Genomic DNA, 106,061 nt, shown 5'->3' on the forward strand with positions numbered 1-106,061 from the left:
ATTGCAAAGTTCTCTCCTCACCACTGAGCCATTATAGGGTAACATTAATCAGTAAACTTTATGGATGTAATAGATGTTGTTGTCAATGGGTTATGAAACTGTTAGAACTTAAATATTGATACATACACACACAGGCAGTTGTACTATAATACCCCTTAATTTTGAGATATTTTGGATGACTTCCTCAGTGATGGAAAATAAACAACAATAATTTCACATGATACAAACAAAGTCTCCAAAAGTCCACTTAGATTTGTTATGAAGCATTTGCAAGCTAAAGCAGTGACATGTTGGATCCAGACTTATGTAGCAATTATTTAATATATTTCATTGAAACAAAAAGTCAAAGCAAGGAAGGTATTTATATGGCACATAGGTGATTACACAATACACCAAAGATATTAAAGTAGAAATACAGCAAAAGATATTTATGCTAAGCACATTACTGAAAATGAATGTTTGGAAAAAATCTAATCCATCATTACCATAGTGAAAATAAAAAGAAGAGGGTTTTCAGCATCTGTCCTGTTCAGAACAAGCTGATATTCTGGGATGCTGCTACTTGAGTCTGGATGAATGATCAGATCTATTATTTGGCAAGCTCTTAAGGTTCTTATGGGACTTTTAGTCAATGTTTTGTTACTGGTTGGTCCACAGAACCAGTTAAGCCTGGATATGACTCTTAAATACTATACAGTCATACTGTAGTGTACATTATATGCCACATGTGATCAACATCTAAAAAAAAAAAGTTTCATGCATTTGTGAATTAACACGTGTTCCTTATATATATTTAACTGAAGCATTTACAGCTAATTAATTTTCAGAATCTTCAAAACATGTGACTTCTCTTGGTAATAGCTCCATGATAGGCTCCAAACTAGTTGTGAGGTCACAAATCCTGCTTGTAGGTACACGCCTTAAGCTCAGATTTTTGATGAGCACAGAGAAACTTTCCCTCTTCACCAGATGAATGTCTTCTAGTGTCTTCTATTGTCAAACTCTGCACACATCATTCTGCACAGTGAAGCTCAAACATCTAAGTAAAGTAATAATAAGAAAAGCACATTCATGAGTGGAGGGGGACTTTAACTATTTGCTTGAGATGCAGCCAAAAAATCAAAAACACAAGGTGTTGTAAAAATGTTAATTAAGATAACCCAACTTATTCAGCCTGGCTTGATCAACAGGAGCAAAGAGATAATATCTGGAAAACAAATCAGATTCACAGCATAGCAGTATGGAAGCCTATAGAGGACTATATTAAAATGATCACGTAAACTGGAAAATGAAAATGTAATTTCACAATAGCATTGTAGTTGTCCACATATGTATGTAATGAAAATGAAAATGCAATAATCCGATTTGTCATTTTCACATACTCTTTTGCATTTACATTTAAATTTTCACCACGCTCTTTTGGTGTTAAAATGAAAATGCAATCTGTCAGTCCTCTCATCAAGGCGGGTCTTCAGTTAGGACGTCACTTTCTCGTTTGTGATGATGTTGGATGTTGACCAGTCGATCATCTCAGGAGTCGGGCTGCTGAGATGATCAGCTGGTCTCACCCAGCCAGCGGCTCCTCACATCTCCGAAAATGTGGCAGCAAATTTCCAAACAAGCATTATTTGGATAAACTGACTACATATTGATAATCAAAACGGTTACTTTCTCGGCTGAAAAATATTAAAACTTAATAAAGTGACATATTAACAGTCATAGAGCAAACTTACAACAGCTTTTAGTCTGGCTCCAAAACTTCTCCATTGCCCTCGGATATCTTCACTGGACTGCGAGGCATACTGGGTATGCAGGCCCAGCAAGGCCGAACCAAGTCACTGAACAAGGAAGTGATGTCCTAATCGAAGACCCGCCTTGATGAGAGGACTGACAGATTGCCTTTTATATTTTCATTTTACCACCAAAAGAGCATGGTGACATGTAAATGTAAATCCAATAGACTGGTGATGCTGTTTCGCTTTTTGCATTTGAATATTGTCCACTGTACAGCAGGTTAAGTCTTTGCAAATTAAATGTCAAAGGCTGTTTTCATTTTATTTTAATTGTGACTTAATATTGCTTGCATAAATGGAAAATCAGGTTACATTGTTTATATTTTATTTTAATTTTCAAATCTGACTTAACATTTGAATATTGTCCATTGTACAGCGGGGTATGACTTTGAAAATTAAATGTCAATCATCTTTTCCATTTTCATGTTAATATGGTCATGGAACGCCCATACGAGTATGTGACAATGCAAATTTGATTATTGCATTTTAATTTTAATATTTACTCAAATAATACATACATATGTGGAAAATGACCATGCTATTGTGGAATTAAATTTTCATTTTCAAGTTTGCATTATCATTTTAACACTGTCCTCTATAGGCTTCCATATAACAGACACACTTTCCGTGATTTGCATATATGGTCGATGTTGTTACTTTGATCTCAGCATAACTCATGCAAATGTACATTTTGATTCAGTGTGTGACGTTAATATCATATCACAGTCCTCGAGGGCACAGATCCCAACAGGTAGGCAGGTCGTGACGTAGGCTCCCACCAGCCAGCCCTCCTCCTCCTCCTCCCCACCACCGCCACCCCCACCCCCACCGTCCCGCCTGCCTCCCAGCTGCGTCCGCCGCTGTCCTGTCTGGCCGCCCCGGTGTCTGCTCCGCCGCTCCACACACCCTGCCCCGCTCCCACCCCGGACCCGAAAGCCTCTGCCTCCTCGTTCACCACCCCGGCTCTCCCACACCCGCCCCCCCTACCCGGTGAATGCACCAGCGCCGAAAAGATGACGGGCATCGCCGCCGCTTCTTTCTTCTCTAATTCCTGCAGGTTCGGGGGCTGCGGTCTCCAGTTTGAGTCTCTCGCCGAGCTCATCGTCCACATCGAGGACAATCACATCGGTGAGTCGGGCCAGAGGGGGAGCCGGAGCTAGCTGGCGTTAGCTAGTTAGCTAAACGCAGATAGGCTCGGCTGTGCATTCCGCTATTCGTGCCGCTTGCTCTCCGTCGAGGCTCGTCGGAGTGCGAGTTTTCCCGCAACACGGGACTTTAATTCTTCTGAAAACCATTGCCGCTCAGTGAAATGAAGGCACCGCTTGTTTTGTTTTTGCAATAGCCTCAATAGTTACCTTTTGCAGCGGTAACTCGACTTCGAGGGCCGCGTAGGTCTCATAGGTGTAACTAGCATCCCGAGCAGGCAGCGGTTTCACAGCTAACGTTGCAGAAGACCCAGTGTTTACGTTCCCAGGCCTGATGCGGTGCAGCCGGGGTTCCCCTCATACCGCTTGTGTGTATTTGAGCCGCCAAAAAAAAGTCTGTCGCTTTTGCCACCTCAGGTGTCATCAAGACACCCACCTTTTCCATTGATGTTCGATTATGTCGGTGTCACTTAATTACCATTGACGTTGTATCAATGAAACCAAGCTGCTGTGGCAGACATGCTCTGACATAATTAGATTTGCTTCCATATGCACAAGCTTCAACTTGTTGCACCGCTTATTACGTTTTCATCTGACATTAAACCTTCTGATAACTGTCATCTGGCATGCAATAGACTCCTGCCATCAGTTTATCCATCATTTAACATATGATAGACAAAAGTGATTACAGACTGGAAGAGTATCAAAGTAATGCAGTTGTTTTTGCACAGAAATGAAGTTGTATTTTTACTCTCTTGGTGGTAATTGATCACATTTATCCACTTATATTTAAAGAATTACTGAATATGATAAATGGGGCCGTCTAAGAAGAAAAAAGTAGACATGCAGAAATGATGCAGACAGTAAATAAAATATTAGCAAGAGTCATTAGCACTAGTGCTGAGTGTACAGCTGCAATGATTAGTCAATTAATCGATTAGTTGACTGAGTTAGTTAAAAATAAATAAATCAGCATCTATTTTGATAATCGAATAATGGGTTTAGTCATTATTTTAAGCAAATATGCTAAAAGATTAGCTGGTTTCAGCTTGTCAAATGTGATGATTTAATGCCTTTCTTTGTCATTTATGGCAACAATTTGATTATCTTTGGGGTTTTGGACTGTTGGACGGACAAAATCAGACATTTAAAAACTTTACCGTTGGCTGTGGTAAATTATAACAGGCGTTTTTCACCATTTTCTGACATTTTACAATGAAAATCAATTAATTGACAATAATCAGCAGATTAATTGATAATGAAAAAAATGTTAGTTGCAGCCCTACATTCAGATGTAGCCTAATTAGTAGCCTGAAATGTAATGCTTGTTAAAATATTGAATACTTTTGGAAATGCTGATCAAACTCTGGCTTTAACATGATATAATCCACTCTTGTAGATTAACCTATAATCCACCATAACAAATTATACCACTGGACTCAATAATGTGTAACAAAGTTGATGCGGGCTAATCGTTATTTGTGGCGTGTATTCATCCTCAGGAGGCTGTTTGAAGGGGACGAGGGGGGTGGGGGGTAGAATGGATGCTTCATTGAGCCAGTCTCCATGGCAACTGGCTGTCTCTAAAGGGGTTGGGGGCAGTATATTGGCTGAGTTATTGCACACCTGCCGTCTCACTAACAAAAGAGCGCTCCCGTGCAGCCAGCTGTGGTGGGGACGCCCGACAAGATGAGGACAGGACTGATGTGCTGATGTTCAGAGAGGGGTTTTTATGATTGTAGGAGAAAGTGGAGCAGGGTTGGATGGTGATGTCCATTTTTCATCCTACCATATGCTCCATGGATCACTTCCAGATTAACTAGAGAGGGGAAATCAACACTATGAAAGTCCATTTGATTGTTTTTTTTGTCTCTACCGATCTCGTGACAAAGACCTGTGGCTATTTAGATCACAGAGTTTACCCAACCAGTAAACAATTAAAAGATATTAATGCAAGGATACATATTCTCTCCTCAGTCCCTCAAACCCAACCACACAGGAGCTGACATATGCCCCATCTGGCTCTTAGCTTGACCTTTGACCCCAACCGTCAGCTGAGCAGAATGGCGGTTTACCAGTTAGATCACTTGGATTAATGAGTTGCCCCTCTGCCTGCTTTATACTGCAGCTGGTCAACAGCAGCGTCAAGATCACACGGACTAATCAATACCGCTCACAGATCAGTTACCACGGGGATAAGCGTGACAGATGGAGGGGATTGAGGATAGGCCGCGGGAGACAAGGGAGGGGTAGGGGTACATATATTTTTTTTTTTGCTTTTGACTTCCTCTTTTGGTTTTGAAGTGGTGTAGCGGTGTGATCAATAATCAATCAGAAGATAGGCTAATTTGATCCCGCTAGCTCCTCCGTGTGAGATAAGCTGTTTGAGGCTTTGTAGATAACAGATCGTGGTGCATCCTGCGGAGTGCAAACAGATTATGAAAACGACGGCGCTGACCATAAATCAGATTATCTAGAGGTGACAATGGGCTTGTGCTAGCAGACATAAATAGCGGTAAAAGTGAGTCAGTGGGTCTCAGGTCAGGGTACAGATGAGTGAAGGCTTGTGCTAGAAACATTTGGTCATTTCTGTAGGCAACAGTGTCCTCTTGTGGTAGGACATCCCATGTGCTACATAGTCAAAATAGGCATTTCTGCCTGCTGGTTTGGTCCCCCTATGTGTATTTTAGCACTTTATTTGGGCTCTTGCCTCCTCTGACACAGCACTTAACAGCTGACGGCAAACACAAGTTAACACCAGATGAGCTCCTCATGATCCTTTCCGTGAGAAAATCGGTTAATGTGCGGGTCTGCAGCGTTGACCTCATCCTGGAAGAAAGGAGGCTTCCAATAACATGCCCGCAACTGTTTAGATTACAGCTGAATGCAGGAGGAAATGGATTTGGTGGACTGTGTTTAGTTTGGTGTTTGGTTGTTGTCGAAGGGCTTTGTGCAGTGACTGGTAAGGTAAGGTCTGAGGAATGTAATGATGTCAGTCTCGTCTGCCTGTGTGTACAAGGCAGCGTCGCGCTCTGTTCTCACCTGCACAAGCACATACCTGCCTCTTACCTCAACAAAGAAGCGCAGGCAGGGAGGGAGGGGAAGATAGATAGAGATTAAAAGTGGAGAAGAGATTTGAAGGAGAAGGTTAAGGAAGGAAAAATCTGGGGGCGAGCAAAGGGAAATCCCAAACATCTCAGCTTTGTTTGGACAGAATTGACCTTTTTTTTAATTTATTTATTTTTTTGTTCATTTGGATTTGGCTGAAATCAAAGCCCAAGCTGTGACTTGATGCGAGGAGTCAGGCCAGCGCTGTGTGGTAATAATGTCAGCCCTGCTCAAGCATGCTGATGATTAACATACAGTAACTTTTAAAGATGTAATCATTCAGCCCACAGGCCCAGCTAGGCTGTATTCCTTTATCTGCTGTGGCTCAGAGAAAAGGTAAACACAGTATGGAGAAAAAGTTTTTACTTGTCTAACATTAACAGACAGGAAAGCCCCTTTCCTTCTGTTGTTAGTCATTTTGAATAAAGATATAAGTGCATAGCAGAGGGGGTATTTGTTGAATCACCAGAATTCATCTTTGTATTTGTTTCTTTGTTTGCCTTCAGGGCAGAGCAATCATTGAATATTATCGTTTATGATAATATGATCTTATCACGTTATCTTTTTGTAAATTTCTGTTTTCAAAGTTGAGGTTTCCAAGCCGACTGTATATATTATACAGGTAATTGAAGGTTTTGTATGCCACAAAAGAAAAATGGTCCCATATAACGCATAACAGTGCAGCACAGCTAATTGTTTTGAACATCAGTTTTATTATTTTATATGTAGGGCCGCAACTCATGATCATTTTTATTGAGTAGAGCAACAACAAATTATTTTTTATCATTGGTTAATCTGCAGATGATTTTATTAATTAATCTTTTTTTGACGATATAATGTCAGAAAATAGTGTAAACACCTGTTTTAATTTCTTAGAGACCAAGGAGACGTCTGCAGATATCTTGACTCGTGGAACCAACAGTCAACAATCCAAAGTTATTCAGTTAAATCATCAAATTTGAGTCTGAAAGCAGCAAATGTTTGGCATATTTGCTTAAGACTAAAACGATTATTTGATCATCAAAATAGTTGATGAATAATCTTCTGTCAAACGATTAATCAACTAGTCGTTGCAGCTCTATTATTGAGATTACTTTCTTGATTGATTACTTGTTTGGTATAGTATAAAATGTCAGAAAAAGTGAAGTCCATGATGAGACTTTCAGATATTGTTTTGTCCAACCCGGAGTCCAGAACCCAAAGATATTCCAATCACAAAGATAAAATGAAAAAAGCAGGAAATCCTCATAATTGAGGAGCTGAAACTGGAATTTTGGGCATTTTTCTTTGAAAAATGACTTCAAAAGTTACATTTATGGAGTGGTGTAATCCTTTCAGCTTTATTTATATTAGATTTTTCATATATTTGTCATATAGTTATGTTCCTCGATAATCAGACAATTACCTTATTAATAAGTCTGTAATAATTTTTCCACCATGGAGTCCTAGTTGCCAGATTGTTTCCCATTCTACTTTCAGAGGTGTGACACGGGAAGGGGGCGTGTGTGTTTGTGCATGTGAGAGAGCTATGTTCACCATACTTCCTAAATGACCTGTCAGGGTGTAGCGGAGCAATTAGTGGATCGGCATCCCAAACTGGAAACTACAGACGCTCTCTTTTCACGCTACACATACATCCACATACACACACACACAAGGTCACACAATATGGCTTTTGCGGAAGTCGCAGGGCCCGAGCGCCCCACCAAGCACTGGGAAGTGTAATTACAGAGAAGTTTGGCTTTTCCCCCACCCATATCCCCTCCTGTTCCCTCTCCACCTCCTCTCCTCTCCCTCCATCCGGCTGCCTGCTGCTCTAGAAACACGTTAAAATGCTCTCTGTGGCTTAATTAGCAGCCTGCAAAACAAGCCATGCATTCTTGGCCTGGTTTCAACACACACACACACACACACACTTCTACAGACACACACGCAGGCAGACTCATACACATGTGCACATACACACGGACACATGCACACACTGTGTATTCAGCAGGGGGCAGCAGTGTGCTACTAGTGAGAGATGGATGTCTGTGTTGAAAAGAGTGGAGCTGCTGTTGATTGGTTGCTGCTTTTAATGACAGCAGTGCTAATTAGGGAGATATTTATAGACCCTTGAGAATTTGAAATGTCTCAGACTTGCAGCACACGGAAACAAGCACATGCAAATGCGAAACACACACACACACACGGAGCATTCTGCTAATGCACCGTAATGTATGTAAAGAACTCAGGGATTAAATCAGTGAAAATGGATATACGTGTGAGTAAGTGTGTGTGTGTCTGTGCATGTGCAGGTTCCCTCCTGCTCCAGCAGCAGGATCAGCAGTGTGTTAGCTTCCTGTCCTGCTAGGTGAGCGGAAGTCGTAAAGCCCGTGAACATTTACTGCAGCGCTCGCTCTCTCTCTCTCTCTCTGTCTCTCTCTCTCTCTCTCTCTCTTTCTGTGCACCTGGCTCACTCCATTTCCACCGACACCCCGCCTCCCCCCTTCCTCCCTGCAAACACATGCACACACTTACCTCATCTCAAAGTAAAATCCCGAGCTGCTTGCACATCTCAACTTATTAACTCAGGCGTCTCTTCGTCCGGTACTTGTTCTTTAATACCTGGCTATTTACTCTATATGTTATATATGACATTTTTGCCATTAAGCTGACTTCAGACAACTTTTTGCTACAGTCACAGTGTTCCTGATAATGCTAAAATGATCCTGATATATAGAAGTGTGACCCTGGTTCTTTATAGTACACAGATCCTACAAGATTCTATAAAGATTAATTAGTTAGTCAGCAGAAAACGTATTGGCAACTATTTTGATTCTATTCTATTTGAATCTATTAATCACTGAAGTTGCTTATGAAGGAAAAGACAAACATTTCCTGCTACCAGCTTCTCAAATGTGAGGATGTCTTGTTTTTAGTAAACGGAATATCTTTAGGATGTGGACAAAACGATCAATAAAGAAGCCACATGAAGGCCAGTTTAGACTAAACAGTTTTAGAATGTCGCAGTGGTGTAAACTGGCCCGTCTCAGCTCGACTCAAGTCGGCTGGCGGTGTCAGAACGTAAGGACGTCACCTGTTTCAAGAGTCAATTAGCTCACAGTGAAGTCAGCTTGTCAAGTCAGTTACAAGCTGTCAGCTGGTGGAAATGGTAGAATTTTGGACAGAAGTAAGAGAGGATCACTTCATCAAGTTGTTTGAGGAACAACCGTGAATGTATGACAAAAGGCCATAAAATTTGCAGTTTGCAAATCTGCAATAAAAGTGCGATTCAAATTCTCGACCCTCATTTTTTTAAACGTTTTTGCGGTTTTATTAATACTACAACTGTAGTGTTACATTTTTACTAATACTGCAACAGTAGCAAATAACTCACTATCACTATCTTCAGTCATATTTTAAGACGCTACAAAGTATCACAGCTACAAAACACCCAGACAAGCCAGCAGTTAGAACAGAAGTACAGAGTCGTTGCTATGGAAATGATACACCATCTCGACTGATTGCATCGGTGTAAAATGGCAGGTTTCAGAACATTACAGAGCAGCGCGTTGCAAGTAGTGTCAAGTTTCAACCTCTCTTTTCTCTGAATTTTTGATCTAAACTGGCCAGTTTATAGACTAAATGATAAGTCTAGTTATTGAAAACTAATCAACATATTCACTGATAACTGAAATAATCATTAGTTTGTGAAATCAGGCAAGATATTGTTTGAAGTTTGGTAATATTTTGATTTGACTGGTCTTGTGGGCATCATTACAGTCTAAAAGTGACAAATGAGCTTGTTTTACTGTTCCAGCAGTTAAATGAGCAATTAATGCCTCTCTCTTTGATATCCACATTACATGTATTTACTTTTCTCTTTAATATCATCGCATTATATTGATCTATTGATGTGGAAAAAATGTGCTTAGTTGATTTCTTTTTTCTACCATTATTGGCCAGATCTGCTACAAAAAGACTCCAACTCAGTGGTTTTTAAAAAGGTCAGACTTACAGATGCTGCCAGCTCTCACTATCCTGTCTCGTGACTCAGCCTCGTCATTGATGTAGGTCGAGGTGTGTGTGTGTGTGTGTGTGTGTGTGTGCTTATCCCTGTGCACAGAGCTCTGGTCTCTACATCTGAGCAGCAGGTAGGATTATTAAGGTTCAGCTATAAAAGACTGTCAAAGACCACCTCTGTGGACCACCTCTGATGTGTGTGTGTGTGTGCGCACATTTGTGTGCAAGTGTGTGTGTGTGTGTGTGTGTGTTTACGGATGCATGCTCCTGCTATCCTGTTTCCTTTACCTAGCCTTTTCAGTGCTGTGTGTTTTTACATATACTCGCATGTATAGGACTCTAATCTGTGCAGCAGCGGCAGCAGCGGTGTGTGTGTGTGTGTGTGTGTTTTTTTTTTTCCTTTTTCCTCTGGTTGTTTTCTTGTTTGCTGGTCTCCTTGGTGTTCTCCTGCGCTGTGGGAAGTCTGCATTCTTTTTTATTTATGAGGTGTGAAAGCCTGAAAACCAAAGGACTAAGATGGCCAACACGCAAACACACACACACTCGGGACCGTTCTGTTAATTGTTGCACAGAGATGATCCAGTTCTTGGATCCGAACCGCAGCACATCTGCTAGCCATTACGTATGCAGCTGCAATTATGTCTATATGCACACACACACACTCACACAGACGTAGACATGCACGCTATGGCACAAACCTACTAGTTGTTTTTGGTTCGAATTCCTCTGAACGTTCCCCCCGTTGAACACTTGATGGCACTGGTACTTCACAGAAGCCCCACCCGCAGTGTTTTCATGCACACTTGCTCCTGTTTTCCAGAAGGTGGGAGGTGGGGCTTTGAAGTTAACACTGCTTCCCTTAGGCAGTGGAAGTTGCCTACTGTAGTGTTACTGACTTAGCAAGTCAACTGGAAAAAGCGTGTGTGTGTGTGTGTGTGTGTGTGTGTGTGTGTGTGTGTCTCCAGTAATACACTGTGTACATTCATCACAGCCTCCGAGTTGCTCCTTCACTCTTGGATGAATTTCTTCTTTGCCACATTCAGACCCCGGCAATGATTAAGCAGCGTCGGAGGGGGGCGGGGGGTGGGGGGACATTGCTAGTAAATTAGCGAGGGTTTTGCGTTGGCGTAATAATGTGCTGCTTATGAAAGTATCTGAAATATATGTGCGGCTGCCACACATTACGGACTAATACAGAGAGCGCAGTGTGAGAAAGATCCAGTAATCTATCATTGAATCTGGCAGGAAGAATAGATGTATGAGTGCAGTCTGGCAGGAAGAATAGACGTACAGTATGAGTCAGCTACATACTAGGAGTATTCACTCAACAGTTTCCCTCCGCAGAGAGGAGTGATTCATCTAAATGTCTCTCTCTCTCTCTCTCTCTCTTCCTCGCTATCTCTCTCACTCTCTCTCTCTCAGACACAGATCCGCGGGTCCTGGAGAAGCAGGAGCAACAGCAGCCCACTTACCTGGCCTTAAGCTACATCAACAGGTACACACACACACACACACATTCACACACACACAACCAAATGTGTCCACCTATAGAGGGCAGCATTGCTCCACCAGTGAAACTCTGTCTGTCCGTACGTGTGTGCGTGAGTGTGTGTGTACATGTGGCTTGCGGAGAGCAGGCTCGGATGACTGATGTCTTCCCATAGACATAGCAGTGACTCATCCACAGACCAAAAAAACCACACAAGACAATCACTCCTGACTCCCGCGCTGCAAATGGCACAGCCAAAGGCGGCATCGCAGGATTACAGCTTATGTGTTTTTGTGTGTGTGTGTGTGTGTGTGTGTGTGTGTGTGTGTGTGTGTGTGTTTGTGATGAGTGCGGTGAACCGATGTGTCACGTCCCACTTAATGCCCCATTAAATCACTCCAAGACGCAACGTTTAGAAAGATAACAGTGAAACTGAGAGAGAAAGAGAAAGTGAGGTTTGTTTTCTATGGTAATTGTCCAAGTGGCAAGGTTGTAAATGTCACTGTATAATGTTGTGATGACTGTATATTTAAAGGGGGCAGTTCACTCAGCAGCTCAGTAATGTCTTGTAAAAAAATCAGACTTCCCACTCATAGCAATAATCTGCAGTGTAGCCATAATTTGATGAGATGAATCTTTAAAGGCTCCTATTAAAGCAAGAAATAACACTGTAGAAAATAAGAGAGAACGAACTAAAGTAGAATATAAAGATGGCAAAGAGGTCGGGTCTTGTTTTCCTAGTTCAGCCATCTTATCGGTAATTATAACAAAGTGATCAACAAGTTGAGTACAAGCTGAGATCTGGGAATGTTGTGACAACGCTAAAAAGACACGAGCAGTCAGAGGAACAAAACGATAGTGAACAATGAAGTCATCAACCAAACTGTCTGTTCTAAAGATGTGTCACATCATAAATCAACTTATTTTTTCAACTTTGACTCATTGTAATTGGTACTAATTGTAACCATAGTTGTGTACACACTAGGACTGTCACTTTTCCAAAAAGGCAAGTTTGAATAAATTTGAACCAACAAGTAATTTGTTCGAATTAATTCAAACTCAGTCCATATACTGTGTCGGAGATACAATTTACTGTGACTGTTCTAAGCATATATTGCCAGCCATGTCTATCCATCAGTGGTCACAGAACGTGACTCAGTTCAGTATAGTCTTTATATCTTCACGTGTGGTGTCATACAACTGCACTGTGTGTGTCAGACAAGGTTGTAGAGTTGACGTCGCTCGGCTTGTTTGATGCCTCCGCTGCCTCACTTGTGTGGTAATCTTACCGGTCAGTCCTCAGATTTGCTGTCGTTGTAAAGTGAGGCAGCTGCTTTTTACAAAGTTGGCAAACAAACTGATCTTTGTTGATCATGTTGCCACCTATGGTGTTGCCCCCTAAATGCTTCCACACACTGCTGCTCAGATGCTTCGGTGTCATGATTATCTGATCAGCACAGCTTTGCTTTCGCTGGAGTCCTTATCCATTTTTATTTATTAGCTTAGTTTACTGATAGGTCAAAGAGCCTGCAATAGGTCGAGCTGAGAGTGACTTTTAAGAACGCCCTCTGCTGGATCACAAGGTAAACTACTTCAAATGATCTGTTGCACTTACAGGCTGTAAATTTTGAAATCAAACAGGTCATTACAGTTTGAATATTTAATTTTTGCCCACGTAGGAATGAAAGTTTGACTTTTGTAAAAAAGTGACAGTCCTAGCACACAGATTTTCAGTTCAATGAGGGATTAGTAGTGACTCACTTTCTCTCACTTTCGGTTTTACTTCTTACTTGTTGTGATCTAGCAATGTTGATTTGCTTTGAGATTTCAGCAGGTACTTCTATGAATACAGTCAGTGTTATCATAGTTATTAGAGTGGATGGCCAAAACTACAAAAATAAGACCCACCACCATGATGCTTAAATTTACAAATACTGTAGCAAATACTACAGTTATGTTTTGAATGATGTCTGGCATCAGTAGGTTCACCAGCATTGTCTCCATTTTAAGGGATTGAAGTTCACATCAACATGACTATGAGGTGTGAGGTTTGTTGTTGAATGACATTAAACATTGCCTCGTCATGGTATTTACTGATGACACACACACCTCTGGCTTGTTGTCAGGTTCATGACGGATGCGGCGCGCCGGGAGCAGGAGACCATGAAGAAGAAGGCCACTCCCAAACTGTCCCTGTCCATCACGGGCGGCGTGTCCAGGAACAGCACAGCCACGCCTCCTCGCCACACCAGTGGTAACCTGACGCCTCCCGTCACACCCCCCATCACACCCTCCTCCTCCTTCCGCAGCAGCACACCTACAGGTACGACAGGTGTGTGTGTTTGAAATGTCATGTGGGAGGAGGAAAGACGGATTGCTTGTACATGTGTGGAGTGATTGGAGGTGTTGAAACTGACTAATGAAATTAACGCCACCGGCTGTAACAGAAAAAAGCTACAGTTATTGTTGCGCCATCGGGAGAAATGTTCATCCAGCACAAGCGGCGCTGTGATGAGCAAATGAAGATATCTGTAACCCAAATGGAATGCAGGTCATTTCATACCTGGTGAATGACTTCATCATGAGAGCAGGAAAACTGGCATATAACTATTTTTTGCACTAACTAACCTCTTACTCAGTAATACAAACTGTAATTGCAAACCTCAAATTATTCACATTTAACCATAAAAAAGTGGATTTGTAATTGGCTGGATTTGTTGACTTTTCATGCCAATATTTCCTCCCAATTTTTGAAACATGAAGAAAATCTGCTTTTGGAATGGAAAGTGGAAGAGGCTTAAACTCAACCACTGTCTGCTGCTGTGCTTGTGTGTGTGTGTGTGTTGTTTGTGTATTAGGTTTGGTGGCTCCTGCAGTGAGCAGACCAGTCAACACTCTGCTAATTACATAGCAGCTGTCACGCTGTGTGTTTGCATGGGGCCGTGTGTTGCACAGCCCAGAAGCAGATGTCCAATTCCAGCCCAAATGGTTCCAAACGTAGTGTTAGGTCTGGGCTTATACACCAGCACAGCTACACACACACACACACGCGCACACACACACACACACACCCTCTTTCAACATGTGCCAGGGTGCCATCCATTTCCTCATGCTGAGGTGCAGCATTTCCTGTGAGATGGTGGGGGGTCAGTAGGCCTTTATGTGTGTGTGTGTATGTGTGTGTGTGTGTGTGTGCACCTCAACATTTCAGTAATGTGGTATGTGGATGCCTGTGTGTGTGAGTGTGTGTGTGTGTGTGTGTGTGTGTGTGTGTGCGTGTGCATGTGAGTGGAAAATATTCTACACTTAGCAAAGCACTTTTTCCAGGCTGAGCAATGGGGATCACTCCCACTTAATGATCTCTTTCTTAGTGCCAGCCCCTGGGTTTTGACTCACAGGCACAAACACACACACGTGCATGCACACCACTGCTGTTATGTCTGAGCTGTGCTCTCAGTGACATGTGGGCAGCTAACACACCACAGTAGGAGCAGAATACAGAGAAAAGTATTAATAAAAAGTCACATATTTCTGTTTGGTAAATTCCCAAAGCATGATGTCCTTTTGGGTATGTCCCCATCCATATTTCATCCGGAATGACTGTAATTGTTTTTGTTCTGCGTGTCTCCATTCTGCCTCCAGGCAGTGAGTATGATGAGGAGGAGGTAGACTACGAGGAGTCGGACAGTGATGAGTCGTGGACCACAGAAAGCGCCATCAGCTCTGAGTCCATCCTCAGCTCCATGTGTATGAACGGGGGAGAGGAGAAGCCATTCGCCTGCCCCGTCCCCGGCTGCAAGAAGAGATACAAGGTAAGGGAACACCAGAGGACGACAAAGTCAGTCCCAGCAACGCAGCCGTTGAACACGAGGTTTAGTGGTTTCCGATGAGGTCCACACTGGAGCTATTGTCTGAATATCACATGCCTGGACATAAAGTTCGAAAAAGCACATTGTAAATCCAGAATGTCGTGATTGGAAGTAGTGATAAATATATCATGTTATATTTGCTTTGGTTAAATTTTATTATAGCTGCTAACAAAAACCTCATTCAGCTTGTTGCCCCTGCTCTTTTAATAATGGACAGTGTGGGAACATTTCTCTCTTATGCCCTTTTCAGTGACATGGTATGAAGCCACATTTGCTTTTTTTTGAATAGGTCAATATTTGTTATCTAACCCAGCTTAAAACCACCCTACGTCCGACCTGTGTGTGACGCAGGTTTGATATTGTTCGACTTTTAAATAAAAGGAATAAGGGGGGGTTTCTGTATTGAATGATTAAAGGTCACTCCAGGGTGATTATGTTAGTGGCCTCTTTCATTAAATCATAAATTGCAATCCTCTCAATCTCCAAGATTCTTGAGAAAGATTGTTGAATGTGCCTGAAGCTATACTCTGTCATACATACTGTGTTAAAGGACTAGTTCAACATTTTGGGAAATATGCCTATTCACTCTCTTGCTGAATTAAATGAGAAGATCGATATCACTCTCATATCTGTCAAATATGTCAAATATGAAGCTACAGCTAGCAGTCATTCAGTTAGCTTAGCTTAGCTTAGCATAAAGACTGAAAACAGGAAAGAAGCTTGCCTTGCTCAGTTGGAAGCTAACAAAAAACCCTAGCACTCCTAAAACTCATTTATTAATATTTTACATCTTGTTAACAAAGACAATTGAGGTTTTGCAAAGATTATGTGCTGGACTATTTCTTGGCTGGGTGCAATGACTTCTTGAAGTCTCTGCTGGTTGCCAGGCAACATCACAGTGACGACAAGTCTTGTGGTGACTTCCTGGAGTCTTGACAAGTTATCACATGTTAGTTAATTTTAGAGGTGCTGGTAGATGGACTTTGTTGCCTCTGGACAGAGCCAGACTTGCTGTTTCCCCTTTGCTTCCAGTCTTCGTGCTAAGCTAAGCTAACTGGCTGCCGCTGTAGCTGTGGCGGACTTATATGACTGGTATCGATCTTTAAATTTCTCTCTAAATGTCAAGTCAAAATGTCAGATCCTTAAGAGTACTCCACCGTCTTAGCAATGCACTCCTATGACATTGTCGGACTCCTGATGGACTGTCACTTCAGGCAGTTTATCAGATTTCACGCAGCTGCGGTAGCACTCCACAAGACCTGACCACAGACTTTGATGTGCAAAATCGTTGGAGTTCCCCTTTAAACCTAAAACCACTTTCAGACTATCCCAGTGACACAAGTTTAAACATGATGGATCAGTTTATGAGTTGCACTCCAAGAACACTTTGAGAATAGTTTTGAAGAACAAATTCTTGATTGTGCAATAATAGCAGATTATGATCTGGTGTAATGCTGCGGTTTTGGCAGTGATGGTGTATGATACTACAGCTGTAGACCTGTGTCTACCTGTCAACCTCTGACTGCAGTCAGGGTCAAACACAGGTTGCAATATCGCGTGTCAAAAAGATCAATGTTGTGTAAAGCGGTAATTGTAATCTTCCTCTACCTTCCTTATTAATCTCTTTACTCCTCTTCTCTTATTCCCCCCCGTATCTTCTTCAGAATGTGAACGGTATCAAATACCACGCCAAGAACGGCCACCGCACGCAGATCCGTGTGAGGAAACCCTTCAAGTGTCGCTGTGGCAAGAGCTACAAGACCTCGCAGGGCCTTAGACACCACACCATCAATTTCCACCCACCTGTCTCCACCGAGATCCTGCGCAAGATTCAAGGCTAGAGCTCGTGGTCGACATCCATCAACTGCCCCAAACATAGCCCTGTCCTGACTTTCCTTACCTGACCCTTTGATACACATCCCACACACTAAAGGATCAAGTGCATGCTTTAAGTTGTTTTATTTTATTTTTTTCTTCATCTTTTTGTTTATTTGTGTCACATATTTTTTTTTTCTATCCATGTTATATCACTTGTATTTTTGAAAAAAAATGTATCTTTGTAGTATTTTTATCGTTGTACATTTGCACATTTCGTATATGCTATCACGTCAGTTTTTCTATTGTTTGACTTACATAAGGTGCTAACTGTAAAAAACAACAGAAAGAAAAGACAAAAAAACAAATGAAAGAAATGAGGGGAAAATGCAAAAGAAGGAGATGTGAAAACTGAAAGCGCAAAACAAGCCCTGACCCCCCCCCCCCCCCTTCTCTGCTCGTGTATGAGCGGGATGAAGTTGACTTTTTAGTGCTGATCTAAGCCCAGTGGTTGTTACACTCCTTTACCGTTAGACGCAGAGAGTTGGCTGAGCCTGGATCTGTGCCTTCACAGTAACTTCTGGGGGTTTAAGTGAGAGAGTTAAGTTATACTTTAAATAGATATATTGATATATAAACAATAGACAGATACTGTATGTATGTGTACATAAAAATATATAAAAGTATTCATGAGCATATACATAAATAGTTACATTTTATTTTCAAGCTTTATTTTATATATTTTTGTCAGTGTTTTAGATAGTGTTTTTTTCTTCTATGTATCAGTAAGTGTTCCTTTCATTCCTTATTTGCTGAGACGGCCAGTTTAGTCACCTCAGAGGTCAGATACAAGGTCAAACAGCTGGATGACTTTAGGTCTGGAGAATCCGTTTTTTTCTCTCGCCACATCCTAGAGTTTAGGAGCTAATACGCCTTTTTTTGGTTTGACACGCTCTGAGCAGTGTACGATATTTTACTGTTGATCAGGAAGGGGGTATAAGAGCATGGCCCAGGCCCAACAATCCATATCTTAAACAGTCCACTGAAACATTTCATCCCCTGCAGAAAGCCATCCACGTATTTCACATCTCCAACGTTTCCAGATAGGGTTTCTCATTCCGAGTGCCAGAGCTGTATTCCAGAGACTTAGCCGCGAATGCAGGTTAAGCATCATGCTGTATTCCAGTTGCCAAGATCTTTGTTGTTGTTTTGTTTTTCCATGATCGTTGCCAACAGCTCTCCACTGCCAAACATTGACCATACCATGTGCCTGATGAGGGAGGGAGGGAGGGAGGGAAGGAAAAGGGGAGGGAGGGGGGAGGGAGAGGGAAGAGAAAGAGACTGTCGTAATGGTTTCACCGTGGAGGTCGCCAAATGTGTGGCAATGATTTTCTTGTTCATCGCGCCTCCAGAATGAGTCGATGTACATTGAATGTTTTTTTCACGCATGCTTTTCTGTGTCGTAACGGGAGAAATATGTGTGAAAGAAGAGGGTGTATTTGTATTTTGAAAGAGATTACCATCTACAACCTGTCATTTTGTGTGTGTTGTAGACAAGAGCATTCCAGTTCATTGTATGTACAGATGTGTGCGTACGTGCGTGTGTGTGTGCGTGTGTGTTACTTTTTTCAGCAGTATCCAAGTCATCAGCCTAGAGTGTTATTGTATGCTGTGTGTTTCAGTGCTTGGATCTGTCATATTTCTGTGCCAGGCCGCTGGTTTTAACTCCTGTGGAGCAGGATGGCTGGCTGGCTGGCTGGCTGGATGGCGGTGTTGCGTCATGTATTGTTGCGGTGGCCAACTTGTTGCCCCTGACAGGGATTTCCTCATTCATTGCCTCTAGAAAAACAAGAGTGGTGCAGTGCCCCGTGCCAAGATACATTCATCCATGACATCATTTCCCTCATCATGCACAAAGTTTGTTTTCTGTCTCTTTTGTTCATTTGATGGGTACGGTGACCTCTGACATGCACACATCCTCCTTTCCTCCAGTCTGATGTTGCCGTGGACACCACAGGGTTAGCATGGCAAAGGGATCTTTTTGTTAAATCCTCTTTGGTAACTTCATTTTGTACAAGTTACCCCCTAATTGCTTTTTATATTATACCAAGTTAACATACACCTGTGACTATTACTTGAAATGCTTTCTATTAGTGTGCTGCTCAACAAATAAGCACAAAGGTGGCCTGAAAGACATCCATGTCTACTGTGAAGCACCAGATCTGTAAAATCTTGGTATCAGTTTACATCAGAGTACATCTGTGGACTTACTAACCTAACAGTAACCCTGACATAATGGTTTGCGTGCGATAGGAAAGCTTCATTCCAGAGAAAGAGTTTCCGTGGCCAGGATCAGAGCAAAGCAGAGATGGACAGAGACGCAGAGTCTCCGAAGTCGAGCTCTGTCAAACACTCGTAAAACCATCCCCGCTTCACGGACACAGCTGTCACCATGGCAATAGTTTCAGCTTTGAGGGTAGGGAGGGGGGGGTGGGAGGGAGGGGGGCTGCAGGAGCGGAGGCTGTGTGCAGGAGGAGGAGATGAGGGAGGGATTTCAATATACCGTGTACAGTGAATGTATTGTGACGTGCGTCTGTTGTCAAGTTGCTTTTAAATTATATTTTCGTATGTAACGTGGAGACCAACGTTTCCTTTTTGTATGGGGGGACAACAGGTTCTGAGCAGAGTGACTTGTAAATGATGTCAAACTGTCTTTCTATATAAAAAAAAAAGAAGCTGCTTAAATGCAAACAGGAAACACCTGGAAAAAAAACTGCAAAATAAAGTAAAGAGCTCTTAAGCTCAAACTAATGGTCTTTCTTGTCTGATGTGTGACTTCTGACCCTTTTACACCCAAATGATGGAGGACATTTCAGTCGAATGCGTTTAGACAAGCTTACTTTATTCATAAAGATCTTTGCAGTTCACATCTAAACCACCATCCTGACATTCTCACATGGAAAGGGCTGCTTGGACACAAGACATACACACATTAACCTTGTGATTACTGGGCATGTGCAATTTTTAAAGCCTGAATACAACACTGTCAGGGGGGGGTCACTTTGTAATGACAGAAAAATAGACAAAGCGGTGATGTGGAGCCATGTGGATACACACACATACATACATACATAGAAATGACATTCACTCATGAGCAATAAATAACTTTTTCCTCACAGTTCTAACTTTTAAAACGTGGCAGTACGTAACAATAAGAGTGTCTGTAACTTAGTGTCTTTCAGTCTATTTGCTTTAAACATGTTACAATGTCTCTCCAATAAAATAAAGAGACCAGCCCAGCTTCCAGAAAGTGCACACCAGGAAGTAAAACATCATTGGCCTGTCATTCGTTCATCACAAGTAACAATGAGGGGGAGACATGGTCACAACAGTAATTCACAGGTCTCTCCACAACTTATACTTATTTTCATATGTACAGTACATTCAGAATAAAGCCTTATTTAGTGCAGATACATGAAAACGTAGTGCTGTTTTTATTTAAACCATCTGACGTCTTTGTTTGCAAAAACACTATCGTACGAACGGTAGTACTGTAGTTTGGAAGAAATCAAAGATCACTTCCCATTCAAGTCAAAAAAATATCCCCTTCCAACAACCTCCTTCAATTATAAATAACAGATGTCTTTTTAAAGACATCACATATTCAGATCTTGCTCTGCATTTACACTTTTAAAAAATCATCTTATCTCTTAACCCTTTCCAAACGTCGATACATGTGGACAATCAAAAGATGAAGCAATGTCTTGGCTGCTTTGTCACAAGAGAATCCTACTTATTGTAAAGAAATATTTACCGTAGTTAAGAACATTTGTGAATCCAAGATACTAAAACGTTTTTTTTTTCTTCAAAGCCCTGGTTCAAACTCCTGCTACAATTCACTCTTTTAGCTTGAACATATGAAATTTTGTAGTTTTAAACACAGAATATACGCATGCACTACCAATGGTGCTTTAGTCCCTTGAAGCAGAAGGATGAGCATTAAAAATAATAGGAAACTAAAGGAGTGGTCCAGCACTATTCCCCAGTGTTAATGATCCCTTACCCAGTGTGTGTTAAAGGGGACCTATTATACTTATTCCTTATCTTCTGTCATATATATAATGTTAGTGTTGAATGTTCATATTAATCGTGGCCAAAGTCTCAAATAATGAGGTAAACGTATGTAGAAGTAATCCCTGTGAGCAGAGAGCTGATCTGAATGCTAGGTTTCCAATGTTTTTTTCTACTTTTGAGATGAGCTGACGTCAACTCGTGCAAATTTCTTTATATGGTCATCTGGTCCAGGCACAATACATACGGTGCAAGGAGATACTATACATCTGGTAACAGCAGAATAACATTTTACTAGCTACGTTACTTATGTTATTTCCTGACAGCAGACATTTTCCACTTCAGTCGGTATCCCAGTGCATTCCCCACATGTAACTTACACCATTATGTCACAATAAGCAGGTAATATTTACCAAACAGAGACGCCCTGCTGTAATCTTTGTTGCTGTGGATGTTTGTGCTGTCCACTCTCATATTCCTGATCAGATGTGGGCTCGAACATGTATGGATGGATGGGAGAAGTTGACATTTGGAGCAATAAGAAAGAAGTGAAATCCTGCTCCTGCAGAGGTTGGCCGTGACTCAGCTTCCAGAGGCTAACCAATCAGAACAGAGTGAGCTCTTCGGGAGGGGGGCCTTAAAGAGACAGGAGCTAAAGCAGCCTGTTTCAGACAGAGGCTGAACTGAGGGGCTGCATAAAAGGCCACAATAAGATAAATAAGGACTTTTTTTTTTTAACTGTGAATCATGCAAAGCTATTCTAGTGGAGTCCCAGAATAAAAGTATTGAGTTGGAAATTAGCATAATAGGTCCCCTTTAAGGTGGAAGCTAACCTACATGATAAACACCTTGGTGGAGATGCTGCCAAAGGACAAACTGCTTCCTTTCAGAAGTAGACTACATTCTTTCTAACCTTTGTTAAGATTGCAAAAAAGTGCTCATGATTGTATATTAACAAGACAACTTAACCAAACCTCCAATTGAAATGAACTAACAGCTGAAAACACACATTAACCCATACAGTATGTCACAATTCTAGCTTCGCCTTCTGCCGACCTTCACCCCTTCAGTCAGTCTGCTCGAAGTTGAGCACGTGGCCGTCGAAGTGCGTGAGGACGTGCCTCTCGAAGAGCTGCTGCTGACAGTTGAGGGGGAACTGCTCGGAGCAGACGGGGCAGACCTTCCAGTGGCTTTCCACGTGTTGCTCGAAGCTGCGCTGCTCAAAGTGGGGCGGGAAGATCACCTCGCATAGCGGGCAGCGCTTGTGAACGTCACTACTGGAGAGAGGAAAAGGAGGGAAGCAGTGGAAGCAGACATGTCAAAACAGTGTGACCCAGGCTGGCACAACAAAACTACAGATATCCCCAAGGATTGAGGGCTATACAGATTGTAAAACCCCCATTTGTGATTTTGGGCTATATAAATAAAAATGACATAACTTGTTGAATCACTGGTATTAAAAAGGTCAGTTCAAATTACAAAAATTCACAGTCAGGTAGTTTTTATAGAGACTATTTTTTTGGTAGCAAGTAGTTCTAATAAAAACTATCCACAGCGAGGTAATTGGATTATCCAAAGTAACCCATACATAGATTCTGAAAATACATATTTTAAATTAAATGTTACATATTAGATGATTTTCCAATGCCCGCAGCCCCAAAACAAAAACATTGTTATGGTGTGAATTCACCATTTAATCAACACAATATCATCAGCATTTTGTGCAATGGGACAAAATCGTACTTTGTTGCTTTAAAGAGTCTTGAATCCTTGAATATATGTATTTCGCATGTAAATATAAAGTAAGGGGATGAGAATGAACCCTAAAGGGGGACATGATCATGAGCACCTCTTTACTCTATGAAGTCAGCTAGCTGCCTGGGATTTGCATTTCATATTAGCCTTGTTTGGTTCATCACTGGCACAGGGATCGACTGGCTTACTGGAAAAACAAATCCCTCCCTGAACCCTCTTCTGTTTTCATCTATGTCCTCCTCTTTGCTTGTGTAATCTTGTTTCTTTTTTGTTTCTTTAAGAAACACTGATTTTTATTTTTTATTTTTTTTTAAAAAAAGGCTATTTATTCTGAAGTCATTATTTTTTGTTTTTAGGTACGCACACTACCTTGAGTCAAAGCAGAAGCTGCTCCTGGCTTCACTGCGTCTACTGGACTGATGGTCACAGGATGGCTGAGCCGCGTCACCCACCTATGATGCACAACACAAGCACACACACAAAAGGATGGAAAATGATGGCTGTGTATTTGCTCGTAGAGCTGTGTGCATACACAAACACTACCTCCAAAGATCTTAACCAAAATAAGAGGAGATGGGTAGGAAGAGCCATGAAATGAGCCAGTAAAGACGAGGCATGTGCAGCTATGTTTCTAATTAAAGAATACAGTAAACCTCCCTCCCTGATCTCTGTTCAATTTGCTCCCAAACAAGCACAGATATAATCCGGCCGACACTAACTGATCTAAGGTCCGTCCCTATGCAAAATCTCACCTAATTACTCTCTCAGCCCTCGTTATCTTCGTCTCTCTTGAGCTCTGAGGGAGTGACGTTAATTAGAGCTTTATGCAAATGAGTTCAAAGCTTCATCTTTTAAGGGCATGCTACCATTCCCTTCGTTCAGTGACAAGCACTCGAGAGACGGGGAGAGGCGAAGCGAGTGAGGGATTACCATGACAGGAATTCATTGGCTGCTGAAAACACAAAAGCGAGGCTAGGACACCAGAGGCTGGGATCAGTTAGATTTACAGTATGCTGCTTTAAAATATGTAATTTACATATACATTAGAATTACAACCTTAATTGATACGGATACTCCAAAAAAATCCAATAAAGAATCATCCATTAACTTTCTAATAAATGTCACACCAGCCTGTGTTATAGTTTGGTGGAAGAGTGTGTTATGTGTATGCGCTTACATTACGTGGCTCCTCTGGTGATTGGTCCAGGCTCTCTGGGGGGCTCGTGGTGCGAGAGGGCTGGATGCAGACCACCTCTCTCTCCCAGCCCGGTGCCCCGGGGCCTGGGCTTGGGGGTGTGATTGGGGGAGCGCATGGAGGTGCGCAAGGTGGGGCCTCAGGCGGAGGACGGGACATGTGCTCGGGAGACAGTGCGACATCCACCCGCTCTAGAAAAACAGCAAGACACGGCGCCGTTAGGGTGCTGACTGAAGGAGGGAGAACACAGACGGCACGAAAGAACGACTGATTCAAGTTTCCTCCCAACCTTTTGTGGTGTCCGTGGAGTAGGGATTGCCGTACTGCAGCTCAGCAGGCCTTTGTGGCACCAGCGGTGGAGGGGAAGGGTCCTGGGGGTAGGGCAGCGGGTAGCGCAGCACCATTGGCTGCCTGACTTCAGCACCTTGAACACCAGCCTCCTGCTCCCTCTGCCTGGACGCATAGCGCTGCAGCTCCTGGGGGGACAGATAGAGACAAAATCCATCCCTGGTTGTCATTGTACATCAACACTAAACTGCACATTATTAACATGTCATATAAAATATTTCCTGCTACTGCATCTTGCATTCTATGTTGTCCAGTTAAGCAACCAAACTTGCTTAAAAGTTTCTGTTCCTGAAAACAGGAAACGAGGAAAGCTGTGAGAGAGAAATTCAGTTTGAATGGTGCATTTTCACCGCTGGAACCAAGAAGGGAGTAAGTGCTTAACTCAGAGTTAAATATCCCTCTACATTGTTGCTGCCCTTTGTGATTATATCTGAAGCAAGAGCATTAGTACCCTACTCATTACTGTAATGGGTGTCAAACTCTGGCTCCCTCTGCTCCTGCTTTGCTGATAGAGGCGCTCGCCCTCTCCCTCCTTTACCTCCCTCCATCCTCCCTCTTCACTCCACCCGACCTCCTCTCTTGATGACTTCATTAGTGCGCTGCTATCAGGTTTAACATTTAAACCAGGGTTGGGAAGGTGAAACAGACACGTCGCGTGGCATTTGCACTGTATAATGGCACTGTACCCATGGGCGAAAGAAGCAAGTATAGATGTATTAATTAGTGGGGAAGGGAAGGAAGCTACAAAAGAGTTAATACACTGAACCTAAAGTGCTCATGAATATATCTGTGGACTTCTACTCAGAGCCGACATCTTATGCATCCATGATGTGAATTCTACAGTGGAAATTTCACATTATTTATCAAAACCTGATTTATTTTATAAAGCACATACACTACATGTGCACTTGATGGTGCTGCTTTACCTCCTGTAGCTGCTCTTTGTCTCTCAGGGCTTGGGCGAGGTTGCGTTTCAGCTCCGTCACCTCACTGGCTCGCTCTGCCATCTGCACCTACGCAGACAGGACACACACACACACACACACACACACACAGAAGGAAAAGAGAAAAAAAAACAAAAACATAGTTCAACATTAGTTCTTAATGATGCATCAGAAAAATATTGACATCCGTTTCAGTAAGCAGTCGGATTTTCTTGAGAGGTATCAGGTCTGCGTCCAACCAAACTAAACATTCCCCCAATAACAACAAACTGCTCTTCTTCTGTTATTCCATCTCTTCCTCCTGAAGTTATATGAAACACAAGTTCTTTGTCTTTGCCCTCAGTCATGTATGATGGCTTTTTGGCTTTTTCCTTTAAATTGCAAACTGGCTTATTAGTGATAATGAAGGATTGTATAATATTCTAGTAGGGTGGAGAGGGTACATAATAAATACAATACCTAGGGCGACAACTGCTAATTATTTTAATTATCAATTAATCTCATGATGATTTTCTCTCAAATTGATTAATCATTTAGTCTATAAAACATCAGAAACATGACATCACAATTTCCCAGAGCCCAAGCGACATTCTCCTGTCAGTCAACAGTCAAAAACCTGAGGACATTTAATTTACTATCACATAAGACCAAAACATGCAGCAAATTTTAATAAAGGAATCTTGGAATGGCATTTTTGCATAGAAAATGACAAATAATTAATCAAATATCAACCTATTTTTTCCTGAGTAATTGACTCATTGACTAATTGTTTCTGCTCCAAACATAACAAACAGATATTCAGAGTTTATGGAAAGGGTGAGACGTTTCTTGTGCAGATAAAAAAACTCTTTTTCTTGCTTTCAGGTTGGACTTCCACTCCATTTATGTCAACTGACCATCACTAGGCATACATACAGGGAGGCAAGTGAACAAAATATTTGGTCGGTTGGGTTTTATTTAACCTGGAGCTCTGTCAAATGTGTGGTACTCGCTGTAAAACACACACAGCTAAAGCCAAAGAAACGAGGTCTGTGAGGAGAGCAGACTGGAGGAGCGCTGCAGACCGGAGCGGACCAGGGGATCGTAGTAAATCTCAAGACTTTCTAACAGGACTGACCCTGTGGGATAATTTACATGGCTAGTTGCCTGCTCTTCTCTCATTTCATCCCATTTCAAGGGTTCAAAAATCCCCTCCTCTGCCGCGGTTTCTCTTTCTGCTTCATGTCTGTCTGTCAATCCAACTTTTTTCACTCTTAAATTGTGTTTGCTTCTTTCACTCCCCCCGCCCCTCATTCTCTTTCATCTCCTTTTGTCCTCTCTCCCCCCTCTCTCAGGGATTTATGCCACAGCATTAGAGAGTAAAGTTCAGGTAGGGAGTCTGCAACAGTGAATTTCTGTGCCCCCCCCCCCCTGCCCCCCGGCGTAGATGTAAACAGCCGTAAAGCATGACGCTCTGCGGCTGCCTCTCCTGTCAGTCTCCGGAGCCATTAAGAGCAGCTCGGGACCTGAGGCACTGGCCTCAGACAGGAGACTCTATCAAAGAAGGGGGGAGAGCCTTATTTACAGCGCCGATAAACACGCAATCACTCATGGAGATTAAATGCCAGTAGGTACTTTGGCGGACATCCACATGCAAAATGCAGCAGGCCCACATGCTTGAGTGCTTGTATTGAATCACACACACATGCCACACACATTGGCTCATGTGTATACAATCTGGATATTCTGGTTAAATGTGTGCTCAGGTAAACTGTTGATACTCTGTGACACAATAATTCTCTTGCAACAACACATACATCTATCCGAGTGCTGCCACCAGTAGAGCCTCCCTTCTTGAGTCAGCAATGGTACTTTTGGTATCAAATTCTATTTGTTTTCTGTGTAGGAGAGTTCTGGTGGCCTGTGGGCGTGAGAAGCTGACCATATAATTGCAACATCAAGTTTGGCCAGAGGCCTTAGTTGCATGCCATTCTCATTTCCTGTTTGTCTGTACTGTATCATATCTAATAAATGTTCAAAAATATTCAAATTGTGTAATGCTGAAACAGTTATTTGATCGAGCAAATAGTTTGTGGACAGAAAAGTATTTGACACCAAATTGTTTGGTTTAAGTAATTTTTAAAGCAAACTCAAGCTTCTCAAATGTGAGGATTTGATTTTTTTTCCTGTTTTATATCATTATAAATTTAATGTATTTGGGTTTTTGACAGTCGGTTGGGCCAAACAACCTCTTAGGGCTCTGAGAACGTGCCAAAAATAATTAACTGTTGAAGCTGTAATATAGTTTTAAATAAAAGATATAGGCTCATAACACTGTGGTTTGTTTTGCTACAGTATTTTCCGCTGACAGCAAAATGTATTTTCATGTATGTAGAGTCAGTCGGAGAGAAGTTAAAAGGACAAAATAACTTGTCTTATCTGAGGGTAAACCAAACATTATAACCAGGCTCATTATAATTGGAGTGTAATCTTCACGGGTCAATTCAAAAGACTGGATTTCTCTGTGCATGCGACCACAGCAAGTGAGAGATATTATCATTCAGGAAATGATAGAAATATGCTTAATTAATATGCTGAGCTTAAGGATACTTTGTGTGTAAGTGTGCGTGTCTCACTCTGAATCGCTCCTCCTCATTGGCCAGCCGCTGTTTGAGCGTCTCGTTGATGGCGCACTGCTCCCTCCACTTCTCCTCCATCATTGCCAGCTCCTCCTCGACCGAACGTGTCTGTTCCTTTTCTGCCTCCCCCATGCTCCTCCCCTCCACCTCCAGCAGCACCTGCTCCTCCGCGCCGTCTCCCACTTCCTCTACCCCTTCCACCTCGCCGTTCTCCCCGACGCCCTGCCTCTCGTTCTCGACCTCCACCCAGCTCGTCATCTTCAGGCTCTCTTCCCGCAGGCTCTCCCTCTTCTCCTCTTTTTCTTTTATTTTTCCATCTTCTCCTTGGTTTACTTCTCTCTCAGCCTCCGACTCGCTGCTCTCCACCGGCGCGCTCTCTCTCTGCTTTTCTTCCTTCTCTGTGCTGGTGTGTGCGTCAGTGTGTGTGAATTCCCTGTTATTAAGTTCTGGGATGATTGTCATTTCAGCGGCTTCTTGAAGGACTGCGGTAGCAATATTTCCTGTAAAAACACAAAGGGTTTAGAAGATTATATAGTCAAGAGGAAATCCCCTTCTTTGAATCAGGTATGAGTTAATTACGCATATTTTAATAGAGTGACTTTATACTTGATGAAACTTGTGCGGTCTAGAGATATTTTATAATAGTGTTGTAGTTAACTACTGTGGTGTACCCACTTTCCTTTTAACCCAAGCTCCTCCACTGTACTTCTAAGCTTATGAATTTCCAACAAGAAATATCAAAACTAAATTAGGATATTGAAAATTATTATAAAATGTGGCAAAGCAGGAGAAAAAGCACAGTAAGAGAAAGAATGTCATGTGGCTGCAATGCATTATGGTCTTTTGAGTATACAGTAGGTGAAAAAAATTGTATTTCTTCCTCTTCTATAATGAATCTTTTTCAGGATTTAATTGAACAAAAGTGTAGATTATTATGTAAGCAATAATAGTAGAGTTCAGTATACACTATTGTCATGACATACATAATCAGGGGATTAAGTGCATTTTCTTTCATTTTCGAATTTAACCCAAATGACAGTTTTTATTCTTGTGTACCTGCTGTTGGTGACTCTGGACTGGGGGTCAGTGGTTCCAGTGTTGTCTCAGTGGACGCGTTTCTCTTTGGCTCCTGCAAAACAGCAACAAGAACAGTACTATCAACAAACTGTAATTGTGGTTTTGGTAATCTGAACTCAATATTTCAGCTCTGTCTTTTAGTTTCCAGCACGGTAACTCACCCCCTGTGACTCAGTTGTGTTCAGTTTGGCCACCTGCCTGCGGAGGCGCTGGCACTCTCTGTACTTTTCCTTATAGTGCTCAGCTGCCATGTGGAGACGCAGCTTCAGTTCCTCCACCTCCCTCTGCAGCTCAGCCTCTGCCTCTGACACCACCATCATGCTGGGCGTCACCTCCCCGCCGGTACCGACACCCTGGAAGCAGAAGGACGTAAAGAGGAGAAAAGAATGAGACGTATAACTGCTAATCCAATGTCTTCTTTGTTGTGATTGCTCATTCATAAAAATGTACACCCCTTTAAAAAGTTTTTTCCAAACATTTGAAAATTCTTTGCTTCAGAATTCCCTCAACCCGGGCCTGTCAAAGTACATAGAGTTGAAAGACAGAAATACAACTTAATGAAGTCAGACACTGACCACTTCCTTCTGTGCGGTGCTCCTCATTCGGTCCAACTGGCTCTCCATGCGTTGGCACTCGGCCTGAGCATCAGCCAGACTCGCACGGAGCTTGTCTGCCTCCAAGCGGGCGCGGTACAGCTCAGTCATCGTGTGGTCGCGGGCGCTGGCTGAGTCGCGGAGCTCCGAGGCCAGCAGGGAGGCCTGTTGCCGGGATGCCTGGAGCTGCTCCTCGGCTTGACGAAGCTGCTCACGCACACGGGCTAGCTCTGCCTGAAGGAACGAGGAGGGAATTCATAAATAGAAACAGGTTTTATAATGCAAACACACACACTGTACTTCACGTGCATGCTCACACAGACAGGATAACGGACGTACAATTTGCTTTTTATATTTTAGCTTTTGAGTTAGCTTATCCTGGTAGCAACAGTCACTGCAAACACTCCTACCTTGTCAGCCTTGTGTGCCAGCAGCTCTTTCTCCAGGTTATCCCGCTGGGCAACACAGGCCCTGAGCCTGTCCAGCTCCTCCTGGAACTGGGCAATAGTCACTTCCCGGTTCAGCTCCACTGCCTTCAGCATCTGCAGCTCTGCGCTCAGCTTAGTGTTCTCCAGCTCAGTGCTGCGCAGGTGGGCCTACACGTGTAAAAATACAGAGACAAAAAATGTGCACAGGCCAGTGCTACACAGAAAAACAACGGCTTAATTAGTCAAAATGCATCCTATCTTTTATCCCGCCTATTCCTGTAAAGAGCTTTGTCTCACCTTATAGAGGTCTCTCTCATCCTTCTCGTTCTTCAGCTGGCTCTCCAGGATGTCTCTCTCTGCTGTCAGTTTCTTCAGACGGTCACGCAGACTGAAACACGAAATAATGAAAATAAGTTTTGAAAAGCTTTAGAAGGTCTTATTCAGTAAAATCTGTTTGGCTGGCATATGTCTATTCAATATGTATGCTTTTTGCTTATTTGTGTTTGTTTGGGTGTGAGCGCACATGCATGCAAACATAAATGGGTGTGATTAATGCAATCCAATCCAATATCCCTGCATTAAATAATACCTTTATGAAGCTTATGATGTGTCATTTTTGCAGAGACAGAGAGGTGCTGATCAATTCAGAGGTTATTTTTGAATTACTTCGTCCTTCCCGTGTGGACAAGTTTGATGATAAAGATGTTGAAAAAGCAGAAGGCAGGCAAGAAATCTCCCTCAAACACCATTATTTCAACAGTCATGTCCTCACAGAAATGGATGAGTTGGGATGATTGATGATCACGCCTTAGAAGTCTCCACTCACCAATCGAGCTCCGTCTCCTTTTGTAGGCCTCTCTGGGTGACTCCCAGCAGGTCCTCCTCCAGCTGGCGGACCCGGTCCGTGGCCTCTGTCAGCCTCCTCCTCACCTCCTCCCTCTCTTCTGACAGCCCCTGCGACGAGCGCAGCAGCTCCTGTGGGACAGAGAGGTAGCTCTGATCACGCTGACAGGTGCTACGGCCAATGACAGAAGCCGATTCAGCAGCCCGAACAAGGCATCAGAGAAAGAATGCTGGATAAATCAGGAGCTTATGCAATAGTCATGATTAATCACTGACACTAATATTTCATGGGAAACATGACAGCCTCATTCCTTATGTATTATATATGTTTCACTGCTGTACATTCATTCACCTTTCATAATTACACGTTTTATGAGGTACAAAAAGGTAAAACTACTGCATTAAATCCTACCCTCATGATGGTTATAATGTTCAGTGTTGACTTTTACTTGAGTTTCTGCTGAAAGAGAAGGATGTTGATTTAACTTTTGGTCATTTTGGAGGCTGTAGTTTGTGGTGCAGTTGACTTATATTCAATTATATTGAGAGGTGTTTCTAATATTTTGTCCACGCCATTTATATCAATGAGAGGAGACAAACTAATGCCTCAAAAATGTCCATAAAGCAGAATCAAAAACTCTCTAGAAAGCTTTCAGAGTTGCACTACTGGACAAATGTATGGATATGTAATGCATTTGACATATGGGATGTCTGAATTTTGTTCATTTTTCCCCTCTATTTTATTTAATAATTTCATTTGGCTCATTTCTTATGCTGCTCTAACATGTGAATTCCCCCCCCGGGGATCAGTGAAGTCTTGTCTTGTCACAAATCACTGGTTACAAATGATGACATATGTGAGCGTTTTGATGGATGTTAATCACACTCTCGATATGTGAAGCTATTTAGAGGCACAGTGGCCTCAATAACAAACAGTAGCGGTACGTAGTGAATGAACGCAGGAGTAACCTGTCTAGTATGAGTGGATTCCTTTAGTGAAACAAATTCCTGGTATTGTACAACAGATCATCTTAGTTCTGTTTTCTGCATGTGGTGTGCCTCCTGAGGAAATGCCTTGTTTGAACTTGCTGCTTATCAGTAGCAAAGGCCATTAAATCATCCATAGCTAATATTGGTTGTGACAGAACAACATACCTCTCTGCACACACCCTCCATCCGTTTGTAGCATGTGCACGCACATACTCATCCACACACCCGCACACCGAGGAAGACTGACACACAGCTACACATTCAAGGACATATGGAGACAGGCAAGTAGCACAGAGTACACCCATCAATCCAAAACAGACACATGCACATGCACACACCAATGCATACTCAGGCCTGTCTCCCTCTGGGCTTGGCTCTGCGTAGATTACTGTATGATTTTTACGGCTGGCGTTTGGGAAGCACTTTAGCAGTGCATAAAGACCTTATAAAAAGTGTAGTCGTAAAATTAGCAGCCACAAAATATGTACTTATGTTTTCATGTTAAACTCAAAGGATATTTTCATCAGCGTGGCATGAACTAACGCTCCTACTGTAAATGCTCCACAAAAGGAGTGTGCTCGCACACGTGTTTACACACACACCTACTCACACAAGTCGTATATCTACAGATGGACATGCCTGTTGAAGGAAAAGCAGCATGGTAATAACAGTGTGTGTGTGTATTACCACGTAATTTATGGCGATTTTGTCCTTCGTAAAAAAGGAGCGGCAGACTAACTCAAAGCAGCCTGCTCTCACTTTGGGCCTGGACCGGACAGCTGCACTAGGGGGCGATAAGAGACTAGATTCAAAACTCTTGGCAAGTTGCAGTGTTTTACCTCTCCTCCACCCCCACACCCCCTCCCCGCCTCCCACCTCCTCCTGCTTTCATTGAGTTTCCTGAGTTGACTGTTTTTAGGCGTGTGTGTGCTAAACTACTGCTTATCGAATGAGCAACTCATAAAATGCTAAAATCTCAAATCTGAGTCACTCTGGTGAGCGAGCACAGAGGAAAAAAAGTAGATAAAGATCGATGCAGAATTTTAGTGGTTTTTAAATATTTGTTTAATTCTGATTAATGCTCCCAAATGTATTTTTAACATCAACCTCACTTTAGCAAATTAAGTTTCCCGTCATGCCAATACTGAAATGTAGTATTGAGAGCCGAGAGAGAACCGAGAGAGAAAGACAGGGACAGACAGACAGACAGAGAGAAAATAGACAGTGAGAAAGCAGTGGCCACTGAATCGCGTGACTGAGTGGTGTTTGTCCCTGAGGCTGGGCAGGGCTCTTTTTTCAGGCAGGCGGTTTTGCGGACTACCCTCCTCTCATTCCACACACAGACTAAAAGGGTTTGCAAGCGGGTGGCATAATGAGTTTGTTTGTGTGTGTGTGTGTGCGCGCTTGTGCATGTGTGAATGCACATTAGAGGGACCCTGTGGTGTGGGACCTGAATGTGAGGGTGAGAGTGAAGGGGGAGGAGGAGGCGGGCGGGGAGGGGGGGGGTAGTTTGTGTATGTGCATGTGTGTGCGTGCGTGCGCGCGTGTGTATGTCTGCGTGTTTGACGTCATGTTTGTTCACTCTGTGGTTGCGATGGCATCGTCCCTGACGCCAGATGCCCGAGAAAACCGAGTCCCAATTCCGTTCTGCCCCACTGAGTCAGGTCGTTAAAGAGGGAGAGAAAGACTGGCGTGCGCACACACACATGCGCGCGCTGCAGCTCCTTGTGTGTCTCTTAAACATAGACACAGATTATTCATAAATTCGGGCCTTTGAAGTTTGCAGACCTGTGATCACTGGTGAGGAACCGGCTCCACACACACATGTGCAAATAGCGGCTGTCCGTCTATGAACACACGCCCACACGCTTACATACAATTACACACATGCACAAACGCACCGAACCCTCCCTCACCGTAAATCTCAATGTTGCACAAATGCCTCTTGATTGATCATAATAAATCTTCGATTAATTTGCTGTATGTGCAGAGCATCATTTCTGTCTCTGCACGCCTTTCCTGACATCACTCTACCTCTCTCTAACCTGGTTGTGTGTGCGCAGCAGGCAGCATGTCTCCCTCTCCTGCTCCCTCTCCCTGGCCAGTCGCTTCTGTTCCTCCTGCAGCTGCTGTTTCTCCTCCTGCAGGAGCCGCATGGCCTTCAGCAGCTCCCTGCGCTCCTGCTGCGCCTCCTCCACACGCTGCCGGCCAGGAGGTAAGGTGGGGGGGAGAGAGGAAAAAAAAAAAGGTGAAAACTGTACCAGCTCATTGAAGCTTTTATCAAAGAGTTTTTTTAAGTGTATCCCCCTCGTCCTGAGTTGTATATAGGATTCTATTTCTGTTGTGTGATATGTTGTGTGTTGTATTAATGGCCGTTTACACAGACAATAAGGTAAAGTAACAGTTTATCGATGCCAAATAATGTCCCCTCTACTCAGTGACCATGTTTACATGCACACTAATATTCCTAATTATTCCGAATGTGACAATATTCTGAATTTGATACTTGGCATGTAAACAGCATATTCCATTTGGATGTTCCCATTTAGGCCTTATTCTGAATGTATCATTTCCCGATTAAGACATGTGGGATATGCCAATATTACTCAGGTTTTAGGAGCTTTCTTTGGACGTGTACACAGCGCATTCATAATATACATCTCAATTAGGGTTTTTAACCACAGTTTGCAACACATGGCCCTCTTGCGTGTTTACCCCTGCGCAGGCAAAATGACATATGCTGGAGCAGGAAGGCAGACAGAGGAGAGGAATGAGAGGGAAAAGGAGTGTTGTTCAGGGCAGGCTGGAAAAACAGAGCGCGCCTTCTCGACGGGGATGGAGGGGACTGGTTATTATCCCGGCTGACTGTGACGACTCGGTGTGATGCGCCAAAAACACTCAGCAGTGTAGTAAACATCATGGGAAAAGCTAGGTACTGTGCCTGTGACTATAAATTTATAATATCAGTCATATCAATATCCCTTATGAATATCAGGCAGCAGCTCACTAATGTTTATCACATCGCTGGTTTACTTCACTGCCTGCGGAGATCTTGTGATTACCATTGCCACTGGAGCAGAGGAAAACCCCCTGCAATCCCCCTGCATGTAAATGGGAATATCAGTGGAATGTTCATTTTCATTAGCCATGTAAACAGCTTATAAGGGATGTTTTCTTCTTCGGAATAAGGGCAACAACCGGAATATTTTAACGTAGTCAGTGAGATAAGTGGTCACAGTCATGTATGGATCTAGTAGGGATCTAGTGCTTTGCTGTACTACCCTTTAGCGGGCGTCGAAACCCAGAGAAAAGGAAAATAGAACGGGAAATGTCTTCATCTTGCGTGGGTTTACCTCTAGCAGGCCAGTCTTGGTGGTGACGACCAGTATGTCGGAGTTGCTGTCGTCCTCGGTAACCGTCAGCAGCTCCTCGGTGGGTGTGGCTGACCTGAACTGGAAGGGCGTGCTGGCTCCTCTGATGTCTCCAGTGTGCGTGACATAACAGAACTGGTAGAACTCTCCGTCGGACTTGGGAACATAATAACCTGTGAAGAGATAAGAGTGTGGTCAGTTTTCTTTTGTGTTTCATATTATTTCATCTTCAGTAAATCAGGTAGTACTTACTGTATTTTATAAGCATGCTTGTCCAAAACTACCCCTACAAAATCAATAACTGTAGAGCATCAAAATGGAGAGATGATACTAAACTGTATGGAAAACAATAAACACTACCCTTTACACAGCACAGTAGCAGGTAATTTTATTGGAAAAAATCAATGTTCCACTAGGTAACACATCATTTATATATACACTAACATTTCAACAAGCCCATAGCTATTCCCTGAGATCTGACTGGAACACTTAATTCACGTGTTGAGTCCGATTCTCTGGGATGGAGAGAACAGAACATCCGGCAGCCAACCGGTTTTTACTGACTACTGACACACCACAGCATGCTCTCATATTTTCACTGTGTAATATCTGACCGTTCCAGGCCCAGTAAAACCAGTCTGCAGGCCCTCAATGTGAGTGTATGTGTGTGTATGTGTGTGTATGTGAGTGTGGTTAGAGAGGTGCTCAGGTCCCAGGCCGCCGTTTGTGGTTGTGTTCCCTTATTAAATAAAAGTGCTGGTTTTTATACGCACCGTAAAATGGAGGAGTTACTTTGGAATACGCTGGGTCTGTATAGTGGTTTACATAGTGTGTGTGTGTGTGTGTGTGTTTGTGTGTTTGTGTGTGTGTGTGTGTGTGTTCTGGACCTTGGAACACCACTGTCCTGTGCACAGTACTTCCTGGTTCGTAGTTTTCAGGCATAGGAGACCAAAGGAAGGTGTAGTAATCCCTGGCTGTGCTCCAACCCACCTGAGGACACATCGCAGACAACAAGAAAATGTTGATCCACAGCAAAATATAGTGCACAAGTAAGTGTAAAGCATAAGATTTAATGGTGAAAAATCATGAATTTCAAATATTTTACATTAACCTAAACGGTTAAAAGCCAGATGACATTTAAATAGTATGACATATCATACAGTTTTTAAAAAACACACCTCAAAAAGAAAGCTGCAGAATTACATACAATGTTCAGGCAAGAATGGAAACATTTAAAATCGTGCCCCCTCATTCTTCCACACACCTCCTCCTCCTCCTCCTCCTCCTCCTCTCTCCTTCCCCTCAGTTCCTGCCTCTTTCAGGCTCACAAAAAAAGAGGGGCAGTGAAGGTGTGAGAAAAGGGTGGGAGGGCAGGGGTTGTATGTAGCTTCGCGTGCGTGCACACACACACACACACGCTCGAACTCGTGAGACGGCACAGAACGACCCACGTGGAAACGAGAAAAGGGGGAGAAAGAAAAAAAAAAGAAAAAAAAGAAGAATGAGGGAAGAAAAGGTGAAAATTTTACACAAAATGGCAAGGGAGATGTAATTCCACGGATTTCATGTGTTGTTGGGTGACAGATGATGAAAGGGAGTTTTGAACATCATAACTCAGGTCCTGCGTCGTAAATCTGTCGTGGAAAACTGCACACTCTCCCTGTCTGGGCCGCTCACGCACATACACACACCTCGTTTCAACTCACATGTGCCGTACATGTTTGTGACAGGACATAACTGCGCTTAAGCTGTGGATAACTGAACCACCTGTGGCAGTACAGGAATTTTTTTTTACATTTCAAAAAAACGTTTCTCATTTGGACAGCTGCCACATAGCAATCATATAATATAACAGTTAAAGCAATTAGTCAACTATGCTGTACAGGAAATTGTAGGATGCACAAAACACAGGGTGGAGATACTTGCTTTTACTGAATTTTCAAAGCTAAAATTGTCAATTTTCCAGTAGATTTTCACCAGAATCACATTACAGAATTAAATATTTCAATAAACATCAATTATATTAACAATTAAATACATTTGAGTGACAAGAAAATATAAACTATCCAGGAAAAAAAAAAAAAAAAGAAGGGCCGATACCTGACAAACCATTTGGAAGCTTTAACTGGAAACAGTAAATCAAACGAGCTCCTGAAAACATTTGTCAAAATTTCAGGTCTGATAATGCAGGAATCATAATTGCAGTGTTTGTCTTATCAGCCCATTAGCCCCAGTATAATGTTATTCCAAACAAATGGTAATTGTCAGCGTGGAAACCTGCTCCAAAAAAAAAAAAAACATTCTTTCCAGCTCCGACAGTATCTCAGCGAGAGGCTAAGCTGTGATGGACTCCTGCCAGGTTTGCTTGTGTGCTCACGTGTGTTTGCTTAAGAGAGAACAGACATAAATAATTGTTTCTAATTGCAGAGTGAAGTTGACTGACATTTGGTTAGGTATGGTATGGCATTCCAACACGGGAGTGATGTTATAAAATAATCACAGGCAAAGCAGCTATCAATCATTCATCCGAGGTGTGAGGGAACAGCACGATGACACCTTAATTATACACTGAGACAACAGGTTTCTCCCTGCTGACCCAACAAACATGCCTCAACCGAAAACCTCCACAGGGTTTTTTTTTTTAGCGAGATGTGTACATATGTGTGTGTGCGTCTAACAACATTATCATGAAACTTAACTAAACCAAGCTTTCAGTGAACAAATACAGGAAAATGTTCAATTAATCAGGAAAATTAGTTACCATACTAAAAAACAAAAGACGTGACATGCTTGATTAGAGTGCACACTGTCATTGTTTACAGTATACAATCTATGTGAGCACTGTTTTAAATGTGCCACCATCTATGAGCTTGTTATACCAGGATCCTTCTAAATGGTGCTATGAACATTTTCAACCACTAGGGGCTGTCTGTGCACAACTCAAAATGAACAGTGCCTGCATGTACAGTCTGAGTCATCCTTGAAGCCAGTCAGCTTCTGGCTCAGTCTCTCTCTGAAACAGGTAACGCCTGTATATGTGAAAGGTAAGAGGGTGAAAATGTTCTCACCCTGAGTCATCTCCGCACTGAAATTTTCTGGTAAGCTAACAAAACATCATTGTCAGCAGTGCTCAGTGGGAGAGTCTAATCAATCATCAGGCTTTTTCTTTTGCTTAATCCACATAAACATGCAAATTTTTTTATATTCCAAACTTGCGTTTATCCAGATACGCATGATGGCTTTAGCTTCTGTCTTATTATTATTTGCAAAAGCACACATGAATAATTACTGACCTATGCACCACTGACATCGGTTATATAAACATACACACACACACACACGACCAAGTGTCTGCTAAAATTCATGTGTAAATATCCCTATGAACGCACAAAAAGACAGACATGTACGTCAAAAGGATTAAAGAAGCGTGGTCTGCTCGTTCCCTGACATGAAGCACTAACCATCAAACAGGTTTCATTAGCGTGGATAACAACAATTAAATTTTCCAATCGACTTTTTCCAAATAAACCCAGCATCTTTATTCCTTTTTAATTGAGCTGGTGGATTTGAAGTAAGTTCTTAAACAACGATAAAATGTTTGTCTTTGGACTTTACGAGACATTAAGTTTCCTAGTTCACATTTCCTGTTAATTACGTGTGAGATTTGATGGCCTTGATAAAAGAGCGGTACGGAGGGGAGGGTGGTTAGCAGGAAGCAGGGAGAAGACTGATGGAAAGACAGAGGGGAATGAACAAGTGAAGTGTGTGTGTGTGTGTGTGTGTGTGTGTGTGTGTGTATGTGTATGTGTGGGGGGGGGGGGTCCTAATAAGAATCAGAGTGATTCATAAAGAGCACCAAATGTTTGCCCCCCAGCGAGACCTACTGCAACCAGCCCACCGTGTACACTCTTCCTCTTTGTACATGCAGAGCAACCACACCAAAGCTTGCGGTGAGGTTTTAGGCATGTAGTGAAGAGCTGAGCCATTAGTGTCAAGGCGGATGTATGTGTTAATGCACCAACTGCTAACCTATGCCCAATTAATAAAACCCTAACACATAATTCATGTCACCAACACTTATGTAATGGGCTGGGAACGGTTCCAAACTCTTAATATCTGTTTGAATGAATAATTCAGATGGGTAAAAGTTTGGGCCATATTGATTATGCTTGCAGTTGTATTGTCAGAGTGACAGTGGCTGTAGTGTCTGTGATTCACCTTAAAGATGCCCACCCAGTCTTTGGGGTGGGGAGTAATGTAAGGGGTCAAGGTGTAGCAACACTCCAGGGGCGCTTGGGGCAGGAAACTCTTCCCCACATTCTGGAAGATGACATGGGCAAAGTTGGACGTTTCCATGACGCTGACACTGCTGCCCGGTGACGTGTCCACCACCTGGAATGATGACATTGTATCCTGTTGGTCACTTCATTTGTCTGTAAGGAAAAAGCAGCAGAGGGCAGAGACACTGAGTATCAAAAACAATAGAGTGACAGAAAGCTGTAACTCTTTCTTTCAGTCACACGTATGCACGCACACACAAACAAACAAAAGAAAAATAAATGCAGTAAAAATGCAGACAAAAAAGTAGGTTGAGTTCCTACAACAGCTCAGAAAACATGTGGATTAAGTAAATAACTAAGCAGAGGTGCAGTGCTGTGCATATGCAGGTACGAAGCATATATCCATCTTTGGGCAGTGGGGGTTTACTGTATTGGGCAACCACGGTACGGTACGTATCAGTATCCATCTTGCACAGCAAGGCTGCAGAAAATCATGTTACAGCCAATCATTCAAGATTTTTGTCACTTAATTTCAGCGTGCTGCCTCCCAGGCAACAGTACACTGTCCTGAAACAATACTAAGCCTTGGTAGATGCACTGTCTTATGGATACACTCTGAACAAAAATCCCTTCCCTTGTTATTGTCCCCTGATATGTGCAGTTTGTGAAGGCATATCAAATGGAGGAGTAAATGGATGATTTTTGAATCCAGAACTTTTTTTTATTCTAATGGAGAATTACTTTTACTTAAGTGGAGCAGTTATGCTTAAAATGAAAGAAAAGGATCTGAATTATTCTTTCACATAATATATTACCTTTCCACTGGAGTTTCGGGCATATAGAAGCTACTGTAAACAAACCCATCATGTACCTAAGGGCGAGGCACTTGATTTCCAGCTAAATGAGCCTCTGGTGGTGGTCAAGAGTAGAGCAAAAACAGGTGTGAATGTGTGGTAGCTGCTTTGCATCATGTTCATCCATTCATCTATTCCTGGATGAGAATAAAGCTAAAAACCAAACCCTCTCTCCTGCCCTACATCTCCATATTATCAGACCCTGGACTCCATTACCTGAAATAAATTAAAATCAAAGTGAAACAGTTGCTGCTGCTGCTGAGATTAAGCTATCCAGCTAACAAAACATCGTCACGGTATGCACACTGAGCCACACCTGAAACACCAAATGTTTCGCAAAAACCTTCATAGGACATCCCTGCTGTTTACAACGAGCTCACTTATCCGGAGGATAATCTTATTTACGGTGACTCGGCAGCTAACATTAGCTCTGAACAGGCCATGTCGTGTCAAGTCACTAGCTAGCTACACATGGACCAAGACACAAACATTACTGGCGTTAAATTAGCTTCAAATTGAAATAGTACCCTTTTCCATGTGAATTCCACTTGCAAAAACAGGAGGATATGTCTGCCGCCCAGGCCGATGTTTGTGGCCCCTGTCCCCCGTTGTTGTCAAAGCACTGACGATGCTGCGTCTCTTCCTGAAGGAGCAAGTGATGCTGAACTTCCGGGATGCTGAGGAAGAAAGAAAGAAGAAGAAAGCAGAAAGTCTCTACGATAATAATTATTTAAGTTGCTTCAATCAGTTTATCAGTTATTTTCCCCTTGCTTCGTTGATATTCGCCCTGTGCCTTAAAACAATATCAGTGGATACTTGTCGAAACCATCAGCATTTATGTGCCAGACACTGCAAAAAACAAAAAAATATCTGTAGATAGAATTTCGACATTGTTATTTTCATTTATTTAACGTTTTTGGTGTTTTAGAGTGAATACTGTACTGACAGTAACAGCTATAAGGCATTAACAAGTAGGAAAAAAAGTACAGGATATCCCGCCTTTGGTTCATTTCTATTGGCTGCAGGAAACCCTCTCGAGAGCTGCGATTGGGGGAGACTCACAGTCAATCATAATAGTTCCCGTTAGGCTTTCCTGGCTTGACAGCTGTCACCGTACGCCGAGGTCAAGGGGAGAGGAGAAGCATGGCTGCGTTGTTGTTTAGAGGGTCTCGAAATGTATTGCTAAGGTGGAATAAGCATGTCGACCTTGCCTTCGGTAACGTATTCACTCACATTGTCGGTATTATTTCGTTTTCTTTACGGTTTCGAGTCTGTGTGCGGAACACTCTCTGCTCCAACATGTTTGCTAGCTTGTTAGCCCTCAGAAGAAAGTGTGAATACTGCCCATGTTAGATAATTGTTACAGTGTGGACACAATGTCCCTGAGTTGGCCCACCTGCTGTGTGTTGCTCAGTCATGCAGTACCTTGAGGACAATGTGCTTAATAGACATGAACAATCTGAAATGTGAAGCAATGGTCAGCAGCAGCTATTTTTAACTGACAATGACTTGTTGGATCCCTATTACCTATGTGTAAGATCTGTGTTGGGTCTCTCATTATATTATTCTGCTTTCATCTAGATTTAGCCATTCACAATACAATAGTCAGCTTTACCCTACACATATCCATGCATTAGCCTTGGTTTCCATCACTGTGACAATGCCTACTCCTGCCCATCCTACAATGCAAGACACTTAACAGTTTCCTAAATCAGTCAACAGTGAATATTTATTTGAATTATTTTAGTCTGGATGCAAATTTGAAATACAGGGAAGTGGGAAACACTGGCCTGATATTTTATTACATTGGTCCCTGCTTCCTTGCGTGTGTAACTTTATGGTGTTCAAATACATTGTGTGTGTTATTGTGACCCTGTTGTGAACTCTTGTATATATTTCTATTTCTATTATATTTCTCTTTGATTTTTGCTGGTATTGCATTTCAATATGGCTACAGAATCATTTTTTTTCTATCAACCCTGTGTGTATCTGTCGAAAGTTTGAATTGAATTTCTGTAAAGGCCCCACACCTTGTGGCCCCAATACAGTGCTTTTTCTTTCCCCTGGTAACGCCTTTTACTAAGCAGACATGGTTTTGCCCCAGTCCTGTAGAGCAAGTTTCAACGTTCATTGTAAAGTCATGCCAACAAGTGCTTCAAGTGGGTGGACATACCTGGGTGAACATATTTTGCTAACACCCAACAACTGTTGTCTTACAGTACTGTTTATACCCAGTGCTCTGATCAGAAGAGGGTCTGGTGTATTTGAATTAAAAAACAGATATATTTCTAGACCTCCAGTAGCCACAATGCCTCGCACAGTATAATAAGTATATTGCAATGGGTTGCGTGGCCAACAGGAAACAGATAAACTCCCAAGCCTTATACTTAAAAGCTCATGTAAAGAGTAAGAGTAAATTATGATTAAAGCAAATGAATTTGTGGCAGTGAATAGTTATGCTTATATTGCATGCTAAGATTAAGATTAGTGTTGAAATGGTGAGTTAACAGAAAATGAATAACAGATTGATTAATCATTTAATTCCAGCTTCTTAAATGTGAGGATTTTCTGCTTTTCTCTATTTTATATCATTGCAAACTGAAAATAATTTACAATTGTTTTGGACTCTTTAGGTTCGAAGAAATTGTAGAAATAATACACTAAACAATTATTGGAAAAAGAAAACAAATAACAAAAAAATATCTGAAAAATAATCAATATATTAATTAGGGCTGCAACTAACAATTCATTTCATTAATGAATAATCTGTCAATTATTTTCCTGATTAATCGATTAGTTGTTTGGTCCAGAAAATAGTGAAAAGTGTCGATCACTGTTTCTCAGAGCCCAAGGTGACGTCTTCAGATGTGTTCTTTTGTCCACAACAGTCCACAACCCAAAGACATTCAGTTTATTATCATAGAGGACTAAAGAAACCAGAAAATATTCACATTTGAGAAGTTGGAATTAGAGAATTTTTATGTTTTTTCCTCAAAAAACTGATTCAAAACAATTGATTGTCAAAATAGTTGGTGATTAATTTAATAGTTGGCAACTATTGGATTAATCAACTAATTATTGCAGCTCTAATACTAACTGATATTTGGAAATATTAATCAGCTGCAACCCTATCTAAACTAATTACAAATCATTTATTGTATTGTTGCACACTTGAGTATACTACCAAATGAGTCAATGTGTGATCTAGAAAATTCATAGTTCTGTTGAAAAATAACAATATGCCTGAGATTGTACCTTGCAAATACAGTATCAGTTTATTTTAACATTCAAGATTATAATATCTAAGACTACAAAATAATACAATTTGTTGGTTCACCATGTGAAACTTAGTATCATACAATATGTTGTTGTACCCCTACTTAGGCGGCTTGGGCTTAATAGATATATTTGGACCATCCAGAAATGGGGTAAAAAATGAGATGAGAAACAAAGCTCACTTTATCAATTTTGAAAAAAAGTATTAGACGAGAATGTTTCAGTTCTCGGGGCATTTAGGAAAAAATGGGTGCAGTGACAAAGGACTGCACTGTTGTGTAAGACACATTGAGGGCTGAGGAAGCATCTGTTAAATTGCTTTTTTATTTTATAGATCATATCATCATAGCTGATGCTCATCTTACTCGATGTTGGTGTTTCATTGACACAAACTGTATTCTGTTAAGGGGAAGCACCATAGCATGGTGAGGCACCGTTCTTACTTACACTGCAGACAACTGTTTATGATCAGGCGGTGCTTAAATCACTATTAATGAAGTAACAGCTCTGTGATATGGTACAGTATGTTGAGGGTTTGACTGAATTTAAAGTAGGCTTTCTGTTTAGGCTTCACTATCCAGGCTTAATCTTGTCGGTGTAGTCTGGCTGGTTCATTGCCAGTGTTTCCACTCTGTTTAGTATTGTTAACCTGCCTGGACCTTGGCTGAGCCAGCAGTGTTTAATAGCCTGGCCAGACTTCCCAAAAGCTGGTTGTAAGTTACAGCATGAAGACTTGCTCTGTTGTTTTTAATTGGAGCATATCCTGCTGGAAAATATTAGGATATTACTCTGTTACAGTAGTTTTTTATTGCCATTTAATCTGACAATCATTAACCATGCAAAGTGTTTTATAGCACTACTAATGGTGGCAAATACTTTTTACTGAGGAGGCAGAATCAAACTAATCACCTACACTATCACAGCTAAACAGGATATTATTGCAAATAACTACTGTATGTGAGGGCATAAATCCTCTGTAAGGTGATGGTCAAGGTGTTGAGGTTTGAAATGTTTGATTGGCTGGACTTCAGCTAAACAAAATATCCCACCCTTATCCACACATACCTAACATCCTTTTTGTTTTGTTTTGTTTTTATTCAGTGTCAAAGCGATCAATGGCCTCAAAAACACCTATTGGATTTATTGGTCTGGGAAACATGGGCACTCCCATGGCCAGAAACCTGCTAAAAAATGGTTATCCTGTTATTGCCACTGATGTCTTTCCTGAGTCCTGCAAGGAGCTGCAGGACATGGGTGCCCAGGTAACATGCAGTCAGTAACATCGAGACACGACATTAACATATTAATAATACATTGCATGTTGTCGAGTATTTGCGAGCTGATGCATGCACATAGATGCTTTCACCACTTGTTCATTGAATCTTCTTAGAACAGCTGCAAAGTAAACTATGTGCTTTAATACATTTAATTTATTCATGAAGGTGTTTCTTTTGTGTTGATGTTATTGTGCAATGATGACTCCAATATTCAGGTGGTGGACTCCCCAGCAGAAGTGGCTGAGAAAGCAGACCGCATCATCACAATGCTGCCCTCCAGTCCCAACGTCATAGAGGTCTACACAGGCCCAAATGGCATCCTCAAGTAAGTGTCTCTGTTCCTGACTTTCCGATGAGCTCACCTTGCCTGCTGAATACTGCATGCAAGAAACTGTAGTGTTCAAACAAAAAATCTTGTTTTTGGGCCAGTCAAAATATATTTTATGCACAGTACATGAAACGTTCATTTTTTTTTTGTCTTGCCCTCTTCAGGAAGGTCAAGAAGGGAACACTGTTGATCGACTCCTCCACCATTGACCCTGCTGTATCAAAAGAAATGGCGGTCGCTGCAGAGAAGATGGGTGCTGTGTTCATGGATGCTCCGGTATCAGGAGGTAATGGCCCACCCACCTTTTTTATTTGATTTCCTTATCTCCATCTCTGCAGATACTCTGGTTTGGTATAGTGCCAAATATTCCATCTCCCATATAGTGGTTACTTTTTATAGTGGAAGCTGTGTCTCAAGAGATTGCAAGCTTCATACAAAGGAAATGAGACCAAAGCAGTATCAGATAGCTGGTTTGTCCATTTGAGAATACCAATCATGGAGTTAGGCCTATGACCCCTCTGCCTTGCTTCTGATTTGTCTCACACTCTTTTGTATATCTAAACTATTGGACCTTTTGGGTTAGTGCTAGGACATGGGTTGTAATTACTGAGCAAGCCGGCAAGTAGGTGCCCTCTTGAGGTTTTATTGCTGCTTTTGACCGGGGGTCTTAAAGGCTAGGTTAAGGTTTTAAGTCCTCATTATGTTGGTGCTGTCTGCTTGTGACGGCTCCTTGACAGAGCACAGGATCACCAGTCGTCCTTAATGGGCTGAGCCGCAGTGGAGAATCCGGTGTCAGAGCTTTTCATGTTGATGGAGCCGTAATGGCGGGTATCCCATGTTAGTGCCTTTCATGTCAGATAAAGAGTCATAAAGAGGAGAGAAACTGCCCTCACATGGAGTGCAGGAGAGGAGGGAGATAAGACATGAAGGAGACACATCGCAGTAAAACTGTCCATCTCTTTGTCTTTCTATGGCTTTCTCTCTTTCTCTCTCTCTCTCTGTCACATACATGCAATTCTTTTGATTCAGGTATGCAGTTAAGGTATGCTACATCCTGACACTCCTGCATATCTGACTATTAACTCTGATCACAGTCTATTTGCTTTTTTATTACACAATCTTTAATTCATGCACAATAGACATGGTAGCTCTCACCCTCTCTCATACAAACACAGACTTGGCCCACACTGGCATGTTTACCAGCTGGCGTCTGCAGAACAGACCAAGTGCAGTCAACAAGATCAGAGTCTTAAGCCAGTTACTCTCCCTTAACACACACACTGTTTACATACTATAGACAGTGAACAGTTTGTGTGTGCAGTCCTCTGTGAAGGTTCTTCCTCTCCTGTCTCTCAGCTAAGCCTCTTTTATTGGCCTGAGATGACCAATGATTTACCTGCTACCTCTGGCTTCTCCGACTTACTCTGCAGACACTCTTCTTTCACACACATGCACCAAGTACCCAAGTAGCACCCAAGTAGCTTAGTTTCCATCCATATGCACTGGAAATTTTAACAGAATATGCAGAAAATTGGCAAAAGAAAATGGGAATTAATTTGTGTTTTCTTCCAAAAAAGACTTTTTGTATGATTTAATTTCCAGTGATTCCACTCAGGTTTTTTTTTTTTTAATGGGCAAACTAAAAATGCGTATAAAAACAGGTGGCTTTTGTGTTTCCTCCAGACATCCCTAAGCCATATCCATAAGTGCACATAGCTAGTTTATTGCACAAAAGCAGAAACTTCTCAGCAGGAAATTAATCTTAAGTGTAATTTATCAAGTAAAAATGCCAAATATTCACTAGTTCCAGTGGATTTGCTGATATTCTCTGTTTTATATAACATTATAGTAAATTGAACATCTGTTAACGTTTGTTGGACAAAACAAGCAATTTGGAGACATCCCCTTGTGCTTTGGAAACTTGTGATAGGCACTTTTCACAATTTTGTGACATTTATAGACAAAACAAAATTGATTAATCCAAAAAAAAATTACACAAATTAAACAACAGGGAAAGAAATTGTTAACTGCAGCCCTAACGTTTTCAGCCCCACTCTGAGTGCCCAGTTAGGGGATGAAAGTTGGTTGTGTTGGGGTGACCTTGATAAGCCAGGCTTAACTTGCAGAGACATATTTCCAGCATCTGGCACCTCCATGGGAAACAGTATAGGCCAGAATACCCCCACTCCCCCCAATTTCCACATCTCTGGGTGGGATATGACAATACATGCTCTGTTCCAACCAGGAGATGGCACCCTACTCAAATAGGGCACTATCATACTCATGAGGTTTGTGCAAGGGAGAAAAACATCAGCTCAGCCCCATGACCAGTAGTTGTCATGTTATTCATGTAACAAATGTTACCAGTAACACCTGTGCTTTTCCTACTATGACAAGTCAAAATGTCTGCTGTGCAAAAGGCTGATATTTTTGTCCATAAATGTCACGCATTATTTCATTAAAAAAAAAACTACAGGCATTGGTCAGACACATAACAATATAACATTCATATTACGGCTGCAACTAATGCATATTTTCATTATTGATTAATCTGCCATCTGCCATTTTCTTGATTAATTGTTTGGTCTTTAAAACGTTGAAAAAAACATTGAAAAAAATAGAAAAAACTCACCATTTCTCAAGAATCTAAAATGATGCCTTTGATTTGCTTGTCAGTCCAGAATCTGAAGATATTCAGTTGACTGTTATAAATGTCAAAGAAAAACATCAAATTCTCACATTTAAGAAACTGGAACTAGAGAATTTTTGCTATTTTTGCTTGAAAAATGACTGAAACATTTAATCAACTAGTAGATGCGATTAATTTTCTATTGATCAACTAATTGATTAACTGCAGCTAATTGTTGCAGCTCTAATCTATATATTTATATAAAATGTATATTATAATATTTATTGACTCAAGGAAAGAACTTAAAGGTGTACTATGCAGGATTTGTCAGTTGGTGTTTGTAAACACACAACATTCAAAGTTGGCCCCTCCTCCCTGGCTCAATGAGCGAGAGAGAGAAGAGAAAGAGAGCAAGCAACAGTGGTCAAGCAAACTAGAGAGTGAATGAAGAGAGCGTGCAGTGCTGGCAAGAACAAAGCAGTGAATCAGATGAATAAAACATTATTTTCTGGTTGTTTCACAGTGGTTATGTTCTAAAGCACAAATAAATACGCCCACGCCTCACACAGCCCTGTGGGAATGTGCCGCATTGCCGGATTTTGTGTGGAAGCAGAGCTTCATCCTGTCCACTGTGGCCTCTCTGCTCTGCGTGTGTGTAGCTCAGCCCCGCCCTCAGTCAAGCAGACACACAGACCTGCAGCTCTTTATACATCAATGACACAGAGACACAGAGACAGAGAGCAGAGCGGAGAAGAGAAACGGAAGACGGTGATGTAACCTGGTCGCTACGCTACGAGTCCCTACCTCACACCCTGTGTGCTGTTATTAACTGAGAGCTACATACCCAGTGCCCAAAGGTTGATGCCCAGAAGTGTCCCAAACACAGCAAAATAATAGGAAAAGAAGAAGAATAAGAATACAGGCAGAGGGCAGGGTCTCTGCAGATACAAACACCGCCACACACTTCTAGTGATTGAGAGGGATCACTTTTGTATGAGTCTTTCCATTGTTTTTTTTTTTAGGAAAATCCTGCATAGTAGGCTATACCTTTAAGGGAATGCACTATCCAGTCAAAATTCATCTAGGGATAACAACATTCAGCACTGACATGGCCCACTTGCTGTGATCACTGGTATTCTTAAAGTTTTGCTGTCACAGCTTTTTCTTTGTGTGGTTTCTGTATTTGTTTTTATTTTAATTTAGATTTCTCTTTTGATATAAAATGAATACTTTCGTGTGTGTGGTGTGCGAGGTGGCGTATTTTACACAGAAGTGTGTGTTTGTATGTTGTGTGCGTCACTAGAGGTTTGGCAGGCAACCGTGGGATCTGAATTGCGGAGTCATAACCCTTTTTAAAAAGAGAGCAATCAAAAAAACTTCCCTCGCCATCTTTCACTTACTTCTCATGGGCATCCCACTGGCTTTCAGTCTTGCAGATTGACCAGTGTGCTGGCTTTAGCCCTGCATGACCCAGTTGTGTCCTGGTACACACATACACACACACACACACACACGCACACATACACACATATATACACATCCAGAGTTGTCCTGTCCTGCATAGACACAGTTATATTCACATAGAGTCAGGCATGCTAGCATTTGCTTGCACACACACACACACTTCTACCACTGTCTGGTGTCATTAAAAGTGTCCGCATGCAAAGTTGACCCACAACAAAACAAGCTCTGATGTCACAGACCCAGGGTGTTGGCACAGTGATGGCAAAAATAGGAGGTCTGGCTAACAAGCGGCGGGGTCGTTAGCAGTAATTACCCAGAATGCCTGTGTTTGTGTCTGTGTGCCCATGGTGGGCTGCCACATTGCTAACGGACGATGGCTTTAAAAAGGCCCTAAAAAACCTTTCATTGTGTTTTTCCCAGCGCTGGGAAAGTCAACTCTCGGTGCAAATGAAAGCAAGAAGCAGTCTAGCTGTTGTGGGACCATAGGCAATCGGGCTAATGTTGCTTGTTTGCGAGGTCTTATAATCCTCAACTAACTACCTATTTAGGCTGAGTCTCAACACCACTCTAATCATATCCATACCACATCAACTGAAGCCTGAGTGTTGCAGTGTGTCATTTGCCGACAGTTTGAACGTCATCGTCCAGCCTGTAGGAGCTTGTTCAAGCCAAGGCTGGCACCAGTTGGTTCGTCACTGCCAATCCACTCCACTGTATGATCTAGGCTCTATTTCTCCCTCCAGGCCCTCAGGACCTGGGGCTGCTTCGACGAAGATCATCTTTGACTATGGTTTTAACAAACAGTCACACTTGTGCTAAATTCAGATAGTTATTTTTAGTTTCTGTTATTTCAACAGTTGCTCAAAGCTGTTAAATTCATAAGCATGAAAGTTTATTCTTGATCTTGAAAATAGTAGCAACAGCAAAACAGTTCCAACTTAAGGTCCACTCACTAACTTTTTCTGGAGCTTAGAACTATATCACACAGTCTTCATCAGTGGATAAAGTTTGTTTTTTGTCAAACTGCTATGTCCAAGGTGATGAAAGAACTTTCTTGCCTATCTTATAAGGCCACACACATAGATATAGATATTTTTATATCTTTGATCACACAGACAAGAAAGTTCCAAAAATATTATCAATGAAATGGCTACTGAGCTCACATTTTAACAGATCCTGCGCAAACGGCATTTGCTGAATAAGTACCTGTGATATGGTTGAAAGCACATGAAAAAGGCAATCTTAAGCTAATGAGTGGACTTTGATTCGGGATTGTATTGTCAAACTGTTAAATTCTTGACTGTTACATTTGCTAGGACTGAATTAATTCCAAACTTTCAAACTAAACACATTGCTGCTGAATGAGGATCTGAACTGGGCCGTTCAGATCCGTTCACTCCAACAGAATACTTCTCTGCCTGTCACAAAGACATTTTACCCTCTGGCAGTAACACAATTAAAAGTATATCCAGGTGGTTACTGTGGTCCCATGGAACCATGTTGTGCTTTTTCAGTCAATCGCCAGAAATCTGCAACAATTTTGATAATCTATTAATTATATTAGTAATTTGTCAAAATGTAATTCCCAGGTTTCAGCTTTTCAATTACAAAAATTTTCAGGTTTTATTTGTCTTTTTGTCAATTTGCCGATTTAAAAACATCACCGTAGGCTTTAAGAATTTACACTACATTCACAGAAAATGTATTAACAAATATTAAAATATTTTAAATTGGAATAGAATAAAACAATAAAATTGGCAATTAATCGACAATGAAAATAATTATTAGTTCAGCCCTATAGCTGTTTGCCCAAAAAATAAGCTGTTATGATGGTGATGATGTGGTGACAACCTGATTTAATTTTCACAGTATCTATCAAAGGCAAAGCATTACATTGGAGCATTTTTAGCAAAAATGCTGACACTACTTTCACACTAAGAAATTGGACTCTCCATAAATGACAACACGGCAGAAAGTAAATTTAGTGCACCTAGTAGAGAATAGAGAGTGATTCTGGACACAGCTTAAGACTTGCCTAACTCTGTAGACCAGTTTAACTTTGTAACTAAGGCTTTGTGAGACCTGCCACTGGTACGCCTGGTCAGAGGAAGTAACAAGAGAGCACTCAGGCCAACCTAATCCAGTCTGAGAATAGGATTAATGAGAAGAAGAGTCTTAGAGCCTGAAGGAAGTTTACTGAAGGTTGGTGATGATTCTCTGACACTGACTTAAGTAATCGGGTTGGATGGGCAGGGGGGCGGTTCTGTCGCAGTCTGTCATTCTGATGGCTAACCAGTACTAGAGAGACAGTGGCCCAAAGACTAGATTAGCATAACAAGCCTTTCACTGACGGGAGAATGGGGGTGGTAAAGTGACCAGGGATGGTGATGATGGAGGGGGGAGCTGAAGGGGGTACCCGAGCCTATGCTCCAGATGGAGGTAGACCCACAGCAGCTGGGGACTGGCTCTTGCGTCTCTGCCCCTATGTCATCTGCTGTGTATGTGTGTGTGTGTGTTTGTGTACGCGCATGAAGACAAATAGTCAGCTGGTGTATGAGTCATACAAAACATGTCTGTCCCTCAAACACAACCCAAACGTCACACAGCATGTCACTCATCTAAAAGGGAATTAGCATTCTGTCTATGTGATAGACAGTTTCTTCTTCTCAGCCATGTGAGTGTGTGTGTGTGAGTGTGTGTTTGTGTACGTCTGTGTCCCTCCCTGCTAACAGCCTAATTGGGGATCATTATTAACTTGCTCTTTTCTAGATGAGTCTCGTTGGGCCAGGGAAAGGATTGATCGTGGATCTCTCCTGCCCCCTTCATTCTCTGTCACCTACCATTGACCAGCCTCTCCCCTACGGGACAGGGCAGTTACTGATGATGATGATGATAATGATGATGATGATGATTAAGGCTGGCCTGGTGGTCAATGGACAGGCATTGCAAACTAAACCTTTAAGGTTGTAGTAACCTAAAAACACAAGACACTATGTTTTGACGCTCTAAACTGAATTAAATCTTCTTGGGTTTTTTTCTCAAAACCCAAACTTTCTCCAGTTGCCTACTCGCTAGAGGTTCTCATGGAGTGTTTATGTGCAGGAGTCAGTTCTCATGGCTCTGCGCTTGTTAACTGCAGCCGATAAAGAGTCTGTTTTTAACATAACAGAGCAGCATTAGCAAAGTTGGCAGATAAACTGTTGAAAGTGCTGATTTTTTTTTTTTTCTCTTTTTCCGTTTTTTTTTTATGTGTGAGCACTTTTGGTTAACGCACACCCTCGTACCGTTTCACTTATTTACTCGATATCCGTTATGCTTTTTACAGGCCCTGTTTGGGTTTTTAATTTGTTTGAGAAAAAGATCTGCCCCTGGGTGTAATTATAATGGTGGACCACATGAGGCTGCGTTGTTGGCCTGTAAACATCCTACCCCCACTGGCTTACACTGCAAGCAGTCAACACCCATTGACTCAAGGCTGTTACACCATTAAGTGTGAAGGCTCTTTGAGTCTGAATTATAGTTGATTGCAGCCGAGCCAAAACTTGAACCTTACATGTGAATATTGTTAAAAACTTAGTAGCAAACAAGGTAGCATATTGCCAAGGCCAGAATTTGTTTACACCAACTACATTTGGACTCAAAGGTGTGACCTGTATCACTAAATCTCTCCTTGCATTCTTGCAGTTATATTATCATTTGAGGAAATGAGGTGTTTGGGGCAGCTTTAATGATATTTTAGGTGTTGTTTTGCTTGAAGTGTTTTTCCGTATTCTCTCGGGGTTAGGGGTGGGGGGGCGTGGGGGGGTCAGGGTTGCGGCATGTTGTCAAATGCGTCATTCATTACCCAACTCTGGGAACATCCCTTTTGTGTGTGTATGTGTGTCTGTGACTGTGTGTGTTGTTTGTGTAGCCTCATATTCACAAATGTAGTTTAATTTAAACCCACCACCAATAAAAAGTGCCTACTGGTTTACACGCGGCTCGTAACTCCGAGACACGGCCTCAGAAGCGCCAACTGACGTCTTATTGGCGACCACGCTCTGGGATCTGCACCTGTCCTTGGTACACACACACACACACACACACACACACACAGCTACTGCATGCACATGTAAACAGACATTCTCACTTACTTTGTACACACAGACACCACTTCAAAAAGAGCCCAAGTTTAAAAGGTTATAAGGCTGTCATGAATTGCTTTGGTTGATTCTTTTGTGTGTAATGAAAGAAGTGCTAATGAACTTAGTGTTGGCTACAAACCGGCCAAACCAAAGTTGTTTCTCTGATCTTCCTTTGCCTTCATACAACCAGTTTCACCCTCTTATGTTTATGGTTAATGCCTGACTGGCGTGGAAGCCTGCTGTTTAGCATCTGTCCTAATAGTGTTTGATTGCCTGTCTATTAACTTGACTCTTGTTGTGAGAGATGATCAGATGAAGGAGATGCGTATGTGCTTCTGTAATTGAATGGGAACTAACTCGCACGGGCCACACACAACCGCACGTGCCCACACACTGTGCGATGCCTCTCCATCTGTCATGCGACATACTGTAGAAGCCACTTTCATTCTCCTCTCCTCCTCACCCATGCACTATAGACATTAAAGCCATAGAGTAGCTTATTAATAGTCCAGCCAACTTCAGCATCTGAGAATATTTGCATTGGTGGTTTTGGGGGTTTTGAGGTGGGGCACCACTACCCAGTCAACCAAAACTTGTTCCTTGGAGCCATTTGAGAGAAAGTGACCGAAGAGAAGTGGTTCTTTCCCAAGGGAATAACTTCCCAAGGAAGGATCACCTGTTAGACGTTACAGTGGCATTTTTATTAGACTCAATCTACTGTTTTTAGCACTGTGGTATAATTTATTATGCTTAGTCTATTAAGTAGCATTTGGTGTGGCATTATAACTTTCTCTCTTGTGGATGTCTTCTTAGTATCGTCATCCCTCCTCTTCTTTTTCCTCTCCATCTCTCTGCCCTGTATCTTCTATCAATGGTGCCCCCCACCCCTTATACACACACACAAACACACACACACACACACACCTTGTCTCCCCCCCTAGGGGGCGTTGTGTAGTTGTGCAGTGCTAACGATCCAGGACTGTCACTCCCGCTGGGATGGATGAGCCGGCGGACCCAGCGCTCAGGAAGCCTCATTAGGATTCTTCTTTAATCCGTCTCTGACAGGACTGGCCCGAGAACGGGACGTCCCCTCACACACACACACACACACACACAGACACATACATACACATATGCACAGTGAAAGTGTACACACTGCATAGACATCATGTAGAGAGAATTACACGTCACACACACACAAACACAAATGCACTCTGGTACATGCACAACGAACATACTCACTGATTCCCCAACATACACACACATACACATTGTTATGCTAATGAGGTGTTATTCTTCCAGCAACAAGGATCTTCCATCATCCCTGTGTCACTGCTTATAGAAATCCACTACAGATCATAAGAGCTTATTATGGGTGATTAGTTAATTTGAGGGAGGGAGAGTTGGGCGGGATGCCGGGAGGTAGGAAGAGAAAGATCGTTATCCTTCTCTGCTGTTGTCTCTACATCTCTCTCTCTCTCTCTCGCTCTCTCTCTCCGCTCGCTATTGTCTCACTCTCCTTCTTCTCTCTCTCCTCAGTGAGATATATTGATCAGCGCGTTGACTGTGTTATCAATAATCTCCTCTTTAGTCGTCCGCGAAAAGTGATCTCCACTAATGAACCAGCACAGTTGTCACACTGCTCTTTCTGTGTGTGTGTATGTGTATTTGTCTCTGTCTATGAGAGAGAGCGAGAGAGAGAGAGACGCTCAGGCTGCAGCATGAAAACTAGAAAATGACTTGGAAAAAATAAGGAGGGAACTTAGTTGGACTTCTGCAACTACCTGTTATTTAATTAATTGTACTTGATTTTTGTATCAATTCATTTTAATGTCTCCAAAAGTATAATGACAGCATTGTCAAGAGTTCAGCACTACATTATACATGATGTGGGTGTATAAAACCCACCAAGTTATTTGGAATCTCAAGTCAGACTTAAATAAAATGAAAAACATTACATAAAGTAACATGAAAGGAAATAAATCTATCATGCCCATGGTCTGTGAACCATATGCGTGTATGATTGGTGTGTGCGGTGGCCTTATGTTAAGCGTGTGTTTGCGGTGGTCCATAGGCAGGTGTCACAGCGTGGGCTTCGGGCTTCATTATGAGGCCCTAATGACCTGCTGACAGCTCATCACTGACACGCACACACATACACATGGTGTAGTGGCATAATCATACATTTGACAACAGCACAGCCAATTAAAGAGGGGGGAGGGGATAAAGGGATGTATATTTATGTTTATGGGTAATGGAAACATACAGTAAGTCCCGTCTCTCCTCTGTCTTCATCTCATCTCCCTTCTCCTCTCCTCAGGTAATGTGATTTCAGCTGTTTTGTCTGTACTAATTCCCTTTTAATTATTAACACAGACATTATTAGGCTTTCAGTATTAAGAGGCCTTTCATTAGAGCTAGACAACACCCTAAAGAGAGATTTGAACTCCCTCTCCTTCCCCCTTCCTTTCTTTCTTTCTTTCTTTCCTTCTTGCGAGGAACTGGAAGTCTGTCACTTAATGTGCCTGATCTGGCAAGGTGTTTCTTTCTGAAACTTCTCAGTCTTTCGGCATCTACTGTACATTCCAAAGTATTGTGGGGACATATGTTTTTACTCCTCTGTGTGTGTGTGTGTGTGTGTGTGTGTGTGTGTGTGTGTGTGTGTATACCAACGATTCATTGTGTTAATGTCTGCGGCTATTCAATGAAGCATTTAAGGGGAAGTGCCATTGAAGAGGAGGCTCAGGCCGGCAAGGTCCAGCCCACTCTGAAAAGGGGTTATTTCTGCATTAAGGACCCTGTGGAGGGGGTGGGTGGGGGGGTGAAGTTGCCTCCTACAACATGGCACGCTCCTTAAGCCATCAGGCATGGGGAGGGACGCCTAATTGAACATGATAAAGTGTAAAGTTAATTACCCCTCACGCCTGTCACTGATACCCCCATGGGGGGGGGTCGCCTCCGGCACAGCTGTTGGGGTGTGTGTGTGTGTGTGTGTGAGACAGAAAGAGTAGGGGTGACAGGACAAAAGGCAAGGGCTCCCACGAGGATTGTGCAGTGGATGATGGCAACAATCGGCTTTTAAAGATACCTCCGTCCCTCTGGTGCACCACTACTTAACACGCCTGTCTCACACACACACAGAAAAGTACACAGCTGACCTTTTAGACACAGTTGGTTGTGTTGAAACAGTCAAGTGGTTGATATATTATGTTCTTTCATGTGGCAAATATATATACTTGCCATACACAGTGCTTTAGTTGGGTACACCTTTTGCACGCCTGCAGTGTGTTGCAGGTTAGTGTCGATATTTATGTGTACTATCAAGTGCGTGTTCACCTCAGTTAACCTCAACATTGTGTTTGAACATGTGGTCTGTGTTTAGGTGTCGGGGCTGCCAGCCTGGCCAAACTGACCTTCATGGTAGGTGGAGTGGAGGAGGAATACCACGCTGCGCAGGAGCTGCTCACCTGCATGGGAGCCAATGTTGTCTACTGTGGACAGGTTGGCACCGGACAGGTAAAGACAGATACATACCAACATCCTAACACACACTCACAGACAGAGTACATGCTTTCCTGTTTTTTTTAAACTGCACCTTCACTCACAAACACACAATTTCACTCTTTTCAGTAACTTAAATACATATATTTCCACACATATAAATACACTCACATATACTGTATGCACATTAATAGTTAGTTAGTTTGTTAGTTAGTATTGTGTCATGCATATACAAGGGCCCAGCCCACATGGATTTATAAGACACCAAAAATACTGTTACAGCGTACAAAATGTGTCAGAGGAAGATAACTTCTTGCGTAACTGTACAAATAAAATAAGCTTCCCTTTTTACTAAAAAGTGTAGCCCATTAATCATGATATAATGAGCAATAAAACACAATTAAGTGAAACACAAAACACATAGCACGCACAGAAATATTTGGCTTTCGGTTAAATTCAGCTTCATGTAAGGCTCTACACTATAGTTGTTTTCATGAGGCAATATGTGTGCAATTTAGGCTTGTACCAAAAATCAACAGATCATCTTTCCTTATAGCCTACATAGTGAAAACTGTATGCTGAGCATCATGGATTACACTGTTTTGAGTAATAAATAAATACTAAAAAAATAAAGATTTCACCTCACTAATCCAGAGATGTCAGGGTAAAATGTCCCAGTTGAAGATCTTTCTAGTGAGTTTCTAGTGTGTCTGGACATATTCATTTGTCTGTTCCCATTATCTTATGGTTATGATTATGCCTGACGTACCTTTTAAATGACATTCTGTATAACATGTTGTCTTGCGAACCTAGTCATATACACACAGTAAAAGTGCTATTTCCTCTTTGTGGTCAATCCCCTCTAGGCAGCAAAGATCTGCAACAATATGCTGCTGGCCATCGGAATGATTGGGACCGCAGAGACCATGAACCTTGGCATCAGGTATTGTCAGCCAATGCTGTGCTTAGCCAATTCCTTCCTGCTATCCTAAAGGGAAAAAACAAGAATGAAACAGTGTTAACAGTGGCTGCATTTACATGGGCAGAGTTAATGGAGCTGTAAGAATAGGTGGTAGAACACAGATAGAAACAGACACAGGGATACTTGTGAACAGCTTATCCCAGCTTTAAATAGGCAATGAGCTAGAAGTCACAATACGCTGTTAAACATGCTAACACAACGTTGGAGCCACATGAAAACAGCTGTGCAGTAGATCCACTGGGGTTCCCTTTTCTTGTTGAGGTATGTGGAAAGGTGGACTTGTCTGGCTGAGGTAAGAAAATGCTGAGTTTTCAAGTCATTTGGATATCATTATAAGAGCAAGTGCCATGAACTTAAAGGTGGCACGTTTGAGTCTTCCGCATTTTAGCTACGCATGATTTCATCTACGAACTACCTCTTAGATATAGCCGTCACTATAATTACTATACCAGTGATGTGGTTGTAACTGTGGCAGTAATTTACTACTTCAGTAGAGGTTCGGAAATGTGTGTGTGTGTGTATGTGTGTATGTAGTTTATGGAAGTGCAAAGAGGTCAGCCCAGCCCCAAGTCAGGCCCAGCTCTGCTGGAGAGAGATGGATGAGGGGGTGGAGCCACAGACCCTGATTTACATCTGCTGATTGAGCTCTCACCAGTATCCTGTCACACCCCTGTCACCAAGCAATGCCTAGAAGTCCCATCATTCATCACACCTTGTCCTGGCATAAAGGCCTTTTTGAGCAGGAGGCTAAGAATGATGGGATATGAAGTCTTCTGAATTAAACCAATATAGTCTGATATGGCTTGAATTATCAGGATGATTCAAATATGTCTAAGTCGCGTCAAAGTGCAGATTCCATTCAGAATCTCTCTTTTTTGAGAGAATTTGAGGTTTTCTACAGTAAACCCATACATCAGTTGTCCCTTTAGATGAATGAAATTACTAGATCCATCAGTTAAGTTTTCCACTTTAGTAGTGTGAATTTATTATCTTTCCAGTTTATACATATCTCTCTTGTCAATAATGGACTGTTTCCTCTGTTCACTGTGTTACTATTATGTGTTTTTATGGGTTTTGCAACTTAAATGGTGTGTGCATCCAGTTTTTAGTGTGTGTGAGTGCGTGTATGTGCGTGGATTGCTCTTCTCACAGTGCAGCTGTGTTAGTGCAGCTGATTTATCTGTGCTGAGACAGAGGAGGAAAATTGGCATGAGCAGTTGCACATAAATCCCCCCACTAGGCCTCTGAAATATGGAGGCATTAAGGGAGAAACACAGATTTACACATTGCCACACTGTCTCTGATGCACACATACACACACACACACACATAGACACACAGATTTACATCCAGAGACACTGAAGACAGCAGTTTTCTACCAAACTACAACAACTTGCTACTCACTCCACACATCATCATAATCTATTTAAAAAAAAGAATATACTTCACCTTGAATGTGAGATATTATTTCTATCTTTACAAGACTGACCCATATTTAGTTTTGATTGTGAGTACATACATACATGGTGTGTGTGTGTGTGTGTGTGTGTGTGTGTGTTCCTGTGTGCCCCCTGCTTCTTACTAGCCAATCTCTGGGGCTTTATTAGAGGGTTTGACAAAGACTGTCATCGTTTAGAAAGAGCCCACACCCGTAAATCTCCCATGCTGCATTGCGGCCCAGCCTCTTATGCAGAGAGGACGCTCTCTTAGGCGTCTGTGTACCGACCCACACACTGACACAGTCCGACACAAAGGAGACTGAGCACTCACAGCCAATTTACAGGAAAACGGCAATAACATTTTATCATGGTGGACTCAGGCCTGATAGAGCTGCCCTTTCTTCAAACGTGTGTGTGTGTGTCTTTGTCTCTCTTTACCTGTAAACGCAGGCAAACACACACACACACACTTACACACACACACTCACACACACACACACAGTTCTGTTCGTGGAGCTAATTTGTTGATCTCAGATGGAGGCTTGGGCCGTCTCCAACAGAGCGTGACGTTCTCTTAGTGCAAGGAATGGCCACGCATGACAATTATGAGCACACACACTCACACACACACACTCAAAATCCACATACACACCCTGTCTTTCTAGCTCCTTTTCTTTCGCTCTCTTTCAGCTTTTCTTCCCCGTCCCTATTTGCTTTACCTCATTTTATTCTTTCCTTTTAATCCCTTCATCTCTCCTCTGCCTCTTTTGCTGTCTGCTGTAATTTCTGCATGCAGCCAACCAGTCAGTGAAAGAGGGGGGCGAGAAGCTGCAGAGAGTAGAAGAGAGGGGCAGCAGTGATTTTAATGATGCACATGAAGATGAAAGGAGAGGAAGAAGAGGATAGATGCAACTGGCTGAGGAAGGGAGGAATATTGTGGGTTTTTTTTTTTTTTTACAGCTTACGGGTTTCACTTTGCACGCCTGTGTACCTGCACTCATTCATGCATAGAAGATCCACATCGTCATTGATGCCCGAGCAGGCAGGCACATATTTGCTCTTGTATTCATGTTACAGAGAGAACGTTAGGCGAATCAAAGGGTAACAAGACGCAACGCTTTTGTGTTGCCACAACACACATGAACGCAGACGCACATCTCTCCTCCTCCTCCTCCCATCGCGGCGTAAATGAATTGTGAGCATATGTTCCGATGAAGATTAAAGTTGGGTGATAAATGCGCTTGTTGCCTCTATAAATGAGATAGTAAACGCTTGTGTGTGTATATGTGCTCGTTACATCTTTAATGCAATAATAAATGGGGAATGGGTTGGGCTTCCTCTCTTGTGGTATCAGATGAGGACGAGGAGCTAATCGCAATGAAACAGACAGTTAATATCAGTGCTGCAAATGAACTCCACCTGCCAGAGCTCCCGGCACATAAACACCCTCCCCTCTTATTTTCATCCCATCTCCGTCTCACATTTCTTTAATCTGCAGCGGCATCGCACAGCAACACGTTTGTCTCACCATTTGTGTCTGCGTGTGTGTTTATCCATGTCAATCTTGTTAAAGCGTGACATGTCCTCTTCTTCACGCAAATTACCGCAGGCGAGGAACAACACCACTGCGTCAGCTAATAACCACAGCCGTGTGAGCGTGGGTGAGTGGTTGTGTGTATGCGTGATGGGAGCAGGAGGGGAACTTCATTGATTTATCGTTAACAGAGGACAACAGCTCCCCGTCAGCGTCTCTGGTCGCTATAACAAACGATCTGCGCGCTCGGACGCGCTTTATTGTAGCTCAGCCTGTAACCTTTTCAGCTGCTGACCCAGAACGCAGGGAGGGGCTGACTGCTTGTGTGTGCGTGTGGAGAGATTGGGGGGTGGGGGGCAGGGGGGGGGGTTCGTGTGCGATGTCAAACATATGTCCCCCAGAGTCCTCAGACAGGGAGGTGTCAGCAGGGAAGACGAGGGGGAGGAAGAGAGGAGAGGAGAGCGAGTAGAGGCAGAGGAGAAGAGGGACGGCGAGCACGGCGAGGGATGCTTACAGACATAAACTAATCATGAGTGAGACTGCCATTAAAAAAATTGCAAGCTAAAACACATGTTTACACACACACACACACGCATGCACACACGCAGTGTTAGTTATGCCACATTTCCAAAACAGTGTGTTAAAAAATGAGGAGGCTGAGCGGACACAAAAGAGACGCAGGGAAAAGGAGGAGGGAGAGACATGGAGAGCGTGTAAATGCAATTCCCATTCTTAATTAGTTAGTAGACAGCTAATAAAAACTGTGGTAGTAATGGCAGAATGAGTGCCAGAATGAGTGCCAGGTGGAGGGAGGGAGGGAGGGAGGCTGCTGGCCTTAAGGACCTATGATGGTTTAATAGTCATATTGAGAGCAGAATAGAGTTACAGGCCTGTAAGTAACACTGAACTGAGGCAGCCAGGGCTTGATGTGGTCAGCTTTACACTGGCCTTTAAACTGTTAATACACAAAAGCTGCACTACACAGGCAGATTGAACGACCGACACAGACGCTATAGTTACACCCTTCCTACTGTAATGCTTGGCACTTTGTTTCACTCCCTGCTTCTGTCTGTCTGTCTGTCTGTCTGTCTGTGCTCCATCTCTCTTTGTCTCTTTGCTTTCTTGCGTCTTCTTTCCACAGCATGTAGATTTGTCTTCTTGCATATGAAAGTAGGTTGCTGCAAAATGGGGCAGCAGAAGTAAGCGCTTGCTGCTATACGTGACAGAGAAGTTTATGGCTCCCCTGTGCTGCTTAACCACTTCTCGTCCTCCTCCTCCACTTTCTTTTTTTTCATGAAAGAGGGATGATGAAGGATAGATGTGCTGGTAAACATCAATACTGCATTAGCCAGCATTACAAAGCCTTCAGCCATTAACACTGAGGAATGGTCACAGCCAGGCATAAAGTTCAACAGGGGTCACTACAATCACCGGCCGCCCCGCAACCATCTTTCTCCATGCTTCTCCATGTTTCTCTTTCACTCTGTTTTGGAAATGAATTCCATAAGTGGCGCTCTCATCCCTGTCTGTCCTATTTCCTCACTACATCTTACATAATCCCTTTTTCCTTTTTTTACTGTTTCCAGAGTTTTTTCACCTTCACCTCATCATGAGTCACTCTGGATAAAAGCAAGATTTGTTAGTATTCCTGCATGCTTATATAGGTCCGTCCTATTTAGGAGTCATTTTGCACTGCATCTTATATAAGGTAATGTTCTTGGGGCTTTCACCTGCTAATATTATCAAAAGTTCCTTTGTTTTCATGTTTGTGGACAAAGTAATGCTCCAAATATGGAACCGCAACACTAAACTTTTACATCAAGCAAAGCTGGTTGAACTGATTGGATGATCTACTCATGGATTTCACAAGTAACGATTCTGAAAGGAGATACTGACCTCTTTCTTCTCCTTCTTGTCCCAGACTGGGTTTGGACCCCAAACTACTGGCAAAGATCCTCAACATGTCCTCAGGCCGCTGCTGGTCCAGTGATTCGTACAATCCAGTCCCCGGAGTCATGGAGGGAGTCCCCTCTGCCAACAACTACCAGGGCGGATTTGGAACCACACTAATGGCAAAGGTACACTTTCTGTCTTTGTGTCACTTTTTTATCTTCATGGTTTTTATTATTAAGTTAACCAAGGTGAGAGTCCAAGGTGATTTCTTCAAATTGCTTGTTTTGTTGAGCCAACAGTCCAAAACCCAAAGGCATTCAATTTACAATGATATAAAACAAGGAAAAGCAGTAAAACCTCACATTTGAGAAGCTGCAACTAGCAAATGCATTTTTGCTTAATAAATTATTTAAATGATTATATGTCATAAGTGTCGACTAATTGTTTCACTACCAGTCTCTCTTTGCTTAGTCTTGTTGTTTTGTCAGTCTCTCAACCCTCTATGTGGCTTTGTGTCACATGTGACTTCTTTTGTGTCAGAATCACACTCCTGCCCTCATTTTTACCAGTCCATCTGTGACTTTTTGTGTTTCACAGATTTTATTGTCACTGCTGTAGCTCTTCTGTGTGGGTCAGTCTGTGTCTGTGGATTATTTCGTACATCTGGGTGTCTATTAATACACTTGCAACGTGTGCTCTGCATACATTAGCCTGAGTAGTTCTATCACACTTAAACTTAAGAAATCTGACAGAATTATAAGTACTCTCTTACAGCTACAACAGTCATTAGATTTTGTGTTAGTCCACCTATCTAACACCTGCCTCTTTCTCATTGTGTCTCTTTTTCTAGGATCTTGGTTTAGCCCAAAACACTGCCACCAACACTAAGACGCCCATCCCTCTGGGTTCCCTCGCCCACCAGATCTTCAGAGTCATGTGCTCCCGTGGCTACGCTAACAAGGACTTCTCATCCGTCTTCCAATTCCTACGCGAGGAGGAAGGACAGTGAATGGAGGGGGAGCGTAGTTGATTGTGATGTTACCATACACACACACACACACACACACACGCACCACAACCACACACCCCAGTGCCCCTTATCCCACTATGCTCAGGAGAGACTAAGGCCTTGCCCTCAGGCACAGATCTGTGGTCCAATTAACATACTGTATGTCGACACATGTCCCCTCATTGCATTAGCTGAATCATATTTTCCATTCATGACTCTCCTTCTGCATGGAGGAAATGCTAAAAATGACCTTAGATCAGTATCTAGAGACAAAGCCCTTCCTCTTTAGCAACTCTCTTCTCTATTTGGCCTGAGAAGCCCGAGTAGGGAAATCAGAGATAGGATGGGATGAGGTGCTGCAGGTTTACATATAACAATGCAAATATGTGTATTTTTTTTCAGAATGATTGAGAAGTAATAATTGCATGATTGTTAAAAGGTTAAGTATGTTTTTGTCGGGTTAGTGCTGTTTGCCTATTACTCAAATGTAATGAGGACAGTAAAAAAACCACACAAACTACAGTGAGAATTTACATACTGATGGAAATGTCATTGAAGAGACAGTGCAAGGGAGTGCAGAGTTTGGGTTGTCCTTTTCTAATGGAACAAAAAATCCCATATTCACAGCACTACATGTGAAGGCACCAAACTGCTGGCTCAAAGTTTACTTATTTTGTTACATTCATCTGTTTTTGGCAGGATCCACTCATTTACGTGTCACCCGAGTCTTCCAGCCATTTTAAATTTTTTCATTTGTTCATTTCAGTGTTCAATCATCTAGTTTTTTTTACCTTGTGAATACACTAGACTTTGTTTCCATTGGTACTACATTTAAGTCACTACTTACTGATTGGACTAGTTCTGCTCTGTTAAATACTGTGAGATATACCTGGTTATTTTTGCACTGTGTGCATCGCGGTGCGATGTGCTGGACCATTTTGATACAGTTACACAATCTATTTGAACTTACCTCTGCTCTGCTGTCTGCATCTGCTTATCGAGCCACTAGAGTATTATTTTGTGTCCAACATTGTTTAAATTTTATACTGTTCACTACAAAATGTTCTCGCTCTCTGGCACTTTCCGTTTTACTTTAATTAAAGTCTATCCTCACATATTGCTCCTCTCTGTCTGTCTGTCTCTCTACTTGTACGACATCTGTGTAAAGTGTCAGCGAGGAAAGGTTCCTCCCTGCTCTAAGCAAATGTACATAATGTATATTTCATATTGTTGTCTAGTATTGAAAAGGAATCTAAAAGAATTGTCTTTTTTTTTTTTTTTTTTTTAGTAAAAGTCATTAATAGTGTCTACAGCTTGTCTTTGCTCTGTGAAACAGATCCTCAGTCATTCTGTGGCCTAAAATAAAAGTTGTTCTGTGTATTTTGTATGTGTTTGTCTGGTTTGTGAAGAAAGTGTGTTGCAAATTAATGTATATAATATTCGTTAAAGATTAGTTTGATAAAGAGCTTTGGGAACAGTGGCTCAGTGGTCATCTTCCCTTACCTTAAGCATCTATAGTCCCTCTATACTTTAACATATACCATGTTACACATATTGCATGTCAATATTGTTTCCAGTAAAGGAAAAACAGTATACATCAATAACTCAATAATAGTAATAACTCAATATAGCTGATGTAGCCATATTTTATTGAAAACTAGCCCAGGTGATGATACACATGTTAATGCACCAACTATATTCACTCACTATGTCTCTAACATATTTTTGTATTGATTTTGTATAACAGTTACCAATCATCTGAAACATTTAGCAGCCTATTTCAAATTTACTTGTAAAATTAGCTTTCGAGCTACTTAAATTCCTAATGTTCTTACTTTTGAGATAATGCCAGTCAATGACTGTTACTAGACTTAGTGTATGTAGCAAAATGAACATTTGCTATGTATGTGCTTTTTACCTCCAACCTGGAAGAGGGAGCTCATGAGTTTTCCTCATCCAAATCAAGGGCCTAATATCTGCCATATGTTGAACAGATTGTAAAGTCCACAGAATTAAAGTGTTCTTGTTGGCCCATGTGAATTAACCTGACTTGATCACCTAACAGGTAAGGTGACCAACAGGACAATAACACAAAACACTGTAATTCTTGGGTTTTTTTTTTTGGTCAGTCACTAGTGGCATGGCTCTAGGCATGGCAGCATTGGTCATTTGGTTCACCACTTTGGTCCACACTAAAATATGTCAACAACTATTTCCATGGTCCCCAGAGGATGAATCCTATGACTTTGGTGATCTCTGACTTCTAGCACCACCATGAGGTTCACATTTGTGGTTTTGAGTGAAATATCTCAACAACTATTTGATGAACTGCCATGAAATATGTTCTACTCAGTATGAATTGTAATGACTTTGGTTATCTCATATTTTCATCTTGTGCCACCATCAGGACAAAATTCCTTTGTCCAATACTTTGATTTACGACTAAATCCCCACAAAACTAATATCATTCCCATTGGCCTCAGCTGTATACTGTGTTTAGTGCTAATTAACAAATGCTAGCATGCTAACGCACTAAATAAAGATGGTGAACATGGTAAACATTATACCTGCTGAATGTCAGCATGTTAGCATGCTGAAGCTATTATTTAGCTCAGTACAGTCTTGCAGAACCAATAACATGGCAACAGACTCTTACTTGTGTGATTCTTGCCATGTGAACACCAAGATGTTCTGGTTCCCTGTTTTTAAGACTATTCGGAGCCATCTTATGCAGCTTAAACTTTGCAAATCAGCCCATGATCCAGCCATCGTGCCTTTCAGTGGGCTGTTATTCCATTGTTTCTCAAAAGCTCTTCAGCAGGCACTCATATAACGCCTAACGTCAGTCAGGGAGAAATAGCACTAATCTCAGAATGATGCCCTTATTTCCATCATTACAATGAAATGGGAGGAAAAAAAACAAATGCGGTTTTGTTTAATTTTACTCTTTTTTTTCTGAGGGCTGGCTTTTCTCTGCGACATTTTATGGAGCTGCTGTCGTCTAAGTGGCAGCCACAGTTGTATCAGACTGTGGTGAGCCATTGGTGGCAAGAGTTGTGTAGTGGGCTTGTGACTCACTCTGTTATTGTTCTTTGGGAAGTATGCACTTGCCTTGGCTCTGCGCTTTGAAAATCTTCATCTGACTGTAAAAGAGAGGAATTACTTCTAGGTTGAGATTGAGAAGCTATTTATACAGTATCACATATCTCTTCCTATGAAAAAGCTGAGGTAACTTGTCAAGCAGGATTTGGCATCTTTTAACCGCTAACACCATCTCGGCCTTTGCAGACAATAGTCTCTGGTCTTCCTGAGGTCTCCCTAAAGAAGAACTACGCCTCTGGACTGGTCTGCTGAATTAGGCAGCGTAGCTGATTCATATTTGGGTGTTTTAATTTGCCTGTGTTTTATAGCAGGCTGCTGAGCCTGCGGTTTCCTCATTAAAGGACACATGAAAGCAGGCTGTAAAGGAGCCGCGGTGAGACCGGCCTGCGCTGACGTCTGAAGGGGATGCGAGCGACCGAGGGACCGACAGAGTCCCGAGCCAGCCGGTCTGAACTGGAGGGCCTCACCCTGTCAGCCAGGCAGCCAGTGGTGGGACACCAGACACACCACACTGTATTGTGTCCACACTGGGCTAAAACACAGTCTGATGTGTCACTAAGAGTTCACCCTCTGATGCTTGTTTGCATTGTGTGATTTGATCAACAACCTTGTCTTACAATACTGAGCTGAGAAAAATACTATTTTTTTCTTCATGCATCCTGCAACCTGCCCATGATCACTTTTACTAGTAACGGGGAACCTGAAGAATCCTGAGCTAAACTAGTTTTGAATTTGAATTTGTGTACATTATTCGCAGATGATCAAAATTTACATCTATTTCTGCTGGTGTGTTTTCAGACTTTGAAGTTAATTGCCCACCTGGTAAACCCCCCTCCCTGCCATTTAGAGAATAAAACAGCCTCGGCATAGAGAGTTGCTGCTGTGATAAATACCTGAGGCAACTGCGTTCATTATTTCCCCATTATAACTGCTGGTGGATCCTCTCAGCTGTTTAACGACTCGCTCTTTAAGGAAGTGAGAGCAGTGGGGTCACGGCGCAGGGAGGGGGGTGAGGCTCCTCTAAGCACCCCGTGATTCATATCAAACACACGTTAAGTGGCATGTGGCTAAATTAGTGGCTGGAATCTAGCAGGTATAATAGCTCGCCCAGCGGTGCGTAACGAGCCCATGTCTCACTGTGTAGCATTATGGCCTTGATATCTTTTCCATGAACCCACCAATAATAGTCCAGATCCACACCCACAGCGTCTGCACATCAGCACAACACCCACACATGTCTTCTTCCTGTTTTGTAGACAACATTCCCCCATCCTGAGTCATTGACTCCGCTTAGGTTCATTAGTGAGGATAATTCCATTGCAGACAGCGGGTCAGCACATAACATGTCACAACGACAGCGAGGCACATAACAGCAGCTAATTATAACTATGAAGTCCTCATTAGAAAATCTAGGGGCTGCAGTTGTGGAGCATTGACCCACTACCTGGTTAAGAGGTTGCGTCTCAACAATATGAGTAAATATCTGAGGGAGAGGGGAACCTGCTTGTCTTGTCATGCTGTCATCTTGTTTTCACTCACTTTCACCCACTTTACGTGCCTTTTTAACCTCTTCACCTCTGTTACTACCTCTAGGAAGCTATACATAATGGTGTTGGAGGGGATGTAAATATTTTAATCAACACATCCCCTGATTTCAATTATGTTAACACACCTCTATGTTCCAACATGATACTGATACCGTCATACTTTCTTTTCCTGCACTGGCTTTCTATTTCTACCCTTTCCTCCCCTTCTACAGTAAACTTCCTTCCTCGCATTACCCCCCACACACCCTCTGTCACCTGTGAGTAACGACAACACACACTCTCTATTCATCACACGCTGCTGCACATGCTCAGTAGCTCTTCATTATATTAATTACTCTCATTGGAAGAATGATCATCAGCCCCGTCAGAATCTATCACCGCCCGGTTCCCACAGAGACCCAGGCCCGGTAAATAATCACCGGTGTCGGTAACAGGGCCCCGGCCCCACCATTCCTGTCGGACCCACCAGGGTGGGCCCTAAATACCCAGGGGGGTGCAGCGCCTGCTCAGCCACATTCATCTCTGCCACCAGCTGGTGGAGAAGGTAGCTGGAAGGCCTGATCCAGAGGCTGCCGGTGCTGTTTCAGACCTGTAATGGGTGAGAGTGGGTGAGAACAGAGTAAAGGCAGCCTGATTGTAGCTCAGCACCCAGAGGGGAATAACACATTCTGTTTTACAACTTCTGGAAAACTGTATAAAGATCTGTGTGTGGTAATAATGGTTTCAAATGAAAAATGAAATCTTGAGTCTGTAAGAAATCAAGTGACAGATCATGGGGGAGACCACAGGCTCTAGTTCACACCAAGCATGCTTTTGTAGTTCATCAAACTTTGGAGTGTTAACTCCTTGATTTCAGTTTTTTGGACAGGTGAAAACAATGCCACTGAAATTCAGGTGCACACTAAATGCAGTAAGACCATCTGGTATTATGGAGCAGTTTCCATGACAGTCTACAACAACAGCTCTGTGAGGCTATGCTTAGGCACAACAATGCTATGAGCTAAATACAAAGGGCAAGAATCAACAACGACAATGCTAACATGCTAAGCAGGTACAATGTTTACCATGTTCACCATGTTAGTTGAGCATCTTAGCATGCTAACATTTGCTAATTGGCACTAAACACAAAGAAAAACTGAGGCTGATGGGAATGTTTAACAGGTATTTGGTCATAAACCAAAGTATTATGGTGCCAGATGGAAATTTAAGGGATCACCACAGTTATTACAAATCATCCCGAGGGGAACATGAAATAATGGAAATGATTAAATAATGGTCAAGACATTTAACTCAAAACCACAAATGTGAACCTCATGGTGGCACAAGAAGAAACTCCAGGGGATTACCAAAGTTATTAGGATTCATCCTCTGGACACCATGGACATCTGTACCAAACTACATGGAAACCCATCCAATATTTGTTGAGACATTACAGTGTGGAACAAAGTGGTAGGCTGACAGACCAGACGACACTGCCATCCCTGTGGCCATGTTTTTTAGGAGTGAGAACACTCTAATCGGAACCACTTATTGATTTAGGTGGTCATCTGATAACTTACAGTAACTCTACAGTGACTGTAAAGTGAAATGAAACAAACTGAATTAAGGTTTAACCACAATCTTGATTGATTTTCAGCCATATTATCATCTTTCATGTATTTATACAGTAACTGTTACATCCAATGAAACAAAATGAAATTATATTACTTCAAAGAGTGAAGACGATTCAGTTGTACTTGGCTAAAGGGACTGGCATAATTTTTTCTGACACCAAAATCTTAAATGGCAGGTTACCTGAACACTGTAGGCCCATGTGTGTTCTGTTTTAAATCTATAGATTGTAACTAGGCAAGGTTAACCAAAACAAATCAAATACAGCAATTACATCTAGGTAAAACTTCTGCACCAGGGCTTAACAGCAAATAAACAATAGGTGGGATCATCCTAGGAGTCTAAAAAGGTATTAGAGCCAACAGATGTAGAGTACAGGTTTACACCACTTTCCTTTCACATTTTAATTAAGAATTGAAAAACTTTATGAAATACAGTTCAGAACTGAAGAACCATCTGAAATGCTGATAAAAAATTTTCAGGTCTAAGTATACCAAACTCCAGCCTGTACGATTTCGTTGTCCTGAGCATAGCAACTCTGTGATGGCCTCATCTTGCTCTGCTTTAAGCTCTCTTCATGGCCAATTGACCTGATACCTCATTCTCATCTCTTGCTAATTGAACAGAGAAGGAACAAGAGAGAGGGAGAGATAGAGGCAGAGTAGAGAAAATGAGGGGGGAAAGAGTGATGTGATAGAGGACGAGTGAGAGGAGAGAAGCGAGGGGTGGTGTAGCATGCAAGACCTCATTGATTAGGTGGTGAGCGGTGCAATGTTTCTCTCCTGACGCTTACACGCATTAAAGCTACATAAACACCCATAATTGGTTCGTTTAGGGTAGAGTGGAGGGAAAGAGCACATACACTCACAGACACACACACACACACACTGCCATCATTGTTTGTATGTGTGTGAGGAATACAGAAAGAGAAGAGGAGCAAAATTAAATGCTGATAAAAAGCATTTCAAGTGGTTTGCTTGCAAAGTGGTCGGTGTGGGTGGATAGATGCCTGTGAATGTGTGTGTGTGTGTGTGTATGTGTGTCTCATAATGTCCCAGTGCTGTACTAAGCAGGAATGATAAAACCCATCCTCAGAGACTTGGGATGACAATAACACTCACTTCAGGGAGAGGAAGAAATGGGAGGGATGCTGCTGACTGTGACAAATTAGCTCTCAAATATCGAGGTAGCCGATTGGCTGTGAGCGTCAGGAGGGAGAGATACGTTTGGCTGGCTGAGGTGATGGATAGTTATTATGCTATTCTAATAAAAGAACATGCAACTTTGGGGCTTTTCAGCTCAATGATAGTTGGGGAGGGCTGTTCAGCACTGTCATATGGGATGCTGCAAAGTGTGTGCGCGCTCATCTTTGCATTTCTGCACTTGTACTGCAACATGAAAGACAACTGTGGCAAACCAAAAAGACACACATGTGTAAATAAGACAGCTGTTGGCTCGGCGTTGTGCCGCACTGACCTCACTGAGCCCATCTCAGTTCTTGTGTATAAGGATGACAGTGTGTGTGTGAGAGGCAATATTCAGGGTGTTCCCTGCGTCCCGTAGCACCACATCCATCAGGTCATAAGACCCCTTGACAGGGTCTAACTGGCACCCCACCTCCTGCCCCACCCCGGAGGGCCGTGTCAGTGGCTGAATGGAGTGCTCCCTGGACGTGGAATGATGGGATTCCTCGGTCTTGGCTGTCATCTTTAATCCAACACTCTCACCCACACAGCTGAATCTTCATCTCTCTGTCTCATGCTGTGCACCACATGCACACACACTCTCTCATACACACACACTCACACTCAGTGAACTCTCACATTTTGGGCCACAAATAAATTTGCATTCTCTGCCAATTCAGATGCTGTATCAACATCGCTGAATCTACATATCGTTGACGTGTCCGGGTGCTAAGTCACCATTATGTCTCTCTCTCCAAATCACACACACACACACACACACACACACACTCGGACAGGCAGGTCACAGTGGCCCCAGAGCACTGGACTGTGCTAAGCAGGTAAATATAGCGAGGACAGGCTTTATTAGAATAGAAAAAGCTCTGTTACTGTCAGGGGTAAGCATGACCGATTGGGATGGATCTTTACCTCCAGGCCCTGCGCCCCACAGTCGTCCTCAGCTATTCCGAGAAGCCTCCACACCTCAGGGTTGTGTCTTTTCTGTGCTATTCCGAAAGAACAAGCTTCTCATAGACATGTTCTCATGTCCATTTGAATGATTTCATTTTAATGGTTTTATTTAATATCACAGTTTAAATAAGGAACCTGGGGTGTGATTTGTGTACAGGAGCGTTTGTGTACACCTTCTGCAATTTACTACTAATGTTCTTGGTCTATAAAAAGGGAGAAGGTGTGTGTATGTCATGTCTTCCTAATGTAACTGCCCAGCAGATTACCGCCTTATTGCCTCCAAATCAATACCCTCGAGTGGGTGAAAAATAAGGTGCATGCTTCCATCTCAAGTCACCTCAGCATCTGTCACACATAGCTACTCATACACAGCTTCAATATGTGCAGTTTCACATGCACGTTCATTATGATGTTGAACATAAAAAGATTATTGGCAAATGGAGAGACAAAGAGTGGAAACAGAGAGATGATGAGAGAGATGTGGAGCCCAGGTTGTGTAAGATCTCTGGCCTTGTCACCACCACAGAGCCTACACAAGAAACCATCCATTCTTGATCCTCTAAAGCTCATTGATCCTATCAACATCTAGACAGAATAAGGACCTCCCCACCTCCCCCTCACATCACCCGACACTCACTCTATAACTGAGATCAATATTGATTATCATCTTTAAACTGCATGTCTTTGACCATGTGCTTCTGGAGCTCCTATACACTAAAAAGGTGCTGTGGAAGATATTTGAATAAACAATAAAAACGGCTGTGATGAGTGTTATTTTTTGGTTTTATCAATTTGGGGTTTTTGTAATTTAAAGGGAAAGTGGAAATGGAGCAGAGGAGATGAAATGGAGAAAAAAGATGTTGGGGGGAGAGCCTGATATGGATATGAGAAGCAAATCCAGTCTTGAAAAATGAGGCCTGTATAGTGTGACATCACTGCGTTAGTATTTTCGCCAACAATTGCTCCGAAATTAGTCAGTAACAGAACGCTGCACACTTCAGGCTGTTATCAGCATCAATGTCCAGCTACTTTCTGTCCTTTATCTCACTCTCCCACCCCACACCTCCATCCCGTCAATCACGCCTCTCAGATAGCCCCATGATCGCAATCGACACTCAAATGATGGAAGTGAATAAAACTCATTACTGACAGTCAGCGTGAGTCATGGCCGGGCATTAAAAGTTGCGTCTGGCCCTCAGCCGTCCATCCCTCAGCCGTGCTTTATGATGGGAGACCTGGTCGGGTTCCCGTCGCCTTTCGGCGCCAATCTCCATCAATCCACAACTACAGAGCCCCCTCCCGCCACCCCTTGCTCACCCTCCCACCTCCTCCTCCTCCTCCTCCTCCTCATGCACCTTGTGTTGTCAGAAATCTAACCGTTGTTATCCTGGCGTGGCAGAGTTTTTAAGTTGTGGGGTTTGAGTGAGTAGTGTCACAAAGTCTTGGGTGTCTGGAGTTACAAATGTGGTTGTAGTAATAAAACAAATGAGCTTCTATTTTTTTTATTTTTAATTAAGCTCCCATTGCCACAGGAAAGTGTAACCACTCACACTGGTAGAGACAATGGATGGACAACAACTTCGCCTGCTTAACTCCTCTTCCATTAAGCCATTATCCTGCTTCTATACTCTCCACCTGACTATACTAACCACTGCCTAAACAAGTCTTTACCTAATGTAAACTAAGACAGACCAGTGACTCACCCACCATTTTAGACCTTTTCCTAACTGGTCCTGTCCTCATAAACCCAGTGCAGAGAGAGCAGTGTTTACAGAAAGACAGGAGCGGCTCACTTCTGATCTTCCTTGCGATATGGGGAAAGAAAAGAGAATGAGAGACAGAGAGAGACGGAGAGGAAAGGAGACGCCAGGGGTTACATGATTGCAGGACAAACTCATAAAAGTTCCATTAACCCGCGAGGAGTTAAAGAGGCCCTGTTTTCATCCAGCAGACAGCCGTCACAAACAGAGCATCACCATAAACCGTATCCTTCTCCCTTACCTCCATCTTCCTCTTGATCTGTAGAGCTCTCGCAACCACAATCTGTGTTTCGTTTTCCTTCCTTCCTTCCTCTTCTTTGCTGGTTTTTAATATTCGATAATTTGCTCTTTCCTATGTGCACAGCGGTCAGGCACAGATATACAAACACAGATCTATAAAACAAGGATTCCCTATTGTCTCTCCTCCTACACTCTTCTTCTCCCTTTGCCTCCCCCTACTCCTCCTCAGCTGACCTAAACAGGACTCCCTAGTTACGCCCTCTCCCCCTGTTAATCTGTGTTCCTGCTCCGTGAGTCACAACCTGTAGACGCCATAGGTTTATCATCTGTCAGCGTCAGTTTGTCTGTCTTATTAAACTGTCTCGCCGCCCATTCATGCCTGTTCACTTACTGCTTTTAAGTTCATCTAACTGCTTTAAAGAGAAATCTGTATCAAAATATACTTTTTCCCCTACACAATATGAGTGATTGTGTTGAGCTTTAACACATAAACAGAATAATTTAATTATCAAGCATGCATGCACACACAATGTGAGGATATTTTGTTGTCTTAAACGTGGTAATCTAAGATTGCGTCGCTATAATTTTGTTGCCATCTTTGGGCTTCACTATAAATCTAGTCTTTTCTTTGTGCTTTCAGTTGTGCTATCACTTTTTACGTATGCTAACTAAGCACTTCTTCCTTGATTGATTCCAAGCAAACCACTGTGTGCTGCCAGAAACAAAATGCATCACTTTCTGTTCACCAGAGGAGACGCCTAACACTGACCTAGCATTTTATAAACAAGCTGCAAATGTTCCGGTTCTCCTGAACAGGGTGATATAAGCAGTGATTACTACAAGTAATAAGAGCTAAATGGTTTCTATCAAAAATGTCAAACCCTTTCATCTAAAATAAGAACTTTTTTGTAATCTCCTAAATATGTTGAATTAAAAGCTGGACAATTATTATGCAATCGCAATTTTTAATTTTTTTTTTATAGTTAAACTTTATCCACTCAGGTTTCTCTGATACATCAAAATCTCTTTTGCAAGTCAACAAATTACATTCCCCTCCTTGTGAGACTATCTCTACACTGCAGCAAGAAAGCACAAAGGAATTTCTTACTTAACTTTGGAAGACACTTTATTTGACTAATATTGTGACTGCTGAAGCCTCATATTAGCTTCAGCTAAACTGTGGATTTTATCCTCCATTTCACATTGGAATTGTGACAGGAAGGGATCTTTTCACAGAACCGCAAATAAGTAGCGGCCAAAGACTCTTTCAATGCACTGGTAGGAAACTTTTAAAACTTTAATGGACACTTTAATCCAACATTTAAAATTTTTTCCTGTGACGTCATCCTCTGAAATAATCCTGATGAGCTTGTTTGTGGAGATATTTTGAGTTAACACTGAAACACACACACACACACACACCTGACCCCACCTCTACCTTGTCAGTCACCACAGTTTTATAGTTCTTGGGGAGGTCTGCTCCCAGCCAAACAGTGCGAGTGTTCTTTCAAACCATCCATTAAGGCACTAAGCACAGGCTCTTAGCTCCTCTTCTGATGCCTTCACTATCTGGTACCACTATCTCCTCTGCTGCTTTTCCCATGGTGTAACCTTACCTCCCCAACTTAGCCTGACTCTGCACACACACACACACACACACACACATGCCCACAGTGATACACAATATGCCATTCCTGACCTGCATGATAGGAACTTGTATCAAAATGCGCAGTAGTATGAGCTGCTCCTGTGGGAATTTCTTTCCAGATAAACATTTGGGTTCATCCCTGTTGCTTCACTCCATATCTTTATTATGAGGTCACAAGCCCCGACCCTCAGTTAAGCTAAGAGTATTTTCCCAACATAAGCTTTTCAAGTTCAGTCAACGGAGTTAATATCACAAAACCACAACCATTGATCAGCAGCAGTCAGAGGTCAGCAGGACAACTCTTCACACTGCACTTCACGGTGCAGGTTGGGGGATGGAGAGAGTTGGAGTCAGAAGGGCAGGGGGTTTGGAGATGGAGGAGCGGAAAGAAGGGGAAGCCCAGACACCCCTGTCTCCTAGGAGAGGACCAGCGAGTGGGTGCGGCGGTCACGGGACGGAGGCATAATGAGGATACATCACTGCGGCAAGGAGGTACTCTATCACAGGCATATGCAGACACACACACACACACACCAACAGGCCGGTACAAGCAGACACACTTACAGTACTGTATGTGCAGCTACATGCAGCTATATAGGCACCAAGGGCCCAAACAGACATCAAACGTCTCAGCTAATCATAGCAGAAGACGTCAAATAAACTGGTTGTTGCCCAGCACCACTGTAAAAGACAACATTCTGCATTCTGAGTGATGCAAGTCCAGTGAGACTGTGGGAACAGGCTTTTTCTTATTCTCTGCTGTGGAGTCTGTTTGATGACTCTCTGGGAAAAAAGGGGCACAACTTTTCCTGTCGCCTTCAGCCACCACTGTTGCCGAGCATTAAAGCGGCCTGCGTGCAGTAAAGTAAAATGAGGTGTGGAGAGAATTGGACTGATCTGCAAAGCCATTGGCTGCCGAGAGGGTCGTAAAATAATAACACTCCATCGTAAAACAAAGTGCTTATTAAATCATTTTAAACAATATCGCACAATGCTGTGTGCTCCGTTATCGGCTCCACAAAACCAAAAGATCTCATGGGGAAAGCAGCTGAACAATCAAATGAAATTTAAGAAGTTGATCATCATCACAACGCTGAGTAAGACTTTTGGGAGACCTTGGCGGCTGAGCTCCTACCAGAACCATCAATAAAGTGACACTTGACCATTATGTGGCCATTATGTGGACTTTAAGTGACAATTGCACATCAGAGGGAGACGAGGAGTACAGCCTTTCCTATATTTCTAAACTGAGCTTGTGGTTGGTTTTTTTTTTTCCATGTGGTGTTAAGAGGTGCACCCACACACACAAAAAACAAGCCCATTCAAATGTACACACAGTGTGTAGATTACTGGTATATCATTGGATTTTCAGCCTGAATGATGCGTATAGTCTTTTGGGCATAGACATTCAAAAACACACATGTCCTGACTCCTTTTCTGCAGTCACTCTCTCACCCTTGGATGCTGGTGAAATAAAAACACTTGCTGCACAGGAGGGTCCACATAGATTTGTTTACTTAGTACAAATAATGAGAGGGTGTAGAGTCATTGGGCTCAAAGAGAAAACATGAGCTGCACTGTGGTCAGAAGAGCAACATTATCGACTACGAAAGTTGCACTTATTGCAAGTCATGCAGCTACAGTGCTGTGTACTTATCATGATGACAGAGCATCCACACTGAAATCTTTTAAGGAGAACTGCATTTCCTGCTTCTTTGGCCATGGCACTCATTAATTTCTTGCACACCTTTTTTACACCTTTCATTCATTGTGCCCTTCCAATTGAAAGACTTGTATTTTGATAAAGACCATTCATGGATTATATAGTGTTTGTTACCTGAATATCTAAGGATACTCAGGATACTATAAATTGAAACATTTCTTGAAACTGAACTGACTCAAATTTTAGCTGCGAGTATCAATTAACTTCCAGAAAGGGACAAGACGTTCACTAGACTCTAGATTACTGGAGTACTTTTGGTTTCCCAGAAATGGCAATTAAAGGGAGAAAGTGTCAACAGTGATGATAGTGTGTTGGATTTGGGTGCAGCTTTTGTGCTCATTACTCCAAAAAGTTGGTGTCCCTTTAAATATTCTTAAATCACTCCCTGTCCTGATGTTTCCTGTCTGTCCAATAAAGATAAAATAGCAAAATCTTACTTTAGAAATAAAACTTTGCCTATTTGTACCAAACAATTCCAGCGATCTGTCATGTATTACACTATTCATTTTCCATTTCAATACCAAAATTGGTAGTTGCATCCTGTTATATTCAGAAATAAGCATAATCCATTTGCCTCACCTGTACATTTCAGTGGGAATGATCACAGAAATGGACAGCATCAGTGTCAAATCATCTTGTCCTTTTCAGTCAAGGCAGAGGGGATGCTTCCACCGGGAAAAAGGAATTTATTTTTGTGGCCCAGTAAGGTAAGGCTACTACATGTAGTATCTGCAAACTGAAATATGGAAAGGAGAAATTTGTGAAAATAATTAAAAATTAGAAAAATTGGCTACATTTTACTAGCTTACAGACTCACTCCTTGAATCCAAATTTTGCTCACAGGTCTCAATCATAAGTGCACAATGCTTACAGCTAAGAACACATGGAGCATCATAGACACACAAGTTGACTGTTATCAAGCTACTGAATAGGCGTTAACATGACACATAGAGGTGTTGACTCCCCTTCATCTGCTCCACAGATTTACACCCACTGGTGTAACGATGAACCCATAAGCAAAATTCCACATTATGCAATTAAACACTGAAATGAGGAACTGAGGAAGTCCAATACTGGTGAACTTCCGTAATATTCAAGGCTTATACCATCTATCCCAATCTGAGTTTAATCCAGGTCAAAGAAATCTAATGATGACAAAGAGGATAAAAGTGTGGAGAGATCAAAACCAAGATCTTAATAAGGTTCCCCTAGGAGACTGTTTTGGTTCACCTCTCATCACCCAACAGCTTTTTTATAATAGATGACACTAACCAACCCTGTCTATGACCTAAACCTTTGATTTCAATATAATCAATGGACAATCAAACTGCTTTCTATGACATATTCACCATTTTGTCTTTGTTATCTGTGCAAAGCCTTGTCAGCATGGCCCTTAGCCTCAGAAAGGGATATTTTCCTGTTTAATTTGCATCAGAAATCTTCTTCTACACAGTATTCTTGCTTCATGATGTCATGATACACCCTTTCAGTGCTATATGGACACTGACATCTTTGTTCTGCAGCTGCTTTAACAAACTAAAGGTCATAATTATAAACACAGAAGATGGGAATCAGAAGTAGTCGCCCGTATGAAGCTATATTATTGCTGAGAAGCAGAGGGAGAATGAAAGGAGATTGAGATGCTCGACTCATGTAACAGCTCTTTGAAAAATCTTTAAATATTAGAAATTCACGTGTAGGGTCAAGGTGCAGCATCTCAGGAAAATCTAAACCATCCATCCACCTTGTCCTGTATTACTAACAGTAACAGATAAAGATTTATAATCATTATCTTAAACATGGGTCAAAATCATTATCCTTCTTGTCAGTGCAGACAAATGATTACATGCAAACGACAACAATGATGCACTACCAAACATGTTTTAAATATGCATGTTTTTGAAGGAAAGAGCTTGCTAAAGGGTTTTTCCCCCTATACCTTTGAGAATATAATATATATACATTGCTGTTCCCAACCTTTAGTATCTGTCACAGTATCCTCTACTTATTGACACAGAACACTGATATTCATATGACAATAAATATTATTAGTGATGAGGTCTAAGTGGTGGTGCATGGTCTGGACTGGCATCATATCTTTATGAGCAAGACTTTTTTTTTTTGGCGATCAGGTAACTATCTTGAAAAACAGTGGGAAAATCTTAACACATGTATGTGGAATAAAACTACGACTCCACGGCCATTTTACACATTCATGTTGCACTGGTCGGAAGCAGATATTACCTAAAGAGAATACTCGGTGTCAACAAGCTTCACTGCTTTTGCATTTTTGTGTGTTGCTAACTTAAATTGTAGAAGAGGACAGTACGGTGATTATTCTTCACGCACCTTTTCAGCAGAGTGTGGAGAGCATGGCGTCGTGAACGCCCACACACCTGCTTAAAACCTCCAGGAGTGAACCATATTAACAAGGAGGGGAGATAATGTGCAGGTATAGCTCCGATTTGTGATTATATTAGTTGTTTTGTGTCACTGCATCACTTATATGACTTAGTTTTTATATATATATTTATTCTGTTGCAGTAAATCTATATTTAGTGTTGGATTTATGTAAATACTTATTGTCTTGGTGTTTATGGTGTTCCACCTATAGAAATGGTATTTTCCAGTTACCTGCGCGCGGGAATCTTAAAAAACAGGAAGTCCATTTCCGGGTTCTTTAATGATACATTTGTTTGGCGCGTTTCAGTTGATGTCATGGGGAGTTGCAGCCGTCGTTGGACAATTCGACAACCTCAGCATGTGTAAGTAAGCATAACACTTTTTATTAAGCATATGTTTGTCTTCTTTTTGTTTGTCCCACTTTACATCAATAGGCCTGCACTCAAATAAGTTCCTACTTATGGCAATTTTCCTGGCGCTCGTGAGTTTTGGGGGTAGGCCTGCAGACTACTAGCCTAAATGAACTGTTTGTGTTGTCATAGTCAGTTTTAGATAAAAGGACATTTGAACGACTTTAATGGTTTTGGATAGCTCACAAACTGTGAAAGATTATTGTGAAGTAAAGAAAAAGCACAGTCCAAACCTGATGCATCTGCTCTGAATGCAGTTTGCTAAAGTAGGAGAAAATTCCCATAGGCCTAACAAATGTAGCCCACGATAGGCCTAAATCAGATTTGCTGAGTTTTTTTGTTCACATTACACGAATGTGCCTCAAATTTCTCTGTATGTAACATTTTTGTCACTACTTTGTAATTCTGACCCTTCTTCCAACGAGCTCTGTCATATTACACATAACTCCTGTTTAAAAAAAGCAGTCTGGTGTCACTAAATGGCGTATGAATAACACGCGAAAAGCTTAAAATGCTAATACATGACAAGCAAAATGTCCTTAAAACGGCTTGCTATTTATACGCCTCCCCACGAGACAACGTTAGCCTATGAGTTTATTTGGTCTGGAGATGTTGACTTACAGTCAGAAAGGGTCATTTTTATCACAAATGTGCACAGAAACCCTGAGAAACCTCTTACAACCAAATGCGAGGATTTAAGAGGATCTTAATATATCCTGAATCCATCGTGCTCTGTTTTTGTTTCTCTTGTGTGTCACATAAGCACGTAGCAGCAGGGCCATTTTCCTGCTGCATATAGCTGTCTCCGGTGCACCGTAAATAATGTTGATAAAGACGCCGCCGAAAACGACTTTCACGCGTCCCCCGATTGATTTAACGTGACCTCCGTTTCCAAATGATATTGGAAGCCTATTTAAACAGATGAAGGCTTAAATTGTCTTGCTTGTATGCGCATTAATCTCCCATTCATCATCATTACTGTGTGATTGGTCCGTCCACGCCTCCGCCAGCCCCTTGCGTTACGACAAGGGCCTGTAAATTAGGATGTAATCCAATTTAAACAGCAGCAGCAGCCACAGATCCATTTGGTGTTTTTTTTTTTTTTTTTTTTTGAAATTGCTGTCGGTGGACAGCTGCACTGCACCGCCCTTATCAAAATGCTTTGTGCTAGTTGTGGGAGCTGGGGGAGCTCTGAGCCAATTCTCACTAATAGGATCTTATAAGGCTGATGTAATTGCTGTTATGTGCGAAATCTATGAGCCCATCATATCTTGAAGCTCAGTCATACGCAATCTTCCAGCGATTAAATGGCATGTTGATGCTGGATTAGGCCGCAGAGGATTCAGCCGTATGCAGTGAGGAGAGATGGGGATGATCCATATGCGTCGCTGGGTAAATGTGGTTGTAATTTGCCTCACTTGTGTCATTCTGGCAGTGTGACGCGGGTTTAGTAGATGATCGTATAGTGCTGCTGCTGCTGTCTAACCAAATAGGCTAAAATAAAATTAAAAAAAAAAAAACACAACAAACCGCTCCAAGCTTTCCAGACTTTTAAAAACAACCCGCTATGAAACCAGGGTTTTGGACAGACTGCTCCTTTTGAATATTCAGCTAGACTGATCTGTTCATCTTTATTTTATGGTGTGATTTTATTATGCACAAACCAAAGCCACTTTCCTGCATGACCCGTGTCCCTATCAGGCTTAAAGACACCGGCTGATAGTTTACATAAATCTGCCTTGTGGTTTCGCCCCGACCCGGGCGGCTTAAACGGTGTATTATTCCAAACATATGCATTTTAATCAGCTCGGTCACACTTACAAGAACTCCAGTTAATAAGGCCATCAATCAAACGCGTGTACTGGAGGGAGCGGATGGGAGAGAGAGGGGGGGTGGGGGTGGGGGTGGTGGGGACTCATCGGTGCAGTGTGAATGGGTGCAGCACTGTCTGATTAGGATGAACCTTTTACCTCAGAACGCATCAGAGGAGGATGAAACCCTACTTTATAAGACATTTTCGCTGCCTGGTTTCCATGTTTAGCAGGCAATTTGTGTTCATTGAGGGGATAACTTGCAAAGATTAATGTGCTTTAAGTTTATTCGTTAGTATAGAGGCTGGGTGACAGTATTACATGTAAAAATAAGTACTTTTGAAAATGCTTTCGTTAAAAAAACAGATATGCTTGTTAGATTATAGCAGCAATTAGGTGGCCACTATTTTTTTTTCCAGGTGGACTTTAAGGCTCAGGCTAAATGCCAGTTATTTCTCCGCACATTACTGCAATAACTTCTGATCTATCCCATCTACGACGTAAAAATACCCTTTTTTAAAATGTGATTTGTACGTCTCTCTGCGGGCCGCAGTATCTCGCCAATCCTATTAAGCTCAGAAAACTCTTTTAATTTGCGCAGCCCCGGTCAAATGCGGCCAATTAAGATCCCGCTGATTGGTGGCGGGCCACTGAACCATCGATCTCTTTGCATTTCCAATATCTTCAGACAACTAATTCTGTCGTGTCTATTAAGTGGTCGGAGAGAAAATATGAGTGGCGTTAACGGAGCCCGGGGACCACTTAACTGTCACGGTCAATCTAGCGATCCCATCAGGAGATATGGGGAGGGGAGGGGGGCACATTCTAGTGTTTTGACATCGACCACTTGAGAACAAAATTAGTGTTATTATCGGAGGGGGGTGAGAGGAGGTGGCAAACCGATTGTGAGTGTGGAAATAATGGCCAACTTGTGCAAAACGAAATAATATGATCTGAAGGAAACAAATAGTTTTTTTTTTGTTTTTTTTTTTTACTCTTCGTCTCGGATAAGTACTAACATTTAGATTTTATGAATCCTCATTCGGGCTGTTGGCAATTTAAATAAACCATAAAGGTGTTTAGAAGACAAACACTCCATTGATTCTTTGACAGTGTTTATTGCAAATTAGACGTTGAGGACATCCCAGCCAAAAAATAAACCCACAAAAAGAAAACAACCAACTAAAAAAATGTATTTAAAAAAACAGACAAACATAATCAGTCACTTGTTAGTCCGCTTTCTCCATGAAATGCCACTAAACTGGTGCCACTGTAGCGGTGCAAAGCGAGAAAAATATTTTTAAAATATAGGTATATATTAATCACATTTTCATCAGATTTAAGAACTGGCTCTTATGTCGCAGAGGGAGAAGTGTTTGATGGGCTTAAAAATGTTTCATTCTTTCTTTTTTTTCATTTTGATTGTCCTCTCTCTGGCTCTCTACATCCTCTTCTGGGTCCTTCTTCTTCTCCCCCCCCCCTCGTCAAAACCGTGAGCAGCGGGCTGTAATCCGTTCCCCTGGCGCCTTGTTACCTTTTGGCAGCAACGATCCCTTCCTGGTATTATCATTAATTCAACACTCAAAATTCACCGGGTCGTACATATACATCACTTACTAATTTCACTAGCATCTGCACATTTCGGCCCGGGGCCGCCGTGAGGGCCCCGGTGTGGAGAGCTGCTTATAGCTAATGAGACCGGCCGCAGTCTGTTAACAAATCCCCTTGTTAAAAAGAGAGATGGAAAGCATCATTCTCGCGTAACTAACAATACATGTAGGTCGTTTTGGACGCGTAAAGAGACGACAAATAATGATAAAAGCCTTAACGCCATCCATCACAGAGATTTAAACGTTTCTCTGGATATTTCCTCCCTCTTTCTCTCTCTCTCTCTCCCCTCACATCAGATTAATCTTCTAAAAATCAAATGTGGTTTTGTGTCCTTGCCGTCATATTTCAGCCCACTGTCCTGCCTCTGCAATGGGATTATTTTTCAGTAACGGGAGCTCCATTTGTGCGTCACATAGCTAATTATCTTGCCCCAAGTTTACACTGACTTTCACTGCTGACAGGCTATCTCTTCATGCTGTTTCAGTCCTGATCATATAATATGTTAGGTTAAAAAGCTTATGGTAAAGGCTAATATAGAACAAGAGTTGGTGGTTTTGGTTTTATCTGGTCAGAGGCACTTCTTCCCTCTGGTCTAATGTCACAGATGAGGATTTGCTGAGCACTGAAGGCGTGAAAGTCACAAAGGCATCAGTCCTGCTGGTTGGGGAGCAAGCGAAGTCCGAGCCAGAAGGCCTGGATGAGATACCGTTGGATTGACTGGAGTGGCAGGCCAGACAGGAGCAGGGGCTTCCTCCGGGACCGAGCCCGTGGGTAGGACCCGGGTACAAGGAGGGGTGTCTGAAGGCGCATAGGAGTTCCGGCCTCTGGTAGGGGTGAGACAGCATCCGGAAACTGTCGAGGGACCGCAGGGGGTTGGAGAAAGGGGTGGCGGCCGGAGCCGAGCCAGCACCGACACCTAGGTGGGAGTAATAAGGTAGCGGCAGGTGGGACGGGAAGGGGTAGGGCAAGTTCCCCGTGGCCGCAGCGTGGCTCATCATGTAGGTGTAGAAGGCCGGGTCGGCAGGGTGAGGCCACGTCATGGCGAGACGCTGACGCTTGTCTTTCATCCTGCGGTTCTGAAACCACACCTGGGACAGAGACAGGCCGAGTCAAATATTAACAGAAACCCCACTTACAAACAGATGAATCACAATAACAAAACCAGACATGGCTCATACAGTAGTTTCCGCTTTTACGTACGAATGTGTGGTTGGGAGGAGGAGTTGTTTTCATATTATTTTGTTTGATGGATTAAATGAATTTTACTATAAACATACCAATAACAGTTTATACTTGTTCTAATGCCATCTGAAAAAAAACATTTCCAAGCCTCTCCTGCCAATAAACGGTCAGTCTGCAGGTTTTATGCTCATATCAACATTTGGTTATGGCCTATTCTTGTCTGGCCTACTTTATGATGTGTTTTTCCCTGTAGCCTATTTTCTGTATCTATTTACAAAATAACCTTTCCAAGTCAGTTTTTAAATACGAGCTCACAAAATGTGAGCCTGTATAAGAGGGCCTGAGTCAGCTCCACTCTTTTACAAACAAGTAATCTTACTTTGATGGTGGTTTCAGGCAGATTTAAGGCGGCTGCCAGTTCACATCTCCGCGGCCTGGACACATAGTTCTCCCGGTAAAATTCCTTCTCCAGCCGTGCGATCTGCTCCCGGGTGAATGCTGTCCGGTACCGGCGAATTTGGTCGGCTGAGTAGGACAGAGAACCCTGACCCGGGATGGCCTTACCCGGGTCAGCACCAGTCTCACTCGGATGACCCGGAGAATCCCCATCTCGACCTTTTAATCAGCATGCAGAGTAATTGATCAGTTATAATTAGCATGCAGTCAAAAACTCACAAAGCACAATAACTGACATGGAACAAAAATACCTCTTTTGTGTGTTTATTTTTTTTCATTCGTTTTCATTCACGTTTAATGAGTTTGCTTTTAAAGGAGGCTATTTTTTGAATATAAATCTGACTGCACTGCTTTACAGTTAAAGGCCCTCTTGACATGCAACCATTGCTTTTAGTCTATTTTTGAACACCTAAAAACTACATACTTATATATATTTTAGAAAAAGATAATATTTCATAAAATATGAGTGCACAGTATATCGATGTGATGCTGAATCCTGACCACACATATAAATAATTAGGCTGTATTACTGTAATTCGTTTCCCCACGTACGATCCTTTTGATTTGAGGCAACTGCAAATTATTTATATTCATATTTTCACACATGATTTCGCTGTAGGACGTAACACATTTGCTGCATACAGTCCTGGATCTTTGCAGGACGCCAAGATGCCAAAGAAAACACCACAGAAAATACCTGTTAGTGGCTTTCCCTTCATTTTTTTTGTGCTTGTGGTTTCCATAAAATCCTGCATTCTTCCTCACGCCTCATGCAGTAAAATATACGTTTTCTATACGAGTAAGTGATTGTCAAACTCAGTGGGGAAAATGCATGCTTAGATTGTGCGTGTCACCTTCGCGTGTCTGCAGCCACGCCGGTCACTTGACAGAACAGCTGTGCTGCACCGACTGCAGTTAATTTCTACGTTATTATGAAGGCTGCTGTATTTTACTGGGTGCATATTTCAATTTTCGATGTAACCGTACGTTTTTATGTATGCAGTCTTTCAACAGTCATGGCTGCATCTGACATTTTTGACCGGCATAATCCAGCCGATGGCATTCGATCAACTTCAATAGCAAAACTATGCCATAACAGAAAAACCTGCAGTGCTGCTCTCAAACACAGCCTACCTACCTTTAGCTGTTGGGTAGTCCATGCTTTCAGGCGTGCAGCTGACATCAATTTCCTCGTAGAAGTCGGACTCGGTGTCTGAGCTGCTGCCGTCTTTATGGGGGTGATCAGTCCGGTGCCTCTCTCCGGAGGAAGACGTGCCAAGTGGCCTCATATCGGCGCACATATTCCTCCGTGCGCTCTCCTCCACCACCACCTCCGTCCTGTCCCGGGAGTAGGGCGCAGCTCCGGGGCTCAGACAGCTCCTGTGGCCCGGCTTCCCTTGCGACTCTCGCATGGGGCTCCCTTCCGACAAATTAGAACCGCTCTTGCCAAGCTGACCTCCCTCCGCCAGCATCACCATCTCCTCTCTGCTTTCCATTACAAGCACGACTTCAAAACCTCGACTTCGCGGGAGAGTGCAAGCCGTCAACCAAGGCGATGATTTTCAGGTTGGAGGGGTGTGTGTATGTGTGTGGTGGTGGTGGGTGGGGGGATTGGAGTCTCACGGAGAAGGAGAGGCTTCTGGAAAAGAAAGGGATGCAATCCGGTCTGACCCTGAGAGAAGAGCGCTCCAGAGTGCGGAGAAGGAGCTCTGGGAGGGATCACCATTTACCCTCTCTCTCTCTCTTTCTCCAGAGCTGTCATTCTTAATAGGCCAGTCGTCATGATGGTCCCCCCCTGATGACGACACGCATTGATTGGATATGGGTAAACAGAAGGCGCAATTGTAGCGTGGAGATGGAGGTGGGGGTGTCAGAGGGCACAACAAGCAGCTATGAAAAGAAACAGAGTATCTCTATCTATCTGTCTGTCTATCTATCTCCATCTCTCTCTATCTACATTCAAGATATGCAATTTATTTTATATTTCTTATTTAAAAGCTAAAAGCTGCAGTTTTCATTTAATAAAAAACTCATTTTTATTTTCTATTCTTTAGAATAGAAAATTCAACATGACAAAAATAATCACAATAAATTATAATAAATGTAATTATGATAAAAATCATAATACATTTCCCCACTCTGCTTGAATAATGAATTAAGATGAAGTCTAAATGAATTACTTATTTGCTGTTTACTTCCCCCCACTTCCCATTGGTCTGTCATCTCTCTGTCTCTTGCGCCTCTCTCCTCACCTTAAGTGGAGTCAAGTAAAATCCTCAAAGGTCAAGTCTTGAGGTCAGAGTTTAGATAAGAGGCCATTTGACACGAAGTCTTAAAAGTCAAGAACATGGACAAGAACAAGACCTAGTCAAAAAAAAAAAAAATCTTAATTTATTATTTGTGCCTCTTAAGTAAGTTATTACTTTTTTCTTTGTAAACACATGATAAAATGTAGCCGATACATAGGCGATTTTATTCTATTAATTAATTCAATTGACAAGGAATTTAAAAAAAAAATCAACTCTCACTCCACCTCCATCTCTCATTATGACGATGACTCACATACACACACTTAAACAGTGAAAATAATAATACGATGTGTTGCTGTTGCAATGCTTCAACAAGAGGAGTTGTTTTTTTGTAGTCTTGTGGGGTGGTCGTTTTTTGTTTTTTCTTCTTTGATGTAAGATAGGCAGTTTCCAGTAAAAAGTCACTGAACAGTGATGAAAAGAAGAGTCACGATTACGTTGTATAATTACAAATAAGTGCCTACATTTCCTTTAGGCGCGGGGGTTGGGATGATGATATCACATTTTAACTTCCTGGCCTCAGGGAAGAGATATCTTCACTATGGGGACAAGGACCTGACCATGGATTAAACACAGTTGTGGCAAATTTAGTTTCATCATATGCTTGGTGCTTTAATGGTAAAGACCACAGAATGTCCACTGGATGTAATAGGTGATTACAATTGCAGCTTGTGATGAAGTTCAGTCAGTTTATGGCGCTGATCCGTCTTCACTCCCACCTACACCTGTACGCACAGCGTCAGTTGGGTATGTCTATTGGCTTCTTACAGCCAAACAAGTCTAAATTTGTCTAAATTTAATGTGTCATTATTGTAATTGAGATCAGATATTATTAAGAATTACCTTGCAGAATCCATTTGAAAGCTATAGTTAGAAAAAATATTGATGAGTGTTTACCTTAGCGCTAATAGTTTGGAGACCTGCAGGTGTTAACATCTTTGAGATATTGCTCAACTTGGTCCTTGGATATTTAATATGTTTAAGTAGGGTTGCAGGCTGTGGTGGCAGATGATATTAAGGGGACCTGACCATACCTGACGCTTCTGGAAACAGCATTCCCCCCCTCCCCCGTTTTTGTTCTGATTCAAGATCTGCAGCTGGGCACGGCGATATATTTGCATGGCGAGGATGTTGTGTAGAGAGGTGGAGTCAGGGAGGCTGCAGACTGTGGAGCTCCAGCAGCCTCCGCTGTCCTTGTGCGCCCTCGCCTGTCTGAAAGAGGGAAAAGGCCCCAGAGGCGGCCGTCCCCTCCCCCAGCCATCCTGTCAGCCAGCCAGTCAGCCAGCTGAGGAGTGAGGGAAATTCCTTTGGCTTTCTCCCCCGACTCTTTCATCTGGCCTGCAAAGGATGAGGAGAAAAAGAGTAAAGATCTCTCTCCCTCTCTCTCTTTGTGTCTCTGACGATTTGATGTTGCTGCTTTTGGCAGTTTGAAAAAGATTAAAGTGATAACATCTGAGTGTGGTTTTGCGAAGCACATCTCTAAATATTGATGGTGAGAGATAAATTTGTGGTCATAAAAAGTCACTTTTCACTCTGTTTACAGGCCTCACATGCTTGATTAAAAGTTTCATTTTATTTATTTTATTATTTATTTTTATGACCTGCAATTTAAATTACTTCAACACATGAGTATGAAGTTTGCGCCGCTGGTCAGAGTTAAAGATCAGAGACTGCAGACTGTTAATGAACCACAAACTAAAAGAATGTCCCAGACTGGAGCTAAAGGAACCATAAATATAGTCCTGAGTCAGAAATGAGAATGCATATTTATCTTTTTGATAGCGAGGTAAAAAGTTAGTCACCTCTTGTAACTTATGGACTTATGGTTAACTGAGTCACTTTAAAATGAGCCATGTGACTAAGAAAGGTTTTCTTTTATATCTGTATGTTATGTGTAGCCAATATTATAGAGGCTATATATTTTACCTGGGTTGATAAGAGTTGATTTAGATAAGTCTTTTTGCTGGACTCTCTTACTTCTACTTTCAGAATCATAACGATGAGTAAACATGCAGTCTAACATGAAGCGCAGGAAGACGGCAAAGATCCCATTGTTTTTGCTGCTTACAGGAGTTATACAATAGGTCGTGGCCAGGGCAGATGGGATCTTGTGATCAAGCAGAGATAACACATGGAGAGGCTTTTGCGCAACAGATAAACGACCTTGGTGGTTTACAGTAGTGTCACTTATATTGTATGTGTTTTAGATAATGGAAGACAGCGGAAGGCTTTGGAGAGTTTCATGATTGTGGGACCTATTTAGACGAAGAAATAACCACTCTATGCATTCCAGTTAGTTAATCTTTAGAACATATCTTAGTCCAAAAAAACCCCCTGCAAATTCCTAGAGGCAGAGGAACAGAAAACCGGACTGCAGTCATAGCTCTGCTTCAGTGTCTAGTTTTGCAGGGAAAGATCAAAGAGGGGGAGCGCCCCCCGCGGCAGACACTGCAGAATGCGCCCCTCAGTTTTACTAGCCAGCCCAACTTGAACTTGACCATGGAGCCTGCGCAGTACGCATGTAATCCAATCCATGGCCATGGCAGTGCAGACCTGCCAGAATATTTGCCTTTTTAGCACAAAAAAAGTGTTTCAGTATGTGATAGAATAGCGCATGAATGGGGTTGCTGGATGTTCACTGTGCCGCTGGCTGAGATGCACCGCGTTTCGCACAAGGGGAGACTGAACCTGGAAGAAAATAAAATATAGCCTAGCCCTCATTATCGTGGCCCCTCCCGTCTCCGTTGCTTCAACTTGGCCTTGAAACAGGATGACGCAGCTACCAGAGAGTTAACTCGCTGACCTTGGAGCGAAACATGTCCTGATGACTATACAGCTGGAAGTCTCCGCGCTGTAAGACCCGTTTTTATCGCTACTTCCCTGCTCCATCCTGCAAAACTCCCGTGCTATTAGACGAAGGGTTTAGCAAGCCACTGAGATCATGCCTGTATTACCCCATTAAAGGTGGAGGTGGGGGGGCATCATGGGGTATGACTTACCACCAATTCTGCAAGGTAGCAAGGCAACACATCAGGTGCAAAGCCCTGACGTTTCACAAGAGTGCATGTTATTCTTCTGGCTGGTTTGTGTGTCTCTGGCATCTTTTTGAGAAAGTTGATATTTACAAGTTCGCCTGGTTGCAAATAGATTTATTTTTAGAGTGTTGCAGCCATCAGTTCCTTTGGGAGATTATGTCCCCTTTGTTTTCTTTATCTCTTCTCTAGAAATTTCTCATGTTTTTCTAGCAATTAAACTGCTGACCAGAAGTAGATGCTGAAAATTCTATTCATATTTTTCGAACTGTAATTTCAGCGGGTTTGTGATGATTGCGGTTCATATTGTTGTGTTGTGTGCAGTGTGCGTGCAAAGATATATTCAGTCTGTCATCCAGTTGATATGCATGAGATTGAAGGCGTGTTGCATTGCAGATAGCTGCAGAGTGGACTAAGCAGATTGTTTCTGAATCGCTGTTTTTCAATCTTTCATACAGACTTACAGTACGAGTCAAAAGTTTGGACACATCTTCACATTCACATGAATGAGAAAGTGTGTCCAAACGTTTGACTAGTGCTGTGTATGTTACAGTATTTCCCACAACGCACTTCACTATTTCATGAAATACGGGAGGTAGAAATTACGAATGTAAAAATGGTGTTATTTCTCTCAGTTGTATGTGTTGAATTACAGAGCTACGAAGGGTTTTCCAAACATTATTGGAGAGAGAAAAATAAGTGTGCATCTTGAACACACCCTGAGCCGAATTCTTGTAATCACACATTCCAAGAATTCAGGAAACGTGTATTAAAATAAAATAAAAAACGACCAATCACAAAACATAAATCATATGTATGTTTTATCTATTAAAAATATCAACCCACCCATGAAAACAATAGGTTGCATTTCCAAGAAGTTGATGATGCTTTTTTAAAGTAATGAAATCAAATTATTTTAATATTTAGGCGATATTTTAAAATGGATATCTAGTTTAATTCTGGATGGAAAAAAAAATCAAGTTAGTTTAAAAATATTGTGTCAATGTTATAAAATGTTTGTAATTCCGTCGTTTAGACTGATGAGAGCGGTTTTATTCATTTACATGTTTCTGACAAATGGTTGATGTTTTAGAACTGCTCAGATGCTGACGTGACTTTTCCGACTATTTTCGTTTTGTTTAGCCCGACAAGATTTTAAAAAGAAACTGAATTAAAAGTCACGGAAGAATCTTCACGTTCAAACAAGCGGCGCCGCGTTATTTCTCCCCAATAGGCCCATAACGGTAAACTACCTAAAATGTAACAGGTGAATATGTTCAACCACTGTGCGCAATATTTGACGCATAAAGTTGCGTCCCATTCTCTTTCATTCGTTTTTTCGTTCTTTTTCTTTTCTTTTCTTTTTTTCCCTTTTTGCAGCTTTGGATGTATTTGAAGGTGGATACTGTGATGCTGCTGGAGGTGGAGTCAAATATATAATTTCGCTTATTTTGGCTGTTTTTCTTTTCTTTTTTTTTTTTCTTTAAAAAAAAATGCAGGTTGCACAAGTTAAAAGGCCGAAGTTTAGCAGGTTTTAGTCGCATTAATGACAGTGAAGATGATAATACAACATAATAATAATAATAATAATAATATTGATATTATTATGATTAATAATAACAGTAATACGTAGTAATAATAATAGTTATAGTAGTAGTAGCAGCAGCAGCAGCAAAGCAGATTCTGCGCTGATTGGACCTTAAGTTTCAATTGAATTGTAGAGGGCTTAATTGTTTTTTTTCGTGTCTGTATGGATGTGTGAGTGTGTTTACTGCCTGGTTATTTGTTTGTTAAAGTCCAGACTCAGACTGGCACAGACCTCTGCCAGAATGATGGCATTTCCTGAGCATCTCCTCCATCAGACACATCCAGTGGCCTCTACAATCAAAAATACAACAGATGTGGAACTGAGTACCGGCTGCACTTTCCGTGAAACGAACGGCAGGCCTTTATATTTACTGAGATTCCTGTATGCCAATAAATGATTTCACATGCAGCTTACAGGCTATAACTTTAGTAGGCTGTTAACGCAACATTTAAGACTTCTGCTGGAGAAATTGAAACAGACGGAAATGTACAGCCAAAGTGTCACTCAAAGCACACATCACCAACACCTTTGGAGTGAAGCTTTCCAATTAACCGTGGACCTTTCGGTGGCTTGGGGTGTGTGTGTGTGAGAGAGTGAGTGTGTGTGAGAGAGTGTGTGTGTGTGTGTGTCCGAGAAAGAAGTCGTTTTTTCTTGTTATTTTTATGCAATCCTTCATAATCACACCGCAGGCGACCAGAAAATATGGAAAAGTCAAGTGTGTGACCGCCCTGTGGTTCACTGCTTTGACCACAAAAACATATTGGCTGTTATGTTTTGACAAGTTTTTGACAGCCGTCTACTTTAAACACATGTCATCAGCAAGACTGAAATCTGACTGCATGCATTTCGTCTTAGCAAGCTTTTTTATATCACAATTTATGCTATTAACGATAGAAATTTATTGCTGAGCATAACTTTATATGGCCTAGACATTTCCCTGCTTTACCCAGGCTGCAGGCGTTAAGGAATAAATGTGCTCTTTCTCTCTCTCGCTGTGTAATTTGGATGCCAGTACAAACAGGGGGTTGGACTTTGATAATGACCTCGAAGAAAAAAAAAACTCCAGGCTCTGCTGCCAAGCAGTGGCTCCCTAAGTGGAGTCCAAGGAACCTCCAGGGATCCTTCAGATGGATCAGGCCGGTCCATATCAAAATCAGGAATAGTATAATTTCACGATTACCTGGTGATCCTCATTACAACTGGCAAAAAATACAGTTCTCATAATACTTGAGTCTGATTGTAGCTGTTTCCATTGATTTTCTACATAGTTTAATAAGAATTCAGTGTTAAGTGTCTTCCACGAGGGTTCCTGGGATGTAATGTTTAAGTCCATGGTGAAGTGCGCGTCTATTTGGCGGGACACTGTGGGTGCCCCTGCTGTAAATTGGGTGTTCATTGTACTTTGGGATGTCTCATGTCTGGACTGACCACATGCGCGCGCCGGCGGCCACCTTGGTGAGGACGCGCCATTGTTGTGAGAGCAGGACTTGGACAAAGAATGAAAAGCCAGGATAAAACATAAAGGAATCATGCATGAAAACAACTCCAGTGAAACATATTAAACAAAACCAAAAAGGCTTGATGCGATGGCCTCTAGGTACGGATAGATATAAAATAGATATATAAAATACAACATGACATGAACAATGTATGGAACAATTAATCATCAATAAAACAGTGTTTATATTGAACCTGGATTTGCCTACATTGAAGAAAACGCCACAGGGCAGTAAACGCGTAACAGGTTAGGAATTGTACAGTTACTTCATGACTCATGGGTTGTTCCTGCATGTTGCTGCTGAATGATATCATTACTTAAAGTTTCTTGCATGATAACATGAAGACACATCCAGACTACTGTGATAGTTCAGAATGAATCACTTCATGTTTTAGCTGAGTTTTCTTCCCCGCAAACTGCAAAAGAAATGCAAAAAATATGTGAATTCAGTTTATTAATAATATGGTATATGATCAAGCTTGATTTGATGAAGTGTCAACTAGAAAAATGGAACATGTGACATAATTTAGGATAAAAAAATACATCTTGAACGAGTGGAGTCCTCGTAATGCAAAAGCAGAAAGAGATATTTCACATTTTGAACCCAAACGGTTGACAAAAGCCTAATGTGTTTTCTAATCGTGCACAATTAACTCACCTGGTATAAAAAGTAAGTGGTATAAGCGTATGTTGACTATTATTTCAAAAAGCAATCCATTTATAATCATTTACAATATACATTTTATTGTAGACATTCAATATTTGATTAAAACCATAATTTTATTCTATCATTTGGATCAAATGCGGCATCTAATTCAGCTGACTTTAAATGGCAAGGACAAAACGAATGCAATCCCACGATACTTCCATTATATTCAATAGAAATGATGCACTATCCCCGCACACAAAATAGAAAGTACATTTTTTCCTTTTTAAAACAACTCTCATCCCGTTTGAATGTTGCTTCTTGTAAAGTAAAACAATCTTAGTCCATCACTGTTTGCTGTTTTCGGCACTTTTTTTGTTTTTTGGCCCAGTATTGTTTTTTCGGTTCCATTACAAGACACAATACTCAAAATAGTTTTGAATATTCCCGTGTACAGCTTTAAACAGACACAGTAGTTTTTAGTAGTTTTTACCTGTTGTATATGAAAGCCTTTTTTAATTTCAATGGAATTTTAAATAATGTATGTGTTGTTTAAGTTAATGTTGTGTTGAGGTTTACTCTGTGGAAGTTTAGCTTCTGATGTATCAAATGAAACAGATGAGACCAAACAAGCTTTTTTAAAAAATAATTAGCATAAACATTATATGTTAATAGGCTGGTAACCAAACGTCTGCATCAGTGTTTTACGCACCTGAGTGACGGAGTCTGTTTGGTTGGTTTTTTTATTATTATTATTATTTTTATCTTCCAATAGCAGACAGCATACCGACACAATTACACATAACAAGGCCAAAAACCCCATGCTGGATTTTGAAACCCCAGTGAAAGCCCCACCAGGTCCATTTCCTCCAACACAGAATAGACGAAGAGCCACTGGTCGTAAACACGAACCAGCAGACCAGACACACACATACACATACACGTACACACATACACACACACACACACGCACACGACGTGTCTATCCCTTCCCTCCTTTTCAGAGATCACATCATTTTCACACGTATTTACCAAAAAAACAACCTCCAAAAGATCAGCAAATAAAAAAACAGCAACATTCCGTTTTATATTTCCAACGCAGGGATACAAAAAATACCACCACCCAAGTGAAACGGGCACAGACTAGTTCGTGATAATAAACGCTGGAGAAAACAAAATGATAGTAAAACTTAATGTCCTCCAATAGCTTTCATTGGGACAGGAATTCTCACCCCTCTTCCGCTCTTTTCAAGAGCTCAGACGGTTCCTTCAAAGCCTGAATAGCCCGACAGGCTGGATGGCTAGACAGCAACTTTCAACTTGACCTTGGCCTCCAGCCGCGTCTACCTCCTATGTAAAAACACTTACGCACTGCCAAGCCAAGAGCTGTGTTCTGTCTTTGCATATTGTAAACATGTCGGAAGTCGAGCATCTGGAATATTCACTTAAAACCACGACATTCTATCCGATTTTTTTTGTTGTTGCTAAAACTGGAAACTAGATTTTTAAAGGAGGCCCTTGTCTCTGACTGTGTTTTGCAGGCATATTTTCATGATGAAATATGTTAAGTCATACTGTTCTGTATCTTCTGCCTCCTATTACCCGTGTTGACTGTGCTGTTTAGTACAGAATACGGATGCACAAGTATAACATAGTACATAGTGTATCTATACATCAGCAGGCGACAGAATTGTAGTTAATTCCCTCTCGACCATGTCTAACATATTCAAACAGCATAGGCCTATCATAACATTATGTTTTTATAAATGTGAATCCCTTTGTGTAAATATATATATAATAATACCCATTTCCTGTTACCACGAAGACAAAGGCTGGTCAGTGTGCGTGCGTAAAGGCCATAGGCTGTGTATAAGTCATATGTAGATGATGAATCACAGCTGTCTCTAGAAACTGTCGACCATTTTTAGGTAATCGACTCTTATTTGGACTTAACAAATGAAAAGATGTTATATTAAATCAATATTTTGTAATTTGAACATTTGAGGTTCTGAAACATGATCTCATATCAATTAGATATAGTGTTGTCTACTCTTATGTGTATCTTGCTTTTTTCTTTTATTTTAAGGCAGGACATTTATCGAACTGAAGCAGACACGATATTAGCTAAATCCCTTGAAAGGTACGGTCACCTTACTTCGCCGCATTTTTCTCCATTTAATTATCTGTACTGGGGGATGTTTACCGTCCTCTTTGCATAGCCTGGTCACGTGTCAAGATCTGGGCCAATGGCGGCTCAACCCTGGGCGCTCTTGTGCGCGTCAGAGTGGCTTTACACTCTGGGAACCAGTATCTCCTTTTTTCAGTCTCTGGGCTTTTTAAAAAAGAGCCAGAAGCTTCAATGTTGGATGCCGTGCTATGACAACGTCACTGCTCCTCCGTCCTCGCTGGGTCGACCCGTCGGTGATGTTCCTCTACGACAACGGCGGCGGATCCGATGAAGTGAGCAAGAACATGGAGGGTTTTGCTGGTGGCAACTTTGCTGCAAACCAGTGCAGGAATCTGATGGCGCACCCCGCGTCCCTGGCACCCAGTACGGCTTACTCGTCCAGCGACGTGCCCACCTCCGGTATGGGAGAGCCAGTGAAGCAGTGCAGCCCCTGCTCTGCAGCACAGAATTCATCCAGCGCGTCCCTGCCTTATGGGTACTTCGGTAGCGGTTATTACCCGTGCAGAATGTCGCATCACAGCAGTATAAAGTCGTGCGGAGCGCAGCCCCCCTCCGCGTATGGAGAGAAATACATGGACACCTCCGCCTCGGGCGACGACTTCACCTCTCGGGCAAAGGAATTCGCTTTCTATCCGACCTATCCTTCAGGCCCATACCAACCTGTCCCCAGTTACCTGGACGTTCCTGTGGTGCCAACTATCAGTGCGCCGTCAGAGGCCAGACATGAGTCCCTGCTGCCTATGGAGAGCTACCAACCATGGACTCTCGCCGCCAACGGCTGGAACGGCCAGGTTTACTGCGCCAAGGAGCAGCCGCAGCCTGGGCACATGTGGAAGTCCTCCATACCAGGTAGGATACATCCCTCAGAGTCCAGCCTTTACAGGACAGAGCTGTTTGACATGTTAGTGTGTTACTACATAGCCAACAGGATACACATTGTACAGAATGAGTGTGTGAAATACAATTTACTCTGTCAGCCTGCAAATCTAATAACACAACAGTCTGATAATTTGGTTATAACAAAAAGTCAAATAATTATAGCTGTGAGTGTGAAAATGTTTAGTTTACACAACAAGTGGAAAAACAAAAATCTAACAATGCGCCTAAGTGATTTTATAAGTTTCCTTTCCAGAAAAAAATGTTTTTGTTAATCAACTGTCATTATCACGGACTAGTTAGCATTTTCACCTTGTTTTAGGGATTTAACGCTTTATTTTACATAGCAAATCTTGAAAAATCTGATTTTCTTTTTTTTTTTATTTGAATGAAGTGAAAATGTGTGGCTCAGCTATGAACAGATTTCCATTTATTAGGAGAAAAAGTATAAATGTGACAGTTAATGTGAGTTTTGAGTCACTTGTCTTGAATAAGTTTATTACAGCTTCTTTTCTCTCTTTTTCTCAGACGCAGTGTCCCATGCTGGAGGAGAGTCCGGCTCTTATCGACGTGGAAGAAAGAAGCGCGTGCCATACACGAAGGTGCAACTGAAGGAACTCGAGCGCGAGTACGCCGCCAATAAATTTATCACGAAGGACAAAAGGAGGAGGATATCTGCCCAGACCAACCTGTCTGAGAGACAGGTCACAATATGGTTTCAAAACAGACGCGTAAAGGAGAAGAAAGTTGTCAACAAATTGAAAACCATTAGCTAGTTCCTCTTTTTTTATTATTATTATTATTACGGACAATATCTACAACATCTATGGGAGATAAACTACTAGGCCTACACACACACTTACACACACACACACACTTACACACACACACACACACACACACACACACACACACATACACACTTGGACTCATGGATTGGAACATCACAACTCCTTCCTGACTGAAAATGATTCATTTGTATGTTGTCAAATGATTTCCCGGAGCATCTGGAACAAAATTTTCTGAGGCCTATGAGTGCTGGACCCTCCATTTCCTGCCACTTGTTGTTAAATAGCCTACTGTTTACGGAGTAAAGTGGGGGGAGAAAAAAAAAAAGAGAAAATATATAGCTGCAGTATGTGTGACTTTTGCTCACTCACAACGCAGGAAAACTGACCCCATCTCAGAGAGGTGTGCGCCACCGAGCTTACACCTTTTTTTATCTGCAAGTTTAACGAGAGTGATAAACGCGAAGATTCAAAGGAAGTGACGGTATTTCGGATTTGGACCTTGGGAATGTTAAATATTAATCTATCTTGCCTTCCTTTTTAAAACCTAGTCACATGCTTAGCTTGTATGAAGTTTAGTCTTATCATATGAATCCGTGTTGTCATTCATATCCAGTCCATGGTGCAATTCTTATTATAATGCTTAGATAATCGTCCGGGATTATGTGTTCTTATCAATCATAGCTTTTTATAATGTATGCGTATTCATGTGGTTGTGTATATAAAGTCAATTCCGGCATGATATCCAGGTTATTTGTGTGTGAGTCAAATATGTCGGTGTTAAAGTCCGTCCCAATAAAATATGGACTTGGTTGAATTTTATCCAAGTTATCTTGAAAATTGGCTTGTTTTTAAATCGTATGAGACCATGGTTATATATTCAACCACAACATAGTTTGGAGAAAATGAATCTCCCATTTTTTTACTTTTTTAATTTTGCCACAACGGAATTTAAAATAGTACTTATAAGGTCTCTGTAACAGTGTAGTGGAGCTGTTGTGTAGTGCTTTGCTGGGTTTGCAGTCGTTTACTTTAGCCAGATATGTTATAAGCTATAGAAATTCTACTAAAATTCAGATATTTGAAATGTTCAGTAGACCTCTGGGAAAAGAGGAAATAAGTCAGTTGAGGTTGGAGTGCGCTGAAATATAGTCTGACATCGCCATCTAGCGACGAGTTCGTGACTAATTCAAGAGGATTCTTATGAGTCAAACATCCCATACAGAGCTCAAAAGCCTTCTTAATAATAATGACAATGATAATGATGATGATAACAATAATGGTAATGATTAATAATAATATACAAGTTTCAATTTCATTCTATACAAGGACGTCAGTATTTTGTGTCTTTTACTGTGACGATAATAAAACACGCGGGTGGAAAGAAAAGGGAAACATCATTTATTTTAATAATAATCATACACGTAACTGCAAATGTCCCTCCTGACTCGCCGTCACTGCGGCTGTACAGCGAAAGCAAACATTTACAGCTCAAAATTATTTAAAGTACATTCAATCTTGAAGGGCATTGAGGTGAATTTGTGTTTTTTTTTTTTCTCTCCAAATGTATTTCTTAGTGCTTAAAAAAATCCATAATATGTTTAGGGTAAAATTCATATAGCTCCAGGTGACTTTCGATAGGCTACATGTAACCCTGTAATAAACGCTCTAATATTTATACGTTGCGTTTACTGAGGTGCAGCTGTTTTCCACGTATTAAGTTGTTCTGTTTTAATGTTTTCTGATAAAAGAAAAGACAAATGTGTTCGCTCATCTTGACTCCCTAAATGTTTATTACATTTAACATGGTTTCAAATGGCGCAGGCCGTCGATTATCAGTCTGTTTTTGTTCTGCAAACTACAATATAATGTGATCGTGAGAATTCAACTGCCTTATTTCTTTTTTTCCTTTTGATATTTAAGAACATATGCAACGAAATTTAGAAGCCCAGTTAGCTCTTTGATTATAGAAATTTTCCGTACGCTTCCTGTGATTATTAGATGATTCACAGCCAAGAATTAAAATATATAAACTGCCGAAATATGCAATTAGGGCGCTGAGTACTAATTTTTTTTAAAAAAAGAAATTGAATGAAATTCTTCCCTCGTTTGGTGCATTTTCTAGATGATTCACGGAAATGTTTTTGCGTGAAAATGTGTCATAAAAGAAAAGAAAACAAATGCATGAAAATATTTTTTATTTTTTTTATTTAAGAGAATTTGAATTTCTGACAGTTCAGTGGTGTTAAAAACAAACAAAAAACACAGTTGCTTGTTATAATAATATTTACTCCACCTCGTTTCATCGCATCGTTCACCATCAACAATAACGTGGTAGCAGACTGTGAATATTCAATTGGTGGTCTAAAAGATTTTCGTTTTGAGTAACTATAAGTGCGGTTGTGACTGCAACTGCAGCCAAAACCCCATCATCCCGGTATGCGTGGTTTGGCTGAAACCATGAATATGATTCAACAAGTCAAATGTCAGGCATGAAACCAAACCCCTTCTTATTTAGAGCCTCAGCTCCTCGAGCTTTCACACCTGTTAAGATGACTTACGGGCTTTAAGTTTGCTGGGGACATTTTTTTGTCGAACGGCCAAAATAATTGTGTGTGTGTGTGTATGCACTTGCTCTCTATCACTTTTCTCTTTCTTAGGCACATGTGCGTACACACACACACACACACACACACGCATAAAGAGGCTGACTCTGCAAAATGTTTACATTACTGGATATGCATTTGATAACCTGAAACCAGACTTTTATCATGATTTTTTTTCTGATTTTTACATTTTTTTTCTTGATAGACTACTTAACTATAAATCTGAGACCAAAATTAATATTTAAAAATAACATATCATAGACTCACAAGGAATGTTACAATAAAATAAATGTATATAAACCTGTAGGTAATGTGCTGCTGTGTAACTCGCTGCTGTAATGTTTTCAAACCTCATCTGAGATCCTGTCCTTCTTTCAGTTTGTGGATTTGGGCGACACAACTCAATAGTTTCATACCAGAACCACAGTGATGCTCAAACATATCTCTAAATCATCTCAAAAAACTTCTATTTGTATTATTTTTCATTCAACTCTTGAACTGTGACTGCGGCTCACCTGTCTGCTTGTCTTTGTGAGATCAGAGCTCACCTGTCTGTGTACGTCTCTGCGCTGCTGCTGACAGGATTTTGATAATAAAATGATGCCTGATAGTCACAAGCAAATGAGTTGGACAGGCTGTGGCTAATTTGGCTTATAAATAATGTTGATATCTTAATGACACATATGCGATAATAAATCTGCTCATGGAAAAGGGGAGAGATGGCGTTAAATAGTAAATATTTCTCCCACTAATTTCAAAGATTAATGTTTGGATTGATTGCAGAACATTGTTATTAACTAAGCTCAACTCTACTCTTACTGACACTTTGGTTCTTCTTTAAAAAGGACCAGATGTCGTAATTTGCTTTTGGGAGGAATTTTCACTAACAGTAATAAAGTTTTTTTTTTTTTTTTTTTTTTTAATTGAACAGCATGTCTGAGGAATAATCACAAACTAGCTAACAACACCTAACGCCTGAAATTAAATATAACATCAAATGACCTTAGTTTTGTCCACTGAAGTCGTTTTCAGTTCTGTGACGTTTAAACTATAAATACTAACCGCTTCAGACTCTCTGCCTCACCGGCTCCACTACTACTGCTGCTGCCGGGCTGCTGCTAGTCAACAATGCGTACAGCTTCAAGTTGGGGGTTGCCAGATCATCAGTTCGAGTATCCCCCATATCCTGCTCTTTCACTCTTTTATTTTAATAACGCACTGTTTTTTTATTTTTTATTTTATTTTATTTTTTCAGCCAACACACCAACTTGGCAACTCTGCATATATCTCACTGTTAACATTACGGGGAGTTAAAGCTGCTAGATTGTTTGAGATCGGAAAAATAGGCTATTGTTGAGGACAACCCAGCAACGCCTTTATATCTACACCCATGTGACTTACTGATGATGTAACTAACAGTTTCACTCATTTGTTGTTATTGTTTTTATATGAGCTTCACAGATTATGTCTTCTGTCAATAATATAAAGCAATAAGGCACAGGCCTGCAGGTTACACTCATACACAAGGTGTACAGCACCAGGTCAAAGTTTGGACACACCTTCCCCATTCACTTGAATAAGAACGTGTGTCCAAACCTTTCACTGATACTGTATGTATCCAGCTTGTTTTCATTTTTTGCAAACTGGGAACGTGTTGCATACAATACGCTATGAAGACTCAGTATAAATAGCTTGACTGACTAAAAGACAAAGATAGTTTACTGCGTGTACTCTCCGTTCAAAAATGCTTAGATAATTCAAGAACGTTTATTAATCCTGACATTGCCAATAAACAATAAAATCATTGTTATTATTAGAAGAAGTAGTATTAGATCTAATAGTTGTTATTTTGGTAGCTGTGGTAATTAATGCTGCTGTCGTTGTAAGTTGTAAACCTTATGGCTAGATTTTCCAACTTAACTTGTAACAAATGTAATTATGTTTATCTTTAAAGTATATAATATTTAATGGGTGTCTTTCAACATTTCAAATCATTTTTAAATAGACTATGGCGTAATTAATATGAATTTTATTTCCTATTCATAGCTTACTTACAAGTAATTAGAATATGTTTAATAGTTTTGTAAAAACAACAAATATTCAGTGAACAAACATTAATCCAATTTTAAACTCATGACTGAAGGCTGGATTGTGGCCTCTAAGTGTTTAGCTTGTGCTTATGACATGGCGCACGCTGCCAGCTGGCCAGCAGCAGGAGAAATATGAGACGGTACGTCCGCGAGCACGGCATGCCAGCGTCGCCGAGCTCTCACGTCGTCTGACGTAGGCACGGCGGAGCGCGCACGCGTTACACAATAAGCTCAGAGATGAGAGAAAAAGTGCGATGTCTCACTGCTCAGTACATCCTGGAGACATCCCGGAAGAGACGAAACTGTGAGCGGAAGTTTACCCCTGTGGCATGAAGAGAGGAGCAGTTTATTGGCTGCGAAGGAGCACGGCGGCGTCCCATTGGCTCGCTGAGGACCAAAACAAACCTGCAACTCCCGCCTCCAGCCAGAGACATAACGTGACGGTCCAAAGCTCACAGCGGAACGCTCCGCCTATTCCTCTCCTCACATGAGCCATCTTTGACTGTGGCAGGAAGACGCGGCAGTGTGCAAGAATTGAGTTCTGCTGCCACACTAAGGCAAAAGAGTGAATTACAGTTAATTTCAGTGCTCAAAAAAATGTTCAATTAACCTCCTCTTTATTGCAAAACACTTTAGATTATCTGTACTTTCATGAATCACTTACATTTACTTTAAACGCAAGTGGGAAAGTGAAGGAAACGATTGTCTAAGTGCGCTTTCAAGTAACATATGTTAAAGAATGCGCCTTTTTTCTTTTTCTATTTTTTTTTTTTTTTTTACTCTTCAGCTCCTTGTTACATCAATAGGGAAGTGACTTTTAAAGAAACCACCAAAAGAGGTCGTAATCGTCTGTTTTCGTCAAATTAATTAAAAAACCAAACATTTTATACTATCTTTATAGCCTCTATAGACTATACATAGTTTGATATTGAATCTAGTCTGGTTTTATTGGATAAATTGATGCCTTGTGTGGTTTTCGGACCAATGAATATGTGTAATAGAGCACATAAGCAATAAGCAGCCCGGTAAGTCTCTCTGCTGCCTGTCAGACGTGGTTGGACACAGACAGGGCCAACACTAGGCTATGCTCTTTACATTGACCTTCGCTGTGTCTGTGCGTAATGAAAGAGCGGCCCGCAACCTTCAATCACTGAATAATATACAGTAGCTCTGGTCAAGCTCGAGAGCTGGAGTTTGGAGGATAATCTCGTAATACACCACAAAGACCTCAACAGACATAAACTGATCCAAGCCCGTGGCAGCGGTCAAATAGAAGCACTTGACCGAGATTATGTGAAAGCCTCCTCCATGTCCCAGTCGGCTCCTTATTCTCCAACAGACGGTATTTTCCTGTCCTGATACCCCCGCACATCAGCTCATTTAGTTTGAAATATAAATGCCAGATAATTTACTGTGCTCATATATGATGGCTGTACATAGTAGGTGTGTTTTTTATAAGAAGGATCCAGAGCGAGTCCATCTGCGTTAGAATAAAAGCAGAGGATTTGCTTGCTTCGCGTGTCTTCTTTTGTTGCGTAGGCATAAAATTAATCTTATTCCCTCAATACAAATTCATACTGCACGTTATTCAATGTCATAGAAAAAAAATCTAAATTTTCAGAAAATTTAAATGTCTCTCTATGTAACAAACCTTTGTCTGTTAGGCAGCACATGACCTGCAGCTGTTTTTTTTTCTTGAAATGTTGATTCTCTAAAGGGTTTGCATATTTAAAAGTAACAGTAAATATGATAGTGTCACAGAAAATGTTTTAAAAACGCTGCTGATGCGTCACATTCGTATCTAGTCGAAACGATCATCTGAAATTCCATGGCGATCTTTTTAATCCGTAATGAACGCGTTTAGAGGCTAACACCTTTTTAATTGAACATGTTTGGGTGTATTTCAGGTAAAGTAAACTATAGATTTGACTGACATCTATGAGATTTTCTTTGACGAGTTGGCGGAAACGGTCATTGTATAGTGACCTGAATCTATGGGGACCTGGATCACTGAAGACATCTGTGAATAGAACAAATTGGCGCAATCGTGAGATTCTTTTATCAATTTTTGAGCTTGGATCCAAAAAATGTAAAACGAGTGTGATTGTATATATAATATATGGTTTGCGTAAAAGGCAAAAGAAAGAAACAAACTCAGTGGCGACGTTTCCGTTGAATTTAGTCCTTCAATCCAACAAATTAGTTGATCGCGAGTCAGAATATATTAGATTTATGACATGTAGTAGTTGACGCAGACTATATTCTGTGTCTATGGCGTTTAACAAAAAATTTCACATTCAGTAAAATCAAAAAGACATGAAAACCCTGATTCGGGTGATTCTAATGTCGCCCTAATTGCAAATTTTCCAATTAATATAGATTGGGCGCTTTGCGCATGTTTGATTTAACATTTTCCAAAATTCTCTTAACATAAGCGACTGTTATTATTCTATTTTATGTTTTTTAATAGGAAATCACATCTAAAATAAAATGCAGTTAAAATGCTGAACGAATGATAAGCACTTTTTCATCAAAGCATAAAGACGCATCCAGAGGAGAAGTATACTTAAATATCGGAGGCCAACATTTAAATAATACGAATTCCACTATTCATCAAGCTCAATCCTTCTCTATTCTTTATTAAAACTAGTTGAATTTTCATTTTTGTGCATACGGACACGCCTGGTGACAGGGCTGGAATAATAAGAGAACTGAGAATTATAATATTCTGATTTT

General features: G+C 41.7%; 5 protein-coding genes and 1 long non-coding RNA gene across 8 annotated transcripts; 3 read left to right on the forward strand and 3 right to left on the reverse strand.

The window, feature by feature from the left end:
* The first annotated feature begins 2,596 nt into the window (after positions 1-2,596).
* Positions 2,597-18,503, forward strand: jazf1a (JAZF zinc finger 1a). 3 transcript variants are annotated; one of them, XM_044334950.1, is made up of 5 exons: positions 2,597-2,921; positions 11,474-11,546; positions 13,667-13,872; positions 15,183-15,352; positions 17,074-18,503. In XM_044334950.1, the coding sequence occupies exons 1-5, from the start codon at positions 2,807-2,809 to the stop codon at positions 17,248-17,250; spliced, it is 741 nt and encodes a 246-aa protein (XP_044190885.1). In that variant the 5' UTR covers positions 2,597-2,806; the 3' UTR covers positions 17,251-18,503. The 3 variants fall into 3 exon arrangements, with proteins under 3 accessions (XP_044190885.1, XP_044190886.1, XP_044190887.1); XM_044334951.1 differs by having other exon boundaries at positions 2,607-2,921; positions 13,667-13,863; XM_044334952.1 differs by lacking the exons at positions 2,597-2,921; positions 11,474-11,546; positions 13,667-13,872 and adding an exon at positions 13,923-14,547.
* A 3,520-nt stretch (positions 18,504-22,023) lies between these two features.
* On the reverse strand, positions 22,024-41,523 carry tax1bp1a (Tax1 (human T-cell leukemia virus type I) binding protein 1a). Its single transcript, XM_044334953.1, has 17 exons — positions 41,119-41,523; positions 39,676-39,890; positions 36,345-36,447; positions 35,440-35,630; positions 34,132-34,287; positions 31,080-31,228; positions 30,551-30,641; positions 30,236-30,421; positions 29,808-30,059; positions 29,394-29,585; positions 29,212-29,284; positions 28,153-28,655; positions 25,520-25,606; positions 24,535-24,721; positions 24,228-24,436; positions 23,420-23,502; positions 22,024-22,572 (listed from the first exon to the last, which is right to left on the reverse strand). The coding sequence occupies exons 2-17, from the start codon at positions 39,862-39,864 to the stop codon at positions 22,362-22,364; spliced, it is 2,862 nt and encodes a 953-aa protein (XP_044190888.1). The 5' UTR covers positions 39,865-39,890; positions 41,119-41,523; the 3' UTR covers positions 22,024-22,361.
* Positions 41,524-41,660: 137 nt separating this feature from the next.
* hibadha (3-hydroxyisobutyrate dehydrogenase a) lies at positions 41,661-65,427 on the forward strand. The gene is made up of 8 exons (XM_044335832.1): positions 41,661-41,807; positions 44,969-45,129; positions 45,360-45,469; positions 45,637-45,758; positions 57,072-57,205; positions 58,057-58,133; positions 63,067-63,223; positions 63,889-65,427. The coding sequence occupies exons 1-8, from the start codon at positions 41,735-41,737 to the stop codon at positions 64,045-64,047; spliced, it is 993 nt and encodes a 330-aa protein (XP_044191767.1). The 5' UTR covers positions 41,661-41,734; the 3' UTR covers positions 64,048-65,427.
* On the reverse strand, positions 58,094-80,201 carry LOC122969834. The gene is made up of 3 exons (XR_006399095.1): positions 80,181-80,201; positions 78,411-78,567; positions 58,094-58,178 (listed from the first exon to the last, which is right to left on the reverse strand). It is a non-coding gene; the product is annotated as an uncharacterized LOC122969834 (long non-coding RNA).
* Positions 80,202-80,502: 301 nt separating this feature from the next.
* hoxa13a (homeobox A13a) lies at positions 80,503-100,076 on the forward strand. The gene is made up of 3 exons (XM_044335556.1): positions 80,503-80,596; positions 97,102-97,814; positions 98,370-100,076. The coding sequence occupies exons 2-3, from the start codon at positions 97,154-97,156 to the stop codon at positions 98,615-98,617; spliced, it is 909 nt and encodes a 302-aa protein (XP_044191491.1). The 5' UTR covers positions 80,503-80,596; positions 97,102-97,153; the 3' UTR covers positions 98,618-100,076.
* On the reverse strand, positions 83,561-87,489 carry evx1 (even-skipped homeobox 1). The gene is made up of 3 exons (XM_044335560.1): positions 86,843-87,489; positions 85,628-85,863; positions 83,561-85,154 (listed from the first exon to the last, which is right to left on the reverse strand). Exons 1-3 carry the CDS (start codon positions 87,198-87,200, stop codon positions 84,627-84,629), a joined length of 1,122 nt encoding a protein of 373 aa, XP_044191495.1. The 5' UTR covers positions 87,201-87,489; the 3' UTR covers positions 83,561-84,626.
* Positions 100,077-106,061: the final 5,985 nt, after the last annotated feature.

The sequence above is a fragment of the Thunnus albacares genome, chromosome 19 (genome assembly GCF_914725855.1).
Source record: "Thunnus albacares chromosome 19, fThuAlb1.1, whole genome shotgun sequence".
Classification (NCBI taxonomy): Eukaryota; Metazoa; Chordata; class Actinopteri; order Scombriformes; family Scombridae; genus Thunnus; species Thunnus albacares.

What these genes read in the sequence shown, in the direction of transcription:
- evx1 (XM_044335560.1), bottom strand. Translation starts at nt 87,200, where the DNA reads ATGGAAAGCAGAGAGGAGATGGTGATGCTGGCGGAGGGAGGTCAGCTT. An exon ending in GGACTACCCAACAGCTAAAG is followed by an intron (nt 85,864 to 86,842) that starts GTAGGTAGGCTG and finishes GCTGATTAAAAG; the next exon opens with GTCGAGATGGGGATTCTCCG. An exon ending in TGCCTGAAACCACCATCAAA is followed by an intron (nt 85,155 to 85,627) that starts GTAAGATTACTT and finishes TCTCTGTCCCAG; the next exon opens with GTGTGGTTTCAGAACCGCAG.
- jazf1a (XM_044334950.1), top strand. Translation starts at nt 2,807, where the DNA reads ATGACGGGCATCGCCGCCGCTTCTTTCTTCTCTAATTCCTGCAGGTTC. An exon ending in CACACCTACAGGTACGACAG is followed by an intron (nt 13,873 to 15,182) that starts GTGTGTGTGTTT and finishes TTCTGCCTCCAG; the next exon opens with GCAGTGAGTATGATGAGGAG. An exon ending in GCTGCAAGAAGAGATACAAG is followed by an intron (nt 15,353 to 17,073) that starts GTAAGGGAACAC and finishes TATCTTCTTCAG; the next exon opens with AATGTGAACGGTATCAAATA.
- hoxa13a (XM_044335556.1), top strand. Translation starts at nt 97,154, where the DNA reads ATGACAACGTCACTGCTCCTCCGTCCTCGCTGGGTCGACCCGTCGGTG. An exon ending in GTGGAAGTCCTCCATACCAG is followed by an intron (nt 97,815 to 98,369) that starts GTAGGATACATC and finishes TCTTTTTCTCAG; the next exon opens with ACGCAGTGTCCCATGCTGGA.
- tax1bp1a (XM_044334953.1), bottom strand. Translation starts at nt 39,864, where the DNA reads ATGTCATCATTCCAGGTGGTGGACACGTCACCGGGCAGCAGTGTCAGC. An exon ending in ATGAGAGAGACCTCTATAAG is followed by an intron (nt 30,422 to 30,550) that starts GTGAGACAAAGC and finishes TTACACGTGTAG; the next exon opens with GCCCACCTGCGCAGCACTGA. An exon ending in ACAAAGAGCAGCTACAGGAG is followed by an intron (nt 24,722 to 25,519) that starts GTAAAGCAGCAC and finishes CTGTCCCCCCAG; the next exon opens with GAGCTGCAGCGCTATGCGTC.
- hibadha (XM_044335832.1), top strand. Translation starts at nt 41,735, where the DNA reads ATGGCTGCGTTGTTGTTTAGAGGGTCTCGAAATGTATTGCTAAGGTGG. An exon ending in GACAGGTTGGCACCGGACAG is followed by an intron (nt 57,206 to 58,056) that starts GTAAAGACAGAT and finishes AATCCCCTCTAG; the next exon opens with GCAGCAAAGATCTGCAACAA. An exon ending in ACCATGAACCTTGGCATCAG is followed by an intron (nt 58,134 to 63,066) that starts GTATTGTCAGCC and finishes TTCTTGTCCCAG; the next exon opens with ACTGGGTTTGGACCCCAAAC.